This window comes from Lissotriton helveticus, chromosome 5_1 (genome assembly GCF_964261635.1).
Source record: "Lissotriton helveticus chromosome 5_1, aLisHel1.1, whole genome shotgun sequence".
Classification (NCBI taxonomy): domain Eukaryota; kingdom Metazoa; phylum Chordata; class Amphibia; order Caudata; family Salamandridae; genus Lissotriton; species Lissotriton helveticus.
The window spans coordinates 842,888,004-843,032,182 of NC_136065.1; the positions used below are offsets into that span (position 1 = coordinate 842,888,004).

At 44.7% G+C, this 144,179-nt stretch overlaps 1 long non-coding RNA gene across 1 annotated transcript; it reads right to left on the minus strand.

The window, feature by feature from the left end:
* Positions 1-3,237: 3,237 nt before the first annotated feature.
* Positions 3,238-105,985, minus strand: LOC144753408 (uncharacterized). The gene is made up of 2 exons (XR_013594344.1): positions 105,686-105,985; positions 3,238-5,676 (listed from the first exon to the last, which is right to left on the minus strand). It is a non-coding gene; the product is annotated as an uncharacterized LOC144753408 (long non-coding RNA).
* Positions 105,986-144,179: the final 38,194 nt, after the last annotated feature.

Below are 144,179 nucleotides of genomic sequence, written 5' to 3' on the forward strand. Positions count from 1 at the left end.
GTTCATAAAACAAATAATAAATGGGGTTTACATCAATTTTATTATCATTTTAATTTTAATTCCCTAGACCTAACCTCCAGGACTATGTCGAGTCTTGGGGGCGGGTCCATGGGATGACACTGCTGGGTGGGGGAGTGGTCGGCACTCCCTTCACTGCGCATGAGGTGTTTGGCTGGCCGTCTCAGGCCAGCCAAACCCCTCATGGACAGTGAAGCTCTCTCAAGCCTCCGCTGAGTTACTGGGGCTGGAGAGAGCAGGCAGAGGCTCCCAGTCTGCCTTGGAGCGCAAGTTGTCAACGCTCATCCGAGAGCATCTTCAGGATTGGCCGCAGGGCAGGCTGGAAGCCTGTGCCCAGCCCCAGAGCCAGAAGCAGGAAGATCTGATGCGTGGGAGACAGCGGTGGCGGTAGCATTTAGGTAAGTTTTTTTATTTTTATTTTTTGTGCCCAAACCCTCTCCACCTCCCGGCAGCAGCCCTACTTTGGCTGGGGACGGGCCGCTACTGAGCTCCACCAAGCACAACTTTGCGTGTCCTGCAGGCTTTCATTTCTGGTATGTTTGGCCACCTGTCACAGGAATTAACAGTGGCTATTCGTTCATGCTTTTAAGATTTTTAATGAGCCAATAGCTGGAACTTCCTTAAGAAGTTGTGTAAAATTCTTAATGTCTTTTATGACAAGATAATTCTACTTCTATCTGCTTTAGTAATCAAATACTGTTAGTTTAAAGAGCTTTAAAATACTTTGAAGTGAATTCCTCTTGTATTGCCTGTTTTAAGATTTAAAAGTGGAAAAAGTACGAGCTGATTTTTCAGTTTTTTTCACCGGACTTGGCAATCAGGGGCTGCATTACAGATGAGGCACATTTTCATTGTTTGCGCCTGGTACACCTTTTAAAAGGGGCACCCGGCGCAAACAATAAAAGCGCGGTCTATTATGCTGAATGCACTGCCCCCAGGACAAACATGAACTTACACTTCCCTCTGGGCACCACATTCGATGAAAAAGGGAGCAGCTGCTTTAAAGCGCTCTGTGTGTTTTACAGTGCCTACGACAACCCGCCAGTACTTTAAAGGGGGATTAGAGATCCCCTTGCAGGTGGGTGCAGTCATTGACTGCACTCGGCTCCAAGAGGATGTCTGGGGGTCCATGGGACCCCCTTTATCTCTGCCAGAAGGCTGCTTTCAGGGGTTGTACTCACAGTGTGCCACCTTTGTGGAGAAGTGTGGCTCACTGGTTAGAGGAGGCAGACCTGGAAGCAGAGGTCAGCCCGGGACCAGGGTTCAATTCCCGGCTCGGTGGGGTCTTGAGTCCTAAAATGTCCATGGACTCGACAATTCTCGCTCCGGTGCCTCCTCGATTCACGGGTCCACACTCTGCGACTCTGGGCAATAGCTTGCTTAATCTCCACAACGGCCCCTCGCGGCGGGATGCCTGGCTTTCACCTTGCGGATACCCTGCTGGGGTTATCTCACAGGGGAATACCAGGACGGGTTCCCTAAGCAAGCGCTTAGAAACCGCTTGGTGATTTGCGCTATATAAATTCCTGTACATGTACATGTTTTAGGTGGCACCCTGTCAGTGCACCTTTTGAGAGCTTCTGCGCCTCTGCACCCGCGTCTGTAATATAGTGCAGGTGCAGAGGCAAAGGGATTCCCTCATGTGCATGGGACACGCCCCATGGAAATGAGGCAGATGCTATCGGTATTACAAAGGGGCTGCACAAGCGTCTGTAGCCCCTTCTGCAATACTAAAGCGCCCCAGGGAGCGCAAAGCGTGCGCAAATGCCCTTTACACACTTGGGCACTTTATGTAATACGGCAAAATGTTAGCAAAATATTTACAATGTGGCAGCCCTAACAGCATCAAAGAAAGAAGAGCTCACAAGGACTCCTGTCAGTAGTCTGTCGAGGTTTATTTTTATAATCTTAGATCCACTTCCTAAATACCAATTATTGAAGCTAATTCAGGTCCAAATGTCATAGGATGCCAATTTCTGTGATGACATCAGGGCTAAAGATCATGTGATGTCAGTTCAGCTACTCTGGCATTTCGGTGAAACAAAGTCTAAATGGGTTAGAATACTGTGCAGAGTAATTGCTTGTGTTTGACTATTTGTAAGCATTCTACCTGTTACCTTTTTATGTGTTTGCTATGATATTTGGTAGCACCTTCTTTCAAATTCGATATTTTGTCATATTTTTCACAGGTGAATTACAACTAGGAAAGGAGTGATGAGTGCAGTGCCTATGGACTGTGGATACAATTGTACTAGGAAAAAAACTAAAAACAACAGAAGCTATGTTGGTAAAACTTAAGAATGTAATAAAAGAGGAAACCCATAAGAATCAATCACTGAATGTTCCCTAAATTGGTCTGTGAATCTTGAAGTGCTAGAGTGTTTTCCATGCTGTACAGAAATACCATTTCAGTAGTGTAAGTAACTCATGGCAATGGCTTTGGTCAAGGCTGCTGAGGAGAAAGATCCAGATCCATGGTGAGCAGAGCTTTAAAAAACAATTGCACTGATATTTAGAGAACAAGTAGAGAAAGGCAGTCGGACAAGCCTAAATGACGGAGGGGCTGATTTTGAGTTTGGATGAGAGGGTACCCCCCACCCCCCAGGTCCGCCCGTCTGTTTGACAGATGACCAGACTTTACATAAACGAGCAACAGATTATTCTGTCTCCATCGCTGACATACTCCCTTACGCTGTCAGGCCATCGGAGGTATGTCCATTTGACCACTTGCCTGATTTAGAGTGGGTGGTCGAATGGCCAGTTTTTACTCGACCTCACTGCCGTAAAAGACGTGGTAGTAAGGGTCAGTAAAACGTCTAAATGTTACGTCCACCCATTATGTAGGGGTCAGGAGATTTTGTTTTTAAAAAAAAAAAAACATTTTGGCCTGGATGGTACCATCATCATTATGATGGTATCATCTGTCAAACTTCTAATGCATTGGACATCACCACCGTGACAGTGGTTCCTGCTAATGTTAAAAGATGTCTGCTGGCCGACGGACATATCTAAATATGGATTATGGTATTTTACTCTGTCATCCTGATGGTGTAAATAATGTGCTACAACTCTAGCTCTGCCCTGTGTGTTATAACTTCTCATTTGCAGCTCTCCACATTTCGTCTGTATCAGAGCTTTCAGTAAAACATTTTGGCAGTCTACTATGAACATTTCTTTACCAACCCTTTAAAACTTTAGATCAGACAAGGGAGACCTGCAGTCATTTCAAGACTTTATTATTTCATTTTTTAGGTTTTCTTATTAATGCTCAAATAACATCTAAAAGTGTTAATATTATCAAAACAAAACAGTTCAAACATGATGACCCACAAAATGGAAATAAATTGGCTAGAGTTACATCTGTTCCAATGAGAATTTGGTACACTTCTTCCTTTCACAACAACTACACCTTCGGTAACTGATGGCTGAACTGAATGTAATTGTAGGATAGGGCCAATGTCCCTTTATCTTCTATTTATTCTACACTGCCTGCCATGGTGACATTATATCCTAGCCTTGTTTCTCTGAACTGAATTCTAGATGAAACCCAGATCTACTTCAATTCCTTTGCTTTTTGTCAACATGCCTCAGTAATAGATCACATGACACAGATCCTTCACCAGATGACACTCCTGGCTTTCATGCTAAACTCACCAAAAAACAGAAATGTTTAATTTCCTTCACCCACTGCACAGTTTTCCCCTACCATATCCTTGCCCCTTTGTATCTTAACCAGCCCGTTTGTTCCAGAACCTTAAGATTCATCTAGACAATCAAAGGTGACCGTCCCAGTCCATTAGCTGCACAGTAAAGACTGCAGACTATCAATCACTCGACATATTGCACTTGGCCAAAAACCATATGTACAACAAAGAGTTGTACGTTCTTGCTATCTCAACAACATCATAGGACATACACAATACTCTGTCCCCCCTGAAGTGAGAATTTTATGACTCACTCAAACTGCTCAACATCTCCTCCAAGTTTCCTTTTAGCCACAAAGGAGACTGAGTACACAACAGGGCTTTATTTCTGATTGTCTCTTCAAGGCTGTACACAGCCTATCGCCTCCCCATTTCTCCACGAGCATCTCCAGATCTATTTCTACTTCTACATGGTCTCTATGCTGGGCTCAAGGCAAACTTGTGGTGTCTACGTTGAGTGCCATCATTTTCTTGAATTGTCCACACTGGAACTCACTCCGTATCCTAAATATCATTCATATATTGATACAGCTGTGCTAAACTACTACTTTGCTACGTTTCATCCTTCCACCTCTTCGTTCTCTGCAATCCACTAACCCATTGAGCGCCTTGGAGTGTAGACAGAGGTTTTTTTGCAGCAATACTATCGCCAACCAATAGTTACCAATCCAAGACCTCTGAAAGGGCGGTAGGGGCACAAATGCCGCCTTTACAGGACATGCAACCAACTCTGACCCAGCTTTGCTGGCTTAGCAGAAACCAATAACTACTGTACATTTTTCTCAATTCCCCTGTCTAGGTTTGTCTTTATCCGAAACATCAAGCACTGGCTAAGAGACTAACCCGAATCAGCCATGACCAAATGGAAAGGAAATACGACTTCAAAGAGAGTGAACAATACAAACAGCTCAGAAAGGTTCTATTTACAGTAAATCAAGTGATCATCACAATGCGTCCACAAAGTTGTGTTTTGTCTTCTAACTGAAAATTATAACTTTTCTCACTTTACATGACAGCAAGACAGTAGCAACTGCACTGTTCATCTACATCTCAGATTTGGCTTTAGGTATGTCCAGAGATGTGACAGAGGGGATAAAGGTGATACACCAAACAACATTGCTGACTTTTTATCAACGACTCTTTCCTTGATTTATTTATTGTACTGTGCTGATGGTGCCAAACACTGTTTTTTGGGACTGGGAGTGGTTTTCATAGGAAAGAGGAGCTAACAGCCTGTGCTGGATTAAATTGGCTTTGAATATATAAATATAGGTAGAAAGCTGCCCACTTTCCCTACCCCAAGGATGAACCCATTTAGAGAAACAATTGCTTTCTGTAATTCTCAAAATTTGCAAACCTGAAGATGTCTGAGGCCAATATCAAAATCATTGACATTTAGAAAGCCATTTACAGAAGATGCCTCACGCGCAGGAAGCGGTGGGGTTTGTGGAGAGAGGTACACCTGCAGCATAGACTGGGGGACCTAAAGATCCCTTTAAAAGTCCACAAGTTTCATACAGTGGATGACGAAGGCAAGAGATGGGCTGAGTAGGTAACTGATGGGCAGGGTGCAGGAGTCGGAAGTCCAGGCCCGGTAGCTGTACAGTCCCTGCAGTGTTCGGTTCCCACCTTCAGCATCTCTCTCTGAGCTATCAGCCCAGTCATTCACCCCAGGTGATAACATCCTCCTGCCAGCGACCCCTGCGGCAGCCCCTGCAGCTGCACCTGCTGCAGCAGCTGCAGCCACTCTCAGAGAGGTGCCTGATGACCCATAGCGGCTAGGGGCCCGCACGCGGACACGGGAAGCTCGGCCCGCTCCGCGGCCTCCCCGGCCACCTCCTCCTCGGCCCCCTCTGCTCTCCACATTGTGACAGAGGAATGCTGCGAGTAGCAGGAGGGTCCAGCAGGCTGCCGTGGTTCGGAGATTCATCTCAAGAGTCCCAGGGGTCACAATCTGTAAATCAAAGAGAAGAAAAATGATTAGACATGAATAATTAGTTCAATTGTGTAGAAAAAGTAAAAAGTGCAAAAGACCACAGTTGGCTAGGATCCACCATGTACCTCAAGAAAGCAATAATTTAGTTAAGGAAGCCCCAATACCCCTATAGTATTTTTAATATATTCCTTGTGGAACATACACTCTGATTTATCTACCAAATGTAGCACAAATTTAACACTGCAGTCCTTGAACCGTAGCCCCCATCAACTAAGAGCGCCAGGACTCTTGAAGAACACAATCCACCAGAGGTTCTCAATGTTCTCGGCAAACAACACCGTACCCCAGAAAGAAATCAGTATATGCCAGAACCACATTGTGCAGGTCAACAAAGAGTGCCACAGGTACCTACCAATTATCTGTTAGACTCACCCTGTTCAACTAAACAAACAGCCACCTCAACCAGACTATGTGTATCCAACAAATAAATCTGTAGACCAGGAACTTCCAGTGAAAGTAACATCATCTGCACCTCAACATCAAGCAGCATTGCCTAGAACTAGCCTGCTCAGTTCTGCATTCTACACTGAAGCCCAGGAACTCTATCCGCCAGAACCACTATGTGAACATCAAATAATTGAACCTCAACAAAACAAACCTCCTCCTAACAAAATAGTGCTGAGCTATTTAGAGATCTTTGTCATAGCTGCAGAGTTCCATGGACTCCCAGGCAACCTGCCTTTCGCGCCTAGATGGTCTTTCCCAACACCTTGGCCCCCGTACATTTTCTGAATATAAAGTACAAGTTACTTTAGCAGCACTTGTTGGTCCTTTTCTCGGATGGCCAAAGGTAACAATGTAACTTCATAATTGTTTAGATTTCTGCTAGCTCAGTTTTGAAAAGCTGATCCTGACAGCCCCTCTGCCAGTGGTGTATGTACAAAGAGCTGTGTTTTGTAAGTAGAGACAGACTATACACTTCAGACAGCGGAAATGACTGGTTATTTGCGATTAAGAAATGTAGGCTTTTTCTTGGTTGGCTTGGGCTCCTTGGTCTGAGTGTCCTGACACCAGGCAAAGCAAAGCTGTCGAAATGCCAGTAAGTATAATATTCTTCCTATTTGCTCCTTGTAACCTTAGGCGTTTGTAACTATTGGCCCATTCTGTGTATATCCCTTAAATATCGAAGCTAGAAAATTGAGATATACAAATATCAAGCAACAAAATATCTAAACAAGTATCAAAAGGTAAGTTTTGATTTTCTCTACCTAACTCCACATCTATATACCTTGATGATATATATATTCAAGGTACATAGATGTGGAGTTAGGAATAGTAAATCTATGCCTTCTCTATATGTACTTACCTTTTGATATTTTGGTCTTCAATACTTTGTCCACGCTATTCTTATATCTGGATATTCTTAGTCTCGATATTCAGTAATACAATCCGCATTCTATCACATGATCTTGTGCCCACATATGTATTCAAATGCTGTTTACAGTTGTGTGCTGCTATTAAAACATTTAAGAACTACTTTTATAATGCTTCCATTGTAAATCATTACATGGTGAGAATAACTTATCAATTTACATCCCTACTTATATCTATTCTAACATATCACACCAAGGCCCATTCCAGCCTATTTGCATTTTAATAACAATCTCCATTCACCGTTGAGGGCCTGTTGGTCCAAATTAAGTAGTGCACCCCTTCTAAAGCAACCAGTTTATTTTTAAACTATACTCATTGTACATACGATATTGAAATATTTAAATATATCTCGTATTTCGTATGCAATAATCTCCCAGTGATTCCCAAACTTTCTAGAACCATGATCCAAATTTTACAACAACAAACTTTTGCAACCCACTTAACTTTAATGTACATGAGGCGGGGTGATTTTCTAAATCATCATGTGTTTGAGCATTGTCATTTGAGTCAGCATATTTTTCATTGAAATGGCCAATAAATGTGCACCGACATAAAGTTTACTGTACAGCACACAAATGATTATGCATGGTAATCTGGTTCTAGCGAATGTTTAACAGTTTTTGCATCACCAAGGAAAGTGTCTTGATTTGTTTTGATCCTTCTAAAATCTCTGTTTCCAGCACACATTTCTAAATTACAAAAGAATGTAATAAAATGTGGATCTTAAATAAATTGATTGAAGTATCTTTATTATCACAACACCGGGGAGGCTTGCGACACAAAGGAGAAAACAACTGCAACTGGCCACAGGCTCTACATTCCTACTGATGTCACATACATTCCAGAGGAGAATGCCATATTTAAAGGCAAAGATACAACACATCTCCCTTTTTATAATGATAAAAATTATGAAAAGGAAAAAGAAACAAAAACATGTAAAATTCATTAAATAGGATAACTATACTAAAAATACAAGAAACACATAAAAACCTCATCTAAGATAATAGTCTTGTAAATACAGTGGAGATCTTTTAGCTCTGGAACTGCGAAGGAGATGATGAGAAATGTCATGAGAAGCTTCATGCAAATTGTTTGAACATTTAGATCTTGACTTCACATCACCATCCCTCTCCCTACATTTTGCCAAACGAGACATGCTCCAAACATGCCCACCAGCAAGCATGACAACATTTTTCATAACCTTTACTATGCGTCTAGGCCCAAAATATTTAGATTCTCCTTTGGGTGACCACACTGCCTTTTTAACATAAACAAAATCACCCACCTTCCATACATCTTTCTTTGCTCCCATTTTTGTATCAAACCTCCGCTTGTAGTTATTTTGGTAGTTCCTAACTCTCCAATTGTTTACAACACAACCCCTATCCTTAACACTTAACCATAAAGGATTGAGTTTAGAACCAGCCATCCTACCCTTCAGTCTTTTAAAAGGAGAACAACCAGTAACACTGTTGGGTGTGTTTCTATGAGGCCACAACTTTTCTCTAAGAACAGGTTTAAGCGGGACTCCCAACTCCAAAGAGGTTTGTGCGGAAGCTCTAATCAGTCTATTCATGCTCTCCACCAAACCATTTGCCTGGGGAGCATAAAGAGCAGTTCTTTTGTGAGTAATTGATAAATCATTTAAAAAATCTGTAAATTCCTGTGAAGTGAACTGCACTCCATTATCGGAGACTTGGATGTCAGGAATCCCTTCACAAGTGAAAGCATCCTTCAAAAACTCAATAACATTCCTAGAAGTGACAGAACTCATGCAAGAAGCAGACACCCACTTAGATGTATAATCTACTAACACAACCACAAATCTTTCAGAAGGAGCCAAATTATCAAAAGGACCGACTAATTCCACTGCTAGCTTGGACCAAGTATCAAAAGGTAAGTTTTGATTTTCTCTACCTAACTCCACATCTATGTACCTTGATGGTATATATCTTCAAGGTACATAGATGTGGAGTTAGGAATAGTAAATCTATGCCTTCTCTGTATGTACCTACCTTTTGATATTTTGGTCTTCAATACTTTGTCCACTCTATTCTTATATCTGGAGATTCTCAGCCTTGATATTCAGTAATACAATCCTCATTCTATCACGTGATCTTGTGCCCACATATGTATTCAAATGTCGTTTACAGTTGTGTGCTGCTATTAAAACATTTAAGAACTACTTTTATAATGCTTCCATTGTAAATCATTACATGGTGAGAATAACTTATCAATTTACATCCCTACCTATATCTATTCTAACATATCACACCGAGGCCCATTCCAGCCTATTTGCATTTTAATAACAATCTCCATTCACCGTTGAGGGCCTGTTGGTCCAAATTAAGTAGTGCACCCCTTCTAAAGCAACCAGTTTATTTTTAAACTATACTCATTGTACATACGATATTGAAATATTTAAATATATCTCGTACTTCATATGCAATAATCTCCCAGTGATTCCCAAACTTTCTAGAACCATGATCCAAATTTTACAACAACAAACTTTTGCAACCCACTTAACTTTAATGTACATGAGGCGGGGTGATTTTCTAAATCATCATGTGTTTGAGCATTGTCATTTCAGTCAGCATATTTTCCATTGAAATGGCCAATAAATTTGCACAGACATAAAGTTTACTATACAGCACACAACAATTATGCATGGTAATCTGGTTCTAGCGAATGTTTAACAGTTTTTACATCACCAAGGAAAGTGTCTTGATTTGTTTTGATCCTTCTAACATCTCTGTTTCCAACACACATTTCTAAATTACAAAAGAATGTAATAAAATGTGGATCCTGAATAAATTGATTGAAGTATCTTTATTAGCACAACACCGGGGAGGCTTGTGGCACAAAGGAGAAAACAACTGCAACTGGCCACAGGCTCTACATTCCTACTGATGTCACATACATTCCAGAGAAGAATGCCATATTTAAAGGCAAAGATACAACACATCTCCCTTTTTATAATAATAAAAATGATGAAAAGGAAAAGAAACAAAAACATGTAAAATTCATTAAATAGGATAACAATACTAAAAATACAAGAAACACATAAAAACCTCATCTAAGATAATAGTCTTGTAAATACAGTGGAGATATTTTAGCTCTGGAACTGCGAAGGAGATGATGAGAAATGTCATGAGAAGCTTCATGCAAATTATTGGAACATTTAGATCTTGACTTCACATCACCACCCCCCTCCCTACATTTTGCCAAACGAGACATGCTCCAAACATCCCCACCAGCAAGCATGACAACATTCTTCATAACCTTTACTATGCGTCTAGGCCCAAAATATTTAGATTCTCCTTTGGGTGACCACACTGCCTTTTTAATATAAACAAAATCACCCACCTTCCATACATCTTTCTTTGCTCCCATTTTTGTATCAAACCTCTGCTTGTAGTTATTTTGGTAGTTCCTAACTCTCCAATTGTTTACAACACAACCCCTATCCTTAACACTTAACCATAAAGGATTGAGTTTAGAACCAGCCATCCTACCCTTCAGTCTTTTAAAAGGAGAGCAACCAGTAACACTGTTGGGTGTGTTTCTATGAGCCCACAACTTTTCTCTAAGAACAGGTTTAAGCGGGACTCTCAACTCCAAAGAGGTTTGTGCGGAAGCTCTAATCAGTCTATTCATGCTCTCCACCAAACCATTTGCCTGGGGAGCATAAAGAGCAGTTCTTTGGTGAGTAATTGATAAATCATATAAAAAATCTGTAAATTCCTGTGAAGTGAACTGCACTCCATTATCGGAGATTAGGATGTCAGGAATCCCTTCACAAGCGAAAGCATCCTTCAAAAACTCAATAACATTCCTAGAAGTGACAGAACTCATGCAAGAAGCAGACACCCACTTAGATGTATAATCTACTAACACAACCACAAATCTTTCAGAAGGAGCCAAATTATCAAAAGGACCGACTAAATCCACTGCTAGCTTGGACCAAGGACGTTCAGGTATTGCCACAGGGGAAAGGTGAGTAGTTCTTATTTTCCTTGATTTGTCATTCCCCGCACAGATGAGCAATCTTTAAAAACTCCCTCAACTTGACGATCTACTTCAGGCCACCAGTACGATTCCCTAGCCTTTGTGAGACTACGCCCCAAATGTCCCTCATGAGCAAGGTTAATTACCTTTTCACGCATCAACAAAGGGGGAATAAGTCTGTCTCCCAGAAAAAGTTCACCTTGTACAATGTTTAACTCCTCCCTGACGTTCCAATATCCTTTTGCACAATCAGGAACATCTTTCAAAACAGGCCAACCATTGACCACAAAATTCAAAATATGTACTCTGGCTTCATCATTCATAAAACAATTTTTTCACTCAACTTCATTTAATGCTGATTCTTTCACCCACGAAACTGTGTGACAATCCGATATATATATACCAGGTATAGGCCCATACGGCAGGACACGCCAATGCAGAGTAATTATTTGCATCCCAATAGACATAGTTGTCTTGAAGAGGTGGATTGACTGCACCAAGATGTATGCAAAGGAGGAAGTGATGGGGTGGTGTTTACTACACCTGTACTAGAGACAGCTGTAGATATCGCTGATACTGAAAATTCACCTGTGGTCCTTTTTTCTAGTGGCCAGTCGAGTGCTGTTTCCTTAGAATCCCCCACACATTCCCTTAAAACCGCCCCTGACTCCCATATACTAAAAATTCTTTCCTAGAACATAGCGGGTCTATGTAATGAATTGGCCTGCCCTGACTGGGGGTCATACATAGACTCGAAGGACATCTGTTTATTCCAAGAAACATGGGCACGGGAGGAACAATATCGTTTGGGATTCGCTTCATTTTCTGTTGCTGCTAAATGGGCGGGAAAAGGTCGCCCGTCTAGGGGGCTAACAATTTGGGTGGCAACCCATTTGGGTTGCAGTGTCAAAACCATGGACACAGCTACAGAGGATGTCCAGTGTGTAATTTTAGAATGGCCGAATGGTTTCAGATTGGCAGTGGTTAATATCTACTCAAGACCTGTGAGTGCTTCATCTGTGTCTGGAACCATCAAAGAATTATCCTCCTTTCTAACTAACATTCCTGAGGGTGTTATGTTTGTCGTGGGAGGTGATCTTAACTCCCAATTTGAACCACTTGACGGTCTGTTAGATTCCTTAAATCAGGAGGAGGATGATGCCTGGAAAATTCCACAAGTATCGGGTCCCCCGGCAAGAGCATGGACCCCCCTAGCTGTACAAATTACTTCACTGACTTTAACACACTCAATTAGGGCGTGTAATGGGCGTACAAAGTCTGATAACCCACCTGCCTTTACTTTCCACCAGGCAGGGAGGAGGGCACGCCTTGACTATATTTTTGTCGAGTGCAGCGTCTGGAATAGAATCCTAGACTTCAGGGTCACACATAGGGGGGAGAGTGACCACAACCCACTAATCTTAGATTTTAAAATTCCAGGCCTTGATAGGGGCATTTCACCACCGCAACCTGATATTCCTAATATGTCTACCCTATCAAGTAACAGACGCAGGGTAAGATGGGATAAGTTGGCCAAAAATCCTAACGGTCTAGCCAAACTATATGCTCAGGTAATTCCAGTACTGGAGGACGTTGCTGTTCTTATAGGAGAGCATCCTGTGAATTCCTTTTATGAAAAACTGGGAAAACTACATACTGTACTAATAAGCACCCTCAAAGAAATTTTAAATCCCATAGGACTAAGTAATGGCGGGGTCTGTAGAAATCCATCCTGGTATAATAAGGCATGTAGACAGGCGAAAGGTGACCTGCTAGTGGTTTTAAAGCAGAATAACAACAGGGACCTTATAAAAGCCAGGAGACAAGTATACAGGAACCTTATACGCCATGCTAAGGATGAATGGGAGATGGAGAAATGGGTAAACCTAACAACAGCGCTTGCGGTTAAAGATGCACGTAAGTTCTGGCAAATTGTGAGCACTGGCTCCCTCGAGCCAGATCAGGCAGTAACACCTAATATTGCTGCTGAGGTATGGGAATAACACTTTGCCGTACTGTATAAGGAAGATATTCATGGCACAAATGCTCCCATGCCTGATGTAGCAAGTACTCTAGTCTCTGCTCCGCTGGAGCTCAGGTTCTCCCTAGTAGAGGTTCGTGCGGCCATAGCTAAGCTCCCTGCGGGAAAAGCGCCAGGACTGGATAAGGTCCCGGGGGACCTTTATAAACAGGAACCCGAGATATGGGCCCCCTATATTCAAGAAATTTTTAATGCTGTTCTCAGGGGGATGGCACCCCCAAATACTTGGCTGGGAGCCGAGCTGGTCCCAATCTTTAAGAAGGGGTCACCTCTCCTCCCAGCCAACTATAGGCCAATCAGCCTAATAGATGTATCCCAGAAACTTTTCTCAAGGCTGATTTTGGACCGCCTCTTAGATTGGGTTGAGGACTCAGAAATTCTGAGTGATTATCAGGCAGGCTTCAGAAGAAATGTATCCACCACTGACCAGATTTTTAGATTAAACATGCTCTTCTGGAAAACGGTCAAAGTCCAGGGCGGTTCGCTTTATACTGTTTTCGTTGACCTCCGTGCGGCCTTTGATTTGGTCCCACGGGGGAAACTCTGGAGTGTATTGAGGGAGTTAGGCATTCCAACCCCCCTCTTAAATATTCTAATTCGCCTCCATTCACAGAATTTCGCAAGGGTCAGGTGTGGGAGACACAGCAATTTGTCATCTAGCTTCTCCGTTGGCAGGGGGGTAAGGCAGGGTTGTGTCTTGGCACCAACCCTGTTTTGCCTCTATGTCAATGGAGTAATCATCCACCTGAACACGGTCACCAACAGAGACGCCCCAGGGCTCGCTGGTGAAGGGATCTCTGCGATTATGTTTGCAGATGATACCCTGTTGCTGGCAAAGACACCAATGGGCATACAGCGAGTCTTGGATGCTTTTGTCTCATTCTGCCATGATCGGGGATTAGAAATAAATACATCCAAAACGAAATTCATGATTTTTAACCCACCAAAAACATCCCGCCCTAATCCTGCTATAGGTGGAGTTCGTTTGGAGAGAGTCCAAACGTTTGAATATCTGGGACTAACTCTAAACGAGGATATGACTTGGGTACAACATCAGATTAAAACCCAATTAAAACTCTCACAAAAAGCAGGAGGGATTCTTAAACTTCTGAATCAAACTGTCTCTAAACCTATCTCTTCTCCCCTTGAAATCTATAAAATGCAGGCACGGGGAGCGGCGATCTACGGTGGTGAATTATGGGGTAACAGTTGCCGCCCTGAAATCACCACTATAGAAAATAGGTTTCTTAGGCAGCTGGTATCCCTGCCTGCTAGTACGCCCCTACTTCCCCTTAGGCTGGACTTGGGACTCAGACCACTCAAGGAAGAATTAGGACTTAAACCTCTTACTTTCTGGAGACGTCTCTGGGTAACCCCTGAACTTGCCAGTTACAGGCGCGAGCTTACAGAACTCTTAAAAGCCCCAAATGTTTGGAACTTCCCTTGGCTGAAATATATTAGGCAGGAGTTTGACAGGCTAGGTTGCCCTTTATTATGGACTAACCCTGAAGAAGCGTGCAGAGGTTTATCCCGACGAGAATTGGTTGGTCTGTATCATGACAAAAATATGTTCGCCTGTCTAACCAATGCTCAAATTGGGACAATGACGAGATCATTCCTGGGTCTAAAGGATCATTACAAACTCGAGTCTGCTTTTGATATCATCAGCCCCAATGGTCATAGGAAGCTTTACCTCCAATGGAGATATGACTCCCTACCGATAAGAGCTTTGACCTCATGCTGGCATCCTAATGCCCCCAGAAACTGTCCTGCGTGTAGTGCTGAAGTAGAGTCTGAGTTACACACGGTTTTCTTTTGCCCTTCCTATAAGATTTCTAGGAAGAAGTGGATTGTCCCCATCTGCAAAAACCTGGGCATTAGGCAGTGTGTTCACTCCTATCTAATATTAAAAACTGACTTGTCACTAATAATTGTTTTTGCGGTCACGAAATTCCTGGCTGCCATGTGGAACACCAGAAGAAAATATCTGGAAAAATGAGATGCAATGCAACTATGTAATCTGTCTAGGTGTTCTGGGGGTTGTGATGACCTGAGGCTTTTCTGGGGGATTGGCCTCTGATTTGTTTTTCAATAATGTTTTTATTTAGAAGGATTTTAATGCTATTGGCACCTTCGTGCTTTTTTTGACAACTGTAATGTTTATGATGTATTTTATTGTTTATTCTTTTATGACATTTCTTCTGTCGAAATAAAGATAAAGATGATGATGATGATATATATATATATATATATATATATATATATATATATATATATATATATATATATATATATATATATATATATTTATTTATTTATATATATATATATATATATATATATCCATACTAATATTATAAAGAGAGAGCCCAAACCTGTGAGGCGGGTAATCTCAGTAACCACAGCACCAATCATAACACCCAATACAGGTTTGGAAAGGGCAGTTGCAGCAGAAGGACATAGGCTATGCAGACGGCCACCATATACATTTCTTTTTTTTTAAATTGTTTTTATTAACTTTTCAAGAAACAGTGGTGTTCATCACAATCATACAGTGCAATACATACAATTGTACCATAGGACACCATATACATTTAAAAGGTAAAAGAACCGTGCCAGCAAAGTAGTCCCTTGTGGGCGTGTCTGCGTTGTGCTGTGGGCGTGGGCTGGGGGCGTGACTAACGCTGGGGGCGTGTGGTACGGCCATCACATTGTGGGCTGTGGGCGTGTGCTGGGGGCGTGACAAATGCTGGGGGCGTGACAAACGCTGGGGGCGTGAGTCCACCCTTCATGCCATGTGAGTCGTACATACAAGCGCCAATTACGTTGCTGCGCAACATCAAGGGGCACACTGGGGGCGTGAGAAACGCTGGGGGCGTGTGTCCGGCCTTCATGCCATGTGAACTCAATTGCGCTGCATCAAGGGGCACGCTGGGGGCGTGAGAAACGCTGGGGGCGTGTGCTACGTTCCGCCCTTCATGCCATGTGGGTCGTACATTAATCAGAAGATCGTCTGCTGTGGCCGTGTGCAGGGGGCATGACAAACGCGTACAGCTGGAGGCCTGGTAAGTAACATTACTGCAGCCTCTCCTGCGCGCTGTTACTGAACTCTCTCATTCAACGAAATTAGGCACTCCTGCTACCATTAACCAGGGCTCTAGCCGGGCTCAGGCGGCGGATCAGTACACTAATTACACACGCCTGATAACATCAACCAGCGCTGCAGCTGGGCCTCAAGCGGGGGAACACGCGCCTGCTAACATCAAACAGGCCTGCATCTGGGCCTCAAGCAGGGGAACACGCAAATGAGCGTGTCTGCGTGGACAATTACTGCAGCCTCTCCTACTCGCTGGCACTGAACTTTCTCATTAAACGGATTTATCCGCGGCTGATAACTCTCTCATTCAACGACATTACACGCGCCTGCTAACATCAACCAGGGCTGTAGCCGGGCTCAGGCGGCGGATCACTACACCAATTACACACGCCTGCTAACATCAGCCAGGGCTGCAGCTGGCCCTTCTCCGTCCCTATTCTAATGAAACAAAAAATGTTGTCTACCGCGAGATTTTAAAATAAATTGCCCTTGCCAAATACACACATTACACACATTCTTTTTCCTACCCGGAGAACGTCGGGACGGGCTGCTAGTATATATATATATATATATTCATTAAAAAAAAAGGTTAAACCTTTGTTATAGTGAAGTATAGTTAGAAAAACGTTATTCTTTCCATATAAATCAAACTTAAAATTCACAAACCGAGTTGAATATACTTGGCATGGAATGGAGGTGCGCAAGTCATAATAATTTGAAGGTGTTCTGTAATTATAAATGAAAGGTATAAGTATAAGTTTCTAAATCTAAATTGATATGTACTTTAATTTCTGTTTGTAGATAAAGAATAAATAAAGCTATATTAATGTAAAGGTGGTGTGTGAATTATACATTTAAGATATAACTATAACTTAAGAATTTCTAATGTTTGTGTATTGTAAGTTTGATTTGTTGTCTAGATGGTTTTCTTATCTAAAATAAAGGTTTAACCTTTGTTTTTTTTATTACATTTCAACTTTTTTTTTTTTAATTGCAATTGTAGAGTTTACTATCGTCGAGTGGAGTGTCATTAAGTGGCATGTGGTACTCCAGAGATCCAGAGTGGGGGAGAGTGATGTAACGTGTGCTGTCGTTGAGTATAGTGTGTCCCGTGCTCTCCACAGCACTGGAGTCAAGCTATCCTGGCTGATGACGGCTGATAGCCAGAAACCGGTCCTAGGATGCTTGATTCCGGTCCAGGGAAGACATGGCTTGGCAGTTCGGGCTGGACTGTTCCCATGAGCCACAGGATCAAGACTGATTTGCATATGGCCATGTCTGAACTTGGGTGGTGTGGTGAGCAAAAAAACAATGGATTTAGACCCAGATCTCTGTACTGGGGTGAATGTATGACATTGTTCTGCATTCTGTCCATCAACTGTTGTTTTTGCATTTGTCACCCGAGTGGGACGGGTATGCTCAGACGTGAGTCCCGTGCTCTCCACGTCCCTGGAGTCAAGCTATACTGGCTAATGACGGCTGATAGCCAGAAACCAGTCCTAGGATGCTTGATTCCGGTCCAGGGAAGACATGGCTTGGCGTTTCGGGCTGGACTGTTTCCATGAGGCACAGGGTCAAGGCTGATTTGCATTTGGCCATGTCTGAACTGGGGTGGTGTGGTGAGAAAAAGAACAATGGATTTAGGCCCAGATCTCTGTACTGGGGTGAATGTATGACATTGTTCTGCATTCTGTCCATCAACTGTTGTTTTTGCATTCGTCAACCCGAGTGGGACGGATATGCTCAGACGTGAGTCCCGTCCTCTCCACACCACTGGAGTCAAGCTATCCTGGCTGATGACGGCTGATAGCCAGAAACCGGACCTAGGATGCTTGATTCCGGTCCAGGGAAGACATGGCTTGGCGGTTGGGGCTGGGCTATTCCCATGAGGCACAGGGTCAGGGCTGATTTGCATATGGCCATGTCTGAGCTGGGGAGGTCTGGTGAGCAAAAAAACGATGGATTTAGGCCCAGATCTCTGTACTAGGGTCAATGTATGACATTGTTCTGCATTCTGTCCATCAACTGTTGATTTTGCATTTGTCGTGGAGTATAGTGTCGTAGGGTGGAATAGAGTGGAGTAGAGTGGAATGTGGTATAGTGAAATGGCGTACAGTGGATTAGTGTACAGTGGAGTGGCATGGAGTGTTAAACATTAGAGTGAGGTAGAGTGCAGTGGTGTAGAGTGGGGAGGTGTAGAGTAGAGTAGAGTAGAGTAGAGTAGAGTAGAGTAGAGTAGAGTAGAGTAGAGTAGAGTAGAGTAGCAACAGTGGAGTAAATTGTTATATAGTATAGTAGCATGTTGTATAGTACAGTGGCGTGGAGCACACTAGAGTGGACAGGTGTAGTGCAGAGTTGAGTAAATTGTTACAAATTGGAGTGGCGTCTTGTACAGTGGAGTGGTGTGTTGTACAGTGTTCCAAAGTGTCATAGAGTAGAGTAAAGTGTTGTACAGTGTAGTATAGGGGCATAAAACGCACAATAGTGTGGTACAGTGGGGAAGTGTAGAGTGGAGTGTTGTACAGTGCTATTGAGTGAGGTAAAGTGTTGTGCAGTGGAGTAGAGTGTAGTGTAGTCCAGTGCAGTCCAGTGGAGTGGTGTAGCACAGAGTGTAGTAGAGTGTTCTAGAGTACAGTGGCGTGGAATTAAGTAGATTTAAGTGGCATAGTATACTATGGAGTAAAATGTTGTAGAGTGGTGTGGTGTGTGGTACAATTAATTGGATTGCTGTATAGTAGAGTGTTGGAAGGTGTTGTAGAGTAGAGTCCAGTGTCATAGAGTGGATTACAATGTTGTACAGTGTGAGTGGTGTGGAGTAGAGTAAAGTATTATACAGTATGGTAGAGTGGAGTTGAATAGACTGACGTACATTTGAGTGGCATAGAGTATCGTACAGTGGAGTGCCGTAGAGGGCAGTAGGGGTGCCATAGAGAGCAGTAGTAAAGTACAGTGGAATATAGTGCTGTTGTTTCTGATACAATACCGCATATTAACTGGGGGGGAGTGGTGTACGAGGAGATGTGTAGTGTGTCATAGAGTGAGTAGAGTGTCGTAAAGTGCTAAAGAGTAAAGTAGAGTGTTGAACATTGGCACTGAGAGTAGTACATTTTTGCACAGTGTAGTGCTATATAATGGAATATAGAATAGTAGATTGGAGGAGCGTAGACTGTTGTTGAGGGGAGTATAGTGTTGTTGATAGGAGCATAGTGGAGTGGGTGGACGGGAGTTAGAAAGAGTGGAATGGCATGGAATGGAGTAGCAGACAGTGGAGTGGAGTAGAGTGTAGTGGGGTACATCGAAACAGTGTGCAGTGAAGTGCTGTAGAGTGGAGGGACATAGAGTGGAGTGGGGTGGAGTAGAGTGGACTGGCACAAACTGGAATAGCCTAAAGCGGAGTGGCACACAGAGGAGGGGACTGGCATAGAGTGGAGTGGTATAGAACAGAGTGTGGTAGGGTGGAGTGGCATACAGTGGATTAGCGTATAGTGGAGTGGAGTAGAGGGGAGGGGAGGGGCATGGAATAGCATATATTGGAATAGCATACACTGTAGTAGCATGCACTGAAATAGCATACTGTGGAGCAGTGTAGAGTGGAGTGGCGAACAGGAAAGTGGCGTACACTGGAGTGCTATAAAATGGAGTGGCATAGATTGAAATAGTGTACAGTAGAGTGGCATAGAGTGAAGTGGCGTAGAGTGGAGTGACATAGTGTGGAGTGGGATATAGAGGGGTAGCATACAGTGGAATAGTGTACAGTGTTGAGGCGCACAGTAGAGTGGGGTAGAGTGGAGTGACATAGAGTCAAATAGGGTAGAGTTGAGTGGCACAGAGTGTAGTTACACACAGTGGAATGGCATCCAGTGGAGTGGCATAGAGTGGAGTGAAGTATGGTGGAGTGGGATAGATTGGAGCTGTGTATAGTGGAGTTACGTAGAGTGTAATAGCATAGAGTGGAGTGTTGTGGAGTGGAGTAGAGTGGGGGGGTGTAAAGGAAAATAGCATACAGTGGAGCAGCAAAGAGTGAAGTGGCATTGAGTGTATTGTGTTCAAGTGTAATAGTATACAGTGGAGTAGAGTATAGTGCAGTGGCATAGAGTGGAGCGACATACAGTGGAGTGAGGTACAGTGTAGTGGCATAAAGTACAATAGCGTAGAGTGGAGTGGTGAGAGTGTAATAGAGTAAAGTGGAGTGTCATACAGTGGAGTGTCATCGAGCGGACCGGCATAAAATGGACTGAGGCACAGTGCAGTGGAGTACAGTGGAATACCATAGAGTGAAGTGGCGTAGTTTGAAGTGGTGTATATTGGAGTGGCATACATTGGAATAGTGTACACTGGAGTGGTGTACTGTGGATGGCGTAGAATTGAATAGTATAGAGTGGGGTGGAGGACAGTGAGGTAGCATACAGTAGAGAGGCATAGAGTGGAGTGAGGTACAGTGTAGTAGTGGACAGTGGAATAGCGGTGGAGTGGCATAAAATGTAGTGACATCTAGTAGATTGTTGTAGAGAGCACTAGATAGAGTGGAGTGTTGTAGATTTGAGCGTTACTCGCGTACAGTGTAGTGATGTAGAGTGTAGTGGCACAGAGTAGAATAGCATACAGTATAGTGACATAGAAATGAGTACTGTACAGTGGAATAGGGTAGAGTGCAGTAAGGTAGAATGGATTGGCACACAGTGGAATGGTGTACACTGGAGTGGCATAGAATGGAGTGATGTACAGTGTAAGAGTGTAAAGTGAATTGTTATATAGTTGAGTGGCATAAAGTGGACTGGTGTACAGTGCAGTGGCATAGACTGGAGAGTCATAAAGTGGAATGGAGTACCATATAGTGGAGTGGGGTATAGTAGTGTTCTGGCGTTCAATGGTGTTGTATACAGCGGAATGGCAGGTATTAGAGTGCCGTACAGTTGAGAATGAAGTGACATGGAGCGGAATTGCGTAGAGGTGAATGTCATACATTCATTCATTCATCTTTATTTCGATACACTGTATCATAAAAGTTACATAAAATAACACGGGTCATACGAAGGAACATTACATCATTCCACTATCATAAATGGATATAATACAGCCATTAGGATTCATAAGAGGGAACAGTCAATCGTAATATAAAAGCCATCCATAAATAATATAAAAAGGCACAGTAAACTCATATTTCTTAAAATTACGATCTGATCTTAACAAATTAAAAGCTTATTACTACAAGGCAATAACAGTTCTCAATAAAATCCTAGAATTTTTCACCAACTTTTTTTCTAATAAAATTCACTGCTAACAAGAACCTGCTAATACCAAAGACAATGACCTGGCGTGAATCTCTTTTTAAAATTCTTTCTGCTTCATGTTCGCATACCTATGTTTATACAAAGGGGTTTGATCCATCTTTTCCTTGGAGTCATATAAGCTGGGCAGAGAAACAGAGTATCTTCCCTAGCCTTCCCTGTGCACATCATGCATTTATCATCGCTATCATTAGTTCACCTTGCTATGCATGGTTTCAACATTAATACTCCGTATCTATACTTTAAGTACAATGTTTTCGCCAACGGTGGATTTACTTTGTTTAGGAATGATTCAAAGCTAGGGTTTACTTTAAATAAAAGAAATTCATTAGTCAAGGATCCATTTGTTGTGTCATTAGTTCTATTGTTATCCATGTAAGCCCAGAAGGATACTTTTAAGGTCTTCTTTGAACACATGGTCAATATGGATGGATTACTCCAAAAATGTGCTAAACCAACCCTCTCTAGCCATGTTCTAATGTGTTTGAACCATGTAATGCAGTTAGAAACATCTAGGTCTTTTATCTCTACTAGAGCCGCTCCATAGTCCAGCAGCTCAGGTGTTGTCCAGATCCTGTCATGTCATAGAGTGGGGTTGCGTACATTGGAATGGTGTTGAGTATACTGCGTACAGTATATTATCAGACAGTTAAGTGACATAGACTGGAGTGTTGCACAGTTGCGCGGCATTCACTGGAATAGCATGCAGTGGAGTGCTGTACAGTGCAGTGGCACAGAGTGGAGTGTGTTAGAGTGTAGTGGCGTAAAGTGGAATAGCATAGAGTGGAGTGGAGTGCAGTGAAGTTGATTAGAGTGGAGTGTCATACAGTTGAGAGTTGTAGAGCGGAGTGGTGTAGAGTCGAGTGAAATACAGTGTAGTGGCATACATTGGAATAGCATAGAATGGAGTGGTGTGTATTTGAGTGACAAACAGTGGAATACCGTACATTAGGGTGGAGTAGAGTGGAGTAGCGTGGAGTAGAGAGGCGGAGAGTAGAGTGCAATAGTATACAGTGGAGTACTGTACAGTAGAGTGGCATACAATGGAGTGAGATAAAGTGTAGTGGTGTACGGTGGAACAGAATAGACTGGAGTTGTGAAGAGTGGAGTGTCATACAGTATATTGGCGTAAAGTGGAGTGTTGTAGGGTGGAATGCTGTAAGGTGGTGTGTGGTACAGTGGGGCAAGGTAGAGTGTAATAGGGTAGACTGTTGTGGCGTACCATGTAATAGCATACTCTGGAGTGGCGTAGGGTGGAGTGTTGTAGAGTTGAGCTGCGTACAGTGGAATAGCGTAGAGTGGAGTGGTGTAGAGTGGAGTGGTATAGAGTGGAATGGCATACTGTGGAGTAGCGGACAGTGAAGTGGTGTGTATTAAAGTGGTGTACAATGGAGTAGCATAGAGTGTAATAGCATAGAGTGTAGCGTTGCAAAGTGGAATTGAAATTGAATATCTCCAGTTGTACTGATTGAATATTTGTGGTTCTGGTATCATTTTATTCATTAATATTTACTCTATTTCTCTAAATTGGCTTTGTCTTGTGCCATGTTTTCACTTTGTTTCTGTTTCAGTGCTGCATAAATACTTTTGCATCTAAGTTAAGCTTAGCAGCTTTGTGCCAAGCTATCAGAGGGTTAAGTACGGGTTTATATAATGAGTTTTGTGGTTCACCCTGAAAATATTTGTGTTTATTATTTGAGTGGGGCTTCCACCCCTTTCAACTGATAACACGATTTCATACACTGTCACTTTGTAACGCTGTCGCCCCCCTTTTAGCTACTGATTGGTGTACTCTTGCATCAGAGTCACCTTTCATTGGTGGAATAGCGAATATGCGAAAAAAAATTCTGCTAATGGCAACATTGTATATGTTTTAAATAATCTGTTTTACTTTCCGAGGTGGAAGTAAAAAGGGAACCAAATGCACGGGCATGGGACAAGGATCACCAACTGCCCTCTCCTTGTGATGGCCCTGGTCTTAGAATGTGTTGCATGATTGGCCTTTAATCACATTCCAATTCATTTGCATTCCTTGCCACATAACTTACTACACCCTAAAATATTTTTTGTCCATCCTGGCTGCAGATTTACATAGGGACCCTGTTCATAATTCTGAGAGATTTCTTGGAAAGAAGAGTCTGTAGTAGTATGTGCAAACAAAATAATACTGAACACAAGAGATATTTCAGCTCTTGACTGGACACACAAAACACTAACGCATCCTTGGAAGCCAGGTTCACCATATTATTAGAGGGAGCCAGTTTATTATAGCAGTTCTATGATGATGCAAGGTGTCTCTTCTCACAAGTATGATGGTCCATGAAAAATACCCTGGAATGAAAGAACTCACACTAACTCAAGAACAATAAATGACCAACTTATATATCAATTTTGGATAGCACCAACCAATCAGTGCTGGACGCCCAAACTTGCCATCTCCTGAACCCAGAAAGTAGGGCTCAAGTCCTATTCAAAATTGGAGAAAGAACTATTAACACCGGTAATGTGTATCGATGTCACTTGATATTAAGTGACTGTCACAGCCTTATTGCGCTCACTATTACAGTAATGGATGAGGTAAAACATTAGCAATATATATTATATATATGCATGTAAATATTCCATTTACAGTGCATATATTCATATTTAAAGCACATGCTGGAGTCTAAGTGGTGTATGTTCATGTAATGTTTTGATTAGTATCCCGAAGAGGCCTCCTGACTATGTGAGCACTATACAAACTAATTTAGATTTTATCCTAGAGGGAAATGTGAAAAGAACATTTATTTTCCTAATGAGGATCACCTGCATATTTTCCACTTATTGAAAAGATGATCTTTGAATGGCTCAAAGTAATATATTAAAACAAGAGTTACACTTGCCTGATATACTTAAAATGGTCAGTTTTCAAAAAGTTAAGTAAATGTTCTCCCTCGAATATTACAATGTCAGAATGCCAAAGATATAGACAATGTGAGATGGATATAAATTGCATCCTTATATGTCTCTGACACACCCACCACAAGCCCTTCATTCTTTCACAGCAAGAGACTTATTTATGAAGTTGCGTCACATTTTTTTTATGAAGCTGTGGCAGAGTAAACAATGTGCCACACTGTGCCATATTTACAAAATGATGCATCTAGGCAGATGCATCACTTTGTAAAACCATGCGCTACATTATACCTGCGTCAGGTATAATGTATGCATGGTGGGGGTTGCCCCGTAAAAAAGGCTCGTAGAAGTGGCTTAGTGAAATCTATAAGATTTGACTCCACCTCTTCTACGAGTTCACTGTATAAAATCCTTCACAGTAGGCGGAAGGACTGATGCAGGCTATTTTACATGAGACTCGCCCATGTGTAATGACACATTGCTGGAGTCGCGTCTGTTTTAAGACACACTTGATCAATGCCTCATTACTGCGCCAACAGATACGTCCGAATTCCTGATGTATCTTTCGAAACCTTACAACATGGAGTGCCATACTGTAAATACGGCGCATCCATGATGTCGCAAGGAGGACGCACTAAATAGTGTTTCATCGCAGTTTTTAACCAGCGATGCAACACTTATCATAAATGCTGCCCCAAATGTTTCTGAAAGGAGGCATCCGAAATATATGACCCTGACATGAGTTCATCCAGAAACCAGTGTGAAAAGGCCTGGCCCAACCCATGGCCCAACCCATGGGCACAAATTATAGGTGGGGCACAAGCCTCATAAGTCCTTATAACCGGGGGCCTATGATCTCATCCTTTTGTGCATTAAGTGTAGTTTAAAGTTGTTCCTTTAATGCATCCTCTTTTGTACTATTGCTTGTCCATCAAGGTTATTAATGATCATCCTGATTTTGAGGTGAGTACATTTAATAAAGGAATGTTTGCTCACGACTTTGTTGTAGGGTTTGAATGAAAGGAACTGAATCAACCTACAGGAATTTCAACAGTAGAGTAAGGGATTTAGGAGGCAGTGTTTATCTGATTATTACCATCTCTGCAACAAGTAGCACTTATGAATAAACCAAGCAACTCTTCTGAAGGCCCTTTGCACTACACTTCAAACACTGTCATGACCTAGTCGCCCCATGAACAAGAACCAAAATATGCAGTCACACTTGATGAAACATTTTGTGCAAAAAATCCGCTGTGCATCACAACATAAAGCCCAGGAACCGCAACCACCAGAACAAAGTTGCTAGACCCACCCTTCCGCACTACAATAAAAAAACTCAACATAAATTGGTGCACCCAAGGACCTGATTCAGTAAAATCACTATGTGCATCTGACGACACACCAACATCATCTTGTATAAACCAACAAGTGCCCCCAACCACAGTAGCATTTTCCAGAAGGCCACTGCCTTGCCAAGTACCATGCATCAAACTTTAGACTAACGCTTTTCAGTGTGGTAGTCCGCATCACCGCACAGAAATGCAAAAATCATGCATTACAGCACTTCTCAGCTGTCAAGCCGGAGTGCCAATAATGCACCAAATGACAGCTGTGGTTACAGCGTACAGTGTGAGCTGCTCCTGGCAGGCTTGGGGGGCTGGTTAATCTGCTCACTTTTACTGTGCTACAATGTAACAACACCTGAAACGTGGCGGGCAGAACTGTGGAGTCAGGAAAGGAGTCACTTTCAGTGCCCAATGGCTATGGACACAGTGTCTCCCTCAGTTATCAGACTCACTTTAATAGGGCGTCATTTCAAATTTAGTAATTGCAGTGTGTGTGGGATTTCAATTGACAGTGCAGTTGAGTGAGCACGTCACTTGCACCACCGCAGGGACGGTATAATGGATCCTGCTGGTGGGCCGTACCCTCTGAGGCTCAACCAACCCCCATCAGTGTTGGCACAGTCTGACTCAAACTTACCATCAAGAGCCTGCTGCCTATCAACCTGTAGCATAGGGAGGTGCTTGACGCTGACATTTGGCTGCTGCAGTAATCATTCCGCAGACCGACTGACTAAGACCCGACCTCACCTACACCGCCGCGAGCCGGGCTGCTGCTGAGAGTCATGTGTCACTCTCCAGTTGTAAGGGGCCAACCGGCATTGGCCCGGGGCTCACCTGTTGCTGCGGTGATGCTCGCCTCACAGATGTAAGTGCAACTCCTTATTACCTACACTGACTTAGCATGAAAGAGTCGCAGATCACCATCCGCATATCTGAGCTGCCTGCCAAGTCTTTTATTTTGGAATAACGACTGGTGCAAGTAACTAAAGCTGAACTGTGTCAGTAGTAGCAGGCAGCACCCCGGACCCTAAGCTGCTCACTTAATTATTTTTATACTGAGCAGAGCTAGGACTTATAACCAGTGGCGGATCCTCCATGGGGGAGTTTGGGCGCCGCCCCACTGCTTTCTCGCCGTGCGAGAAGGCAGAAACAAATAGTAGAGAACTACCATTTGTTTCTGCCTTCTCGCACGGCGAGAAAGCAGAAGTTCCTGCTTGAGGGAATGGGAGGGGTTACTCGAGGGCAGGGGGGAGTGGCTTTCCCCACGGTTGGTAATACTGTCTGTTTGGGCAGCCTGAGAGGCTGTCCAAACAGACAGTATTAACTGTATTAATAACAACGGGCAAGCCGCTCCCCCATGCCCTCGAGTAACCCCTCCCACTCTCACTGTTCTCTGTATGCTGCAGCATACAGAGAAATGACGTGGTGTTGTGGCAGCCGGCCGAACCAATCACAGCGCTGTGCTGTGGTGGAGGGGAGGGAGGCTGCCTGGCTTCCTGCGTGACAACGAATTCAACAACAGGACGTCTGGAGTCGGAGCTAACTTGAAGGCGGGAAGCGGAAGGTAAGGTAAGTTACGTTTATTGACTTTGCAGGTGACTGACATCTTTTATTCTTACGTTACCCGGCTTGTACAGTTGAGTAGGAGCAGTTGCACGTCTGAGCTATGAAGGGGGGTGGTGGTAGGTGTACTCTAGGCTTGTGCGCCGATATGTACAATTAGGTGATGCGGCCGGCCCTTGCTGCAGACTGGCAGCCCACTTTTTGGGCCTGTAATTCACAAGGGAGTCGGGCTGTGAGAGGTGTCTCATGTACTGCGTATGGGTGAGGCTGAGGCCCAGGGGCGGCTCTTGTCATTCAGGGCAGCACAGGGCCCCGAAGACCAGCTCTGTTGGGAGAGTCGAGCACTGAATACTGGCAAACCCACCCACCACTGGAGGAGTTCTTCTGCGTCGCACCTCAGGGCTGAGAGCGGAGAGATGGTAAGCTTTCAAACGGCACGAATGATACACAGCCATTAAAACAAAAGTGTCACTCCGCCTTCCTTTCCAAATGGGCTACTTCCAAGCCAGGAAGTTCATTGCTCTGTTTTATAATGAGTGCAGGTCTTAGGCCCTGGAGTGCTGGGCAAAGGAAATAATAATAGAACTTGCCGCGTTTATCTGCTGCCACAGCAGTGCCAGATATCCAAGGAAGTGGAGACAGCGGAATGAGTTAGGGTCGCATTTGCAATATAATCTAGAGCGTGTTTTTTGCCAGTCTTGGAAATCTGTCATTTTTTGACTGAACTCTTGGAGCCCTGGTTAACTGGGCTCCAACATTTAGATGTAGGGGAAAGAGGGCAGGAAAGCGCCTTATAAATTTGCGTGCTGAATTTTGACTGGGTGTGAGTGTTTGATTGATTCAGATGCTCCGTCCATCACCACCCCCTTTTGTACCGCTTTGGCCGCCATAAGTGTGGCAGGGTATGCTCAGACGTGAGTCCCATGCTCACTTTGCCACTGGATTCAAGCAAGCTGGGCTGAAGATGGCTGGAATGCCAGAAACCGGTCCTCGGAAGCTTGTTTCCGGTCCAGGGAAGGCATGGCTTGGCAGTTCGGGCTGGACTGTTCCCATGAGGCACAGGGTCAGACTGATTTGCATATAGCCATGTCTGAACTGGGGTGGCAGAGTGGGCTAAAGAACGGTGATGGATCAAACACAGATCTTTTGACTGGGTGTGAGTGTTTGATTGATTCAGATGCTCCGTCCATCACCACCCCCTTTTGTACCGCTTTGGCCGCCATAAGTGTGGCAGGGTATGCTCAGATGTGAGTCCCTTGCTCACTTTGCCACTGGATTCAAGCAAGCTGGGCTGAAGATGGCTGGAATGCCAGAAACCGGTCCTCGGAAGCTTGTTTCCGTTCCAGGGAAGGCATGGCTTGGCAGTTCGGGCTGGACTGTTCCCATGAGGCACAGGGTCAGACTGATTTGCATATAGCCATGTCTGAACTGGGGTGGCAGAGTGGGCTAAAGAACGGTGATGGATCAAACCCAGATCTTTTGACTGGGTGTGAGTGTTTGATTGATTCAGATGCTCCGTCCATCACCACCCCCTTTTGTACCAAGTCTTGGAAATCTGTCATTTTTTGACTGAACTCTTGGAGCCCTGGATAACTGGGCTCCAACATTTAGATGTAGGGGAAAGACGGGCAGGAAAGCGCCTTATAAATTTGCGTGCTGAATTTATTCTAGTACATGAACTTCTACATTTACAGAAAGAACAGATGATGCCTGTGAGTCTAAAAGGTTAGAAGATGGGTATTAGGCTAACACTAGAACTGTCACGAAGTACGGGAGTACTTTAATGTAGTGCTCTATCTGCAGTGATTGCACTCTCCTAAACTCCGTCCCTCCGTGCTTCTAGGCAGATTCTGCTGTTCTGAGGGCAGGAGGAGGCTGTGTTTATCTTTACATGTCATATGCTACGACACAAATAATTTCTGACAATGTGATTGTTTGTGTGCTGGCAAACAGTAGCGTAGTCCATTAAATTCCGTTTTAGGCCTCTTCCTGCACGAGTTTATTCCAGCAGGAGCTGAGCTCTGCAGTCTGCACTCAACTCAAGAAGGGAGGAAGTTTCATCAGCTGCTCACCTTTGCACAGAAAGAAAGATGTGAGCCGTAAGGCAGTTCAGGTAGACTGGCTTCCCTCCCCTCAACTGGGTAGTAAAGGACAGCCATAACTGGGAAATAATGCCCCCCCACCCTTTTTGACCCTGGGCCCTGATCCTATTGTATGTGCTACACTATTGCTTGCCAATGCACTGCTCCCACCCTAATCCCATGGGTGGGTTACACAGTTTGGTGCTGTAGTGAATTCCATGTTACATTCCTTCTTATTTTATGGTTTATTATTAATTCATGTCATTCTATTCTCTTTGCAAGTATTTCTATTTTATTTTATGAGTTCTCATACTATAGCAATATTGTTACATTCCTGGACACCATGTTTGTTCATTAATTTTGCTCACTTCGCGTGCTACATAAGTCATGCCCAAATTTTACGCCTTACCACTTTCAATTGTCACCAGCCGCGACTGCTTATAACACAGCCTGCCTGACTGTGACCGTGAGCTAAGTATTTTATTTTTGAAATAACAACTGGTGCAACAGAACTGTCTTAACTCGCAGTAGAGTAGTAGTTGGTGGTGCGCCGTACCGAGGCCGCTCACTTAATTATTTTTTATGAGCTGTTACTTTTTGAAATCTGTGGACACTTAATGAAGTAATCTCAATGTATATGGGCATAATGGCAATATAGTGGGTTATAGGGATATTGGAGTGAGAATGAAGCAAATACACCTCTGATTTGTTTTTGAATCAAAAATATTTATATAATCCTTGAAATGAAATACTGTTACAAAGTAATACATTTGAACATATAGTTCTGAATTAGAGGTGTTCCAGTGAAAAACGGAACCTAGGAAATTAGTGACCTATAAGTGAAATATATACAAGGTTTCCAATGCTTCATATCAACGACCATTACCATATATATGTACAGTGGACAGCGCTAGGTACAGTGATCAGTGCTGTTAAACAATGGTTGATTTATGCAATTTGTCGACGGCGTTTCGACCCTGGGTGCAGTGTAGGGTCTCTTCAGGACCTATGATCGTAGGGACACCTGAAGGGTAATGGACCAACTTTGTGTGGAGGGTGTGGCACCGTGCAAAGGATAAGAAAAAGATACTCACATGGGTCCCAGCTAGGAGCCCAAGTGTGAGGTGAGTGGTGAGCTGGCTATTACGTGTATGCGCACAATGTAAGGCTCCACGTGTGCGGACGATGGCACGATCAAAGTGCTGTCAAGACGGGTCAAGTTCCGATTCTGAGTACATGAATAGAAGCATGCTACTTCCTTCTGTCGTCAATCACAACGATACCAGACTTTTATCATATGGAGGGTGAGAATATTCTCACTTAGGTGTCTCTTAAGGAGAATGCAGCCTGTGGCAATGCTTCCAAGTAGCAGGACAGAACATGTCTGTCTGCTCAGTACTTGACACCGAAGTGAGAATATTCTCACCTTCCATATGATAAAATTATGGCCTTGTCGTGAATTACAACGGAAGGAAGTAGCCTGCTTCCATTCATGCTATTGCCATTGTGCACATATACATTGAGATTACTTCATTATGTGTCCACAGGAGCCTTTGTTTTTGTTAATACGTTTATTACCCTGGTTCCGTGTGAGTACGGTTCCCTTGTTCCTGTCCTACTGTTACTTTTTGAAATAACAACAAAAAAGCACAGCAAGGAAATTTAGGGTCAAAGGGATATTTTACCGACCAGCCCCAGTTCCAATCCCCAATTTACACAATAACACTAACCAAATGAACTGGGGGTCTAATAGATATCTATCCACCAAGTACTTTTCAGGTTACTACAGACAGAATTAGAAGAGTGAAGATACCAGGAATATTAAAGGAACCAGAAATCATTGAGCTGAACTTGGATTCCCATCAATAATCATAGTGATCAATCTTATCATCTGGCTATCCACCCATATGGATAATATGTCTCCTGATCATGGAGACAGACTTCCAACAAAGGGATTCGCTCAATGGAATCGGAATAAGGACCCCAGAGAAAAGTGAAACAGACTGTGCAATATTTCAGTCTGTGACCACTTGGAAATCAGAAAGCAGTGCAAAACCAAAACAAAAGTATGTGATGTTAAAATAGAGTCATGAGGAGAAAATACAGAGTTTATTAGAGTTATCACTTTAAACTCTATTCTAAAAACAGAACAGTGCAAAGAGCAGTATTAACAAATAACTGCTAGATTATCACGGCCATCATGTTTCAGCCAATAGGGTAAGAGTGCCCTAGGCTTTCGTCAGGACCTCTGTTCTTAACAATTGCTACTGCTTGAATCACTCTCAAAATAAAGTGAAAAAAATGAAATAGAAAAAAGCATAAAAGGTTGGAATTAATACAACCTACTTCCACATCTCCTCCGCTTCAAGGGATGCAGATGGCATCCGTCTTGACCAGGGACTGTCCCTCACTTCACCTGGGCCTAGCTCAGGATTAAGACGCCCCGCTCTGTCCGTTGTTACCTCCGGCGTTTACTGAGTCAAGGGGAGGCAACTTTTTGAAATAACACAGCCTGTCTGTCTGTGACTGCTATGTGTGCTTCACAGCCTACACATCTTCTAAGATTTTCACATTGTTCAAATGTGTGTAATTTCTGATATTTAAATGTTTCCCTTGTCTTCACTATTTGATTTTGTTCCAGAGAAAGTGGCACTCATAGTCATTGAAATGCCACTTATAATTACACTGAAATTATGAATATGTCACACATAGCAATTTGAAACCTTGGCAGCTATGAGCCCAATATATTAGGATCACTACGTGCCATGCAGCAACTAAATATTCCCTGAAATGCTCATGTCAACAAACCACGAAAAGGAGATCCTCTTTATATAAATCTCAATAAACGCCACCACCTTTTACCTCCTCAGTGGAGAAGTGTGGCTCACTGGTTAGAAGCGGCAGATCCTGAAGCAGAGATCGGTCCGGGACCAGGGTTCAATTCCCGACGCGGCAGGGTCTCGGGTCTATGTCCGCGGACTTGATCATTCTCACCGAGGTGCCTACACTAACCATGGGCCCCACTCTGCAACTCTGGGCAATAGCTTGCTTAATCTCCACAACGGCCCCATCAGCGCCGGGGATACCTGGCTTCACCTTGGAGGTGCCCAGGAGGGACCATCTCACAGGGAAAGCCAGGACGGGTTCCCCGGCGGTATACAGCGCCAGGACACCCCGAGATGGAGTAACAGTGCGCTTTACAAGTATACTTTACAAGTATATTTACCATGCGCTTTGGTTCAAAACTCAACTGACCACATGGTACTCCTTTGTTTCTAAAGTTTCACCACCCTTTCATACTTCTGAATCAAGGTTTTTTTAGGTCTCACCTAGCGTTGCAGTGCACATGCGCTGCTCGCTCTGCGAGGCATATTGAATTACGGTATATTTTAGAAGAGGTGTGGAAGCCCCGCCCATCTTTTTCATTGGCTGGTGTTATTGTCCATCGTAAATGCTGGCTTTTGATTGATAATGAAGCTTCTTAATCCCGTCTTCTTACCGCCCTGTCTCCTTTTGGGACCGCCCATCCGGACTGGATCATCTACTTGCAGCTTTATACTGTCTTCTTCAATTAATCGGTGAGCACTTTTTTTTTATTTGCAGCGCGGTCGCTTTAACTTTAGAGGCCACACTTGTTTTTAATTCGTCCTGGGTTCCATACAAGTTTAACTTTCCGTAAATGAGTCTGACCGTATTAACTAGATCACGCCTTATTTGCATGAGGCTTACTGCAATAAGACGGCACAGTCACAGCATTCACCTAAGGCACATCTATTTTCACAAACATGGAGTAAGCATGGCGCATGCACCAGAAGACAGTGGGCTATCCAAGAACTATCGCTGAGGGCAGGGGGCCACGAACGCCATGTTTAGCCGCACCCATTCACCCCGGAAGCCGGAGGGGAAAATCTGTGTATTTATGTACAAGTCTTCCAAAGTGCATAGAAATAACAGATGCGCGCTTTCAAGTGCTTTATGAAATATCAGCATCATTAACAATAACCATTAACAAAATGGGGTGACCCAAAAAGTCGTGGACCTGGGTATAATACGATATAGAAAACAATGGTCTGTAACCTTTTCTTTATGAAACTGAATCAATCAGTACATAATCAATATTTTATAACATTTCAGAGCGTGTCACTAAGATCAACTCTAATCAAGAAATGTCCAGTACACAAAAAGAAAAAGCAACAGCAGCAATTACCAAAACCAAAGACAATTTTAATTCATTGTATCTCGGTCAAATGCGAAAAAAATCACAATTATTAATTAGTAGAAACATATAGATTGCCCCAAAAGAGCGTGCAAAGAGGAAAAGTGAATGGGACAGAGTGAAGTGATTAGGAAAGGAGAAATTCAATTAGATAGTGACATAAAATCATTCACAATAATACTATACAGAGGGACGGTTACATAGTACATCATCCTAGACAAACCTGACCTAAAAACTCAGTTATAAACACTTTTATTCAATGACTGGACATGGCTTCCATTAATGTTTGCACAAATTAAAGTGTACTAGGGTCCAGGTTTCAAAAAATGAGAGCGTCGACGTTTCGACTCGTCTTAAAGCCTGTAGGTGAGTTGGACCTGGGCCATGCGAGTCTTCATAAGGACTAAAAAGAGGGGGGGTGGGGCAACCAAGGGTTATTGATGACCCTAAAAGAGAAAGGTAAAAGTTCAAGCAGTTGCTATGAATTGCGACTAAAGTGAATCACGCAGAAAGAAAGAAGGGCAAAAAATGCTTACCCTACAGGAGGGGCACCAAGTGGAGTATCTTCACTAGGTATCCCACTGCTCAAATTACCACCTAAAAATTAATAATATGGTGTAATCAAAAGCTAGGTCTAGTAAGAATCAAGGGACCTAAATGAACTTATTGGTCCGCAATTACCTTGTCAATGTTATGCAATTGTATTCACTTGGATTCATAGAGTGGCAGGTCTCAATCGCTGCACCTTCAATTCCTTTTTAAAAATTAAATGCACCTAAAAGATACAAGGTGTAATCAGACATACCATACAATTTGGTGTCTGTGAGAGAAACTTATCATCTTACTACAACTACTTTGGACATTTATTGATTAGAGTTGATCTTAGTGACACGCTCTGAAATGTTATAAAATATTGAATATGTACTGATTGAATCAGTTTCACAAAGAAAAGGTTACGGACCATTGTTTTCAATATCATTAACAATAACAGCAACAACATTACTGTTATTAGTATTACTACCTAGCATTCAGCAGCTGTTGTGGCTGGAGCGGTTTTGGCAGGCACTGCGAATAATGCTGCTAGGACAGGCACAGGCCACGCCGAGCGGAAGTCGAGGTTCCCTCTGGTGACGCAGGTATCTGACAGAGTTATCTGCACAGCTCTGGCGCATAAACTGCTCCCTGTGAGCATCTGCGCTCGGTGATGGTTCACCATTATTATGCAGTGCCGAGTGTGAGGTCTGTTTAAGAGGGCGCACTACACCCTAGCGGGGGTCCCTTGCACCTGCACAAATGTAGGCTGCATTCCCGGTGGCCAGTGAAGAAGGGCTCTGTTTAGCATAGTGAGACGTATCCACCCATGTACCTCTGCTGCCCCCCCCACACACACACTCACTACTGCAGACAGAACAGGGCGCTGTCTGAGAAATATACACTTATATGTACCACTGTAATGCTCTCAGCTCTGTCTGTTGCCTGACATTTTGAGACGCGTACATTTGTTCTGCAACATGGCATGCACATGGCCCCTGTAGGCAGAAGAGAGAAGCGCGTCTATGTTATGACATGTTCACCTCTATGGTACACGGCCCACAGGAGAGAGGGAGGGTGTCTGTATTGAATGATACCTGTCACTGGTAGGCGACATGAGGAGTCTGAGATAATTACACCTCCGAGTGCCATGTCAGCCCTCCTCCTCTGTAGACATGTGAGGGCGCTTTCTGATACATGTCCATCCCTGTGTAGACAGTGCCCCTTTCACTAATACTACTAATGAGATTCCCCCATGGTCAAGTTATAGCTTCTAATGTGGCAAAAACTCTCAATATTAGGCCAAAATCCTTCAAATCAATACAGATACAACAATAATATCTTCTTTCATTTTACATATTTTATTTCTTTTTTCTTTAGTTTATCAAAAAGGATTTTTTCATTTTTTGATTCTTTACTTATGTACATATTTTTTCACAAACATTGATATAGATCCCATTCATTAAAAATTACAGTGTAAATACATTGTGATAAGAACATAAAGTACTTAACAATAAAACTTAGCACCCTGACTGTCACACACCTTCCAACATACACCCTGTCTCATTCATACCATTACACCCATTTACAAACTCAAACACCCATTACAACGGCTGAGGTAGCACTGAGATTATTTGTGCGATATCCACGCCAGGTCTACGCGCGTTTCGGCGGTATCAAACCACCTTCCTCAGGACCAGACCAGAAAAGGTTTCACTCTGATCTCTTTGCGTGTGTGCAGGGTACCTGCAATTACAAACAACATATAATGTATCTGTAGCTAAACCTAATTTGCAGAGCATTTCAGTTTTGTTCTCTTTCTTGCATCTAATAGTTCTTTCATACATTGATCTTAAAGTTCTTCATAAATCTTAACACACTAATACCATAATATACATAGATCCTAAAGCTCTTCATAAATCTTAACACACTAATACCATAATATACATAGAGAGTGATTTAGGCGACATGAGGAGTCTGAGATAATTACACCTCCGAGTGCCATGTCAACCCTCCTCCTCTGTAGACATGTGAGGGCGCTTTCTGATACATGTCCATCCCTGTGTAGACAGTGCCCCTTTCACTAATACTACTAATGAGATTCCCCCGTGGTCAAGTTATAGCTTCTAATGTGGCAAAAACTCTCAATATTAGGCCAAATCAATACAGATACAACAATAATATCTTCTTTCATTTTACATATTTTATTTCTTTTTTCTTTAGTTTATCAAAAAGGATTTTTTCATTTTTTTGATTCTTTACTTATGTACATATTTTTTCACAAACATTGATATAGATCCCATTCATTAAAAATTACAGTGTAAATACATTGTGATAAGAACACAACGGCTGAGGTAGCACTGACATTATTTGTGCGATATCCACGCCAGGTCTACGCGCGTTTCGGCGGTATCAAACCACCTTCCTCAGGACCAGACCAGAAAAGGTTTCACTCTGATCTCTTTGCGTGTGTGCAGGGTACCTGCAATTACAAACAACATATAATGTATCTGTAGCTAAACCTAATTTGCAGAGCATTTCAGATTTGTTCTCTTTCTTGCATCCAATAGTTCTTTCATACATTGATCTTAAAGTTCTTCATAAATCTTAACACACTAATACCATAATATACATAGATCCTAAAGCTCTTCATAAATCTTAACACACTAATACCATAATATACATAGAGAGTGATTTAGATCGGGTGTACCTGTGATTGAACCTTATTTTGAAGGATATTTGTTACAATTCTTATTCTTAAATCTATTTCATTCTTATGTGCGTTGCTTATGAGACATCATGGTCAACCAGGAAAACATTGCATCTGGAGGTGGTGGGCTCCAACATTTTTAAAAAAAAGTGTATACAGTCACGAATTCAGTTAGACAGTTCCTAACTCTACATGTATCAGTTCTCGCTCTATTTTAGCCCAATACAAGACCATATGGTCATTATTCTAGGGTCATTCTCATGACATTCCCATTTTGTTTAGATTCTCTACTCGGGAAACCTAGGGAGTCTTTTTGTCCTGCTTTTGGTCTTACCTTCAATTCAAGGACACCTAACTGTGTCCGGTTTCTTTTGCATATGGCTAATGCTTTTTCCTTATTGATGGTTCAAAGAAGTTTTGCCTAAAGAGAAATGAGCAGTATAAAGGCCTGTTCTTAACATCTTTAGTACATTTATTATGATAATGGTTGAGACAGAACCATTCTTACCCCAGAAATGTTCAAAAGATATGTTTGCGGGGACTCTTCTCGATTTTAATATATGTCCGCAATTGGTGCGATTATGTTGTCTGGGCTTCAACTGTTGTTTATTCTAAACAAAACAAACCAAACTCATGATGTGACACTAGTGCTACATATTATTCTCTCAGTATTACAGGCACATTAGTATTTCTTACCCCAGTTGTATCTCACATATGTCCCTAATGGGCAGTTCTTTCTTTTCCAGTATGGGAGCAGACAAGGCACCTGTTTGTCTGTAGTTCATGTTTCTGCCATGATAAGTTTCTTTAAATTTTCAGCTCTTGACTTGGGCAGTGTCTACAAATTAAGAGATTGTATTTTCAAATATACCTTGTTGTGAGATGTAAATCATTAATTTTAATTGTTCAAAATACTGGAATAGGGTCACAGACCTCATAAGCATTTTTTTCAGAGGTACATTATTTCCAGCGATTACTTAATTAAGAGTGCCTCACGTCTACGAGTTTCCAAAATTATGCGACTTGTTTGTCCCTTATTACTCGTTTTCCATGGCAGTTCTACGAATATCAAGCGTACATATAGTACGAGGGCCACACAGTCCTTCTCAGTATAGCTACCCTCCGAGTCCCGTTTCATAATTAGCCTACATCGTAAAAAAGTCCCCCATCCCTGGTCATACCTTATCACGTTACTCAAGCCGACATGCATGGTTCTCCCGCCTCGTCTCTTATGCTGCGTCCCGATATATGAAACCGGAGTTGAGTACAACTCTTTAAATACGTTCTCAGGGGTCGCGTGATTCCCGGCATTTCTTGCCCTTGGAAACTTTAATGTCTAGTTCCGGTTCGACATTGGGCCGTGCGAGCACCATGTTGCAACAGGGTAGCCTAGTGTCGCGTTATTTCCGGCGTCTCTCTCCCGGAAGATATTGTGTCTAGTTCCGGTTCGTCAATCAAGACATGCTAGCGCCATCTTAGAACGGAGTAACATAGTGTAAACTGAGTATTATTAGGAATTAGCTCATTGATGAGGCGCGTTTTGCATATTACGATAATTGGCTGATCATATCGTTTTAGCGTGGTGTCATGTACATATGGAGTTATTTATATTTAGTGTTACATCACCCATCTCGATTTAATTAAAAAGCACACATTTTTGTCTTGTTCAACAATAATTGTTGTTCCCAGATTATATAGATGATCGATAATTGTGTAAGTTTTACCAGCCCATTACAAATGGGGCAGCTCTTGGACCAGTTTTATTTGATGAGTAGAGATCTCAATTCCTACAATTATGGTGAGGCAGTTAAACAATATTGTAATTTGATAGTTATTTTATCTTCTTCCTATCAAATCTTTATGAGATTTCTCTCAATTTCGCTGTTTGGTTTACGTCAGATAGCGGGATATGATATAGTATGGAGATATTCACTTGCTTATGTGTGTCTGGTTACAAACCATGCTATATTTTCATTTAATCCCCTGCGGACACTGTCCAATTGAAAGATCCAGAAACTCTCAAGTTTTTCCTTGTATATTCCATTGATTGACCCATTTTGTGTTGCACCTTTTCTAAGATGCACCAACTTAGCTCCATTTCATTATGGTTTAGGTATATACAATGTTGCACTAAGGGTGCTGTCAACTTCTTCATTCTTACTGCTGACTTGTGTTCGCTAAATCTTGTGCGAAATTCCCTCCCTGTTTCTCCAATATAGGCAAGGCCACATGGACATAAAATAATGTAGACAATATTACTGCTCCTACAGTTAGTTAATGACTTCAGATTTATTTTGAAGTTGTTGTATTCCATTAGTTCGGTTGTAATTGCCGCCTCACAGGCGTGGCATGATCCAATCTATGGTTTCCAAGCACTGGTTTATGTCCTATTATGGATGTTTGGACGTTGCCTCTCTTCGGTTTGCTTCTAGTGTGGACTAGACAGTCCCTGAGATTTCTGTTTCTTCTGTATGCCAAAAGGGGTTTGGATGCAAAGGTCTCACTCTCCTCTGTTTGTAATACATTCCAATTTTTGTTGATTATATTTTGAATTTTGTAGTTTAATGGTGAGTGGTTGATGACACAGGTGATTCTGTCTGTGGGTTTCCGTCTGGAGCCCATCAATAAAGAGTCCCGGTCATAGAACTTTGCCCTTTTAAAAGCCTGGCGAATCAATCGATGAGGATAGCCTCTTGTAAGTAGTCTTATTTTCAGCTCTTCCCCATGACGTTGATATTCCATCAGTGTTTTACAGTTACGGCGTATCCTTAAGAATTCGCCAAACGGTATGGAGTCTTTTTGGCAATGCGGGTGGAAGCTCCCTAATTGGAGGATTGTATTTTTGGCAGTCGGTTTCCTATAGAGACTCACTTCTAAGGCCCCACTGCTGCCATTTATTTCAATGTCTAAGAAAACTACCTTCTCTGTACTCCAGTTAGAGGTGAACCTCAAGTTTGGATCACTTGAGTTTATTCAGGATATGTAATCTCTCAGATGGTCCTCTGTCCCGCGCCAAACAAAAAAAATATCATCGATAAAGCGTCGCCACAAATAAACATTTTCAAAAAAAGGTGCTATCTCATTATACACATGTTTCAGTTCCCACTCGCCCATGTAGGCATTCGCCACACTTGGCGCGCATGAAGCTCCCATGCTGGTGCCCTTCACTTGTTTGTAGAGGGCACCATCATAGTCAAAGTAGTTATTTAATAAAACGACCTCCAAGCATTGCAAGATGAATATATTTGGTCGATTGTCGGGATACCTATGTAGTAGGGCTGATACGGCCTGTAACGCTTGACATTGAGGGATGTTGGTATACAATGCCTCAATGTCAAGCGTTACCAAAATGTCAGTCGCTGCGTTGAACACAGTTCCTTCTATTTTCGCGATCATGTCTCCAGTATCACGGACAAATGAATCATATTTCTGTGTCAAGGGGCACAGAAATTTGTCCACGTACTTTGATAGGGGTTCTGTGCTTGACCCAATCGTTGAAATTATTGGTCGCATGGGGGGGTTTATCTCATTCTTGTGAGTCTTTGGTAGACCATATAGCGCTGGCACTACCGGACACGTTTTATTCAGGAAGGTTAGTTCATCTTCGCAGATGAATCCTTCTTCAAATGCTATGTTTGTTATCTCTTTTATACTCACATTCAGGCGTTGTAATTCCCTCATGTGTGCTGGACTATAGTGTTCCTCAACACTAAGCATCTCTAGTATCTTTTTGTCGTATTCACTTTTATCAAATATAGTGATGCCACCACCTTTATCGCAAGGTTTTACTATCAGATTACTGTTTTGTTCGATCTTTTTAAGGGCTATATTTTCTTCTTTCGATAAGTTATAGTTTGGTCTGTTTGTTCCTCTTAAAAGACGTGTAATGTCTTGTAATACTAGCCGTTCAAAAATTTGAACCTCTGGTCCTACAGTATCTAATGTTGGTGTGAAACTAGAGGGTGGTTTACAGCCAGATAAGTTAAGATTTTCTTCATCTGTTGTTCTACCTTCAAAGAATTTCTTTAACCTGACCTTTCTGAAGAATGCGAAAAGATCTTCATGGAGTTTAAATTTATTCAGGTGGGTACCAGGGACATATGATAGGCCTCGACTGAGGAGTGATATTTCTTCACTATTTAGAGTTGTTGATGATAGGTTATAGATCGGCATTGAGTCATTGACTTTAACTACATGCCTATTCTTGTTAGGGTCTACCACCAGTATTGCTGATTCCGCGTCTTTACATATTGTTGCCGAGGTTGAGGTTGAGGGCTCATCATTTGATGTCCTCCCCTGTCCTGCTGCCAATGCACATTTTTCTCCCTGTATGGGCCTCTCGATAAAAAACCCAGAGTGTGGGTATTTTGGTATCCTCGTCCTCCTCTGTAGGGGTGTCTAGTGTTGTATCTACCCCTCCCCTGATCTTGGTAATTATCCATGTCTGAGTCAGATGAACCTGTATTTGAAAAATTTGTGTAATTTCTCTTATAGGTAATGTCATAGCTTGGGTTATAGTTCGCTTGATTACCTCCCTGATAGTAGTTGGGGTTCAAATAGGGGTAGATCATTTCTTTTGTGAACCAGCGGATGTCTTTTTTTAACTTTTCAGTTTTTTTATTGTTCAAATAGTTGTCAAAATCTTTCAACTCTAATTGGATCTTTTCAAGTTTATTTTTAGCATCATCAACTGCACTAGAAGCCTGTAGTTTATCTTCTAGCTCTTGAATTTCTTTACTAAGGGCTATCATTACATCTCTTGCTGTCTCGATGATTAACATCATCCAGTCTCTGGAGCAGCGGTCTGAAATCAGTGACCACCGCTCCAGAAACTTACGGATTTCAATAAACAAGGCAGGAGCGTTGCGAACCCTTAGTCCTGATGGAATTACTCCCTCTTTAAGGTATGCTTTTTGATAAACTAAAGAAAAAAGAAATAAAATATGTAAAATGAAAGAAGATATTATTGTTGTATCTGTATTGATTTGAAGGATTTTGGCCTAATATTGAGAGTTTTTGCCACATTAGAAGCTATAACTTGACCACGGGGGAATCTCATTAGTAGTATTAGTGCATTGTCCTCTCTCATCCCCGGTCATTTGAATTAATTACAGAGGGGGTCCCAAAATATATGTGACTACATTCACGGTTTTTGAACTGTGGGATACCAGCTTAGACTTATGAGTGGAATTTATTTCCCGCTCAAGTCAGAGTTGCATTGCTGTGAGATATCGGTCTGCCGGGAAATTAGAGTATCAGGGTAGAGTGACCTCTTGACCAGTTGACACACACTCTACTAGGAGTAGTGTTAAAATAAATTGTGTCCATTATGGACAAACTTGAAACATTTGGGTTCACGGACGAGGAGTTCACCTCACTACTAGGATTAGTAACTGATGCGAGTAATACTGGTCCCACTACATTGGGAGATAACAGTGAATGGCAAAATCTTTTAAACTTAAAAAAGAAAATGAAACGCATTGAATCACATGCACACTACATGCTAGCATACCTTAAAGAGGGAGTCATTCCATCAGGACTAAGGGTTCGCAACGCTCCCGCCTTGTTTATTGAAATCCGTAAGTTTCTGGAGCGGTGGTCACTGATTTCAAACCGCTGCTCCAGAGACTGGATGATGTTAATCATCGAGACAGCAAGAGATGTAATGATATCCCTTAGTAGAGAAATTCAAGAGCTAGAAGATAAACTACAGGCTTCTAGTGCAGTTGATGATGCTAAAATTAAACTTGAAAAGATCCAATCAGAGTTGAAAGATTTTGACAACTATTTGACCAATAAAAAAACTGAAAAGTTAAAAAAAGACATCCGCTGGTTCACAAAAGAAAAGATCTACCCCTATTTGAACCCCAACTACTATCAGGGAGGTAATCAAGCGATCTATAACCCAAGCTATGACAATACCTATAAGAGAAATTACACCAATTTTTCAGATACAGGTTCATCTGACTCAGACATGGATAATTACCAAGATCAGGGGAGGGGTAGATACAACACTAGACCCCCCCTACAGAGGAGGACGAGGATACCAAAATACCCACACTCGGGGTTTTTTATCGAGAGGCCCATACAGGGGGAAAAATGTGCATTGGCAGCAGGACAGGGGAGGACATCAAATGATGAGCCCTCAACCTCAACCTCAGCAACAATATGTAAAGACGCGGAATCAGCAATACTGGTGGTAGACCCTAACAAGAATAGGCATGTAGAGAAAGTCAATGACTCAATGCCGATCTATAACCTATCATCAACAACTCTAAATATTGAAGAAATATCACTCCTCAGTCGAGGCCTATCATATGTCCCTGGTACCCACCTGAATAAATTTAAACTCCATGAAGATCTTTTCGCATTCTTCAGAAAGGTCAGGTTAAAGTAATTCTTTGAAGGTAGAACAACAGATGAAGAAAATCTTAACTTATCTGGCTGTAAACCACCCTCTAGTTTCACACCAACATTAGATACTGTAGGACCAGAGGTTCAAATTTTTGAACGGCTAGTATTACAAGACATTACACGTCTTTTAAGAGGAACAAACAGACCAAACTATAACTTATTGAAAGAAGATAATATAGCCCTTAAAAAGATCGAACAAAACAGTAATCTGATAGTAAAACCTCGCGATAAAGGTGGTGGCATCACTATATTTGATAAAAGTGAATACGACAAAAAGATACTAGAGATGCTTAGTGTTGAGGAACACTATAGGCCAGCACACATGAGGGAATTACAACGCCTGAATGTGAGTATAAAAGAGATAACAAACATAGCATTTGAAGAAGGATTCATCTGCGAAGATGAACTAACCTTCCTGAATAAAACGTGTCCGGTAGTGCCAGCGCTATATGGTCTACCAAAGACTCACAAGAATGAGATAAACCCCCCCATGCGACCAATAATTTCAACGATTGGGTCAAGCACAGAACCCCTATCAAAGTACGTGGACAAATTTCTGTGCCCCTTGACACAGAAATATGATTCATTTGTCCGTGATACTGGAGACATGATCACGAAAATAGAAGGAACTGTGCTCAACGCAGCGACTGACATTTTGGTAACGCTTGACATTGAGGCATTGTATACCAACATCCCTCAATGTCAAGCGTTACAGGCCGTATCAGCCCTACTACATAGGTATCCCGACAATCGACCAAATATATTCATCTTGCAATGCTTGGAGGTCGTTTTATTAAATAACTACTTTGACTATGATGGTGCCCTCTACAAACAAGTGAAGGGCACCAGCATGGGAGCTTCATGCGCGCCAAGTGTGGCGAATGCCTACATGGGCGAGTGGGAACTGAAACATGTGTATAATGAGATAGCACCTTTTTTTGAAAATGTTTATTTGTGGTGACGCTTTATCGATGATATTTTTTTTGTTTGGCGCGGGACAGAGGACCATCTGAGAGATTACATATCCTGGCTAAACTCAAGTGATCCAAACTTGAGGTTCACCTCTAACTGAAGTACAGAGAAGGTAGTTTTCTTAGACATTGAAATAAATGGCAGCAGTGGGGCCTTAGAAGTGAGTCTCTATAGGAAACCGACTGCCAAAAATACAATCCTCCAATTTGGGAGCTTCCACCCGCATTGCCAAAAAGACTCAATACCGTTTGGCGAATTCTTAAGGATACGCCGTAACTGTACAACACTGATAGAATATCAACGTCATGGGGAAGAGCTGAAAATAAGACTACTTACAAGAGGCTATCCTCATCGATTGATTTGCCAGGCTTTTAAAAGGGCAAAGTTCTATGACCGGGACTCTTTATTGATGGGCTCCAGACGGAAACCCACAGACAGAATCACCTGTGTCATCAACCACTCACCATTAAACTACAAAATTCTAAATATAATCAACAAAAATTGGAATGTATTACAAACAGAGGAGAGTGAGACCTTTGCATCCAAACCCCTTTTGGCATACAGAAGAAACAGAAATCTCAGGGACTGTCTAGTCCACACTAGAAGCAAACCGAAGAGAGGCAACGTCCAAACATCCATAATAGGACATAAACCAGTGCTTGGAAACCATAGATGTGGATCATGCCAAGCCTGTGAGGCGGCAATTACAACCAAACTAATGGAATACAACAACTTCAAAATAAATCTGACGTCATTAACTAACTGTAGGAGCAGTAATATTGTCTACATTATTTTATGTCCATGTGGCCTTGCCTATATTGGAGAAACAGGGAGGGAATTTCGCACAAGATTTAGCGAACACAAGTCAGCAGTAAGAATGAAGAAGTTGACAGCACCCTTAGTGCAACATTGTATAGACCTAAACCATAATGAAATGGAGCTAAGTTGGTGCATCTTACAAAAGTGCAACACAAAATGGGTCAATCAATGGAATATACAAGGAAAAACCGTGAGAGTTTCTGGATCTTTCAATTGGACAGTGTCCGCAGGGGATTAAATGAAAATATAGCATGGTTTGTAACCAGACACACATAAGCAAGTGAATATCTCCATACTATATCACATCCCGCTATCTGACGTAAACCAAACAGCGAAATTGAGAGAAATCTCATAAAGATATGATAGGAAGAAGATAAAATAACTATCAAATTACAATATTGTTTAACTGCCTCACCATAATTGTAGGAATTGAGATCTCTACTCATCAAATAAAACTGGTCCAAGAGCTGCCCCATATGTAATGGGCTGGTAAAACTTACACAATTATCGATCATCTATATAATCTGGGAACAACAATTATTGTTGAACAAGACAAAAATGTGTGCTTTTTAATTAAATCGAGATGGGTGATGTAACACTAAATATAAATAACTCCATATGTACATGACACCACGCTAAAACGTTATGATCAGCTAATTATCATAATATGCAAAACGCGCCTCATCAATGAGCTACATCCTAATAATACTCAGTTTACACTATGTTACTCCGTTCTAAGATGGCGCTCGCATGTCTTGATTGACGAACCGGAACTAGACACAATAGCTTCCGGGAGAGAGACGCCGGAAATAACGCGACACTAGGCTACCCCGTTGCAACATGGTGCTCGCACGGCCCAAATGTCGAACCGGAACTAGACATTAAAGTTTCCAAGGGCAAGAAATGCCGGGAATCACGCGACCCCTGAGAACGTATTTAAAGAGTTGTACTCAACTCCGGTTTCATATATCGGGACGCAGCATGAGAGACGAGGCGGGAGAACCATGCATGTCGGCTTGAGTAACGTGATAAGGTATGACTAGGGATGGGGGACTTTTTTACGACGTAGGCTAATTATGAAACGGGACTCGGAGGGTAGCTATACTGAGAAGGACTGTGTGGCCCTCGTACTATATGTACGCTTGATATTCATAGAACTGCCATGGAAAACGAGTAATAAGGGACAAACAAGTCGCATAATTTTGGAAACTCGTAGACGTGAGGCACTCTTAATTAAGTAATCGCTGGAAAATAATGTACCTCTGAAAAAAATGCTTATGAGGTCTGTGACCCTATTCCAGTATTTTGAACAATTAAAATTAATGATTTACATCCCACAACAAGGTATATTTGAAAATACAATCTCCTAATTTGTAGACACTGCCCAAGTCAAGAGCTGAAAATTTAAAGAAACTTATCGTGGCAGAAACACGAACTACAGACAAACAGGTGCCTCGTCTGCTCCCATACTGGAAAAGAAAGAACTGCCCATTAGGGACATATGTGAGTAAAACTGGGGTAAGAAATACTAATGTGCCTGTAATACTGAGAGAATAATATGTAGCACTAGTGTCACATCATGAGTTTGGTTTGTTTTGTTTAGAATAAACAACAGTTGAAGCCCAGACAACATAATCGCACCAATTGCGGACATATATTAAAATCGAGAAGAGTCCCCGCAAACATATCTTTTGAACATTTCTGGGGTAAGAATGGTTCTGTCTCGACCATTATCATAATAAATGTACTAAAGATGTTAAGAACAGGCCTTTATACTGCTCATTTCTCTTTAGGCAAAACTTCTTTGAACCATCAATAAGGAAAAAGCATTAGCCATATGCAAAAGAAACCGGACACAGTTAGGTGTCCTTGAATTGAAGGTAAGACCAAAAGCAGGACAAAAAGACTCCCTAGGTTTCCCGAGTAGAGAATCTAAACAAAATGGGAATGTCATGAGAATGACCCTAGAATAATGACCATATGGTCTTGTATTGGGCTAAAATAGAGCGAGAACTGATAGATGTAGAGTTAGGAACTGTCTAACTGAACTCGTGACTGTATACACTTTTTTTTTTAAATGTTGGAGCCCACCACCTCCAGATGCAATGTTTTCCTGGTTGACCATGATGTCTCATAAGCAACGCACATAAGAATGAAATAGATTTAAGAATAAGAATTGTAACAAATATCCTTCAAAATAAGGTTCAATCACAGGTACACCCGATCTAAATCACTCTCTATGTATATTATGGTATAAGTGTGTTAAGATTTATGAAGAGCTTTAGGATCTATGTATATTATGGTATTGGTGTGTTAAGATTTATGAAGAACTTTAAGATCAATGTATGAAAGAACTATTAGATGCAAGAAAGAGAACAAAACTGAAATGCTCTGCAAATTAGGTTTAGCTACAGATACATTATATCTTGTTTGTAATTGCAGGTACCCTGCACACACGCAAAGAAATCAGAGTGAAACCTTTTCTGGTCTGGTCCTGAGGAAGGTGGTTTGATACCGCCGAAACGCGCGTAGACCTGGCGTGGATATCGCACAAATAATCTCAGTGCTACCTCAGCCGTTGTAATGGGTGTTTGAGTTTGTAAATGGGTGTAATGGTATGAATGAGACAGGGTGTATGTTGGAAGGTGTGTGACAGTCAGGGTGCTAAGTTTTATTGTTAAGTACTTTATGTTCTTATCACAATGTATTTACACTGTAATTTTTAATGAATGGGATCTATATCAATGTTTGTGAAAAAATATGTACATAAGTAAAGAATCAAAAAAATGAAAAAATCCTTTTTGATAAACTAAAGAAAAAAGAAATAAAATATGTAAAATGAAAGAAGATATTATTGTTGTATCTGTATTGATTTGAAGGATTTTGGCCTAATATTGAGAGTTTTTGCCACATTAGAAGCTATAACTTGACCACGGGGGATTCTCATTAGTAGTATTAGTGCATTGTCCTCTCTCATCCCCGTTCATTTGAATTAATTACAGAGGGGGTCCCAAAATATATGTGACAGTGCCCCTTTCAGACAAGTGTCTAAGTTGTGCGTGCCCTATACTGAACTGCACCGATTGCACCATTTCAGACGCAAGTCGGGTACTGCCAGAGGCATATATACCCCTGTGTTTGTGTCCCACCACATCACCCCCAGCCCCCGCAGACATGAGATCTATGGACGTCCAGGTGGGGCTGCAGGTACTAGTGCACCCTCCAGGCGTGTGCTCCCTCCCTTCTGCATGGAGGGGGACCCATGCTTCCTCTACGGCAGATTGGACACCCTTGACGTTTTTGTGCATATTTTACAGCAGTGCTCCGGTTTTTTCCCCTTTATATCTCCACATTTATGTCTGACCCTACAACATCTTTAATTATGCCAGCCAACTACAAAGAAAACATTTTATTGGTGGAGGGGTTAGTGACGTTCTAGCCTGAGAAGGCCTCTCAGTGCTAATCATTAAGAGATACACAGAACCATTTACGTACCTTGTTCTCTCTGATTCAAACGATAGCGCCGGAACTGCCTGTGGCTGCTATATTCCTCGATGCCACAAATGCATTTGATTCAGTCGAATGGAGCTATCTCTTCGCTGTCCTGTACAGAATGGGATTCCCTAAAATATTTGTCGCATGGATAAGATTACTCTATACCGATCCCAAGGCGAAAGTGTTGATTAATGGTGAGCTGTCCACTCAAATATCCCTAACTAGAGGCACCAGGCAGGGGTGTCCGCTATACCCGTTATTATTCGCGATTGCGATTGAGCCCCTGGCATGTCGTATCAGGCAGCTACACAAACAGAGCACCTTTAAATGTATACAGCGGCAGATAGATGTATCGCTATATGCGGATGATTTAACGTTATACGTGGTGGATTCGCAGACAAATCTCAATCCGCTGCTCAGAGAATTTCTTGTGTTCTGGCGATTGTCTGGCATACAAATAAACTGGAGGAAGTCACAGTTCTTCCCCATGACCCCTGCCGTGACCCGGTTCTCTTTGGACTATCCCATTGAATGGTGCGACTCCGACCTGCGCTATCTGGGAATTCAGATATCGCTGGTACAAGAGGAAACACTATGATTAAATTATGGCACTGCCATTACTAAACTGACAGAGGATGTTGCTCGGTGGATCTCACTACCTTTCACTATGGCCGGTAGGGCCTCGCTGATTAAAATGGTGGTCCTACCACGTTTTTTATATCTATTCCAGAACATTCCATACTATCCGGGTGCATACTTCTTTAGAACGCTACGCTCGGAACTCTTGAGGTTATTCTGGGGGGGCAAGCAACCGAGATTGGCGTGGTCTGTCATCACGCAGCCTTATTCTAGGGGAGGGTTTGATGTCCCTGACTTTCTTGTGTATTATTTGAGCGCCCAAGCTCATTACGCGTATCACTGGTTCGCGCCTACACCATTTATGCCACAACTGGCGGTGGAGGAGTGGATAGCCCAACCTCTTCCTTTGAACGGTGTTATTCACGGTCCAGCAGATGCGATAGAGACGCCTGCTACAACAGTGACATGCACGATCGATGCTTGGCGGCGAATAATGAAGATGCTACCAGATACTTTCTTATATGCACCGACTATGCCCCTTTTCTATCATCCCGGTCTCTCCCTACTACAGGAAGGAGGGTTCCACGCGATGTGTAGTAAACTGAAGGTTTCCACCTGGGGTCACCTATTTGTGAATGGTCAGTTCAAGACGCAGGATCAATTGTTTCAGGACCTTCCGCCTACACCACTGGAGCTTTTTTATTATATTAGACTACGACAGGGGTTGAGGGTTGTTCTACCGAATTTCCCAGATGAACCTGACACAGTGATGCCATTGCAAGCCCTGCTTACATCCAAGGATGGAAAACATCTGGTCTCTCATCTATACCGCAGCATCCGAGGGCACTGTGAGAGCTGCGAGAGCAAAGCGCTTAAACATTGGAGTGCAGACATTGGCAGGGAAATAACTGAGGCGCAGTGGACCTACTGTTGCGAGATTACGGCCAATATCTCAGCCAGCTGTAGGCTTCGAATTATTCATTATAAATTCCTGCAGAGGATGTATTACACTCCGGAAAAGAAGTTGAGATTCCGGCTATTGGATGACGCTAGATGTGCTCGATGTGGTTCGGATGGGGCAAGCTTCTTACACCTGGCGTGGACATGTCCAGGAGTGTTTGTCTACTGGACTCAGGTACACACGGCTCTACAACAAATACTGGGAGACAGGATTGATAGGGAACCACTCACGATGCTACTAGGATATACTATGCAGATAACTAAAGCGCACAGGAAGTTTGTGAATATTGCACTTTCATTAGCAAAACAGAGGGTGGCTTGTAGATGGGGAAGGGGGCGTGCTCCGAAATTTAAAGAATGGTTGGATTACTTAATATACTGCCAGGAACAGCACATAATATATGCAGACACACAACCATTGCGCAGCAGGGCCAGGGACATATGGGATCCATTGAGAGAGTACTTTGCTGCCAATACGACCCCGTCTGGAGTCGGGAGTCAGGAGGGGGTGGAAGATGTCGGGATTGTGGGGGGGAGGTCGGCTCCATTGCGGCTGTCCCACATGCCTAAAATAGGTTTCTGCAGTGTATGGAGCCTACGCGGATAGGGAATTCGGGTGTCGCAGGGTAGCTGATTGTAGACTTCGATGTGGTAGACTGCTGCAGAGAGGGGTGCGCAGATTTGTGCAGTGGGTACTTTCGCTGATAGAATTTTATTGGGATGAGGGTCAAATAATTCACAGGGTGGACGAGGTCTGAAATTTGAATTACTATACATTACATTGACTTCGTGGAGAGTTAACACAGGGACTGCTCTCTCAGTGTGATATGACTATGGGGTCTCCCATCCTCCCATTGTATTCCCTCTGATGTAGTTACTCTAATACAATGCTATCCTGTTTGGGGGGCTGCTGTCTCCTTGGTCCTGCCACGCTTAAACATTCACCTGCTCTGCATTACAACAAATCAGTTGACTATAAGATAGAGTTGATCTTGACTATTGGGGGTACACCATGCCTAAGCTCTCGTTCAATGTTGTTATAATAATAAAACACGTCGTGGACCTTGGACTTAATTGCATCAGCACTTCCTAGGACTATGTAAAGTTCAGACTACTCCGCCGCCAGACCTCCGGGATGTCGGCAACACGGCTGTGTACATCACTGAAAGTGGATGTTATGCATGTTTGTTAAGCGCAGCTGGCCCGCGAGGTTGTAGGCGTTTTGCTGTGGTAAATTGTGATGATGCAATAAAGGTCTTTGAAATAAAAAAATTTAAAAAAGAGATACACAGAACCGATGAGAAAGATACCCTAGAGTATCGAAAGCTGTAACGTTTGCGAGGGCCCCATCCCATGTACACGGCACCTCATGAGCACACCACACCGGGCGCTTCTTTAATAGCGAGTACCACTTCAAAGTTTAGATAACAGGGCCGGGTGCAGATGCATGCTGTTTAAAAAGCACAAACGCTCCTCAACTGTTTCTTGTCTCGAGGCACACGGTGCGCTCTCTTCCCCTCTGATTTGGTTTATCCATACAACACTTATACTTTCCAAGTACCTGAGGTACCTGGAAAGGTGAGCCCTCACAGGCAGCTCCGTCGTACTCATCATGTCTTGGTCTCCCTTACTGCATCAAAAGACACTAATCTATCTATCTATCTATCTATTTATCTATCTTATCGACATCTACTGCATATATATGTCTCTGTCTAGTTATGGACACACATTTTTATTTGGCTATATATGTTATATTTGTCTCGGTTTCTATGCAATTATCTCTAGTTAAAGCTGACTGGCTTGCATACAGCACCATGGGGGTAAGCCTGCGTGCATTGTGAAGGTGATATATTTAGAAACGCCAGTACCGCACTATGAGGTGCCATATACAATTCGCAGCTTTATTAAATCCAAGCCACACTACACAATTCCATGCCACACAATTAGACAACTAACTAATGCAGTCCAACACACAATTCCACTACACATCACATACATACACACATTCCATAACACATAGCTTCAGGGACACTGCGCTCTGTTTCATTTTTTTTTTTTATATAAACTTCAACGGCGAGTGCGGTGCCCACTTCGGAGACACCGTGCTCTGCAATAGAGTAGGTCTCGCTTTTGCCAAACTTTGACCTATTGGTATTATAAATGACAATGTCTTTTATTATTTTAAAAAGCATTGCCATTTACAATGCCAATGGCTCAAAATCTCGCAATTGCGAGACCTATCGCATTGCACATGCTTGTTTAATCTTTTTATCTCAAATGGAATTGTCAAAATTCATACTGAATCGTATCATCTGAGGTGTTCCATAAGCTATATCTCAATGTGACACTAGATGGCACCACGCCATTAAAAAAGGAGCCTCTCCAAAGCCCGTATCGTTAGTGGTTGGTAGAAGGGGACGTGGTGTATCTGCTAATAAACGTCGATACAACGAGCATCCATATTTATCGAGGCCGATAAATAACGACCTAGAGTTTACCCATTGAAATAGGAACTAGCACGGTAATTCAGAATTTTCCAAGTTTACAGGACATTTTTTTTACCCGTTACATTTCAGCTATTTGACATTTAAAATGTAGGTGCGAGAGTCGGACTTTCTCGCATTCGGTAATTACCAGGTGCAGTAATCTCTGGCAAAACGTTTAACTGTTGGCAGAGGCAACAATTTACTGTGCCACTCCTGATGAGGGCCGTAGCATTTTTTATGTGAATCGACTATTAATTTCCTATGCAGTAAGAAGTATTTGTTTTGTTTATCCGTTATCAGGGTTCCGCTTGCCAAGCAGACTAACATCCGTAAGGCATGACATGTATTTGGGAATGAGTGCACATTAGTGGGTGTGGTGACTCAGAGCAGTTCCGCGGCGGCAAGAAAATAACACGCTCACACCTCTTACATACTTCAGCACTACCCTTGTATTAAGTCGCTCCTGACATCAAACGTGGGGTCAGGGCGTGCGTCCTGCGACGCAGTACGGGGCATATTACCAAGGGGGGCGATAGACAATTATCGCCGATATAGCGGCTGTTTACGGCCGCTGTGGGCGCCGATAATTCTATCGCCCCATTAGCAAGCTGTCGCTAACTGATGTTAGCGACAGCTTATAGGCGATAGCGAGCGGTTTGGGGCCCGCTTTGCATGTCAGCGATGTTTATCGCTAATGACATGCAAAGTGGGCGTATCCAACCCGTTAGCGACTGAAAGCAGTCGATAACGTCGCTATCGCCTATTAACAAGGCAGGCGTAGCATTGGAAATATTTGCGCTAAGCGCGAATATCTCCAAAAAATAACGACTGCTCAGACAAGTTCTTAGCCATGTTATCCAATGGGAGGTGGATAACATGGCTAAGAACATTTTGTCGCTAATGCGTGAATATCGCTGTATTCTCAGCGATATTTATTTAGCGATTTGTATAGCGCCTGGTGACCCAAGGGCATCCCCGCGCTGTAAAAAGGTTGATATCCATTGAGGGAAGGGAGGGGAGGAGGGACATTTATTTCGGGAATAGGTGCGTTTTCAGTTTTTTGCGAAAAACCAGGTAACTGGATTCCAGTCTGAGGGTGCGTGGGAGGGAGTTCCATCCCATGGCCGCTTGAACCGAGAATCGTCGTCCTCCTGTGCGTGTCCTTTTGAATTTGGGGATGTTGGCTAAGTGCTCATTCTCCGAACGGAGGGATCTGGATGCTTTGTAGGGGGTGACCAAGCTGCTGAGGATCGCAGGGCCAGATCCGTTGATTAGTTTGTGTGTCGTGCACATGGCTTTGAATTCCACCCTTTGGCGCACAGGGAGCCAGTGCAGGGCCTTGAGGGCTGGTTTTGCTGACACTCTCGAGGGAAGGTTCATGAGCAGACGTGCCGCAGCGTTCTGTGTCCGCTGCAGTCTCGTCAATGTGGCCTCTGGGGCTCCCAGGTAGACCATATTGCTATAATCCAGACGGGACAATACTAGTCCCTGGATAAGGAGTATCCTGGAAGCAGGTGGTAATAAGGGGAGAATCTTACGGGTAGTACGCATGAGCCCAAAACAGGTACCCGCAGTTTTGGCCGCTTGCGTCTTCATGGTGAGCTCAGGTTCGAGCCACACTCCAAGGGTTTTGATTTCACGCTTCGGCGAAGGGATTTCTCCGTACACGTCAGGCCAGACTGTTGGGGGGATGGTCGCCCATTGTTTTCCCAGGAGCATCACTTCCGTCTTAGACCCATTTAATTTTAATGATGAATCACTCATCCAGCTGTGGATTTGTGTGAGACAGTTGGCCAGGTTCTCTGGGTGGTCGACTAGTTGGGAAAAGGAGATGACCAGTTGAGTGTCATCAGCGTAGCTTACCATTTTTATGTCAAATGGTGTCACCACGTCTTCAAGAGGGGCCATATATGCATTAAAAAGCGTCGGGCTCAGGGAAGATCCCTGAGGGACCCCGCTTGTGAGGGGGAGGGTGGATGAGTGGTAATTGCCGTCCCATACCTGGAACGTGCGTCCGGTGAGGAAGGATTCTATCCAGCTGAGTGCCGTCCCGGTGATCCCTGCAGCCGCGAGTCGGTGGAGAAGGACACGATGGTTAACTGTGTCGAAGGCTGCACTGAGATCCAGGAGGATCACTGCCACTGACCCTCCTGAATCCAGTATGCGCCTTGCCTCCTCGATGACGGCGAGGAGGGCAGAGTCTGTGCCATGACCCGGGCGAAATCCAGTTTGGGATTCCCGTAGGACGTTGTTTGTTTCAAAGAACCAGTTTCTCAGCTACCTTGCTGATTGCCGGAAGGAGTGATATTGGTCGGTAGTTTGCCATATCTGCTGGATCGAGCTGGGGTTTTTTAAGGAGTGCTTTTACCACGGCGCTCTTCCAGCTGGCAGGAACAGATCCCTGGGCAAGTGAGCTATTAATGAGCTCCATGACCGTGGGGACGATGACAGGGGCCACGGTTTTGAGGAATCTAATGGGAGCCGGATCCAGAGGTGATCCGCTTCTCATTTTGGTCATGGTTCGTTCTACCTCTACGTATGTTACTGGCCTGAATGTCGCAAGTTGAGGGCGGGGATTATTTCCGGTCTGGCTGGGAGGTGGAGGATTGTCCAAATGACTGGCGGGACCAGGAGAGGGGAGGGAAACTAGAATACGGGCGATTTTGTCGTCGAAATAGGTGGCTAGATCATTACTTCGGTCCACCGGGGGGGAACTAGAGGAAGGAGAGTTAGGTACTTTAAGCAGCTCCTTTACAATTAGGAAGGATTCCCTGGCCGAATTGGAGGATTCTGTTATCCGCGTGTCATAATGGGAAGCTTTGGCGTGCCTAATGGCATCTTTGTAGAGTCTGACTGTATTATGGTATGCTTCCTTGCTGGTGTGCTGCCAGTCTTTCCTCCAAAGCCGTTCGGCTCTTTTACAGTTTTTGCGGAGTAGTCGGAGGTCCGAAGTATACCACGGGGCGGACCCGGGTTTACCGTTTTTGTCCTCCCTGGTTCTTAGTGGGAGTACGGAGTCCAGGGAGGTGGTGATCCACTCTCTGAAATTACTGTCGGCGACAACCGGGTCTTCTGCGTGTACAGGGATGGTGTTTTTAAGATTCCTGGCCCATTCTTCGGTGGGAAGTCTGGACCAGGTCCTGTCCCTGATGTAGGTAGGCGGTTTTTGAGGTGTCCTGAAAGATCCTGGTAGTAGGAAGGAGACTAAGAAATGGTCTGTCCAGGGTAAGGGAGAGGCCTCCTTCACTTGCATCGCAGGGGTGCTAGTGAACACTGGATCCAGCAGGTGACCCTTAGTATGAGTGGCTCCAGAATTAAGGAGGTGGATGTCAAGTGCTGCCAGATCGGAGATCAGGTCAGCTGCTGCCGGGTCGGTAGGGTCATCCAGATGGATGTTTAGATCCCCTACGATCAGGAAATTTGATAAGGAGTGTGCCTGGGTCGCTACAGTGTCCAGGAGAGAGCTAACGAAAGGGCCTGGATGACCGGGAGGGTGGTAAACAAGGACCCCTGTCAGTGAGTTGGTCGGGTCTAGCTTGATTGTAAATTGCAGGCTTTCAGAGTCAGGGATCTGCGCATCGCCGGATTTGCAGTGAAGGTAGTCCCGATGAATGATGGCAACACCACCACCTCGGCCTAAGGGGCGGGGTAGGGACTGAATGAGGAAGCCCGGTGGGGTAGCTAGCACCATGTCTGACTCCGAATGTGGGGCGAGCCATGTTTCCGTGAGGAAGAGGATGTCAATCTCCTGGTCTTCTATGAGGTGGTTAATCTGCGTCGCGTGTTTAGGGAGCGATCGGCAGTTTAACGATGCCAGTTTCAGGGCAGCGGGCTTGTGAGGTTTTATAGGTAGTTTGAGCTGGACTGGCTTGCAGAGGGAACAGCGGATGAAAGGTCCATTTAGGTCATGAATGTATTCACAAGGGGAGGTGGGGGGTCTGAGGCTTAGTAGCTCCCGACGTGAGTAGCTTACCTTAGGGGCAGCTGTATCCGCCAGGGATTGTGGCCCTAGGCCCGGTCGTGCGCGGACGGGCGCAGACGGGCTTGCCTTAGGCGCTCCCGCTGCGCTCGTCCGCTGCGCTGGTATGACCGGCACATTTGTAGTTGGTGATAGGGGCGTGGCCTCGCAGTGGGCGTGGCTTCCACGTTCTGACCGCGCTGGCGGTGTGGGCGTTTCCCAGCAACAGCGCTGGGGTCGCTGTGTCAGGGGAAAAATGATCGCTTTGGAGATAAACCTTGCTAATAGCAAGTGATCTCAGCGATAATTTCCGGCGATGCTTAGCTATAAAAAAATTTGTTGCTAAGCCTAGTTAGCGATAAATATCACTAATCGTTGGTAATATGCCCCTACATTCCTCCAAAACCTTTAACTAACAAACCATGTGTTTCCTCATTTTAATAGAAAAGCACTTCGGTTCTGAGGGGCTGATAGCCTCACTGTCTTCTAGACTGACACACGCAGCATAGTTAGTCATCCAGCAGGTAGGGTTTGAGTGAAGAGTGATCCTTTTTATTCACATTTCGTTGTTACTATTTCACTCATTTTAAAATTTTTAATTTGGTAAAATGTGAGAGAAAATGAACAGCCGACACGTGTTTCGCCCTATGTGGCAGGTAGAGCCAGGGCTTTCGCAAGGCTAATCTTTACAATTCAGCAACATAGTGTTCGCATTTAGTCTGTGCATTTTCAGATTTATAAAGAGATCATGTGTTTACATCCAAATTTTTTCGGTCGCTTAGGCGAAAGTCTATCATGGAGTCTTCGGATAAATCCTTGCTGTGTTATCCGAAGACTCCACGATAGACTTTCGCCTAGGCGACCGACAAAATTTGGATGTAAACACATGATCTCTTTATAAATCTGAAAATCACTCTTCACTCAAAACCTACCTGAATTCTTGTATTGATTTGAAGCAAGGAATTATCCTCTTTGACAAAAAGATAACCGTGGAAAGGAGGAACACCTGTTCACAACCCCTTCTACATTTGTCCTTTTAAGGCTGTTAAGGTCCAGAGCCTTGAGCAACAGTTCCTCCACTTACAATTAAGGATTCATATCCAGTATCAGGATCTCTGGGCCATTCACTCTTCCTTTAATTATGATGCCGGGTTGTGCCACTTGTGGGTCTTTTCCAGGTCAGGCCATTTGCGAAGATCAAGACACTTTAGCATCAATCTACGGGTTGGGTCTGGCTCCAATTCACACTCTCCAGAGGTGTGTGTGTGTCATGGTTCCAGCCTGTTAGGCGTCTGGGACACCACTTGGTGAAGAGCACAACGTTCCTTGTGACGCAGTCAGAGTCTTACTTGGCGGATGTATGACGTTACAACGCATGCTTTTACCACGCATGCTGTTACAACGCAAGTATTACAACGAAAACCTTTACAACGCATTACACATGGGGGTGCTGGATAGTGAATAGTTTAATTTACTATTCCAACTCCAGTCCCCGTGGACACTAGGGAAGGTGTTGGATAGTAAATTAAAACTATTCCCTATCCTAGAGCGCCCCCCAGTGTAATGCGTTGTAAAGGTTTTCGTTGTAATACATGCGTTGTAACAGCACTGCGTGGTAAAAGTTTCGTTGTAAAGGATGTTTCCCTTCTTGGCTGTTACCATCATGCCTTTCCTGCCAACAACTTGGAGGGGGCGTATTTCAAAGGGTAGACGGAATTTTCCTCTGGGGTGCTGATCGCACACAAGAGCCCAGTCACCTATGCGGATGTCAGTCCCGAGCTCTGTGGGACAAGCTATCAACCTGGTTATTCTTGGTTCTCATTTGGGGTGTGACCTCCATTCCAAAGGGCTCAGGACCCATCCATCCATCCGCGTGGGGGATGTTGTCTCTAACAGCCCATCCCAATAGAACATCAGCGGGTGCCCTTAGCGATTTGCTGTGGGGGATGCGTCTGTAGGGTCTTGTAGATGACCTCCTCCACCTTAGCCTTTTATTCACACTCAATTGGATCACTTTGTATAGTGTGCGCATCAACCTCCCAACTTTCTTGTTGACCTGGGTCCGGTGAGGGTTGATTTTCCTGTAGGCTATTATGAGAGACGGCATGTACTCTTTGAAGTCTTGTCTCTGGAAGGGGTGCCCGTGTTCTCTCTTGAGGGGACTCCGGACAGCACAAAGAGCTTGTCCAGGCACTTTCTTGTGGGGTCAAACTCTGTGCTTACCAGCACCTCCACTACTGCAAATTTCAAAAAAGTGTCTGAGACTACAAGTATATGGAGTCCACCAGGTAAAGAGCCAAAGTCCACACTGATGTCACACCATGGACCGGCGCTGGGCTTGTCAGTGATGATTGGAAGGGGCCGGTCTGAGGACTCGCACACTTGGCACCAGTTTCAGCGGGCAACCATGTTGTCAACTTGCACATCCAGTACAGTGAACTAAACCTTCCTCTGCAGGTGTGCTTTTCTTTTGGTTGATCCCAGGTACCCGGTGTGGGCAAGGGTCAATATAGCAGCCCGAAACGAACGGGGAAGGGTGAGTCTATGGCCCGTAGGAGAATTGCTTTTTCTGAGGCGCTGAGTATGTCTTGGATATTCAATAGGGTGGAGAGGTCGCTGTGAGTTATGTCATTGTGTTTCCTCAGGTCCTGTGAAAAATCCTTACATTTTCCAGATTTTGTCGATGTCATTGTTTTTGTAAGCGCTGGTCTGAGGCAGTGGCATCCGCAATGTCCAGTAGGGCCAGTGTCTTCAGGCAACAAGTTTCTGCAACCAGTGGACTTATGCATCAGTGTTCAGCTGAGGGTTGCTGAGCCCACTGAATGATGCTTGAGGGTGTCTTGAGAGATAATAGGTGGGGTTGTCACAGCCTAGTTTATAGCCATCAGACAGCTGTTCTTCTGGAGTTGCAAGGCCGATTTTTCGATGGAAGGGGGTGGATGCTGTGCTGATCCTGCAAAAATTGAAACAAGTAGTTTGTGGTCTATTATGACCCTGAAGAACCGTCCATAGAGATACAGATGGAAATGTTGGCAGCTCCATTTCACAGCAAGCGCTGATGGGGCTAACATCCACCACAAGTTCAGACTCTTTTGTAGGATCGAAATGTGCCATTACTGTGTCTTGGAGGAGAGCATTCTTGATTACTTGAAAAGTGTCCTCCTCCATCTTTCTCCACGCCCAAGGGGTGTATGCCTTGGCCAGGTGTCGTAAAGGGCCTGCAAGTGTTGTGCGGTTGGGGATGAACATCCCGCTGTGCGCTGTGAAGCCAAGGAAGCTCCTTATCTCGACAGCTGAAGCTGGTGTGGCTGACTCCTTGATGTCAGCACACTTGGCCGGGTTAACTTTGATGCCTTTGTTCGAGAATATGTAGATGAAAAAGTCAATTTCCTGGCAAAAGAACTGACACTTGTTGCGGTTTAGTGTGAGGCCTTTTCAAGGGATGCTCTCAGGCAGTGGCAGTGACTCTCGAGAGTAGGAGCGTGAATGAGGATGTCATTGTTGGCATTGATGTTGCCCTCGAGGCCAGAGACGGCTTCTTGTCTTGCCTTCTGGAAGACTTCCGCTGCTGATGAGATTCCAAAGTTCACCCTGTGATATCAGCAGAGGCCGATGTGGGAGGAAAAAGTTGTAAGGTACCTACTGTCCTCGTGGAGTTCTCACTGATGGTAGCCTGAATTCAGGCCAAGCTTTGAGAACCATCTGGAGCTGTTCGTGTCACAATTAGGTCATCAATTGTGGAGGAAATGGCGTTCCCATCTGATGGCCTTATTAGGGAGCCACATGTCAATACAGAGGCATATGCATGCTGGCTGTTTGGGTTTGTTCGGCAAAACCATGGGGCACATCCACAGAGCGGTCCCCAAAAATTTCTCTTCAAGATTCTGCAGCTCGGCCTGCACGGCAGGTCGGAAGTGCAAAGGGATTTGGTGGTGCCGAAGCGAGGCTGAGTAAATTGTGTGGTCAATGTATAGGGAAATTGGAGGCCCCATCAGGCATCCTAGGCCAGTGAACAAGCGGGGGAAAGCACATAGCTGGCAGTCTACCTCTCCAGCTAAATATCCTATGGTGTTGGTGAAGTGCATGAGTTGGAGGCACTCAGCTGTGTCACAGCTGAGGAGTGTCTTGGATTCAGATGATGTGATGAAGAACTTGGTGGGTTAAAAAAGGACCCCATGGGACACAGAGCAAAGGAACAGTCTAATCAGTGAGATGGATTCTGAGCTGCTATTTGGAAATATTTTTGCTATAGTGGGGTGCAAGTTGGGGCATGGTGGGTGGCGAGATGTTACGCCAAGCTGGGCACGTTGGCAGAGGCGCCATATCAATCAGTGCTGTAACTGGCATGATGTGAATAGTGACCTGGTGTTGAGTGTAGGCAAGTTGTGGAGGGTGCTCTGGTTCAATGGCACAGAAGATCTGAATGTCATCTTTGTCATCAGCTGGGGTGCTGTTGGTGACCACGGATGCTGGGGTGCCCTCAGGGTGCGCATGAGTAACTGCCTTAAATCCTTGGTGGCATAGTATGCAGAGCCCTTTGTAGGCAAGTGGTCTGTGTATGTCCCTGCAGACTTTCGCGAAGTGGTTGAGGCATTGACACATGGAGTAAGTCTTTCCTCTGGCCAGGCATTAACGGAGGGAGTGCACAGGTAACTCATAGTTGCCACAGGAGGCTTTGTTGGGTCCCTGGCTATAGCCAGTTTAGGGGTGCTACTTCGCAGGAGGTCTCCTGAGATGGCCTTTACTTTTATAGGTCAGCTTGTATTTCGTTTGATCGGGTGACCCTAAGAATCTCATCTAATGCATGTTGAGACGGCTGAAAATATGGCGCCCTAGGGCTGATGGGCAGCCTTGGATAATTTGTGTTCGTACCTCTTTGTGCAGGTCACCTGCATATATGTGCTGGAGAGCTCCCGTAAGCTTGCATAGAAGATCTCAAAGATCCCCTTTGTGCTGACGGGCTTGGTGTAGCTTGAACCTCTGAAAGTCTGACTTCATTTGTGGGTCAAAATAGGCGTTGAGGACATTTATGGCACCGTCATAATCATCGTCACCTCTTGTGCTAGAGAGGTTTTGGAAAAGTTTAAATATCTCTTCACCAGCTTCGTAAAGGAGTAGAGAGCGCTTCGTTTCTCTATCTATTTCTTTCATGGCTTTGAAGTATTTTTCTAGGCATGTGAGCCACAAGTACCAAGGCGGACCTGCTGCTAGAGCCTGGTCAGTCAGTTCACTGAATGGTGGGAGAGTATTGGACGCCTCTCCTAATGCAGTGGGCATGAGAAGTTGTGGTGTGGCTGCGGCTGTTTGATTCTGGGGCGGAGCATGATGCCAGTGTGCTACCTGACCAACATTTTTCTGATCAGAGTTCAAAGTGGGGGGCAGGTGTAAATGTGAGGCAAAAGTGCCAGGCAGATTGAACAGGTGGAGCATGTTGGGTAGCTGGCAGTGGAGATGTTCTGGCACTCACCAGGAGAAACGAAGAAGTGCAGGGGGCGCGTAGCGCTGATATCCAGGCACATGCAGATAAGGCAGAGCGCCTGGATAGTCAGAAGTGCACTTTTCTGGCACTGCCAGTGCTGTCCAAGGGTAGGAAGGAGGCAGAGAGGCATTATATCTTGTACCTAGTCGAGCTTTCCCCCAGTGTGCGGCAACAGATGAGAGCGGCTTTGTCGTTGTGAGAGAGTAGAGACTCAAATGCACCTCACCGCATGTAGAGTTGTGGGGCCAAACGGGGGCAGAAGTGCCAACTCCTACTCATTGCAACAGTGGTGACCCAGAGCAGGTCTTCAGCGGCAGCGAAATAATGACACAATCACACATGTGACCTGCTTCAACACTCACTGTGCAAGACCTTCAGCTTGTGGTCAGGGTTTGCTTACGCGTCAGCGTGACGCCGCAAGGTGTGACTCTGCGACACACTACTATGGGGTCATGCTGTGCAGGACTCAAAGGATTTACAACATTATTTTTGGCAATACCTGCACTTGTAAATCCAGCCTATTGCATGCTAAAATAAGATGTATATTCACAAATGGCAATGAGAATGGCCCCAGTCTGTGTGGTTCGAAAATTGTAATAAAGCTGTCCTAATAACACCTACTGAGCACAAAAATCACTATGGCCCAGATTATGAGTTTGTCGGACGGGAGGGACTATTTATTTCACCTGATAAATAACGATACTCTGGGGTATGTTATTTATTGAGTGGCATAAGCAGCAACTACTACAAATGTTTAGCCAATAACATTCCGATTGTGGTACTTGCTTCACCAAAATCCTCCAGGTATGATAAATACTGCATTATTTTCTCCTGTTCAATTCTAACAAGTTTGGCCTGCTGAAATATAACAAAGGGGAGATATTTAACGCACCCTGTAAATATTTGATGCAGTACATACACCAACTATGATTTCTGACACCTGCCTAAACAGTGGTTCATGAAGGGATCGGAAAAGTCTTACCTACTCATAATCAGTGCCTAATTGTATGACAATTTTGATTCAAAAGGGTTTTTTGCTCTTTCTATGTGTCCTTTCTGCAGCACACATAGAAGGAGGAAAAGGCCATCAATGATTGTTTTTGTGCAGAAAGGTGTTCCTTACGGCACAAAAACAATCATCCCTGCAAAATAGGCACCCTTGCACTATAGCGCAAGGTTGCCTGAAATGGCGCTAGGCAGCGAATTGGGCACCAGAGCAGAGGAAAGTACAGGGATGCATTCTATTGCTGTAAATACAAAGCATCTCTGCACTTTCCTAATGATGCAGCTCAGTGCAACAAGATGGCTTGCAGTGCTGCACTGTGTCATTTTCTAGTAAATATGCCCCCTGGTCTTTTACCAATACCTACTTATAAACAGTGCCTAACTGTATGACAATGTTGACACAAAAGGGTAAACATTAGATGAAATTGTTACATTTCCCAAAATACCACTCATACTGTGCTACATGGCTTCCCTGACAATCTACACAAGGTGATATAAAGGACTGCAATAACTATCACTTGATTACTTTGATTACAATGAAGTGCCACTTATTATGGGATTTATTTAATATAGAGCTCAATCGTTTGCCCCAGGTCATCATAGTGCTCGGACAACTCCATGACCGGCAGGCAAACAAAACAAGCATTTGCAATGCAATAGGTCTCGCATTTGCAAGAGATTAAGCTATTGGCATTGTAGATGACAATGCCTTTTACTTATATGTTTTGATAATTAACACATAAATAAAAGGCATCATCATGTACAATGTTAATAGTTCAAACGCTTGTAAATGCGAGACCTATTCAAAGAAGCAGCTGCCATTGTTCCAGGCTGCTTAGAAAAGGAAAGCACGCGTGGCGCGCTGAATGTTGCAGGAAAGCATTTTGTGCCTGCAGTAGGAGAAACGCATTAAAGAAAATACTGCTTACAGACTAAACTAGTTTACGTCATCACCACTAATGTAATGCACAATTAAAGGACTGCCTTGATTTTATGTGCAGGCTTTCTGTTGCTCTTGTACCTTTCCCTTCAGCTGATCATCGTGCTATCTTTTATAAATGTATCTGTATCTGCAATTGATATTACATATACACTTACTGCTGCCGTATTGTGTGCTTATAAAGTTATTTCAATTGCAAAGTGTGCTAACTCCTTGGGACCATATAAAACAAACTATGCTACGCAATACGAAGACATTTTGGTTTTCTATCAGCCTTATGTCAGGAAAAACTACTTCAGCAAAAACGAGGTTGAAGTTTTATGTCCTAGATGATCAAATTAGTATGAATTACAAAAATGAAATCTGCCGTGGGACTGATTAACATAAATTGGTATAAGTAATAATGTGTTACAATTTCAAAGTTTTGATAATGCGTCTTGTCACCACTTGGGATACAACATGCGAAGGACTCATACAAACGGAAAGCAATTGGTGAATTGAATTCTTCAACAATGCCACTTAAAAACAAAAGCACTGAAACTATAAGAGAACCAGGCAGTTCAAAGTATACCTTGACATTCACATGGAGTGTTTAGATTGACAGTGTAAAATCTCAAACTACAAGAAAAGGACACACTTCAATACCTCTGACGAAGCTAGGGGACACATTCCTTGAACTTGCGTGCAGAAGTGGCATTAAAATTCTGACTGCAGCATCAGGTCAAGATCGGCATTAGCGAGCAGGACACTCACTGCAAATCTCTTGAAACACAGTGGACAGAGACTGCGAGAGCTAGCATTCGTAACCTTTTACACATTCACTTAAAAGTCCAAGGTTGGTACGGTGCCTATGTTTATATACCCCTAATGATTGGTGGCATGGGATATCATATAACATTATAAAAACCTGAGCGCAATGCAGTGTTCAAGGGCAACATGCATTTCTGTGAAAAAAGCCGATCAACAATCCTGGATGTAAGATGTGTGTAATCAAGGACTTAAGTCGACCAGGTCCCTGGCTTTGTAGTAATTAAAAGCCAACATTGAAATGGTCATTATAGCGCCCTATAACATTGCGCGTTTGTGAAATATGTACTTCTAATAACATTGAAGTACCGCAGACGCACATGTTTGCATATTTAATTAAAAATAATTTTCAAAAATAGAACGGAGAGTGAAAAGAAGGAAAAAGATAAAAGGAATGGCAGTATGCCTCTGTTAAATCTAGGCGTACCTTGATGTTTTCGGTTCCTGTGTTTGTGTTGAAGGGTGAACAGAAGCAGCGATGGGCGCGGCTTCAGATTAAGGGAAACGCTTTATTAGTGTGGGAAGGCGGAAGCGCCTACAGGCTCCACCATTTTAAAATAAAGTTACCACACTCTGCTCCATAGTCCAATCACCCGCTGCTCGCCTTTCACCTGTTCCTGCAGAGCTCAGACAAGTGGATCATTTTGTTTTCTAGAAAGCATGGAATGCAGGCAAGGCAGTCTATATTGTGATGGGGGAACATTACACGTGAAGCGCAGCCGCACCGCAAATATACGTTTGATGTTTGTAACGGAGCATTTGTGGGCGTAAGCATTGATGGGCACAAAGTAACCATTTAAAACAGGCATTGTAAAAACGTGCCACACGGACTCCCAAATCCATTACCAGTGGGAAAAAAAATGAGCGACAAGAGTGAGGCCGCGCTTTGTTGATCCTGACCCCGACAGTTTAGACGTGATGGGATATCCCTGCGTATGTGCCGTTGCCATGTGTAAGTCAGGCAGAGATGCGTGAAACAAACAAAAAGTGCGATCTAGTCGACGAAAACTGTAGTTAGTGGACGCTGATTCCGGACTACACAGAAGTTAGTTTAACATCAACAGCCAATAATAAGGCAGCGAACAGGAGGTGTGACAACATCCAGCAAATGGCAAGCGGCAGGAGAAACCACCGGCCGCTTGCCAACACATAGAGATTACTTGATGCCTGGTAGAGGCAGCGCATGTGCTGCCTATGCGAGACCTAATAAAGGTACCCAAAAATGCAGGAGGGGGGTGCTCCTCCATTATGGCGGAGGAGCATCGCCCCTCTAGGTGGCAGCAGAGGTAAACACTTGAAAAATAAAATGATAATAACCAATTTTATTCTCATTTTATTTTTCTTCTTACCTGCGGCTGCCAGCGAGCACGTCACAGGGCGAGGCTATGCCCATAAATAGTGGGGAGGAGGGGTAATGGTCACTACTAAGTGCGCATGACTGTTTGACCGGCCGTCTTAGGCCGGCCAAACCGTCATGCGCGCTTAGCATTTCTCCACCAGTCTGTGTTTTACAGCTGGGTGGAGAAAAGCCACAGGCTCCCAGTCCCTATCTGAATGCCGAACCACGGCGCTCATACCTATCCCAGTGCTGCTCTCATGCTGGGAACAGCATTCCAGGAGCAGAATCAGGAATTGGCAACTGGGAGCCTGCGCAGTGTGATCAGCTCGGGACCGGTCCAGCTTCAGAATCAGGAAAGGAGTGATGGTAGGTAAATTCTATATATTTTTATTTTTTATTTTCTCTGTTCCTATGAGGCACTGGGTCAAGACTGATTTGCATATAGCTGGGTCTGAACTGGGGTGGCGAAGTGAGATAAAGAACGATGAGGGATTCAACCCAGATCTGTGACTGAAAAGTTTCAGTGCTCCATCCATCATCTCCTTGTGTTTGCCGGGTCTAGTGGCTCAGTGGACTAATCCGTCTATTGCAGGGGTCTGTGTTTGACCTCATGGTCACAGGTTCACATCCCGATGGGTCCCCTCAGCCTTTCATCCATCTGAGGTCAATAAAATGAGTACCATTGAGTTGGGTAACAACAAACATCCGTTATTCATCGTCAAGAATCCGGTAGTGGTGAACGTGCACTTTACAAATATACATGTTGTGTTATGTTTCCCCTAAGCTGCCAGGGTATGCCCAGACGTGGGTCCATGGCTCACTTTGCCACTGGATTCAAGCTAGCCTGGCTGATGAGGGATGTTACCCCAAAACCGGTCCCAAGATGCTTGTTTTCAGTCAAGGGAAGACTGGCTTGGCAGGGATGTATGTCATTACCCTCATGCTTTTACAACGCATGCCTTTACCATGCAACTTTTACAACGCAAGTCGTTACAACGACTTGCGTTGGGGGCGCTGGATAGTGAATAGTTTAATTTACTATTCCAACTCCAGTCCCCGTGGATAGTAGGGAAGGTTTTGGATAGTAAATTAACTATTCCCTATCATAGAGCGCCCCCCAGCGCAAGTCGTTGTAATGACTTTCGTTGTAAAAGTTGCGTGGTAAAGGTACTGCGTTGTAAAAGTTGCGTTGTAAACGCTGTTTACCCTTGGCAGTGGGGGCTGGACTGTTCCCATGAGGAACAAGTTCAAGACTGATTTGCTGTGGCTTGGTCTGAACTGGGGTGACAAAGTGAGATAAAGAATGAGGATGGATTCAACCCAGATCTGTGACTGGGGGTAAGTATCTGAAAGATTCCCCGAAGAGGAAGGACACAATCACTCTGACCAAACCAAATAGTCACTGTCAATCACCCAGATCTCCATCTTGACTGCAGTAAGACAATTTCAAAAGTGACCAATGCTCTCTGGGATGTGGTGGTCAAACCTCAGGAGCAGTTGCATTTTATGGCATATGAGATCCATTTGAAGCCAAATGACCTGGCCAGTTAACCTGAAGGTTGAACATTGATATTGAATGAAAATAAGGATAAAGCTGACCCATAAAGAACTCCATTGCCAATAGGCATCTCTTTGGATCTGAAAGGGGAAAAGAACACCTTTTACACTGGTCTGCTGGGGAATGACTTTTGCCACTCCAGGGTTTGCCTTGCAGTCCAACTCCTGCTCTACTGTCAATCAAGATGCAATAGTTGATTGTATCAAAGGCAGTTGAGAGACCCAAAAGAAAGAGTCCTGCCTGAAGACTGTGGTCTCCTGTGATTCATAACTCGACAAGAGTGGCCAAAATAATGGGCACTTTGCTATGTCTATCTTGAAAGCCAGCTTGAGTTTAGTCAGGAGCCCTTAAGGTTTCAAGGGCGCTAGAAACCAATTAATTGAGATGTAACTCCATTATTTTAGGAAAAGAAAAAAAAACATGGTTGCTCTATGGTTCTTAGATCCTCGGATAATAATTGACCATCTTTAAATAGGTTTAACAATGCCTGTTTACAGAAATTAGGCACCGTTTCTTCAGATAGCAAGTAATTAATCACATATCGCAGTGGAGGAATAATAGAAGGAGCTAAGTATTGTAGCATGACAGTATGACATGGATTGTTAAAAGACCAGGGGGCATATTTACCAGAAAATGACACAAGGCAGTACTGCAAGCCATCTTGCTGCAAGGAGCTGCATCATTAGGAAAGTGCAGGGATGCTTCGTATTTACAGCAATAGAATGCATTCCTGTACTTTCCTCTGCTCTGGTGCACAATTGGATTCTAGCGCCAATTCAGGCAACCTTGCGCCATAGTGCAAGGGTGCCTGTTTTGCAGGCATGATTGTTTTTGTGCAGGAAGAAACATCTTTCTGCACAAAAACAATCATTGTTGGCCTTTTCCTCCTTCTATGTGTGCTGCAGAATGGACACATAGAAAGAGCAAAAAACGAGGAGCAATAAAGGCATTTCTTGTGGTTGCACCACTTTAAGGCCTTCCCGCCTCTGATGTATTCCTGGGTTTATGAAACCTTGTAAATCTGGGAATGCGTCAGAATCCATGGGTGCTGTGTGGGGATACCCACAACATCACCCATGGAATGCCCTTTTCACGCGGAGTAATGCGTAAAAGGGGTCCATATTTACGAGACCATAAAAATCCACGCATGGTAGCTTTGCGTGGAGTTGTAAACATGGCTCAGCATTATGCGCCACAGGAGCGTAAAAAAAGTGACCCCCCCCCCCCCAGTGGTACTGGGTCCCTTTAAATATACCCCCAAGACTTGAGTTTCGCCAGTGCAAATAAACCACATAGGTAAAGTGATGATCCAGCTGCAGTATCACCATTTACTAAAAAGGGAAAGTAAGTAATGGGCAGTAATTGGGTATGAGACTGAACACATCTTTTCCATAAAGAAAAAGAACCGATATAGATTATTTGTGAATGCTTGACATTTTGAGCACAGCATATGGGAGACATACAATAGTTAACAGGAAGGCTTTTGTGAGATGGCAAGAGATGGGAGTATGAAGATGGACCTTTTATACACTAAACTTGCTCTTGAACATGTCTCTGGCTTCCCCTGACTGATCCAAAGCCTTCCTCCTTGACCCATAAATAGTTGTTCCTTAGGGATACATTCTCAGATACCATGAACGAAGATATTGCCAATGTGCTTTCCATCCTCTGCTTATTTAAAAATAATTAAGAAAATGTAAATACAAGAAAAATATTGGATAATTTTTGTTGCCTGTCTTTCTTCTATTCCTATTCAGGATTTTGTTTATTTTGAAGCACATAGACCTAGCTGTACCAGTATTAAGGCATCTTAGCTTTCTTTGGTCTTCATGACATGAAATTGCTTTACAAGGCCTTTTGATATGAATATTTCCGGTTTAAGTAGCTGAGCACTTCTTGCACATGTTGTTTGCGGTCAGCCAACACATTAGTGTTGCTGTTCCTATTTTAACCGTCCTTTCTTTCACACAATATTTCATCTCCAGCTGAAAGGAGCGCGGGAGCACCCTGCCTCACATCCCAGCACTCAATTTGCCCCAATACATCATTGTAAATGTAGTGCAAACTCTTACTTCAGTAGTAGTCTTTAATTGATCACCCTTGTTGGTGCATCCTGTGCTGTGTAACACTAGAAACATGTTTCTGGATTAGTTCCTTCATCAGTAGGGATCAACAGGTCATTTTGGGGTGGCTGAAAATGCTGTCCAAAGTCTCCTCAGGTCTCTGTACCACTCAGTGGGCACAGGTGCATCAACACAAGCTTGTCAGCTCAGTAGCTCAAGGGAGCCTTTTCAAACAGAAAGAGGATGGGAGCACATTGTCTCACATCACAGCCCTCAATGTGCTGCCTTCTGTTTGAAAGAATCGGTGCAGTGCTGCAGTTATCTAGGGTACCACCTGCCTCGATTGAAGAAACTGTACCTAGCACAGAAATAGCCATGTATGAAGAAGAGGATGGTAACCACACTAGTAACCAAGTGGGTGTGATACCTAAAACTGCTGCAGTATGCATGAGAAATCCATACATCATTCCAAATTCCCAAATTGACCTTACTGAGTCCACTCAATGAATTTAGACTTCCATTAGACAACCCCCATCTAAAAGGACCAGAAGGAGGGCAGATCCAAATACTTCGGAAGGTTAGAGGAAGACAATCCGACAAACTATTAGCTAATCATAACACCTGCCGCGGTCCGTGCAGGTAACTGCGGTGGGGCGGTGGGGCTCTGTAAGGGGGATTCCAAGGTACGATGCTGAGGGGAAATTAAATAAACAATTAATTTTCCCTCTGCATCGTCCCTCAGAATCCCCCCTACACGGCCCCACCACCCCACTGCTGTTACCTGTACGGACCGCGGCTGCATAACACTAGCACTCACCCTCCTCTGTCTGCCCAAGTGGGGGATACTGATAAATCTGACAGGAATGACTTGCAAATTAAATGATTTGATTATTGTTCAACATTCTTTAAAACATTATAGGTGATGGAGAAGGATTTTCATATGGACATTCAAGCGCAATTGAAAGCCCTAGATGATAACATGTCTCTTCAAACTCATGGAGGTCAGCACCAGTTATGTCCTTTTTGTGTCACCCGGCCTGTAAACTTTCCCCTGAGTAGAATAATCCAGTTGGAGCAAATAACATTATAGGAAGGTTTCCCAATGCCACAAATAGAGAGTGAGGTGTTATCTACTTTTACCACTGCCTCCATTTGGGGATCCACTGGACCCTGTGCACACTATACTTTACTTTGGTACAGTATATACAGAGCCAGCTTCATTCAAGGTGTTACACTAAAACAATGCAAATTCGCTTTTTCATGTAAAAGTTTGAACCTCACCTATAAATGAAGTGGCTGTCAGTGACATTTCCAGCAGGGCATAAGGTCCACGCATAACTTGAAGGAAGCTCTTCTAGGCGGGTTCTTAATCCTGAACAGGACGAGGGGGTATGGCAGTCAGCAACCCACACCCAGGAGCTCAAAAGTATTTTATGTCTTCACTAGTGTGGGACCCCTTGCACTGGTCAATACGAAAAAAATGACATGATGATTTTGGGGGTTCTGTTCCATTTGTATACCTGGTCGACAAAACATGCATTTCACAGGATTAGCTCTGGAAATAGTTTCAGGCTATTCCTGACTTTAGTGTTTTCATCCCAGACTGTCAAGCCAGCGTCTTTGTCCTCTAGTGTCAGCCAGAGGAGGGAAGGGGGTGGCAGCATCCTGTCAGGGGAACCCAAAACAAAAGCACAAAAGAACGAGTGGAACCTCGCTTAGCTGCCTCTTAATCTGCTGAATACCATATTTGGGGAAGAATGGAGCAGGGATGGGGCAAGGATTGTTCCTACACTTCATACAGGCCCTTTATATTTATCGTCTGTGGCGCAGAGTCTGGCTCCTTTCCCAAGGCCCCAGAAATACTTTGGAGGTGCCCTGAAATTCACATTGTTGTCTGGCAGGGTCTACCCAACTTCCATTGTACTACTCACACAGAAGATCCAAAAAAAAGTCCTGTCCTGAAACGTTGCCACATATCCCTTATACTCATCCTCCTATACATACATAGGTTAAACATACATGCAACATCCATGCCCCACGTGAATGGAGCAAAGAATTTGGCAGTAGGTGATGGGCACACAATTTAAAAGAGAAGAGGCCAGTGGGCAACATTTCCAGTGGAGGAAACAGGGAAAATGCTCTGTCTTGCAGGAGAAATTAGTCACTAACACCACTGTAAGCCCTCTACAGTGTAGTGAGCTGGCGCTAGTGATGCTTAGTGATTGGGGTGCCCATGTTGTGCCCGGCCGGACCACAGACACCAGATCAAGGTCTTTTCTACCCTACCCCAGTGAGCCCTCAGTGTACATGCATATTTGTCATTTAAGATAAAGACAAACAATCCTCTTTACATAAAGATTTCAGGGCATGGTTGTATGTTCTTCCAAGTTATGTATAGGACCTTTCCCCTCCCAACAGCCTTAACCCAATTCCGCCTTCTAGTATACATATACTGAAGACCCAGTCCTCCATCTTTCCAACCTGGGACATTTCACAGGTTCTGCCTACCTCACTAAAGCAGGTTGGGCACAGAAGCAGATAGCAGCAGGAACTTAGTCAAATCAAGGCACATTACCAGAGGCACCAAGAGAAGGTTACGGCGTAACACTAGCAGTACCCAAATAAGAAGTGTATTGCAGATGTGGAAGAACCAGCCCAAGGAACAGGTTCACAAAGGAGGAAGAACTGTTCTACAAAAGAAGATCTCATATGAGGAATACATTCCCCAGAGAATAAAATCAGGCCAACAAACAGCCGCGGTCGGTAGTGGGAGTACCTGCAGGGCGGTGACGTGGGGAGGGGGAGGGGCAGGGTGGGGAGTAATAATCTATGGATTACGGAGCTTTACAGGTAAGTAAACATATAAATAAATAAAATGAATTTCGTTGTGTGCACTGCATCGCATTAGGGGATGCAGTGGATGCAACAACATTCTTTTTATTTATTTATATGTTTACTTATCTGTTAAACTCCGTAATCCATAGATTACTGCTCCCCACCCTGCCCCTCCCCCTCCCCACGTCACCGCCCTGCAGGTACTCCCACTACCGACCGCGGTTGCCAACAAATGGTCCAAAAGAGGAAAAATACTCTGGTCTCACAGTCCAAAAGAGAACTCAAAGCCGGGCCCAAAGTGGCTCAGAAGAGAAGATATAAAGTTCCTGGCCCACAATTAGCCAGAAGAAAAAAAGTACCTGGTTCAGAAGAAAGAAAAACATCCTGGTCTTTGGATGCACGGGGTCCCAAAAGAAAAGGAAATGACAGACCAATTGTAGCCCCAAATAAGAGGACCTGGCCTCCACGTGATCAAAAACAAAATTATACATTTACTGTAGAGTAATAAAGGGGCATCTGGCAAAAATGAGATGATGCCCCATCCACCCAGCTTTCGGAGACAGGAGAGCCTCAGCTGACTCAACTTTCAGGAAACATCTTCAGAGCAGCTTGCCACCAGACAACCAGCTGCTTACATAGTGTTGGAAGGACTGTCCTATTTAAGGTTGGGTTTTGGGCAACATCTCTGATGTGTTTCTTCTCTGCTGGGGACTACAATGCACCAGATGCTAGTCACTGGGATCTAAAAAACAGAGGGTGCCCCCCACCAAGTTGGCAAGAACCTGTGGGACAATATCACAACCTTACGGATGAGGAGGTTGAAGATATTTAAATATGGCAGGCAGGCTGGGTTTGGAGATATTCAAATGTGACATATAGGCTGGGCTTGGAGATATTTCAATATAGCAAGCAGACTGGGCTTGGAGATATATAAACGTGACAAGTAGATTGGGATTGGAGATATTTAAATATAACAAGAAGGGTAGGCGTGGAGATATTCAAATGTGACATACAGGCTGGGCTTGGAGATATATTTAAATATAGCAAGCAGACTGGGCTTGGAGATATTTAAATGTGACAAGTAGATTGGGATTGGAGATATTTAAATATAACAAGAAGGGTAGGCGTGAATATATTTAAATATGACAGGCAGGCTGATCTTGGAGATGTTTAAATATGGCAGGCAGGCTGGGCTTGGGAATATTTAAATATGGCAGGCAGGCTGGGTTTGGGAATATTTGAATATGGCGGGCAGGAAGTTTTGAGTATATTTAAATATGTCAGACAGACTGGGCTTGGAGATATTTAAATATGGCAGGCATACTAGGCTTGGGGCACTGCAGGAGATGTCGGCCGTCAAAAGATAAACCAGGCCCAAAGTCTTCATGAGAAAACAAAACCATGAATTGCTCTCGGAATAAATCAGTGTACAGCAGCCTCATAAGTACATTAATAGGATTGCCAAGAAAACCACATCCACACAAAGAACAACATGCCATCTACTCATCTCAGCATTGAGAACTTGCCAACAATCACATCGAATGAGTAGGGAAACATGGCACTGCCCATTAACAGAGCAAACACAATATAATGAACAGTGCTGAGAGCTGCTCTTATGCCAACCGGGGACATGCCTCTGAGCTGCTGGATTCGAATAAGGTAATCCTCTTGTTGTGGACAGGAACAGTTTGTGGTTCTTGGCCAAACTGGATTACTGATTTTTGAGTACGCCTGGATCCAGTAGATCACTGTGAGAGCAACATGAGATGCCCAAACCACTATACTGCCAATGATCCATCAAGTTAAAAAAATCCGAAGGGCGGGCACTGGCATGGAACCCTGTGAACTTTTCATGACTTTATAGTAAAAAAAAATTAAACACGATTTTTATTGTTTTACTTCATAAAAATACGCATCATAGACACCGTCAGTACAATCGTAGTTGTTTGCGCAAAAAATAAATGAACAACCATTACAACATGTCAAACATTACATCCGGTGTCTTATGCATCTGTACGCAGCCTTACTCCTGCAAATCACAAGTGAGACCACCAGCCAGTTGTCGTGCTGTCTGTGTTTTGACTGGCAATAGTCCCAATCGTGTCTCCTTAATACTTATCACAACCACAGTGTTATAACCACCATTCACCTTATTCTACTACATGACATTATAGTAACTTCACTTATCCTATATGATCAGTTGTTGAAACTGATTACATGCATACACATACAGGATCTGGGGAAAGTGAAGCCGTATTGAGGCAAAGCCTGAGCTGTGCTTGTATGTGAATTTTGGTCTCAGACTGATGTAGTGAATTTAAATGCATGTGCTTCTGAGATGCACACTAACGCGTAAAGCTCGTAAAACTCGTAAAACTGGGATACTTCCATGGAAGATTAATACAAAGATTCACACTCAGTAAGTCAAAATTCGTATGCTGAAGCAAGATACAATAAAACAGCCAAACTTTGGCATCAAAAGAAGCTCCTCAGGGGGTATTCCGGGATGTAACTTAGTGCAAGCAAATGTGGGGCACCCTTGCAATGAGGTGCATGAAGACGTCACTGCTGCTATCATCACTGTTTGCAGGGATTTGCTTACAGTTTGGGATGGGAAACATCCTTTACGACGCAACTTTTACCACGCAGTGCCTTTACAACGCAGGTTTTTCAACGAAAGTCATTACAACGAATTGCGCTGGGGGGCGCTCTAGGATAGGTAATAGTTTAATTTACTATCCAACACCTTCCCTACTATCCACGGGGACTGGAGCTGGAATAGTAAATTAAACTATTCACTATCCAGCACCCCCCAACGCAAGTCGTTGTAACGACTTGCGTAGAAAAACCTACGTTGTAAAGGCATGCGTAGTAAAAGCATGCGTTGTAACAACGTACATCCCTTGGGATTCATGCCCAGGTGGAACACCTCTGTGTGGCCATTAGAGTAATACTAGAGATCGCACACCAAACATTCCATGCCAAACACAGCACACCAAACACAGCAAGACAAATATCCCATGCTAAACATAGCATGACAAACATTCCACGCCAAACATGACACGATAAAATTCCATGCCAAACTCAGCGCGCCAAACATTGCATCCCAAACATTCCACGCCAAACATTCCATGCCAAACATTCCATGCCAAACACAGCACACCAAACATTCCACACCAAACACAGCATGTCTACATTCCATGCCAAACAGCATACTAAATATTCCATGCCAAACACAGCACGCTAAACATTCCTTGCCAAATGCAGCACATAAAACATTCCACGCCTAACACAGCATGACAAACATTCCACAGCAAGCGCAGCACAACAAACATTTTGCACTAAACACAGCACGAAAAACATTCCACACCAAACACAGCAAAAAACATTCCACAACAAAACACAGTACAACAATAATTCCACACATAACACATCACGCAAAACATTCCACAACAAACACAGCACGACAAACATTTCACCACAAACACAGCACGACAAACATTCCATGCCAAACACAGCACGCAAAACATTCCACGCCAAACACAGCACGCTAAACATTTCACACCAAACACAGCACGACAAACACAACCCATTAAAACAGACTGTCTTATTGGATTTATAAGGGAATAAAGGCTGGTTGTACTGGGTGGGATTGGGAGGCCACCCACCAACCTGCGATCTAGCCCAGTATTATCAATGCAAAGCCATGTCCAATGCAGATACGTTTTCCCGGCATATAGAGGCCGCTTCTTGTACACTGAGACAATACAAAAGACAATTACCAACACAAGACGAAGCCAATAAGTCTCACTTTGGATGCTAGGTGTTTGGCTTTGTTGGCGCTTGTTTTGACGCGCCTTCACCTATCCAAAAACAAACAACTGACTAAAAGGGAAGCAAATCTGGTCTCCAAACGCCCATATTACCAGAGTAGTACCTAGCACTGAAGGAAATACTTTGTGTGTGTATGTGCTGTTTGTAAAAGAGTAGATTATGTCACTCTCTGTGAAGATAGCAACTGGCAGTACCGTAACTCTTGCTGTATGCTGTAATGGGCAGAAGAAAATGTGAATGACACAACAACAGACGGATGGACGAAAAGACGTGGAACCAGGCAAGGTTGCCCACTCTCATCACTACTGTTTTCCCTAGTTAACCACCCTTAGCAGAAACCCTACGTTTAACGAAAGAGGAATGGGGTGTCCCCTTAGGGGATGGCACAAACGCAAGCTCCCTATATATAGACGATTAATTAATATACCTCTGGGATATCCGTGAGCCATGTGCAGAATCTGGCAGAGTTTGCCTCCCTCACGGGACTATGAGCGAACTGAGGAAAGTCATGTTTGTACCCGTACACTGAGAAGAGGAACCGACCCAACTCTAGTGGTTAATGGCATGCCAGTATCCTGGCAACAATCGGCATTCCTCTACTTGGGAATCAGTATTTACCATCAACCGGGAGATCGCCTGGAAGGGAATCTCATTCGAGTCATAACTGCGATTAGGTCACAGATGCTATTTTGGCACACCCTTCCAATGACCACCAGGGGCCAAATCGCGTTCTTGAAAATGGTGGTGCTCCCACGATTACTTTATCATTTCTCAAATTTACCCTAATATATTGTCTTCAGTCTTCCTTTCGCTCGAACAAGATATGCGGCACTTCATATGGCATGGTTTGCGTAGCAGAATGGCTCTCAACAAACTTTACTTACCCGTAGAACAGGGACGATTGCCTGTGCCATACATGGAGCGCACTACTACTTAGCGGCACAGCTACAATGGGTGACTCACTGGATTTGCGAACTGTACTTAACAGACACTGCTAAACACCAACCTGTGTACACACGATCCCAAATCATACCTCTGTTCCATTCTAATAGGAGAGGAACAGTACTTGCCCACCTGATGCTGGCAGTTGGCCACAGCTGCTTCCTCCGCAGCTTGCGACTCACAAAAACTGTAATTCCATACGTACCTTCTCTACCATTACTTGGAACACCCAGGCAGCATACCGCAATCACTACCACAGAACTCATTCCATGGGAAGGGGCAGAATTACAAACCATGTGGGACCTATACTATGACCGACAGCTTATACCTTTCGACACACTAGTTTCAGAGTGAGATCTACCACGAGGCCAATTCTTATTACATACCTCCTTGATACATACACTGCGTACTTTATGGGGCGACGTTACCCAAGAACCCACAACACACCTTACAATTAAAAACTTACATATAATGGACACTGGTAGGCATCTTACAAAATGGCTAGCGGATTCATTAAAGATGCATGCGGCACGCACACTGTGTGACATCACTCAGATGCTTCTGGGATGCAGACCTACAGAGACAAAGCACGGAAAGTGAATGTGCGGCCATACTCAGGGGACCAACATACATTCCGAGGAACGCTATGGTCCGCTTAATACAGTATTTCATAGTGCAAAGGGCCTTTATGACGCCTGCCAAGGTCAACAAATGTTTTGGTCGAGCTATCGCCCACTGCCCTAGGTGCGAACAGATAGACGGAGATCTGCCACACATGTTATGGACCTTACTGCCCTCACCACACACTGGGACACAATGACAACATATTTATCGCAATGCACCAGCCGCACTGTGGAAAGGATCTGGGAGGCCTGCCTCTTGGGGCTATACCAAAGATCCAAAAAGCACAAAGTGACATCTCGATTTATAGATCTCGGGCTGATAGTAGCAAAGCGCTTAATCACCAGATGCTGGAAATCCTCAGAGCCACCTGCTAAGGAAGCCTAGTTTCAGTCACTAGTATACTGGTCCCAGGTGGAAAGCATAGCACTTCACCAAGAAGACACCTTAGGCTTGCGAACATTGCCAATGGTGTGAGCTTGGGACACTATCCTAACAGATCTTCACACATCCTGGCAAGAAAACACAAAAACAACCGAGACCTCCCAGATCACAGACGAAACATAAGAGCTTACGGCTAACAGACCACACAGTAAACAACACTGCATAACGTAGGCCAATAGGCGTGAGGATACTTTACACATTACATGCCCGTACACATATCCAGAGCATATTTCAACCGTCCTGCCATGAAAGGCATAACTGACAACACATGGGCAAACCATATCACTCAAGAAAGGACGATAAGGCGACACGGTTACTAGTGTTCGGAAACATTAAACTGGACGAATGTCACTAATGCACATACCTGTTCATCACTTCCCGAATCCTATGCCTTAATCCCCCCTGTTACATGACACAAAACCTTAGATCACGCATGTAACACAAGAATAATCAGTTATATCCTGAAAATTGTCATGTGTACATGCTTGTTCAAGATGCTTGTTAAATATTAAAGTCAATAACCAATTTAAACAAAAAAACAGCCCGATGGACGAAGCAGACTGGTTAAAAGGCCCTATGAATATTATATATATATATATATATATATATATATATATATATATATATATATATATATATATATATATATATATATATATATATATATGTATATATATAATATTTATTTATATATATATATATATACTGTGATCAAGGGCACCCCGCCCGAAACGCGTCAGTTTTCTTTCTCTGTTAAGCGTTGCTTAAATAAAAACCTTTGCCTGGATACTGGATTCGTGGAGTTGTCTGCTTTCCTGGGGACCCGGGACGGCAGTTTGCTTCTTCTTGTTTTCGAGATATATATATATATATATATATAATTTTTTTTTTTTTTAACAAGGGCTCTGCAGCGAAAGGATCACTCGGAGGCAGGCAGGTTGTTAACCGTAATTTATTGCATCTTCAGGGTGGCTCAGGTTCCGTAATTTTTCTTTGTCATCCCGATGCGTTTCAGTGCTGTCTGCACTTTCTTCTTGGGGAATATGGCAGTGCGGCGTTTGGAGGCAGTTTACGCTGTCTATAGTAGTGCAGCTGGTGCTTCGTGGCACGTGATCCCTAGTAGTGCATTATGGGATTTAAAGTCCTTACTGCCTGTAATAATGACCCACAGTGGGTTCCGCACGGACATAGTAATTATACAAGTTCATAGTGGCAATTGTGCATCCACCATGGTATTCAAGCACTTCAGTGTGCCCCGGTTACTGAATTCATCCTGTTCATTGTAGCAGTCTGCTTCCGCCGTTACTTGTCAGGGACGGTCCCTGCATGTCGGCCCCTTACTCCAACGGCTCAAAGGTGGTGCTCCTTTCCACGACGAAGCTGTCGTGTGTAATGTTTTTGAACAAGGGCTCTGCAGCGAAAGGATCACTCGGAGGCAGGCAGGTTGTTAACCGTAATTTATTGCATCTTCAGGGTGGCTCAGGTTCCGTAATTTTTCTTACAGGCAGTAAGGACTTTAAAGTGCAGCTGGTGCTTCGTGGCACGTGATCCCTAGTAGTGCATTATGGGATTTAAAGTCCTTACTGCCTGTAATAATGACCCACAGTGGGTTCCGCACGGACATAGTAATTATACAAGTTCATAGTGGCAAAACTGCCTCCAAACGCCGCACTGCCATATTCCCCAAGAAGAAAGTGCAGACAGCACTGAAACGCGTCGGGATGACAAAGAAAAATTACGGAACCTGAGCCACCCTGAAGATGCAATAAATTACGGTTAACAACCTGCCTGCCTCCGAGTGATCCTTTCGCTGCAGAGCCCTTGTTCAAAAACATTACACACGACAGCTTCGTCGTGGAAAGGAGCACCACCTTTGAGCCGTTGGAGTAAGGGGCCGACATGCAGGGACTGTCCCTGACAAGTAACGGCGGAAGCAGACTGCTACAATGATCAGGATGAATTCAGTAACCGGGGCACACTGAAGTGCTTGAATACCATGGTGGATGCACAATTGCCACTATGAACTTGTATAATTACTATGTCCGTGCGGAACCCACTGTGGGTCATTATTACAGGCAGTAAGGACTTTAAATCCCATAATGCACTACTAGGGATCACGTGCCACGAAGCACCAGCTGCACTACTATAGACAGCGTAAACTGCCTCCAAACGCCGCACTGCCATATTCCCCAAGAAGAAAGTGCAGACAGCACTGAAACGCGTCGGGATGACAAAGAAAAATTACGGAACCTGAGCCACCCTGAAGATGCAATAAATTACGGTTAACAACCTGCCTGCCTCCGAGTGATCCTTTCGCTGCAGAGCCCTTGTTCAAAAACATTACACACGACAGCTTCGTCGTGGAAAGGAGCACCACCTTTGAGCCGTTGGAGTAAGGGGCCGACATGCAGGGACTGTCCCTGACAAGTAACGGCGGAAGCAGACTGCTACAATGATCAGGATGAATTCAGTAACCGGGGCACACTGAAGTGCTTGAATACCATGGTGGATGCACAATTGCCACTATGAACTTGTATAATTACTATGTCCGTGCGGAACCCACTGTGGGTCATTATTACAGGCAGTAAGGACTTTAAATCCCATAATGCACTACTAGGGATCACGTGCCACGAAGCACCAGCTGCACTACTATAGACAGCGTAAACTGCCTCCAAACGCCGCACTGCCATATTCCCCAAGAAGAAAGTGCAGACAGCACTGAAACGCGTCGGGATGACAAAGAAAAATTACGGAACCTGAGCCACCCTGAAGATGCAATAAATTACGGTTAACAACCTGCCTGCCTCCGAGTGATCCTTTCGCTGCAGAGCCCTTGTTCAAAAACATTACACACGACAGCTTCGTCGTGGAAAGGAGCACCACCTTTGAGCCGTTGGAGTAAGGGGCCGACATGCAGGGACTGTCCCTGACAAGTAACGGCGGAAGCAGACTGCTACAATGATCAGGATGAATTCAGTAACCGGGGCACACTGAAGTGCTTGAATACCATGGTGGATGCACAATTGCCACTATGAACTTGTATAATTACTATGTCCGTGCGGTACCCACTGTGGGTCATTATTACAGGCAGTAAGGACTTTAAATCCCATAATGCACTACTAGGGATCACGTGCCACGAAGCACCAGCTGCACTACTATAGACAGCGTAAACTGCCTCCAAACGCCGCACTGCCATATTCCCCAAGAAGAAAGTGCAGACAGCACTGAAACGCGTCGGGATGACAAAGAAAAATTACGGAACCTGAGCCACCCTGAAGATGCAATAAATTACGGTTAACAACCTGCCTGCCTCCGAGTGATCCTTTCGCTGCAGAGCCCTTGTTCAAAAATATATATCTATATATATATATATATATATATATATATATATATATATATATATATATATATTACCTACTGGCGATAGCCAGTAGGTATATATAGTTAGGATTGTTTTCCATAGGGCAATCGCAACATTCTATTGGGAATAACTTTGGCGCTGGTTGAGGAATCTTCCTGACATTTTCCTTAACTTTGCCTCGCGGCGCTCCGGTCCTTCCCTGAAAGTTTGGGGGGGTTCCGTCAAGCGGGGGCCAAGATAAAAGGGGGGTCCCAAAACATGTTTTCCCCATGTTAATTTCCATAGGGCGGTTGGACTCACTTTTAGCTTGAACGGCTGAATGGTTTTCCACAAAACTTGGCAAAATTGTAGGGACTGGTAGCCCGATGTGCCTTTGCTATGTCTCAAGATATATGCTCCAGTGGTTTTTACGAAAATTAACTTTGAAAAAATATATATTGGGCTACATTGGGCTATATATATGTTAGAGCCCAAATGAAGCCCAATGTAGCCCAATGTAGCCCAACGTAGCCCAATGTAGGCCAAAGATGGCCACCAGAGACAAAAAAAACAAATGTAGCCCAAATATCAGCCAGATGTAGCCCAACTATAGCCCAATGACAGAATGTCCCAGAGTGTTCTAAAGAACAACTAGAGCGCTAACAGTCTTACTTATGACAAAAGTATGGCACACCTAAATTCACTGAAAAAAACATAGGTTTCAGGCCTTATATAGTAAGGAATTAGGCACAAGAAAGCAGAAAAACAAACGTGTAGAATACAAAAAGGGGGCAGGGTAGAAACACCCTGACCCCTTAGGGCTGCTCAGGTGGTCCCACTAGGATATTAATATATTTAAACGTTATCCGCTAATAGAATTAGCATTTAAAAAACCTTTGAAATTCACTGAAAAAACCATAGGTTTCAGGCCTTATATAGTTAGGAATTAGCATTTAAAAAACCTTGCGAATTCACTGAAAAAAACATAGGTTTCAGGCCTTATATAGTTAGGAATTAGCATTTAAAAAACCTTTGAAATTCACTGAAAAAAACATAGGTTTCAGGCCTTATATAGTTAGGAATTAGCATTTAAAAAAACCTTTGAAATTCACTGAAAAAACCATAGGTTTCAGGAGTTATATAGTTAGGAATTAGCTTTTAAAAAACCTTTGAAATTCACTCAAAAAACTATAAGTTTTAGTGGTGTTATAGTTAGCTGGACATTTTACTCATACAAAACCATTGAAATTGCTCCTATATAGTTAATTGTACTAACTATATTTCGCGCACCCACAATCCACTGATGATGATGACACATATTAGATCATTCATGACATGGTCAGTGACATCACTGATGACATCTCAAATGACATCACTGATGACATCACTGATGACATCATCCACGTGACAATCACATACACCTTTTCATACACTATTACAATTTTTCATCACTCTTTGTAAAATACAGAGTATCATATTTAAATCCATTGTCACAGCAATACAAGTATCTAAAAATCCCCTCAGTGATTCATAGATGTATACACACATCTAATCACTTACCTATGGATTCACTCATACATGCTGTCAATGAACAATAGAACACTATCAAAAATACTTATACATCTATATCGACATTAAACAACAGCACGCATCCTATTCACATATGAAGTCATCCTACTCACTTATGCAAACAATGGATCATACTTACATATTTACTTAGCAAAACACTTATACAAACACCACTTCTTCTATTCATTTAGATAGTAAGTCATACTTAGTGAATTATAAAATCATTATTACAAGTATACAGTTATCCATACAGTCACTCACACAATCATTGTGTCTTATGTATACTTATTTATATACAACAACTGACACATACACTGCCTTTTATTTTTCTAGTTTGTTGGACATGTACCATTGAGAAATATATTTGCTCATCACCACACCCATAAAGAGATTCACTCACCCAAACAACTGTTAGAACATGTAGTTTTAACTTCATATATCTACTGAATCAACTATTCACACATCTTTGGACAGTCACACACCCCCCACCGAACCACACACACTTTCACACTCCCATACAAATACTCAGTTAACTAATCAATAACTAATATAGACTTTCACATAGCTAGAAACCAACTGTAGAATCAGTTTACACAACAACTGACAAAGTGATATAGATATTCACACAGTTTAGTCACTATCCACTATATTTAGTGAGACATTATAAATTGGTCAAGTAAACAGTCAATTACACTGCTACTAAATCCTCCATCCAAATATTTATTTATATATATCCACTTATTCTTCAATGCAAATTGCTATATATATAATGCATATTTAAATAACGAAGGAAACCACATTCACTGGATGATGTCATCAGTGATGTCATCAGTGATGTCATTTGAGATGTCATCAGTGATGTCACTGACCATGTCATGAATGATCTAATATGTGACATCATCAGCAGTGGATTGCGGGTGCGCTAACTATATAGGAGCAATTTCAATGGTTTTGTATGAGTAAAATGTCCAGCTAACTATAACACCACTAAAACTTATAGTTTTTTGAGTGCATTTCAAAGGTTTTTTAAAAGCTAATTCCTAACTATATAACTCCTGAAACCTATGTTTTTTTCAGTGCTATATATATATATATATATATATACAATTATAATTGTAGTAAATCCAACAGATCTGGGCTAAAGACGTATGCCCATACAGAACATTCATAGACGGCAGAAAGGAAAGGCCTAAGTTCTCTACTTCAGATTGCCATTATCAGGGTATCGGTTAGGCTTTTGGGTTTTGGGAAGAGGAATGACCAGAGGTAGAAGGGTAAAGTGTTGCCTGAGATGTGGGATAAAATGACAGAATAGTGGGTTCACAGAGTCCTACTGATTGCCTGACGAGGACTACCTACAAGGAGAAAGCATCTGAGACACTTCAGGTAGATCAAGGAGCTCCCATTGTCAACAAATGAGTTCTGGGTAAGAGTGTGTAACTAAACTCTGCCACAATGTTCCTTGAATGAACTCTGCAGTGAGAACAGACAGCCCAATGCTACAAGCAAATATGTACAGGGTTCAGGTACTTACATCACAAAACAAGTTTGATTGTTCCTGGGTGGTGTCAGTCTAAAATAAGTAATTTTCTAAAGGAGTTAGGGACGAGTCCACTCTTCGCCCTTACTTCTAAAATGATTCCCAAAATCGTGCACTGGACAGAACAGTGCCAGAAATAAAGAGTACAATTATGTATCACAGTTATTTTCTGCCACAACACAGCTTTCTCAGTAGATTTTAGACATTTTCGAAATTCCCTTAAATGTTGTATACTTTTAAAATTGCCTTTAGGTTTTGTTATATCTAACTGAATTTCCTGAAAGAGTGAAACAGTGTAGAAGCATCAGAAAGAAGGGATGATTGAATGGAGTCAGGCCACAGTGGACGATTTATTAGAACTGGCTTGTCAGTGCAGCTGTCTATTAACAATTCTTTAAAATACACAGAGAGTGGTCTTTGGGTTCAACCAAAGGACTATTACCCTTTCAACTCCCATTATAGACTGTTCTAGGTATCATTGTGTCTCCTTAAGACTGCCTGCATTTGAAATCACGAGGGACTATTTTACACCTGAAAAATACAGTCAGTCATCACACATTCAAATATTTATCTGGCACAAGAACTATATAAAAAAAGCAACATCTTTTTGTTTTTATCACCACCATTACCAAGACCACCACTATCACTACCACCAGTGCCATTACTACCATGGGTACCACCACCACAGCATATGCCCATGGCCGTGTTTGCAAGAAAGCCAGACCTGCTACATTTTACAGTGCTTTGTGTAATGGCTGCTCAGCAGAGTAGCAGACTAGGCTTAGCAGCAGCAACCTGAAGAAGTGAGTCTTTGAAGAGAATCGTCCCTCCCTAGATCAGTCTATCAAACAGGAAAGCCTCTTTTGTTTTGCATATAGGTGAATGTGCAAGCATAAGTGTTCTTAGAGACACAAACAGGTAACAAGGGCTGAAATGAGGTGTTTGAGTGAGCAGAGAGAGACTTTGACATCAAGAAACATAAAGAGGTATTCAAAAGGGAGCTATGTGTGTGTGGAGGTAGATGGCTTGCATAGTTCAATGAATGTACAAAATGAAAATTCATGAATGTTGAAAATATACAAGTACAGCTTTGCTATCTTATTTTTGGAATTAAATTGAGAAATATTGTTTCACTGTGCAAGAGTTAATTCCACTGATTTATTATATATTATATGTCAGACCTTGTATCCTTGACATGGTTTTCCCTTTATTGCTGAATTCGTTTTTTGTTGGTCTTAAGACTCTGCACACTTTACCACTGCTAACCAGTGAAAAATTGCTGGTTCTCTCCCTTTAGACGTGGTAGAATTGACTCTATCCAATTGGCCTATTTACTTCACTTATAAGTTCCTAGTAAAGTGGTACTACCTGTGCCCATGGCCTGTAAATTAAATGCTACTAGTGGGCCTGCAGCATTGATTGTGCCACATACTTAAGGAGCACTTTAAACATATCTCAGGCTTACCACTACAGCCTCTGTGTGCGCAGTTTAAATCTGCCATTCTGACCTGTCAAAATAAACATTTTGTCAGGCCCAAACCTTCCTTTTTACTACATATAAGTCACCCTTAAGGTGGTCCCTGGACTTCCCAGAGGCCAGGGTGCAATGTATTTTAAAAGTAGGACCTGTACTTTTAAGTTTGACATGTTCTGGTAGTGGAAACATCTTAAATTCGTTTTTCACTACAGCAAGGCCTACCTATCCCACAGGAAAACATCAGAGTTAACTTATTACATTTTATAAGTGTAAGTTCCATATGAGAACAGGAAATCAGCTAATTTCTGGTGTCTCTGGAATTGGAATTTAAGATCCTAACTTATGGTGAAGTCTCATTTCAAACTACAGTTTTGAAAATGCCACTTTTAGAAAGTTTTTATTTTCTTGCCTTTGCCATTTGATGCGTGCAGCCTCTCTGGGTAACATGTGTGGGTGTAACTGCCAGTTTGGCTTTGTTTATTACTCAGTGACAGCCACACATAATGGGGAGAATAGGTGTGACTGAATGGGGTACCACTGGCAGGATGGGAGGGAGGAGGTGAGTGCAGCCCAGCCCAACTTACTATTGAATAGGCTGTGTCCTGTCTCAACACAAAGAACTGCATACTCGCTGTAGTTAGTCGGAAGCCACAGCCAGAAAGGTAGGCCACCTGTACACTTCAAGCCATGCCTTCTCTCCTCACTTCAAAAGGAACAACTTTGTATGAATACTGGACCTCACACACCGACTCTTTAGTACCCTTCTTGACCTGTGGACACTCTGCCAAGAACAATGACTGCTGTGCTGCTGAAAGGACTGCCAATCTGCTGGACTGCTGCCCTGCTGTACTGACCTGCTGCCTCCTGCCTGCTGCCCGCTTGCTTGGGGAAGGAGACATGAGCCAGCAACTTCATCTTGACCCCAGGACTAGGGCGGCTCGTCTGCTAAGGTGGCGGATCATTGCCCCACTGCTTTGAGGCAGTGGAGAGGAAAAACCAAATGCGTTATTATCATTTTCTTTTTCCATTCCTAGGTGTGGGGATGAGTGGGGCTGGCCAGAGCAGGGGACAGGGGAGGGGTGATTTGCCCACTCAAAGTGTGTTTGACCGGCCATCTTGGACCTGCCAAACATGCATGCCCACTTTGCATGTTCCCCACCAGGCTGCATTTCAGGCTCCCTGTCCCCGTCTGAGCGCTGAACCATATCAAAGCAGCATTGTGATTGGCTTACGGGACCTATGGGGAGGCAATCACAATGCTGCATTGCAGCGTTGTCATTGGCTTAGGGAGCCTGGGAGCCCAGGTGCTTCCCCTGCATTGATGAGAGGCTGCAGAGAGGCAGCGGCTGCCAGCACAACGAGCAGGTACGTTTTTAAATGTTTTTATTTTCTACTGTCCCTACTTCCCCCTGCCCCGCTGCCACCATTCCCTACCAGCCACCACTGTCCAGGACCCCAGAGTGACTTCAAGGGTTAGTCTGCTGGCCTCCTGATCTGACCCTCAGGTAAATAAAAGGCTCACCAATCTCTTGTACTTGCCCCTGCACCCAGCTGCAGCAAGTTCCTGACCTCCTTCAGGTTCTTGACCCTTGTTGTGGCTCAGTGAGCTGAAATCCATCTTTTGGGCTCTTCGCAACCACGACAGGCCCATTCGCACCAAGACGTCGAAGTGCCGCCAAACCAACTCCTTGCACTCCAGCATTGACCACTTAGGGGGCACTGCTAAAATGTGTTATGATGATGATAGCTTCCTGCCACACTCTCCTTGCAGCTCTCGCCGATGCAAACGGAACACGTGGAACGGTCTTGAGAAGGCAAACCTTCAGCTGGACTAATATGGGAACTTAGCTGACCTTCACTCCATCGCGGACATCCTGAATTTATGACTTTGACCCGGTCCAGCATGACTAGGTATCCCGAGTTTGAGCTATGTGCTTTTTGGCACTATTTTCACCAAATTCTTTAAAAATTCATATCTCTGTTTCTACTGATTGGATTTTTGTAATGTTCCTCTTGTTTTCTTTTTTTAATTTCACTCAATTTTTCGAATTTGGTGTGGGATCCTTTTTGTGTGTTGCTTTCACTGTATTACTGTTCGCAGTGGTGCACAAATACTTTACACATTGCCTCTGAGTTAAGCTTGACTTCTGTGTGCCAAGCTACTAGAGGACTGAGCAGAGGTTAATTTGGGGTTTGCTTGTGCCTTACTCTGACAAGGAGTGTGGTTGCTGCTTGACCAGGGCTCACACCCCAGTCAACCAGTAATCCAATTTCTTACATTATATTTTCCACAGAGTCTACAATAATCTTCCTGTAGTAATCTCAAAATATTCAGCAGATTTTCACATATTTCCTGATGATTTTGACTCTCTCTAGCCAACAATCTTTGAAGCTGCTTAACCATATAAGATGTTAATATAGGCGAATGATGTCAAAAAAACAAGAAGATAAAATCAAATCACGTAAATGATTCATTATGGTTGTGGATAATGGGAGAATTTACAATTATTGAGAATAGGCACTTGGCTATCCTATCATCTCTCTGAATAAAAAAACTATTGCACACATTTACTAGGTCTAGTTTCTTTCCTCACCAAACGTTCTAGACTCCTATGTGAATCAGTATTTTTCACCAATCAGCTCATGTACAAGATCTTCTTAGAAAGATTGCAGTATCAACCAACTATATGTCAATGAAGATTTCTGGAGAGATCACTTAATCTCCCCGTGCCTACCAAAAATGATTGTGATCTTGTGTATTGTTACTGGCGCTCATGTGAAGCGCTCCAATACCTTTGGGTCGAGTTCATGCTATATAAAATTGCAACAAAAAAACGGACATATTTATGGGTTTTTTTAAAACATAGGGAGTTGCCCAGAATCACAGGATTTTTGCACTGATGCTGAGATTCAAACCTGGTCCCCCAGCTCCAAAGCTGGCAGCTCTAACCGTTACCCACATCATCCTTATTAAAGCCAACTTCTCTTTTATGTGCACTTGTCAGAGTGACTGAAGGTGACAGTGATTAACAAACGATTTAGCTACATTTTGTTATACATAAGATTTACCCCTACTCCATTTGACACGTTTGAAAATTATCCAGAAGGAAATATTCTTCCCCTCTTATGTGTTCAAAAACTACCTGTAGGACTGGAAATAGACCATTAGGAATTATGATACCCTAGGGATCGAATTTCAGAGAAGCTTTCCTTTGATGATTAATGCCTGGGTGGAGTTTTTGGATCCCAAAATCTCATGGGGTCCCTCTAGGCGGGCTTAGACCACATGCACTTGTACTGAGTTGGACTGAGCATCTCTAGGGAGACATCTACAAAAGGAATAGGTCTCCTCTAGACTGACTTAATGAAATAGAAGCATCTTGAATCAGGATTCCTGCAACTGGTCCAGGGGTCTAAGAGTGATTTCAAAAGGCAGGGGTGCAGTAGTGAGACGAATATGGGTCTTTACAATAAATGCTTTCACAACGCATTCCATTACAACGCGGTTGTTACAACAATCGCGTTGTTTCTACGTGATCCATTATATTGCAAGTTGTTTCAACAACTTGCTGTAGGGGGTGCACTGGACTTAGGAATAGTATAATTTACTATTCCAACTCCAGCGCGTGCAACAGTGTGGTTCTCAAAATCCGGACCCCGTTGTTTTCCCGATATCGAGGTCCAATACCCGTGTCACAAAATCTCAACGTACCAAGACGATTTTGGTGTCTATGAACCGATAATGATTAGGACATCATTCCTATGTATTTGCGTTACAATCGAGGGTTGCCAACACCCCTAAATCACAGTTTCCGTCCCATCCCTTAAACTCCATTTTGTGAACGGCATCCATCTTGCATCTTGCCCTCATGATAAGTCAATTAAAGGTCGAGCTTGATCCAAATAGACACGTCCACCTTTCGTGACTTTCCCCTGACCTGTCCCAACTGACTCCACTGTCTTCGGCCAAACCTGTTTAGGCAGCTCCTCGTCCAGTGGCCGAATGCGATAGCATCTACGCATAACATTCCACGAACCATTCACTACATACAGACCATGCTTTCTGCAAACATGCACCTGTCCACGTTCCTTGTTTTATGGCCAGGTTTATGACTGGGTTACACCTTTCTTTATTAAGGTTTCATCGATATCTGATGGGAGTTCCAGGCCTAACTGGGTAATCTATCAACGAACTGGACATCTAAAATATGGGCTTGCTTACATGACTTCGCTCTTTGTATTATTGTAGAAATATGTATATTGCCGTACCATAAAACTCAAGAATTCTTGCTTGAAGCCATATATCTTGTATATAAGGAGACGGCTGGTTCTGTAAAAACGAACAGTCTCCCAAAACCTACTCTCCGTGTGGTGTACTTCTGGGACACGTGTTACTTGGTAGCTACCAATAAAACTTGATCTTTGACTGCGATAGAAGACTCATGGTTTCTGTGGTCCGGAACAAGGGAACTCAGAGGTCTTCGGGTGTTATCCCCTGACACCAGCGGGTTCCTAAAAACCCGTTACCTCAGTTGGCGCCCAACGTGGGGCGATATCAAGCGGTGACGGTCCAAGCCAGATGTTCGTGAGGAGCTTCGTGTGAAAATTCCGGAGGACGGCCAGCCACTTCAGCGACCCCTGTATGTCGACGTGGTTCCGAAGGTCTTTGCTGCGAGGTTCCCCGCGTCCCGACGGCTACGAAGGACTGCTGCCCTGACTATCGCCTTGTTTTGGACCCAGTGATCCTTGGTAGAGCGAAACGATAGACGAGTCTTCTAGCGACGTCACAGATCTTCAAATACTACAGTTAAGTATAAGTGGAGCGTCTCCTAGTTCTTAGTTTGTCCTTAGTTTTTGGTATCCTTGAGATACGACTTGATTTGGTACTTGCAAGCCCTAAAGCCGAAGGACTCGTGTATTCACGAGAAATATCGTAACAGATAATCCTTTGAAGTTTGAAGCTAGACTAGTGAGCGAAGATGCCTGGTTTTAGCAGACTTGGAAACTTGTTTTGTCTTGGTTGTAGTAAGGACTCCCAATTGGAAGATTCTTGTCCGGTTCCTCCAATTGGAACTCCAACGTATGAACTCTATGTAAAGCACGGCGTAGGTCCTATAACATATAACGAGGTATGGATAAAATACACCCGCAAGGATGGTGTCTTGAAATGGCCCCAATATGGTAGTTTCGACCAAGAAATATTAGATAACTTAGAAGTCAAATTGTTCAAGAGGAAAGCCCGGCCGGCGATGTTTGACTCTTTCCGCTTATGGCGCAAAGAAGCCAAACAGAAAGAAATAAGATTAGCAAAAAAGAATAAAAGAGGTATGTCAATGGTGCAAGCTGCCGTTGCATACAGAGATAATGAGGAAGAGCAGGAGAGCGAACAGATGCTTAGGAGCAAGAAACTAGCGATAGATAAATGTTACCCGATGCTGCCAAATAGAGGAAAAGGTCAAAACGAAGGATCCGAGAAAGATCCATTAATGTCCCACCTATTAAATTCTCCGCCACCCTATGCACAAAATGCCACAGCACCTCCGCAACCTTTAGTTGCACCTTTGGTAGCTGTAATACAGGCTCCTTTACCGCACCCACCGGCTACTCTTCAGCTGGCTCCTGTTTCTTTGGCGCAGCCTCCTCAAGGCTCACCGATCACGTCTACTTCTCCTACCGTTCCTTCTAAAATTTCGCCTAGCGCACCTTCTAGTCTCTCTGATACTCGTTCTACGAACATTTCTGTTTCTGCTTTGCGTGACTCTGTTCTACTACCAGTTATTCCTCCACTTTCACCTTCCGTCTGGCATAAAATGGCCAGCATTGTTACTAACTTTCCTTCACCACTTTTTCGGTCGCCTAAAACGACCCCTAACACGGAACGAAGACAATTACGAAGCCAAATGCCTGATTATCAGGAAAGGGAATCATTGAATAAGTTAGCACGAAATTGGGCTATGGATACAGCGAGATATGATGTAGAGTCTGTCATGAACGTCTTCCGTCAATGGGATGAACCAACGCAAAGATACGTCTTTGAGCAGATGTGTGTTTTCCTGTGTGAGGATTTGGAAGATAATGGTCAGAAGAGCAGCCAGCAAGAGTTGTCTAGTGTGCGATTTAAATTTGGGGAGGGTATGATAGTTGGTCCCGATGTTGAAAAAGCAGTTGAGATATTATTATCACATCGAAGTACGGGTGGTAATTCTGGGTCATCCTCTGACAGTGGTACGTCTAGTAGGAAAAGAGCGAGACAGTACCCCATAAGAGAGGTTCCTCCGGTTTGGAGGGAAGGTGATGCAAACGCAGTTCCACCGGTTCTGCCTCATTTCCAGCGTGTATGGGTACATGTCCCCTGGAAAAGATCCGAAGTTCTAGCGCTCAAACAGACACTACCCGATCCCCGTAAAAACCCGACTGGGTATTATAAGGAGTTGTCCCAAACTGCAAGCTCATGTATAATGAATTTTGCGGATATAGACATGTTGTTTGGGAACGTTGTTCCACATCCTCTATGGAGTAAGATACGTCATACGGATCATGACCAAGAATTAGGTGACTCATGGGCGAACATTGCGACTACAGATGCTAGACAAATCGGTGGTTTCAAGCCTGAGCCGTTAATAGCTGAACTTCCTGGTAGAATTATTGCATACATGAAGACAATTATGCCTGAACTACGCGTAAACTGGGACAAGCTATCCGCGTGCAAGCAGAAGAAAGACGAGAATGTGTCTGACTTCTTCACGAGATTTGAGGAAACTTTCACTGACCATAGTGGTCAGGATATGGCTACCGAGGGTGGCCAAAGACTGTTTGTAGACAAGTTTGTACACAATTTGCTTCCTGAATTGTGTGCTAAACTAAAAGACTCAGAAAGTGCTTGGGCTGTCTCTACGTCAGCGCAGATTCTAGCAACAGCCCAGTACTATGAAAATAGGCGTAAAGACGAGTTAGACAAGGCAGACAAAAAGACGAAAGATTTGAAAACTAAAGTTCTTCTCCAACAGGCCTATCCGCCTCGTATGGCTAGCCAGCCCAATTATCAACAGAATCAGCAGTACTCTAGAGACGCGCAAGGAAACGAGCTTTCCCATCAGCGTCCTACGTATGGCCCGAATCAATGTGCGTATTGCAAAGAAGAGGGTCATTTTAAAGGTAATTGTCCGGCTCTTGCACGACGTTTAAACGGTGCCCAAGGAGTAAGGGGAAGAGGTGTTCAGCATGCCTCTAGAGGTAGAGGCCGTGGAAATTTCACTCAGAATATAACTTCTTTTCCGCCTCAGAAATCCATGAATAGCTTTGATCAACAGAGTAAATCATCGTCCAAGTCAGCTCAGTACTATGCTGACGACTATTACACCGAACACGATAATGAGGGTAACGACCGCTAGGACAGCCATGGACCAAGAGAGGGAGTTGTTTCAGTTCCAGTAGATCAGGATGGACCCTATGTCGAGGTAATTACCTCAGGAGTGTCAGAGCCATTTCTGCTGGATACTGGTGCTACAAAAAGTTCTATTATGCACTCAAAAACTTCCTGGCGCACCTTTGTCTGGCGAAATGAATGTCTCAGTAGGCTTCTCTGGCGCCCCTGTTAGAAACCCGATCTCTAGTCCTGTTTCCCTTTCTGTTGGCCCCTGTGAATTAGAAGCACCCCTCATTCTTACAACAGGTTGCGGTGAAAATTTGTTAGGATTGGATTTGCTAAAGAGATTGTATGCGACTTTGTACTGTTCTCCCTCGGGAGTACAGCTTACTTTAGGGAAAAAAGTCATTTCTCCAATGTACTTGTCAAAAGAAGGTATCCCAACCGAATTGTCATCACTTCCGGATATACTGTGGGCTAATGGTTCCAACGATGTAGGTCGTTTAGAGATAGCACCGTATGTCATAACTTTGAAAGCCAACGTCAGATTGCCACGTATTCCCCAATACAAAATATCTAACGAATGCGAGAAGGCATTATTAACGATCATTTATGATTTGATCGATAAAGATGTTATCGAAGAAACAACAGGAAACATTTGTAATAGTCCAGTTTTACCGGTCTTAAAACGTACTGATCCTTCACAGCCCCCTGTGTATAGGTTTGTGATTGACCTCCGAGAAGTAAATAAGGTAGTTATACCGCAGTTTCCAGTTGTCCCCGACATTACTGCTTTATTGACAATGGTTCCAGCTTCAGCAGCTTGGTTCTCTGTGATTGACCTGAAGAACGCTTTCTTCAGCGTCCCGATCGCTGAAGAGAGTAGAGACCTTTTCGGCTTCAATTTAGGAGGACGAAGCTTCCGCTTCAAATGCGCTCCTCAAGGCTACTGCGAAAGCCCATCAATATTCAGTCAGGCTCTGAAAACACAACTAGACACAATTGTACTGCCAGATGGGTCAACATTGATTCAGTACGTAGACGATCTACTGATCGCTGCAGACACTGAAGAGATTTGCAAGGAAGCTACGTTGTCGCTATTACGTCACCTGTGTGACATGAAGCACAAAGTCTCCCTTTCAAAACTACAATTTTGCCGACAAGAAGTAACCTACTTAGGTCACATCTTGTCGAAGGAGGGAAGGAGACTGACACCAGAAAGAATACAGGCAATTGCAGAACTGAGTGCCCCAAGGACACAGCGAGAAGTTCGAGCCTTTTTGGGCATTACGTCGTACTGTAGACAATGGATACCGAATTTCTCACTACTAGCCAAACCCTTACTGTCACTACTCCGCAAAGACACGCCTAAACCCATGCCTTGGTCTGAAGATTGTCAGACGAGTTTCCGCGAGTTGCGCGATGCATTGTGTTCGGCTCCTGTGTTGGGAAACCCCAACTACAGTAAGCCTTTTACATTGTATGTCCACGAAAAAGAAGGTTGTGCATTATCAGTCTTAATGCAACTCTTTGGGGACAAACAGCGCCCATGCGCGTATTTTTCGGTAACTCTGGATCCAGTGGCTAAGGCACTGCCAAGTTGTCTAAGAGCAACAGCCGCAGCAGCTGTCTGCATTCGACAGTCTGCTGGATTAGTCATGAATAACACTCTGATTGTTATGGTTCCGCATGCAGTTGACATTTTGCTAAATAGGACCAAGACACAACACCTTACTAGCGCTCGACTATCCAGTTACGAACTTACCCTGCTAGCAAGTCACATCCATATAAAGAGGTGTGATACACTCAACCCCGCTACGTTATTACCCATCCCGACAGAGACAGACAAGATTGACAAACATGACTGTTGTTTCAGGACAGAGGAAGAGACAAAAGGGAGAGTAGACTTACAAGACACTCCCCTTCCCGAATGCAATGATACTCTATGGGTTGATGGTTCATGTTTCAAGTTGCCGAATGGTGATACGACTACAGCATATGCCATAACGACATTACACACCATTGTAGAGACTGCACGCATTTCCCACGGTTCTGCACAAGCCGCCTAACTTTCAGCGCTTACTAGAGCATGTGTGCTGGCGAAAGGGAAGCGAGTGAATGTGTACACTGACAGCCAATATGCCTTTGGTGTGGCTCACAGTTTTGGGAGATTATGGCGTGAACGTGGGTTCCTTACGTCCCATGGTGCAAAGATACAACATGGCCAGCTAGTTAATGAGCTCCTTGAGTCACTCACCTTGCCCCTACAAGTCGCCATTATAAAATGCAGTGCACACAGAAAGATTCAGGATGATGTTGGCCGCGGAAATGCATTTGCAGATGAGGTTGCGAAAGGAACTGCAAGGAACACAATGAGTCGGATGTATGTCATGGGTCCCGCTAGATGGATTGCTGATGTGGGAATGTGTGAGGACACCATTGAAAGCGTAAAATCGATACAAGCCGAGGCCACTGAGAACGAAGTGAATGAATGGAGAGGAAGCACAGGTAGAATGGATGCGAATGATTGTTGGGTCGAATTATCGGAACACCAGCGATGGTTATTACCTAACGCATACGTACTTGCAGTAGTAACGATGGCTCACGGAATGGCACACATCAGTTCGAGAGGAATATGTAAACTCTTGGCCCCAGTATGGCAGAATAGCAATATCCCAAAATGTGCAAAGAATGTGGTCGAAAAGTGTATGGTATGTTTGAAGTACAATCCCGGTAGGGGAACCCCAACTCCAGCTGGTCATTTTGCGCCTCCAACGTACCCGTTCGAGGTTTTACAGCTCGATTTCATCCACATGGAGAGGTGCAACAATCTGAAATACGTTCTCGTTGTTGTTTGCGCCTTTTCAAGGTGGGTGGAAGCGTACCCCCTTAAGGACAATACCGCCTTATCAACTGCCAAAGCCCTTGTCAAAGAGTTCTTCCCTAGGTTCGGTATGCCTAGAATCGTCTGGAGTGATAACGGAAGTGAATTCGTAGGATGCGTGATGAAGAGAGTGTGTGAGTGTTTAGGCATCCACCAAAAATTCCACTCTGCAAATCACCCCCAATCAGCTGGATTAGTAGAGTGCTACAATGGCACTCTAAAACTCAAACTAGCCAAGATCCAAGCCGGGACAGGTCTTAAATGGCCTGACGCCCTGCCTCTAGCACTTTTGTCAACCAGGACGACTGTCCACTCCAGGTTAGGACTTAGCCCCCATGAGATCGTGTTTGGCCGCCCAGCCAACGTCTGGGGCGTGCCAAGACCCAAGAAACTAAGCGAGATAGAACACCCCGTACTGCTTGACTATTTGTGCGAATTGACAACTAAATTGCGTGTTTTACACCAACAGGTTCACAGTTCGTCTCCACCAGCCTCTGACGATCCAGGTCACCTCATCGAACCCGGTTCGTGGGTTTTGGTGCGGAATTTCAGCGCACCAACAACGGACAGCCGAGGTGGACCGGACCATACCTGGTGTTGCTTTCAACGAGATCTGCTGTTCGGGTTGAAGGCAAGAAGAACTGGGTACATGGGACCCACTGCAAACGAGTCCCTCTACCCCTTCCATACGACCGGTGGGTCAACAAAGGACTTGCCGACTCTGAGACAGAATCCGTACCTCGCTTCATCCCTTTCAGCGATGCCCGTTTGAAAGAAACTAGTACCGAAAAGGAGAGTGATCATATTTTGCAAGGACTTGTGTCACCATCTATGCAATTGGACACTACTGAACCTGAAACGCTGTTTGAAGATCACACCGTACCTGGGAAACGACGATACAACCTGCGGTCTAGACAAAAGAACTAATAAAAGTTTGATCTAATGTAATTTCCTTTTTCCCCTAAGGACTATTTTTGGATTTTCAGCTCTCTCGTCCCAAGGGAACTAGCTCATTTTTGATTTTTCGAACCGTCATCCCGTTCTGCTGCTAGGGTCGCGGTTGAAGTCTGGGGAGTGCAACTGGGAAGTTCTAGGTCCACGGTTCTGATTGGTCCACGGGAGTTACCCCGGACTGAGCAGAGCGCGCTCCCTGGGAGAATCAATCAACCACCGCGGGCAGCAACTAGAGGATGGAGTTTCCAAGGGTAGAGAGACCTGTCAGGCTCACGAACTTCGAAAAACAGTTATGCATGATACTGTCCAGAAGAAGATTCCTGATACTATGTGTTTTAATGTTATGTAGCATACTTGTGTTTTTTACTAGTTATACACTATTCGTTTTTAAAGTTACCTTTTCGAATGACACCCAGACACCACCTCCTCCCACTATTTCTCCACACTACTTTCACCCTTTACCTGAACACGAGTCTGCCCAAAGACTCGAATTTGTAAACAACTCTTTCATCCAGCTTCTACACCAACACCAGTCCATAATGAACACGTCAAACTGTTGGATATGCGGACTTATGCCACACACAACCGATAAGGGGGTCCCATACTTCATTTTGCCATTCAGCTACTATGGTTCTCTGTGGGCATTCCAGACCTTGTTCTTATTCGCCCTAGAACCATACCCGACCCGTTCCGCTGCGAGCGATTCCAGTAACAAGGCACTAATCGCAGGGATACGAATACGAATTTTTTACAACGCACTACCATTACATCGCAACTTTTACCACGCAAACCATTACAACGCAATGCGCTGGGGGGCGCTCTAGGATAGGGAATGTATTTAATATACTATCCAACACCTTCCCTGCTATCCACAGGGACTGGAGTTGGAATAGTAAATTAAATAATTCACTATCCAGCGCCTAAAAGCATTATGCGTTGTAATGGACTGCGTGGTAAAAACCGCGTTGTAAAGGCATGCGTGGTAAAAGCATGCGTTGTAGTGACACCAATCCCATATCTGACAATGCCCAAAGATGAACTGAGTCCCTACACCCGTTGGAATGTGACTAAACATGGGGTTTACCTGGTCAAGAGCCAGGCAGCACAGAAATCTCGCCCAGTTTGGATAGTTCCCCACCGAGGACAGTTGGGAAAGAGCGTTTGCACGGAAACATATGTATTTACTTACCGAACTTCCCCTATACTCTTGGCAGCCAAAGGCACGTATTTCGTTTGCCACGACCAAGCCTACACGTGGTTGCCCCCTGATTTCTCAGGTACATGTTTTATTTCATTTCTGCTGCCTCCTACCTACACGGCCCGAGCAGATTACCATCGGACAAGGACAGCTAGAGGTGTCGTGAGTAAAGACAACACCGCGGGTCAGGAATTCGCTGACTTCGCAAAGGGTTTTCTGCCATTTTGGGGGCCTATGGTGAACAGCAGAAATATTCGACAGTTAGCGAGGATAGTTGAATCCGCCGTGACTACGACGGCCGGAGCACTTGGCAATTTGACAACAGAGCTTCAGTCGGATCGACTTATGACCCTTCAGAACCGAATTGCCTTAGACATCATACTCGCCGATCGTGGTGGTGTGTGTAGAGTCATCCAATCCAGTTGCTGCATTTTCATCCCTGATAACGCACCGACAGTATACCAGGCCATCTCCAAATTACACGAAATATCTGGTTCCCTTCACATTGAGAAAGGGGATTGGTCACTGCTGGGGTGGTTCTGGGAGCTGATCACTGCCTGGGGATGGAAAACCTTGATCTTCATTGGGATGATCTTGGCACTTCTGTTCATGTTTTGCTTGTGTATACAGTGTGCTCCTGCACTATGTGGCCTCTGTGCTACCTCGTGTGTACGGAAGCCTGTGTCGCAGGACGAGCTAAGTAACAGAATGATGCTACAGCAACATCTCCACGAATTTCTTCATACCGATTTGGACTCAGATTAGCATGAGTTATTGCCTTATATGAGGGCAAAAGGAGGGTCTGTGGTTCTCAAAATCCGGACCCCGTTGTTTTCCCGATATCGAGGTCCAATACCCGTGTCACAAAATTTCAACGTACCAAGATAATTTTGGTGTCTATGAACCGATAATGATTAGGACATCATTCCTATGTATTTGCGTTACAATCGAGGGTTGCCAACACCCCTAAATCACAGTTTCCGTCCTATCCCTTAAACTCCATTTTGTGAACGGCATCCATCTTGCATCTTGCCCTCATGATAAGTCAATTAAAGGTCGAGCTTGATCCAAATAGACACGTCCACCTTTCGTGACTTTCCCCTGACCTGTCCCAACTGACTCCACTGTCTTCGGCCAAACCTGTTTAGGCAGCTCCTCGCCCAGTGGCCGAATGCGATAGCATCTACGCATAACATTCCATGAACCATTCACTACATACAGACCATGCTTTCTGCAAACATGCACCTGTCCACGTTCCTTGTTTTATGGCCAGGTTTATGACTGGGTTACACCTTTCTTTATTAAGGTTTCATCGATATCTGATGGGAGTTCCAGGCCTAACTGGGTAATCTATCAACGAACTGGACATCTAAAATATGGGCTTGCTTACATGACTTCGCTCTTTGTATTATTGTAGAAATATGTATATTGCCGTACCATAAAACTCAAGAATTCTTGCTTGAAGCCATATATCTTGTATATAAGGAGACGGCTGGTTCTGTAAAAACGAACAGTCTCCCAAAACCTACTCTCCGTGTGGTGTACTTCTGGGACACGTGTTACTTGGTAGCTACCAATAAAACTTGATCTTTGACTGCGATAGAAGACTCATGGTTTCTGTGGTCCGGAACAAGGGAACTCAGAGGTCTTCGGGTGTTATCCCCTGACACCAGCGGGTTCCTAAAAACCCGTTACCTCAACAGTAGGGAAGGTTTTGGAATAGTAAATTATACTATTCCTTAGGTTAGCGCGCCCCCTACAGCAAGTCGTTGAAACAACTTGCGATGTAATGGACGCGTAGAAACAACGCGGTCCTTTAATGACCAAGTTATAATGGAAGCGTGTTATGGAAACAGCGTTGTAAACACTGTTTCCCAGTGAGATGCGCCCCTTTGGTCCCCTGCTGCAGGGCTTGCTGCTATACAGTATTATCTTTCTCTCTGAGTTATCGCTCTGAGCATCTATTGTGTTGTAGGGTTGGATGAAGAAACCCTGAATAAAACGGTCGCCAAAGCCCTCAGAATAATCTTCAAGCTTCCAAAATATACCTCCCCTACCCAAGTAAGACTTGAATTCGGAATAGCAAATCAGACAATAAGTAGGAAGGCCGCATACGTAAAAAGCTGGTATAAAATAAAGAACGCAGCGGCGGGATCATTGAACTCATTTCTATGGAAGGAAATATCAAGAAAAAATGTCTCCCCTGCCAAGGCCTACCTTCAGTCAGGGATTAGGATGTTAGCCTTGGAAGACGTTTGGGAGTCAGGACTTCCATTTAAAAATGTTAAAGACCTGGTAAACAAGTCGGCAAAGCTTGTCTCTCTTGAAAACGACAAAGAAAGCTTAACTAAGAGGACCCACAGCTGGTTTGTGATACAAAGCTACCTAAAATGCACGCCACAACCATATCTCGGAACCAGCTTCTCAGGCTCACTAAAGGAAGGCTTCTTAACCTTGAGGATGGGCATTTTACCTGTCAAACCCCACATGCCCCCCTGGAAACGTTCATTTGCAACCACATCATGCAGATTATGTGGCGAAACCAAAGAAGATATGCTGCATCTTCTGTGTATATGCAAGTCTCTAGACCGGGAAAGGAGAGAGCTGTTAAAACCGCACATAAACGAAATGCATATCCGGTCTTGCAGACAGGCAGTTAAGGCATGTTTTAATGGGGTCAACACCAGACTAACCTGCAGTTTTGTCCGCTTTTTGAAAATTGCACAAACAAAACTTTGCGCTGCACCCTGAGCACAGTCGCCCTTGCCTATGACTCTCAAGTCGGTAACTTCTCGACCCGCTGTTCACCGACACAAAGTCTAGTAGATCATGATTAAATAATCGACCATTAGATCTACGGACACACGTGTTGCCTTCAATCCGGGACTCTCCCACAGCCTTCATTCGAATTTTACACCTTTACTTAATTATAATTTATGGATTTTAATTAACCAACTGTTCGTTTTTTTACATTGACACCATGTTTTTAATGAAATTCTATATTTATGTTATATATGTATTTTATACTGCTGTGTGAGTTGCTAAGATTTTAATTAATCAAGCAATAAAGATTACTTACTTACTATTGTGTTGTAGAGAGATTTTACATGGATTGGGTCAGAGTGTCTTTGTGTGAAGTTTGAACCTTACAAAACTGAGGCGGAGTAGCACTTTGTTGCTCAAGTACTATTATTTGTCCCAATATTTGATTTGTTTGATGATGTCAGGAGGTTATCTGTACTAGGTACAAATTGAGCATTGCTCATTTGAATACCTCATCGGGTCTCTGATAGATCCTGAGGACAATGCTTGACTCTACAAGGGCCTCGAGGGATTGAAACGAATGAACTACCATGGTGATTACACTGCAGTGAAGCAACTCATTGCAATAGGGTTGACACCACTGGGTTGACAGATGATATTTGGGTGAGAGGCAGCACTGGGAAAAATGCAGCCACCCTACAGGTTCTAGGGTCAGCACCATCAGTCTTCCAGTCAAAATGTCTGGTCTTGGGTTTCCACACTTAGGCAAATGGTCTAATAATAAATATCAGCACACTGTCTGGACACAGATATCACAGATCTATTGTAATAGAGCTTGGCGACTTATTATGTTACTCATTATATCTTACACTGGTAGAAACTAGGATGGAGATTGTGGACAGCAAGCTATTGACAGTCTTCGCCCAGCCCTATTCCCTGAGAATTATGAGCCAGATATACTAACATTCAATTTTCAAAAATGGAACGCAAATTTCACACTAAATTTATGAGAATCAAATCAGATTTTGTGAACCAACCTTTGTACTAATAGGTCGGTTCGCAAAAACGAGATTCGGAGTGGGTTGCTATTCAACCTACCTCATTAACATGCATGAGGTAGGATGCAAATCGAGACTCACTCTGACTGGAAGCCATCACAGGGTTGGTGGGCTTCTAGGGTCACGAGACAACCATATCTACGATTGTCTTTAATAAAGTAAATGTTTTCTTTTTTTAAATGTAGCCCATTTTCCTTACAGGAAACAAGTCTGCATTTAAAAATAATAATTACTTTTATATTTAAAAATGTGTTTAAGGGTTGACAGTGGTCACCTGGTCCATAGCTTACTCTCAAACAATCACTTTCCTACATTCACAAAGGAATGTTGGCCCATGCGAATGCGTACCACCGCCTCCTTTGAAGAGTCTGTAGCTTTTCAATGGTTTGCAACAGGAAACTGTGGTTGTAAACCATTGATACACTACATACCAAATCGCAATTTTGATTGCACGTCCTAAACACGCCCCTTTCAAATTGCAATTCTGTGTCCATTTCTAAATCCATCATGTGATTTGGTAACTGCTTATTGAATCACAAAATATGTTTCATGAACACCAAAAAGCAAACGCTTGGACCCAAAGACTGGGATTTTGCAGTTCACAGGGTTAGTGATCTCAACATTGCTCAGTACAAACAGCACCACAAGTGTAGCCATCCGCTGCAAGGCCAATTGAAAGCCCTCTCTTCTCTTCCTATGACTTCCAGATGGGTTATGTGCGACTTTCATGTGAGACACTGCCACGTTTAGGAGAGCATAAGAATAATAACAGCTTATTTTTGTATTGTGCTTCACACTGCACTTCTGCTGTCAAAAAAAGATACCACCACTACCCATTTCAATGGTACTCAATTTAATCAACTCGGAAGGAAAGAGCCCTTGAAAAGCTCACCTCATGTTTTAGCGAAAAGCCTCCAATTGGGCCATTCCCACAGAGGGTGTGGCTAAGGAGACTCCAATTTTAGATCGATTATTCCAAACCTGTTTAGTGGAAAAGCCCAGTCAAGATCAGGGCCCTGGCTTTCCTCTGTGGATTCTCAAGCTACACAAGGTACGACAAGACTGAAACACATCCTCTGGCTGCTTGCTTCTTGTATAAAGTGGATGTGGCCCAGCAGTTCGGGTCAGACCACTCCTAATGAGGCATCGCCATATTGATTCCACATTGTAGGTCTCCTTTTTGTAATGGTACAAAAAATGGAATATATGACCAGAGTTTGCAAGTGTTATGTTAGGCACCCCCATCTCATGTAACATTCCTATGATGACTTTTTAAAGAGCCTGGGCCTGCACCCGGATGCTGACAAAAGGCGCGGGGTTTTATCATTTATGTCCACCTAAATCAGACAGGACTGGGTGTGATTTGACACCTGAATACACCAATAAGAAGGCCATAGAAAGACGTTCAACCTGCACTTAAACTATTTAAGACGATTATGCATGGACTGCATAGGCCCAGTTGTCACAGGTAAGGGGCAAATGGACTGACACGCTGCCTTCAGTGACGTATGAGCTGTGGTAGCCCCCACCTATTGCTTACACCCAGGCCAGGCATCAGGGGAATAGACGGCAGCCTGGCAGGATGTCGCTCAGAGGGTGGATGAAGCTGTTCTGCTGATGGCAGCCACCAGTTTCCATGGTAACTGGCGTTCTGCAAATAAAATAGGTCATGGGGAAAATATTACCAATCTCATTACTGAGAAAAACAGAAGCGAAGCATCTTTCAACTGGGGATGAACAGAGGATGCCCTGCAATCTCTGTAGTGAGAAAAGCAGCACTGGGTGCTTTAGCTATGATGCTTCTGCACTGAGAAGTTGCTTTTTAGCCCCTGGAAAGTAGAAGTTTCATCCTCATCAACTGTTGTTAATCAGTTATCCCACTCTGTTGATTATGCACTCTTCATTCCCTCTCTCCACCCAGAGATGTTGCTCCCTCAAGAATACTTCCCTGCACTTCTCTGCACGCAATCTCCCAGAGTATCCCCATCATATAGCATACCCTTCTAGATCACACACGCCACCAGATCCCTTCTCTGTGTGTGTACAACCTTACAGACCACTTCTGTATGCGCCTCCCCCATCATACACAACTGCTCTGCCAGTTGCTTCCAAGAATCTCATCTGCTTGGGTATTCCCAGGAGATGGTGAAAGCTGGGAATATCCGATCCGAAATATCAACAAGTCACAATATCGCAATCACAATATCGAGAGACAAAATATTGAAAGGTAAGTTTGTGTACATTTTCTATACCAAACTCCACATATGCATGGCTTGGTGAAATATATAACTTCAAGGTATGTAGACCTGGATTTGAAAATAGTAAATCCTTACCTCCTTTGTCTAGTTACCTATTTGATATTTTGTCCCTCGATATTGTGGTCCCGATATTGCGACTATTGATATTTCGGACTCGATATTTCCCACTACAGTCCAGATGACAGTACCCCCCTGTCTGTACCACACATCTAATCCCTTTTCCTAGTGTGGCCCATCACCCACTTCTCCTTTTGAGTCCTGTGCAACAGATCCCAACTCCAAGGATATTTCCCATTAGACCTGAGCAGTCTGTTGGTTCTTCCAATCAAATGTCAGCTTCCTGCCCACCGCCATTGGATTAGATGCTTCCTTCCATGAACACAAGTTTCCATCTCATTGCCGTGCCCTTTCCTTTAAGATTCCATCACCTTAGCCAGGGCGTTTTCCTTTTCATGTGCATAGTGATTCCTTCCATTTCCCAGTCCCTGCTCATCAGATCTTAGCTCATCCCAATCAGACCTCTTCTCCCTAATCTGATGACATCTCTCTGCCCTGAACCTTGGGACCCTATCTATCCTTATTTTCCTCTGATGCCACCCCACCCAATTACAAATGGACCCTTCCCTCTGTCGATCACCCACCGGATTCTGTTTGCCTGTCCAACTCTATGCTTCCCATCTTAGTCGCTGGCCATCAGTTTGTGGCATCAGAACCAATCGTTACTGGTACGCTATCACCTAAAGAACCATTTTGATAAGAAGAAGCTCATGCCTCATGAACGATAAATTGACTCTGTTCTTGGAGATCAGTGCAAACTGAGCAACATAAATAACATGCCAATCACAAGTACACATACTCACCAGCTGGAGGTTGGCAGGAGTGGCACGGCTTGATTTGAGAGTGGCGGCAGCTGGAACAGCTTCTTTAAGATAATAGAAGTGGGCACAAGTGTTTCAAGAAGACAGCAGCCGGCAAGGGATCCTTAGAATGGCAAGAGCGGGCACATCAGCTGCCATATAACAGTAAAAGAGTATGAAAAACTGGAAAAGGGCCTTAAAGGCTGCAGTGGTTGGCACAGGTCAGATGAGGCAAGTGTACTTTTAGTCATTTAGTGAGAAAAATGTGGGCACATGAATTTAGAAGCTGGTACAGTAGTCAAAAGATGAATTTGAAAGGCAGCAGCGGGCACAATATCCTTCAAAAGGACCTCGGAAGTTGGCACAGGGCCTTTGGAGATGCAGTAGCGGGGATGCAGTGTCCTCTGGAGTGGCAGCAGTGGTCAGTGTTTCTTTGAGGTGGCAGAGGTGGCACTGAGCATTAGAAAAAGTCAACAGCAGCGGGAACAGTGTTCTTTAGGGTAGCAGCAGCGGGCTCAAGACCATGGCAGAGGGACTACAAAGACGGCATGAACGAGGACAGCTTCTTTTGTGATGACTACTTTGATGTACCAGTCGTGGGCTCGGTATCCTTTACAGTAGTGGCACCGTGTCCTTTAAGTTGGCAGCAGTAGGCACGGGGATCCTAAGGTTGACAGTGATAGGCTGAGGCTCTAGGACGTTGGCAGAGTTGAGGGCAGCTGTGCTTAGAATGGCAGGAGGCAGCACAACCATGCACCATGGACGCAATGAGCACTTATTCCATTAGGATGGCACCGCGGCAGAGTCCTTCAGGGTGGCAGCTGTAGGCTCAGTGCGTCGTAGAGTGGAGTCCTTTAAGCTAGTAGCAGTAAACACAGTGCCCTGTTAAGTCCATGGGGTGACAGAGATGGGCAGAGAGTCCAGGAGTGTCACGGCATCTGGCACAACTTCCGTTAAGATGCCAGGGATTTGGCAGAGTCTTTCAGGTTGGTAGTCAAGTAAAGAGAGTTCACGAAGACAGCTGCGACGGGTGTAGGCTCTTCTCTGCAGGAAGTGGGTGGTAGATACGGAGTCCGGGTGGGTGGAAGCCCTGGGCTCGAGGCACCTTACGATTGCAGAATCAACATGTGCCCCGGGTGGTGCACTGATATCCGGCTCCTTCGGAATGGCAGCGCCACGCGCGACCAATGCAACTGTCTCTCCTCCCGGACAGTCTTTCCTTTTCGTCGTGTACGTTCCAGGTTATCTGTTCCCTTCTCTCGCTCTCTCGTTGTTCTTCCTGGCTCTTCCTTCGTCGCTCCAGTCTCACTGTCTCCTCTCGTAATTCCTTGCCTGTCTCTCCTCTCCATATCCCTTACCCTCCATCACACTCTCTCTGTTTCTCACACGATATCTCCCAGCCTTTCTCTCCCTGTACCCCACTCTCTCCTTCCCTTGTCTCTCGGCTTCTCATCTGCCGGTACCACCCTTCTTCCAGACCCCTCTCTCCTCAGGGTCTACCCTCCTCTCGTTTCCTCTTATCTCTGCCGCATCTGCGCACCTCTATTTTTTTTCTCCCTTATGCCTGTAGGTGTCTCTTCTTTTCGGCTTATCTTCTTCGCTATCCCCCAACAGCTCCGTCACGTCCTTTCTTTCATCCCCCTCTCTCTCGCGCTCATCGCTCCGCCCGTACCGCCCTCTCCTTTTCTCGCCTACAGAACCCTTTCCCTCCACTCCTTCCCCCTCTCATGCTTTTTGTCTCTCCCTGCCTCTTCTCTCTCGGCTGCCTCTCCTCTGAAAGAGAGGGGGGTGGTCGGGGGCAGGTGTTATTTCGTATCTCACAATGTTCTGATTATTCGGTATGTTTTTTTTTTATTCTCGCTGCTCACGCCTCCACGCACCCCACGCGCCTCAGACAGATGGAGGTGTCGGTGAACGTGCTCAGTGGAATGCGCGCGCTTCCCGCCTTCTCGCGTTAAACCCTCTTTATCTCACAATCTACCCGACGCTGCAGCGATCAGCCATTTTCATCATAACCCCCGATGCGAAGTACCGAGCAAAGCTCAATATCATAAACCCATGGCAGCTGGTAATCTGCTTAACATTTTCCTTCTCCAGATGTCAGTGCTCTCCTGGCACCATATCGTCATCCCTGGATGGGGTTTTCCCCGCCCCGCATCTGAAACACAGGTAGAGGGAAACAGGTCGCCGAGGGTATATACAAAGTTACCCACTGGGGCAACTGGAACAGTTTTGTACAACAGTTTCAAAAGTTTTCCACACAAGGACTCCAATGCCTCCCGCAATATCCTTATTCTCGCCCAGTCCGTTCATAATATCCTTAACTTGCAGGGGCGTTTCCGGGCTACATATATAATGTTGCTAGGGGCAACACCAAGAAGCCCCTTCTGAACCTATGCAGAGCTAGGAGATAGAAAAGCCATACATGAGCATTCAAACGAGCCGAATACTATTACCCTTTTTGGAGAACTCCAAAATGGCTGTTATGGCTGTTGATATTCAAATATAGAGTACCGACGTCTCACCTAGGGTGACCAACTGGCATGGGTGCAAATTCAGGACAGTGAGTGTAAAAATTCAGGGCAGGAGGTCAAAATTCAGGACAAAAATTCAGGACAGGAGGTCAAAATTCAGGACAAAAGGTAAGTTTTACAGATACATCTGAGGAGGTTGCACAATAGTATATAAGTAAGTAAATAGACAACCACTTAAGTACAAGAGAAAATACGTTTATATTAGGTTAAATCAATTGTGCACTTCATGTTTTTTCAGTATGTGCACAGCTTTAAGCAAATGTGCAGGTCTTTTTGTGGTAACAAAACCGCTGTCCCCACCCCCACCTTTCCAGCTCCCAGAGAAAACACCTGATGCCCGGTCCGGCCAGTCTGGCCTTGCTACCACCATCCAATGGCGCCCTCATCTTCACATAGACCCTCTCTCATGTGTATTTAATTTACTTTATTTTATAGTGCTACTCATCCCAAGTATGTAGGGTAGAGTGTCGGAGTGTGTTACAACACACACATATTATATATAGACAATGACTCATATAAATGTGAAAGTCAATGTATAGGAAATGTTGCTTAAGATAATGGTATAAATAACAACAAGAGGTGCCAGTGCTGATAAACATAACTTAGGACTATAATTAATCCTCCACAAACAGAAGATCAAATTCCAGAAAGGGATTGCTTATTAATCGCAATTTTATTTATGAAAAATCAACAATGTTTTATAAAATTCATATTTACATTTAAGGAAAAAACAGTCGGAGAAATCAATAAGAGAACGGACACAAAAGATTACAGTCACTTGAAATGATCCACCATTCACAACTACAATCATATCACATTCGCCTCACATTCGACACATGCAAACTTAACTCAAACATACCATATGTTCATTATCTACAAGGGAAAGGAACAAAACTGGAACTGCCTTAGTTAAACAAAACGTTTGGAGTAATTGGTTGAAAATTAGTATAAAACCAGAGATTATACAATTTCAAACAATGATTGCAAATAAATATAAATCAGTAATGCACAACAGATGACAAAAATTCTGTAAATAGACGTGACTCCTAGGCACAGGGGCAGACCAGTAAACAGATGGGCCTACGCGTTTCGAATCCCCTTTAATTCTTCGGAGATTCTCATCAGGGCCTCAGGCAACACCAAGGTCGCTTCAGCAGAAACTAGTGGTGGTCGAAAACCGGGGGATATTGCACGGAAACAAATCAGTCTTAAATGGTCAGCGTGTCCGCCCGGCAGGAAGAAGGGTCCACAGAAGGAATCGGGGGTGGAATGGGCCACAGCCCATGCGCGAGTGACTAGTGCTCATCGCGACGCCGACCGGTGAAATTGCCCCGAAGAAGAACTCGTTTATCCGCACACGCGATTGGTGCCTGCTTGTGCTGATGCTGCCACCCTTCTCGGATCCACTCGATTGAAACGAGCCGAAGTGCGAACATTGAACCCCTTCACACAGGACCCGGAGACTGCATTGTTATATTAATAAGACACGCCGACACGTAAAGTCCCCGGCCCCTCTGGTCCTTCCGGATGTGGCCGATTCCACCCCCGATTCCTTCTGTGGACCCTTCTTCCTGCCGGGCGGACACGCTGACCATTTAAGACTGATTTGTTTCCGTGCAATATCCCCCGGTTTTCGACCACCACTAGTTTCTGCTGAAGCGACCTTGGTGTCGCCTGAGGCCCTGATGAGAATCTCCGAAGAATTAAAGGGGATTCGAAACGCGTAGGCCCATCTGTTTACTGGTCTGCCCCTGTGCCTAGGAGTCACGTCTATTTACAGAATTTTTGTCATCTGTTGTGCATTACTGATTTATATTTATTTGCAATCATTGTTTGAAATTGTATAATCTCTGGTTTTATACTAATTTTCAACCAATTACTCCGAACGTTTTGTTTAACTAAGGCAGTTCCAGTTTTGTTCCTTTCCCTTGTAGATAATGAACATATAGTATGTTTGAGTTAAGTTTGCATGTGTCGAATGTGAGGCGAATGTGATATGATTGTAGTTGTGAATGGTGGATCATTTCAAGTGACTGTAATCTTTTGTGTCCGTTCTCTTATTGATTTCTCCGACAGTTTTTTCCTTAAATGTAAATATGAATTTTATAAAACATTGTTGATTTTTCATAAATAAAATCATACTTTCATCCATCATTCAGTCTTTCACCATTCATTCTGTCCTTCCATCTGTGTGCCCACCCATGTCCATATTTAACCATTTACAAACCTATCCATCACGTATCCTTCAATCCATTATTTCACTCATCCATCCTTTATGCATCCATCCATCCACCCTTTCACCCTATCCATCCTTACACTCATCCATCCACTCTTCCACCCATCCACCCATTCACTCATCCATCCAGCCATTTACCTATCCAGCCATCCTTTCACTTACTCATTTATCCACCTAGTCCAGAGGTCTTCAAACTTGTTGGCTCAGAGCCCCCCCTAAGCAAAATGTTTTGAGGTCGGGCCCCCCTCCAAAATTTATTGCAAGGATTGGGGGAGCAGGAGGGGCAAGGCTGTGCGCAGTAGGCAGGGCTTATGAGATGATTTCAAGAGAACTTTTTCTATAGCTTATAAACCGGACTACCTATGAGATTTATAAAACAGCAAATGCATCAAACAAAAACATATATTATCCCAAACATACTTATTCCCATAATTGGGGTGTTAAACTAGAACTAATGAGGTGAAATATTTCCCTTGACAGTATTGCCATGAGTTAAAATGACAAAATAATGAAGTAATGCTAACCGCATAATGTGCCACATTGTTCCGCATAATTTACCTGTTCCTGCTGCATAATTTAGTCAAACCTGCGGCATGATGTGGTCCTCTCCTGATAAGTTATTGCAGCAGCTCTGCTCAAAAATTCATGGTTGCAAAGATTTGAATTTCACACATTACTAAACAAATTCTCTCCCCCCCCCCCTCCCACCCCCCTTGCTACCTTACTCTCAGCAGGAAACAAGCAGAAGTTACCCTGGTGTGCACCCAATGTCAGTTGCAATGAAATGCACTGGAGAGTGTGGTAAAACCAAGTACAATTCACACTTGCTGAGACTGCATTGAGATGTGGCGCACTGTGAAAGGCCTAGTGTTATTGACATTTGTAGAAGAGCACCCATGAAAGGCAGTATTTAATTTTACAGAACACTGATTATAATATTGCTCTGTTTTGGTCATAAACGTAAAAAAAAGAACGAAACAATTCCATGAATATAGCTACATACATAATTGCTTTTTCAGAGGTGTATAAAGAAAGCACTGAAGCAAGGCAGAATTGCACACAAACTGTCCATATATATAGCAGAGTGGACATTTTACAGCTACATAGGCGCCTGCATGCATTTAGAGCACAAGGTGTGGTGTTTCATAGATGAAGGGCATCAACAGAATTTTCAAGAGTCTGTTGATGCCCCAAGATCTTGAGTAGACGGACTAGTTTCATGCTTTGGTGTCTGCCTGAATAGAGTTTAAAAAGATTGTGCTTTCACGTACGAGCAGCTTGCAGCTCTAACACTCAATGAGAAAGCTTCTCCTGCATGTTATTTCACACCACCTGAAGGAATACTCATGGCTGCAGCTTACAGTGATTTTTTTTTATAGATTCGGGGCAGAGAGATGTAATAATCTATTCAAGGCAGCACAGCTCCTAATATAGAGTTAAAGCAGAGGGGCTCCAAACCGTTGAATATTTCTCCTGTTTTTAAACAGGCCTTTTTTCACGTCACCCTAAGACTGAATCTAGAAGACCTCATGTCACCAAATCTTCAAAAATCAAAATAAGTTGAAGTAGAGAGAGTGGGCCTTGGGCCGTCACTCTTAAGCCGTTCTCTTTCATTTGGAGTCTAGATCGGGCATTTTTTATTTTTTTTAGCAAATTCTTTGACCCTGCCAGCACACTCCCTGACCCCCACCCCCACGCCACTGATCACAGTTCACACTTCTCGTCTCCGAGTAAATGAAGACAGCCTGGAATGCAGCAAATTAACATCGCTGCACTTCCAGGCCATCTTCATTTACATGTACTTTCAGAGGCATTCGCGCCCCCCTGGGAACCCATCGGCGCCCCCCCAGGGGGGCGCGCCCCACAGTTTGAAGACCTCTGACCTAGTCACTCATCCTTCCACCCATTCAGCCATTTAGTCATCTATTATCCCGTCCTCCCTTTCTCTCTCCATCCCCCTTTCACTTAGCCATCCATCCTTCCATCCACCCACCCATCCATCTACTCATCCACTCATGAATCCATCCATTGAACCTATCACTCATCCTTCCTTTCGCTAATCCATCCATCCTTTCTCTTATTATCCACCCTTTTACTCCTTCACTCATCTATCCATCCTTTTGTCCATCTACCCGCTCTTTCACTCACTCATCCAGCCTTACATCCACCTTTCACTCATCCGTCCATCCATTCACCCTTTCACTTATCAATTCATCAATCTATCCATCATTTCACTTAGCCATCCACACATTCACTCACCCACCAGCCACCCTTTCACTCACCCATCCATCCATCATTTCATTCATCCATCCAGCCATCAATCCATCCATCCCTTCACTTACTTACTCACTCACCTTTTCACATTAATTATGAGCTGAGCCTTTGTCTGCAGAGTTGCAGACAGAAGAGACCCATCAAGAAAGCCACCCTCGCTGTAGTTCCTAAAGCAAGGGGTGGGGTGGGGCAGGGTTCACTATTCCCCTGCACTTAGGCAATCTGAAAAAGTGGAAGGCATGAGTCATGCATAATGCACAGTGCCTGGACGTGAGGTGACTGTGACAAGGTGTTGTTTCTAGAGCTTTAAGTGAGATGAAAAAACTAGGGGGGTCTCTCCAAAAGGGTGTTCGATGTAATTAAGGAAGTGGCTTAAAACACCTAAGCTAAAAATCTGTGGACAACTGACGTGAGGGCCAATTTACGGACGGTCCGTGAAATTTACGGACGGTTGGTCACCCTAGTCTCACCTGGAATTTTAAATGATCCTAGAATCTGACTCAGTTTTGACAATTTGATTTCTGTAGTAGAACAGTTGACATGCAATGCATTGGAACCCGCAGAAGTACCCATTGGTTGAATGGCAGAATGCTTTGATTACTTACCGGTATTTGTATTACTCGGATTCCATTATCGTGTCCCAGTACTTAGGAAGCCGCGGCAGCTCCTCCATTATGGTGGAGTAACATGTCCCGCATGCTGCGAGTGCAGCAGGCAAACACATTAACAAAATGGTAATAAATACCATTGTATTAAAGTGTCACAGGCTTGCGCTGTTACCTACGCTGGACTCCCATAGCTGACACCGAGTGTTTCCGCGGTGGGCTGCAAGAGTGGGGGCCGGTTTTGGAACCCTAGGTGGAGCGTTTTAGTTACCAGGGGCCAGTTTTGCAGCAATAGCTGCGATATCAGCCCCTGTAACACAAAGTGCAGCGGTGATACAGGAGTGGTGCTTCCAACTAGCACCCCTCCAACCGGGGGCCGGCCAAGCTCTTTTGCCAGGGCGGGTTTTGGTTCCCAGTCCGGCGGTGGCTATTATAGAGCGATCGCAGGGGGTGGGGCTGATAAATGCGATTGCACTAGTAATGTAGCCTGCCAGTGTGCAGGTCAGATTAGCTGGCTACCTAGAGCTGCCAAATCTGACCTGCGCACTTCAGATCCTGTAATCCCAAGGCTGAGAAACAGCGAGGGATTGCAGCCGCAGGCCCCCAGCCTCAAAATGAGCGCTGGGTTAGCCTGCTCTAGCCAATCAGCTTTTTTTCACGGTGTACTAGGACGGAAGACCGTTCCTTTCTGCATGAGTCAGCCATCGAGAGTGCCGGGAGGAAGAAAGAGACTGCAACCAGAGCCTGAGCGGCAGCGAGGACACAGAAAAGAGCGTCGGGCAGCAGGCAAGTTCTTTGTTTTATTTTAATGCGTATTGTTGTCTGTTTTCCTTCCCACCTCGCCACTCCGCCCCCACATGAGCCGCTGCTGCAAGGCAGTGAGTAACATGCACCTCTGCAACAAAAAATGCAGCTGCCCATCTGATTCCAAAAACTGCATGGGGGTTGTATTATATAAAGTGCCCCAGGGCACCCAGCACGTCCCGGGGCACTTTGGTATTACAGAAAGGGCCGCAGACCCTTGTGCGTCCCTTTCTGTAATACAGATAGCGCTGGTGCACATATAGCACCAGTGCTATCACTAGAAGGTGTTCCCTCATTTGCATAGGGGCGTGCCCCGTGCAAATGAAGGAATCCCTTGCACTCTCCGTATTAAAGATGCAGGAGCAGAGGCAAGGAAGCTGTCAGGGGTCACACTGACAGTGTGCCTTTCAGTGCTCCCCCGAGAGCAGCCCTCTGGTGGGGGGGAAAGGGAGTCCTATGGACCCACTAGACATCCCCTTCAGGTGAGTGCAGTCACTCACTGCACCCGCCTGCAAGGGGAGCTCTAATCCCCTCTAAAATTGCAGGCGGGTTGCTACCTGAACACTGAAACATGGAGCGGCTGCTTCAAGGCCGCTTCCTATTTCACTTGAATGAGCTGCCCCCAGGGCTGTGCAACTTTGCAGCTGCCCCAGAGGCAGTGCATTCAACATAATACGGCACACTCTCCTTGTGAGCGCCGAGCGCACCTTTTGAAAGGTGCGCTTGGTGCTATCAAGGAGAATGTGCCATACTCTATTATCAAGCATTACTTCCTCATTCACTTCCTCGTCCCAGTACTAGTGGCGTAACACAGGCTCCGCAGTCCCCAAAGTGCAGGGGGCCCCGAAGCTCCAGGGGGCCCCACAGCACAATACTCTGGCTGGCAAGCTCCAGATTGAGTCCGAAGGGGGCCCCTCCACGTACCTTGCAGGGGGGGACCCCCTTCAAGTTTGTTACACCAGTGCCCAGTCCTTATGGATCTGGCAGTTTTTAGGTTTAAAGCATTTTTTTGGTGCAACACAAAGAAACAAACATACAGAGCGTATAAGGCGTCAAGTCACTGCGGCCAGGGCCGTGCTCTCGGCGTTAGCATCTCAAAAGGACATCTTAAACGCAGACTAGTCCGCAGCGACATTTAAAGACAGGCAGTGTTGCAGTAATATAACAACCCTCCCCACCCGAACTTTCCCCCCAAAGCCCCAACTCCCGGATCCCCTTTCCCCCATCCCCCCTGCGTCCAGTGCGCAGGCCTATCTCTTGCTGTCCACCCTGGTCGCTCTTTAGCGAAAGAAACTGGCCCAGCTTCCATTCAAGTGGTCGAGTCTGCAGGTGCCGTGAGCCTCAAGAGGCGGAGGTATTTGGGGCAAGTGAGTTCCCTGAATTCAGTGAGCAACAGAGACTGGAACGGTTGCCAAAGATCGTCAAATTGTTCTATATCCCCTGCCACTGTAAGCGACAGTTTCCCCATTCCCAAAACATGCCACAGTCTATGGAGCCAGCCCGTGATAGAGGGAAGCCTGGTGGTGCGCCAGTGTAGTAGGATGTTCTGTACTGCGGAGCCTAATGCAATAGCTATCTGTCTGCCTCTGCGAGATCTAAGGGGATACATTAACCTGTTTGGGAGTCCCAACAATATGTATGCTGGGAAGCGTGGCAGTTCGGTGTCGAAATGGGAGTCTATCTCATCTAACACTTCTTTCCAGTAAGAGTCTAGGAGCGGACATTCCCATAGAATGTGTGTCAGTGTGCCCACGAGCCCGCATCCTCTCCAACAAGCGCTGTCCTTACTATGGTCCATTTCATGTACTCGTTCCGGGGTATAGTACCAGTAGGTGGAGACCTTAGTCAGTGTTTCAATGAGTCCCATGTGGTATGCTGAGTGTCTTGCTCTGTATGATATCTGCTCCCATTCCTTATGGCTCAGTGTCCTGCCCAATTCCCGTTCCCAGCGCTCCCTCCCCGGGTTGTAGAGGTGTGAAGAAGATGGTTGCAGTAGTTTATAGAGGTCTGTAATCAGTTTCGCATCCGACGTGCGAGTCATGAGCCATCTTTCATAAGGGTCATAAGGGAGGAGTTGCCTATCTGGCGCTGCCCGTACCTGTGGGTGTAGTGCTCAGTGGCGAACCTGCATGTAGCGGAGTCTTTCGGACTCTGGGAGTGAGTGTACCTGTCGGAAGCGCGGGAAGGGGATGACCCCCTCTGGGCCGTACATATGACACAGGGCCCGACACCCGGCTGCTTGCCAGTGGGTAAAGGCCCTCCTTTCCATCCCCGGAGTAAAGTCCGGAATGTCTACCAGCGGTGTGAGTGGCGACGGGAATGTGGTAAGATTGTGAACGATGTTGGTGGCATCCCAGACCCGTAGGGGCACCCTGGTGACAAAGGAGGCATATAAATTTGCGGGGCGATGAGTCCGGCGCAGGAATGGCACCTCCTGTAGGGGCCGGCCCACCACCGCCTGGTCCTGGTAGAGCCAGTGCTTGTCCGATTCCCACCTACTCCATTCTACGAGATAACGCAGCTGTGCCGCTTGGAAGTATTTGCGGAGATCCGGTATCACTAGTCCTCCAGCCTCAGGGGCCAACATAGAAAGTGTCCTCTGCATTCTGGGCTTTCTGCCTTTCCAAATAAAACGCGAGAGATCTGCCTGCGTCTGTTGGATCCACCCAGCGGGTGGTTGGAGCGGTAAGGCTCTGAACAGGTACAGAACCTGGGGTAAGACCGTCATTTTTACTGCAGCTATTCTGCCCAACCAGGAAAGGGTGCTGCGATTCCATCGTCCGAGTTCCTCCTGGATCTTCCTGCCCAAGGTGGCGTAGTTAGCTGTCACCATAGCCGGCAAGGTGGGAGCCAGCTGGATCCCCAGGTAAGGCACCAGATCCGACGAGCATTGGGAACAGGCCTTGTAGGTAAGATCTAGTGGCTGGCGCAAGGGATACATCCAGGGCCACCGATTTCCCCATATTCATTCTGAAGCCTGCAACAGCAGCAAAGGAGTCCAGCTCCTCAATGCACACCGGAAGGGCAGACCGGGGTTCATCTAATGACAGTATAATGTCGTCCGCATAGAGGCTTATGGTGTGAGTAGAGCCCCCGAACCGCACCCCCGTTGCCGCCGGGTTCGTACGTATCTGTTGGGCGAAGGGCTCCATATAAAGGGCGAAGAGCAGGGGCGAGAGCGGGAACCCCTGCCTAGTTCCCCTCTCAATGTCAAAGCTCCGTGAACTGTAACCATTCACCCGTACTACTGCTGTTGGGAATTTATAGCAATTAAGGATCACGGACCGAAATTTCTCTCCTATACCTACCCTCCGCAGGACTTGTTCTAGATAGGGCCAATGTACCCGGTCAAACGCTTTTTCAGCGTCCACCGCCAACATCATTCTCTCTCCAGGAATTCGGGAGGCCTTCTCTATAAGGTGGACAATCCTCTTGGTGTTGTCCACCGTCTGCCGCCCGGGAACGAATCCCGCCTGGTCCGGGTCTAGAAGCCCCGGTAGATGGGGGGCTAGTCGGGCCGCGAGGATCCCGGTATACAGCTTAAGATCCACATTTAGGAGAGATATCGGTCTGTAGGAGCCGCATTGTGACCAGTCCTTTCCTGGCTTGGGGATGACCGTGAGAGAGGCACGTAGGAGGTCAGGCGGGATGGGTCCCGGAGCAGCGAACGAGTTAAATAGGCGGGTGAGGAGCGGAGCCAACAACGTGCAAAACATTTTATAAAAGAGAGATGTATATCCGTCCGGCCCCGGAGCCTTACCGTGCTTAAGTTTGGCGATGGCGGAGATCACCTCCTCGATTCGAATTTCTCTGTCTAGGTACTCTGCCTGCGAGGGGGCCAGGGAAGGGAGGGTGACCGAGTCCAAGTACGCCGTTGTCGCAGAGTCATCCGGGGGATCCCCGGCGTAGAGATCTGCGTAAAACCTGTGGAAGGTTTCAGCAATATCGGCGTCCTCTGTGACCATCGACCCTGTGGGGTCAGAGATCTCCTTCACCATCTGTCGCTGGTGCATCACTCGGAGCCTATTAGCCAGCAATCGGCCACAGCGGTCCCCCCCCGGTGTAGTAGGTATGACGCAAACGAAGCGCAGCGTACTCCGCGCGGTCCATGTCCAGGGCCGTCAGGAGTTTCCTCACCTCTTTAAGCTGCTTCCAGATCCGGGGGGCCCCCGTCTGGCGGTGTATCTGTTCGAGCTCGCAGGCCCGAGTCGAAGACCATATTGAAGTCTCCTCCGATGATAATGTCCCTGTCCTGCGAGGCAGTGACGTCTATCAGTGCCGATCGTAAGAAGCGCTCCTGCTGGTCATTAGGGCTATACAGGGACCCAACCGTAATGGCAACACCCCGATCCTCAACCTGTAGGCTAACAGCCTGCCTTTGTGTTCTGCATGTTTGTGAAGGACTTCCCCCCTGAAATGCCGGGCCACTAGGATCGCTATCCCCGCAGTCTTAGTGTTGCGGGAAGAAAAGAATTGCGTCGGGAACTTATGGGAGTCACGGGGCAGCAAGTGGGTTTCTTGAAGAAGACAGATATCCGCTTGGGTGCTCTCTAGTAGAGACAACACCGCCCGTCTCTTGACCGGGTTGTTTAGGCCCCTGACATTAAGAGTCACTATCTTAAGAGTCGTTGATGGCATGTAAGATGACGGAAGTAAAAGCGTAAAACCACCGCCTGAGCGGGACAAGGTGCATGAATGCTGCGAGGGCGGCTAAGACCTGCATAGTGCACCGGACGACCCACCCTCCCCCCCGGGTTCCCTACCCCCAACCAATACTCCCCCGTCCCACCCCCCCGGCCCCTTCCCCCCTGACCCCAACTTAGAACAACCCCAACACCCCCTTCTCCAACCTCCCTGCGCCCTCGCTGAATTCCAGAACCACATAGTCCCAGTCTAGTCCTCAGTGGACAAGTCTGTGGAAAGTTACTGAAGTGGACGTCCAGCCACTACACTCCCGCCCGCCACCCCTCCCCCCAGAACCCCCAAACCTGCGCTGCAAGGACTGCTGTGTCGATCTCCCCCCGGAGTCATCTTAGGCTGTCAGCGCGATGTCACTCGGGCCCGTATCCCTGGTCACCTCCCGCACTGCATTGTCCATTTCTGCTCGGATAGTAGGCGTGTCCGGTCGAGCAGAGGATTCAGAGGACCGGCGTCCAGAGACCCGTTGCCAGCCGTCCCTGGTGATGCGTCGCCGCCTTGGAGTAGGTGCATCTCCGTCCGTCGCGGTAATTCCCAGTACCTCGCAGGTATCCTGGAGGGAGCGAAGTTGGTGCAGGGTGCTGTTCCATCGGAAGATGAGGCGGAAAGGGTGGCCCCAGGAGTATTGTGTCCCATGTTCTCTCAAAAAGTCCGTTGCTATTTTAAACGCTTTGCGCTTCTGGAGCGTGATTGCCGATAGATCCTAGAAGAGAGCAACCGGGTGTCCTCGGAAGTGTAGCGACTGCAGCTTCCGTGCTTCACGGAGGATCCGTTCCTTAAGTGGGAAGTCAGGCAGGAAGGCCAGGATATCCGGTGGTGGAGCCGAAGCCCGACGTGTTAGGCCCACTCTATGCACCCTATCAATACTAATAGGGAAGTCCTCCTGCTCACCCAGTACCTCCCTAAACAAGGCCTGCAGGTACCCAGCAATGTCCTCACCCTCTTCTTTAGGAGGTACCCCCCGGACCCGGATGTTGTTCCGGCGGGACCGGTTTTCAAGGTCTTCATTGTGCGCCTGAAGGTCAAGTTGTTGATCCCTCAAGCGTATCACCTCCTGCTGCAGCTGCACGATCTCCTCATCCCTCGTGTGTCCTGCATATTCCATGGTAGCCACCCTTTCGCCAAGGCAATCGACTTTTCTCCGTACCTCCCAAACCTCTCCGGCCACCTCCTGCTTCAGCGTCTGGAAGTCATCCCGAAGAGAGCTGAAAAGATATTCCAGGAAGGATCTGGTGACTGGTGGTTCTCCACCGCTCACCTCTGGCGAGCCCCTCGAGGGGCCTGGCGAGTGCTGCCCCTTGTCCTGTTTCGCTGGACCCCTGTTCAGCATTTCCGGCAGCGCCGTTCCCCCTTCTTGCCCCCTCTGTTGCCGGCCATCTTATAAGCGGGAACCTCTTGGTCAGGGTCCTGTCGTGCTGTCGGCCAGCTCCAATGGTCAGCAAAGTTCAGGGACAGCTACCCATCCGGGTGGTCCACCCCTTATGTTGCTGAGGCTCGGCCTACCTCCTTCGATGGGCACAACGGTCCATCCACCTCTGCCTCAGGTCCTTCAGTTCGCTTCTCGTTCCCAGTCACATGTCGGCGGCCATCACCAGCCTCAGGGCGGACGCGGTAGGGTTCGTCCAAGTAGTGCGACTGCGCCTCACCACTGCCTCCCTAACAAGTACCGGTGTCGCTGTTTCCTCGGGTACCGGGTACACTGGGTGTCTGCACTGTCGGGCAAGTTACGTTTCTGGCTCCCCAGGACTCACCGAACCATCCGCGATCTCTCTCCGGTCATCCCTGCGGCCAATAGATCTATAGGCCTCCCCGGTCGGATCCAGGCCGCTGCTTCTCGGACGGCAATATCCGGTATGCTCTCTCACCCAGGCTCCAGGCTACTTCGGCAGACCGCCACCGCGCACCGTCTCCACCAGGGGTTCTGGTCGGCTTTGTGGGGGCTCGGCCCACACCCGGGCCCTCTGCTGTGAAGACCGATCGCCCCCCGGGCCGTTCGCTGAAGAAGCAGTGTTCACCCGGCAAGGCCAATCTGGGCCCAATACCTCTTTCCGGCGGTGTAGCGGTGCTTTCCCAGGGACCTTGCCCTCCGCTGTTGTCTCCCTCGTCGATGGCTATTTGCCTTCACTGCTGCCCTCAGCGAGGTCCGCTGCTGCTAAGCCTCCCGCAGATGTTCCTCCCGCAGGTGTTTGGGCCGGCCCGCCAGTAGGCCGTGTCCCCGGCCTTGCGTAGGGGCTCAACGCCAAGTCACATGCTCCGGCACCGCCGCCTCCCGTCTCCGGGTGCCCCCTCACTGCTGGGCACCGCCGGGGATTCCGGCAGGGCCTCACTCCCACCGCTGGGCGGTCTGCACCGCGCTGTTCTGCCCCGGATCCTGGCCTCACCTCAGCGCCGCCTCGCCTTCGGCCGCTTTCCCGGAGCTCCGCCGCTGTGTATTCGGGGATCGCTCAGTGCTCCAGGGTGGTACGCCGGATGCTCCCCCACCTCCGATGCAGATCGCCAGTAGGCCGGGGGGAGATCCGCTTAAATTTATGGGTCAGGGGTCCGTCGGTAGGCCGCGTCCCCGGCCTTGCGTAGGGGCACAGTGCCGGGTCACGTGCTCCGGCACCTTCGCCTCCCATCTCTGGGTGCCCCCTCACTGCTGGGCTCCGCCGGGGATTCCGGCAGGGCCGCACTCCACTGCTGGGCGATCTGCCCTGCACTGGTCCGCCCCAGGCCCGGACTCTATGTCTCCGTCTCCTTTGCGAGCCTCGGTGCCCGGCCTCTCTGCGGCGCCGCCTCTGCCGTCGGCCGCCTCCCTGGGGGCTCCGTCGTTGCGTACTCCGGGATCGTTCAGTGCCCCGGGGTGGTCCGCCGAATGCTCCCCTACCCCCAATGTAAATCTCAAGCAGGCCGGGGGGAGATCTGCAAAGATTTATGGTTCAGGGGCCTAGGTTCGTGGGAGCTCGCGGAGAGTGCGACCGCTCACCTCGCCATCTTGACCACGCCCCCGATCTGGCAGTTTTTGTCCAAAAGTCAAACTACAGAACATAGCAAGGCCAGTGGTGACTCAAATATTCAATCAACAAATAGTAAGGCCTTCCTGAATATCATCTAGCAGAATGGACGATAACACATTTGAACCAAAGGATTTCCTCTCACCCGAGCTGCCTACATTGGGTAATGGGAAACAAAAGTGGAAAGAGAGGATTAGGAAGAAGCAGCACAGATGTTTTACAAGGATGTACCTATAGCCTCTACCCAGTAAGAGGCTATACATTTAGTGGAATAAATCACCACCTCCTCAGGGTAATTATAGGTCATAATAAACCATGCAAATACCTGATCTCTTGGGGGCCTGGCTTGGAGAGGAATGGAACCGGTCATGAGTTCGGAGCTCCGGTATCCCTGGCCCACATAGCTATTTCTCCAGCAATTGAGAATAGAAATGGAAGGTTTAGTCCATGCCTAGCATGCCTAAAGTTAACAAACAAGGAATTGCACTGTCTAATGGTGGAGCTGCTGTCTAAATAGAACACTAATACCACCACTGGGTCTGGGCACCCAACAGCACAGCTTGCCACAAGCTACTGATAAACAAAACAATGTGCACGTGCTGCTATAATTTCTCTTTTGCCTGAACTCTTTTGGCTAAAACATCTGACTTTAAACCAATGTTTCTTGTGCAAATAATCACTTTTTATTTTGGTTTTCTTTGAGTCAATTATTCAATTTAGACTGCAAAAGCCAAAAAATCCAGAGCGACAAAAAATTGTACAAATTATCATCACTGTGTATAATTTTTATATGGCTTTGTTGCAACATTTCATTTGTTTCAACCGAAAATAATTGATATATTTTCTTCTGTGTTTGTTTGTTTTTTATTTGTTTTTTAAGTGTTGTATATAGTGCATTGTATGAAAGAGGTATGCTTGTTGTTTGAATGGTGAAAAGTTGTTATATAACATTGTAAATATATTTTTTTGTGTTGTACATAAGGTCTAAAAATGAAAATGTTGGTTTAAATAATTTTCCAAAAAAAGTCTAAATTGAATAATTGACTCAAAGAAAACCAAAATAAAAAGTGATTATTTGCACAAGAAACATTGGTTTAAAGTCAGATGTTTTAGCCAAAAGAGTTCAGTCTAAATAGAAGACCAAGGCACACTGATCATCTAGGGATTGCAGCCAAATCTCAGAAGGAGTAGTAGGATCAGAAAATAAAAAAAGAAAAGATAATGTCTCAGTGTCAGAGTGTGTGCTTATGGAAATAAAATGGAGCTAACCAACTTAAAATCACTTCTGTTTGTGTTAGAATACATACTAAGTTGTTCCATTTTTGTAGGTGCTACAAGGTAAGAGTGATGTTCGACCAGATGGAAATATCAAAACCTTGATGGGAGGTGGGAAAACTGTCACAGTCATCTGTAAACATAAATATGATAAAACGCACAAAACATAAACAAATTGTAGTTAAAATATAACTTCCAATGTCAAGGGGAGCAAGGAACAGGGGCGAACTGGCTGCGGCGGGCACCGGGAGTTTCCCCTGTTGGCCAGAGGGGCGGGGCCGTTTTTTGTTACTGGGGGCCGGTTTTGCAGCAAAACTGGCCTTGCTTAACAAAAGACAGCAGTGTTCCCGCCAGTACGACCCCCCCCCATCAACGAATTCAGCCCCCAGCTCAGCAGCATTCCAAACTGCCCGGTAGCCAGTCCGGCCCTTTTTGTCAGTCAGGTCACTTCAGCATAAATATTGCGGCACACCCTGCCGCCCAAGCTGATGGTATGCGTGCTTTATTTAGACCATCTTGTTTCTGGAGGTGCTGCCTCCGTTGACGCCTCCGACAGAAACCTTATAGCGATGGCATGACTGATTTGGGGCAATCAGTGTAAAAATACATTGCAAAGTCATCAACCCCCTAAATTAAAAGGTACACCCAGAAATATTTCTCTAGCCCAAAGGGGATTATGTTTATCTCACCTTATTCGAAGAAAAGGAAAAAGGACAGGTTATTTCACTTCTCTCTATGACGAGTTCAGCTCATCAAGATCCAGTGTTATGAATTAGACAACCCTGTCAGAGATACTCTTATCTGCAGTGCCCAATTGTAAATGCTTGGACACTAAACCTGACCCCCGAAAAAAGTAGACATACACATCTGTGTTTTTTTTTTTTATGATTATAGGTTAATATTATGTATAATGCACACACACCTTCTGTATGCACACACACCTAGTATATGAGGCTGATCGAAATTATTATAGTAATATCAGCAGTCACAATTAAGGGGTTTATTATGATATCCAGTGGGCGCACACTGTCGCGGATACGGGCCTGACCGACCTCCGGTCGGCAGTCCTGACCGTCTAATTACAATGTGACTGCACATGGTCCGGTTGCATACTCGCATTTCAATATGGGAGCATATAAACCGGCAGTGGCACAAGCTCCCATGGGGAAAAGGGAGGTTGTGCTCATCCCTGCACTGCTTGAGGGTTCAACAACGGGGCACCATAGGGGCCACCTCTGCCCCCAACAGGAGGCCGCAAACAGAAGGGGGCCGTGGTAGGGACCCCCAAACTCGCTTTACAACAGGCTTTCCATGTCAGAAACCCAGCATGGAAAGCCTGCCGGAAACTGAGCATCGTAATGCGGATGGCGTAAAATGCCACTTTTTGCCATTTTACCATTTCCTCTCCTACCTATATGCATCTTTCTTTCTAGCTATATCATCTTTTTCTCTTTACCTTATGTCTCCCTGTAACCCACCTGTCTCTCTACCTTACCGGTACATATTTTACCTATCTTTCCACACCATTCTATTTACCCATCCTGTCGCCCACATCTTTTCATTTCTCTTACTCTATGTAGCTGGAGGCCACTATCTAGGCAAAGAGGTGTGGCCAAAGAAAGGAAAGGAGTGGAGAGACAAGGTAGGGTACTAGAATTAAAGAGCAAATCATCAGATTTAACTATATTAAATGGTGGAAAGTCCTGTGAGCAGTGCTTTGATTTTTACTATTGCAGCGAGTCTGCCAGGTTTAAAAGGGGATTTAACTGTGATTATGAATGTTCGCTAATTAAAGCTTCAATTTCAAGCTACTATGTCTTATTTGTCTTGAATATTTCTTTGTTAATATTTTTAAGAATACTGAGTGATTATGTAACCTAAGAAATACTCCAATAATGTTATGATAAAGGAACAAAACCAACAGTTTACATGTAACATTGAAACTGATTATCATATTGGAACAAAATCAGACATAAAAATGTGACAACACTTTATGGTACAACAACAACATATACGTAGCCTACAGGGTGAAAATGCACTTGAAGAGAGATGGGTAAGATGAGGAAAAGGGGGAAAGGGGGTAAGGAGTGCCGTGATTCTCATCCATAATAATAAAAAATAAGTATGGTACAATTCAAAGCTGCCCATTCTTTCTGTGCCATTTCAGGAATTTGCAAGTAAGGAAGGAGGCTGGGGCTATCGGAGGGCACGCCTGTGCCCTAGAAGGAATTATATTTCATAGCCTCTTTAAAGAGAGGTTTCAATGATTTCAAATAGTTAATAATTTCATTTCAATTTACACCAATCTTCCACTTTACCAACTCATGAGAAAGTCAAAACCATGGCCTTATTCGACATGGCCCATCTTCGAGCAAATGCTAAATACCAACAGACATTGAGTAGTCGGATCAGTCTCGGATTCACTTTTCTATCCAACTCAAAGTAATCCTAGCAAGCACATTCTCACCTCTGCAAATTATATCTACAAAATATCATTCAATTCAGTTCCTGAGGAGGAATGGACAAAATTAATCTAAGACAATACTTTTTCAAGCCAATTTTTCAATTTGGTGAAAGCAAATTCCTCCCAATTATTCATAATAACTTTATTGCGACTATTGCAGTCATAAAAGCACAGAAGTCAATACAAATCGACTAGACATTTTCATACAAGCTAAAAGCTAACAGCTAAAAACCAATTACAACAAGGACCATGGTTTGGCACACAGACTACCAGTGGTTTTCAAATGGTAAGGCAGTTTTAGAATTATGTCCAATTTTTAGAAATATAAATTAAGATAAAAATATTAAAAACGTTATTAACATTGTAGAAAATGGTTAAGAAGCGCTCCAAGTGTTAACAGATAAATAATACAAACAGAGCTCACTAAATATAAATTTTCATAAGGTGCCTTCTTTTCAGCCACATTGCCTGTAAAAATTTAGAAATTGCAACCACATACACCAAGTCCATATCAGATTTTAGAATTCTAAAAAAGACATGATAATCCCTAATGCCCAAGTTCCTACACAATTGTATTGTCCATTTAGACCTAGCCTGCTTATATGCCGGGCAGAAAAAAAAACGTGAATTTCTGTTTCTTCTGCCACTCGACATCCGGGGCAAAGGTAACAGGCCTCATCTGACCACTTATTAGTTGTTGCAAATAGTGGCAGGGTCCCGTATCTAAATTGGAGGAATAACCTCCTCATGGACAAAGGGTTTATAGAGTCTAAGACCTGTTCAAATTGATATTGAGTTTTAAAATTCAAGAACTCATGGGTCATACTCGATCCACTGGTTGCTCGGATTAGGCGATCCAGATTGTGATATCTGATTTCTTTGGATAACATTTTTTTTTGAAGTGGCTGGACACGACTCCTCTGGACAATCCCAGAGGTCCTCCCTGCCGATGGCACAAAGCGAGTCCTTCACAAAAGACAACCAAGGAATACTACCCACAGCCCCATATAAGACTAATATAGCTTTGAGTTCCTCCCGGTAGTGGCTCAACTCAGCTGTACTCCAAAGCCGACGCCAGTATAACAGAGGACGGCTCGAGATTAAGTCCGGTACCGGTAGGATTCCCAGGTCCATCCTAAGGGGGACCAGTGGGGTATTTGTTGGAAGGGCAGTAATACTTCTAAGAAATTTATTTTCAATGAGGATCAGTTTGGTTAATTTGCTGTGTCCCCAAAGTTCTGCGCCATACATAGAGGCAGAGCATGCTTGAACCGTATACATTTCCAGGGGAGGGCTGATTGCTTTTAAAACACAGCCTTTCTGGACTTTCCATAGTCCCCCTGTTGCCTGCGTAAGCTTCAGATTTGCCCTATCAATTTGTGAGGCCCAGGCCATTTTATCATTCAATGTTATGTAAAGATATTAAAAAATGTGGACTCTCTCTAGCGGAACACCGTCCATTAGAAGGATGCGGATAAGTGGTTGGTTGGCATTGAAAACCATGTATTTGGTTTTACTAATATTGACTAGCAGTTTTCTCCTTTTACAAAACTGAGAGAACTCCCTCAGGACTCTCTGCATCCCCATGGGTGACTTAGAGAGGAGCAGAGTATCATCCGCAAACATCAGTGCAGGAAATCTGCGGGATGATATTTTCGGGGAGTCCAGGTCTTTCGCGAGGAGTAAGTCATCTATTAGTCCATTAAGAAAAAGTGAGAAAAGGGTCGGCGCGAGCAGGCAGCCCTGCCTGACCCCCTTATCAACGGGGAAAGGATTTGTTAATTGAGCATCTTTGCCATATCTCACTCTGGCATAGGTACCATTGTGGAGGCTTTGCAGTTGGAAACAAAGATGCGGTAGTACCCCCATGGTTAATAGAATGGACCATAACTGTTCCCTATCAACCATGTCGAACGCAGATTTCAAGTCCACAAATGTAAGATAAAGGCTCCCCTGTTCTAAAACCACATGCTTCCAATGTATCATCTTCAGCCTAAACAACTGATCAACTGTTGACATCTTGGCTCTAAAACCAGCCTGGAGTGGAGTAAGAATATCACAGCCCTCCATCCAGTCCTGTAGTCTCCCTAGTAACAGCCCCCCATAGAGTTTCTGAGAGACATCAATAAGGCTAATTGGCCTGTAGTTAGAGGGTTCCAATGGGGAACCCTTTTTATATATTGGGACAATCTCTGCGCCTGCCCACGTTGGCGGTGCAGGGAGGCCATATTGGATAGCATTAAATAATGATAAAAGATATGGGGCCCAAATAGTCTGCTTGCTTTTGTACAGGTCACCTGGAATTCTGTCCAGTCCTGGGGCTTTGTTGGACTAGAGTTTGTTTAAAGCAGACATCAATTCGGCCATAGAGAATGGGGGGCCTCGCAAAGAATTTGGAGGTTAAAATTACACACTGGAGCATATTTGAAGCTTGCATCTGAGTGGGAACTTGAGTATAATTCCTTAAAATTTGAGAACCAAGCATCCTCATTAATATTGGGGTCAAGTGAAGTTCTACCTTCAACATCCCCAAAATGAACCAAGTTCCAAAAGCTTTTACTATCTTCTTGGTCCAAAGCATTCTTGATCTCCAACCATCTTTCTGTCTCCCTCTCAGTCTTCGCATCTACAATTGTTTTCTTATAGGTCGCCATTGCCTCCTTAATACGGGTGCGATCAGCGCCCTTTAAGGCGGCCAATAAACGTAGTTTTGCTGCCTTACACTTTTTCGAGTACCACGATTTCCTAGTGCCACCTGGTTTATGATTAGGAGTACAGCTCTTAAAAAAAAGCCAGCCAAAACGAGGGTCAATTCTTGGTGTAAAATACCTATTTCACCATGAAAACTGGGGTGTGTTGTGTTTGCCGCGACCGCTATGGATCTCTCCAGAACAGGTATAATACTAGCATAGATGTTTGCCATCGTTTCCTCTGAATGATTTAGCTTAGCCCATCTGACCCTTCTCCCTCCTTCTACAATAACCAAATTGTTTTGGTGAGGCTCAATATTACCTCCTCTCGAACTGCCCCACTGATATTGTAGCTCAATGACTAGGGGGTTATGGTCGCTTTCGCATCGTTCTACTACCCTAAAGTCACCAGCAAGATGCCATAACTCTGCACTAATCAAAATATAATCTATAACCGTGGCATGACCAGCCCTTTTGAAGGTGGGCCGGCCTGGATTATCACCGGAAAATCGGCTATTACAGGCCCTTAGTGAAAAACGCAGTGTTAGGGAAGTTAGCTGCATAATTAAAGGGGTCCATCGTTTGATTGGATAATTATTAGGGGCAGGTATTGCCCAGATGGAATCCTCCTCGCTGGTGACTGGGTGCATGATACCATTCAGTGGTTCAAAATGGCAATTAAAATCTCCACAGATTATGAGATTTGGATTACCTACTAAATTATTCAAAAGGGTTACCAAGCTATCTATAGTTGGCGAAGTCCCACCATACTGAACCGGTCGGGAGTAGATATTAATGATGACCAGTTTGACTGAATTTTTATGAGACAGGAGAATACACGTTAGGTCTGGGGAATTTGTCTCAATTCTTTTGACCTTATATCCTATGTGTAAAGCCTTCCATAAACATAGGCCCCCAGATGGTCTACCCTTGGGTCCCTTCACAGCCCCCTTACAATATGTTGCAAAGCCAGCCCTGTGTTGTGGCTCCACCGCCCACGTTTCCTGGAACAAGCATATCTCATGGGAGTCAATATATTCCCCCAATCTTCCTGTTCCAGTTTAGAGGCGAGACCAGCAATATTCCACAATAGGATTCTAAGGCCGTCCATTCCCTGTACCTGGGTTCTATCAGTGGACCCATGGTAGGTATAGTCGGGAGCAATCCCAGGGTCACCAGCCTCGGGAGTAGTCCCACAATTACTGTGTTCTGCGTCGGGCGGCCCAGTTTCTTGGTTGTGAAAAACTGCTTCTCCGCTGTCGTGGGCGCCCAACCTCAGACAGGTATCATCCGTGGCATCACCCCCTTTTTCCTCCGGCCTCAGTATTCCCGATTTATTGGGATCCCCTGTCCCCAGTAATCCAGGGGTTTGCCATAAATCTCCACACAATGCTACCCCTCCAGTAGTCAATTCAACCAGAGGTACGGGTTAGTCAGCATCGACCAGAGTCAGTCAATCCACTGAATCGAGCTGAGCAAATCTATTATGTAGAGGTAATAAGAATTGTTGGCAACTATTTTCTCCATTTAAATACATTCTCCTCCTAGGTGGGTGCCCCCTCCTACCCCTCAGAAACTCAACATTCCCTACGTTATGCATAAGGTCTGGTGGGCTATAAAAGAAACTCAAATCCCTAGCCTGTATAAGTGTTTGTGCAATTGGCTGTTCACCCCAACAGACATGTTCAACGGCCCTTGGATCATTAAAATTAACCACAATACAATCCCCTCGGGGGTTTCTCTGGTTTGGTCCTACCCAACCCGCCCTTCTTACAAATACATTTTTTGACTGTACATCACGGGGGAGTGGTCTGTTGACATTTAACCAATGGATTGTCTTGTTCTTTAATTGTTCATAGGTTTCAAATTGCCCTTGCTTAAGTGCTGGGACGCCAGTCAAAACAGAAACATAAGGCGAGCACTCAGGGGGGAGATCTAAATCATGGTTCAGGTTTTCTGTCTCCTTTTCATTCTGGTATTCACTCTGAGTGGGACCCTTTGACTGGGGCTGAATCTGAGGTTCTCCATTGACAATACTGGGGCCACCCTGGGGCTCTGTAGCCAGAGATATAACTGTGGTGGGTTTTTCCAGCCTGGTGTTTTTTGGGGCATTTGGACGGAGACCCACACCAACAGTTGTTGCTACTTTAGGATTCGCCAATACCACAGACTGACTCCCCCCATCCCTCTGGGTGTCTCCGCCTAAACTGTTACCCACTGCATGGCTTTCCAGAGAGCTCACAACAAGGGTTAATGAGGACTCCAGTTCCACAAGCCTTGTCTCCATGGACGATAATCTCCTTAATAACGGTTCTAAGGCCTTATTCATTACAATACCCAGTTTTAGCCAATATTCATCATTGGGCTTTGGCAGGCCAGTAACACTTTCAGCTGAGGTCTCCTCATTTACTACTTCGGGGGTCTGGGTTGGCACTTCAGTTGATACCAGGTCCATCTTTTGGGTTTCCTCCGGTTTACTCAGCTAAGGTACTTTCGGGTTCTTTCCCTTCTGCTGCGTTCCTCCTCGCTTCCTCTTAGGAATTGCCCCCTGCGCATGATCCTTCGGCTTACTGGGCTGGTTATGGACAGGGGCAGTACATGATACAGTATTGTCAGGAGAGTTTTGTAGTGCGTCACCTGCCAACACTGAGCTGTGCGGTGGGTGATCCTCCTTGGAACTTACTGAACTATTATCCTGCTGCAAACCTGTACTCGGCATACATGGGATTAGAGATGGAGAGGGAAGGTAATTTCCCTGGGGGGAACGGACATTCATTATTTCTCCCAAAGACGACCTTTCAGCAAAAAGGGGATCCATAGATAGTCTCCGCTCAGTAATAGCGATCTCATGGGCCAAGACTGATGAGCCCCGTGTGATAAATTGGTCTAAAGTTCCTGCCACATAGCCCACCCCAGTGGCTTTTCTGCCACGCCCATCCCGTGTTGCCATTTCTTGACTCAACTTAGTAGTGCTAACAGTTTTCCCATACAACAAAACAAATGTTCACTTACTGAGGAGTCGGGTCGACCAGTTTGAATGTAGAGTTAAGAGAGAGGGCCCAGCCCAGCCTCTCTCAGTCTCGAACGGGCTCAAACGGGCCCGACCTTGGCCCAGGCTTAGCCCTGCGCGCGCCCGCGCGCGTCCTGCGGGACGTCAGTGGAGGTCTGATTAAATCCACCTGTGGGACGAGGGGGGTGGCGACAATGCGGCTCTCATCCCCGCTGCCTGCTGGGGCGCGTAGTCCTCCCTTGTCAATCGGACCTCTGTTGCTGCTTTTCAGATCCTCCAAGGTGCGAGTGTCTCCCGCGAAGCGGGAGACGCAAGAAGTATGTCCTTGGTGCCTCTAGTGATGCGGCGTTCGCAATTGCCCCCTGGTGCTGCTGTGAGCAATGTCCACAGTATCCTCAAAATGGCGAGCGTCTCCTGGCGCCAGACCAGGGACAGGACGGCAGGAACCGGAGTAACCCACCGCGTGTCCAACGGAGGATAACAATGACGTGGCAACTCGGTGCGACCAAACAGCGTCAGGGCAGCAAAAGAAAGAGCAATCAGCACCTCATATACCTGATAACCATTAGAAATGCAAAGACTTTCTAGACTCCTTGGCCACAAAGATTTTGAAAACCAGAAACTCAGGGGCATATTATCAAAGAGGGCGATAAGAGATTATCGCCGCTTTAGCGGTCGTTTTCGGCCGCTAAGCGGCGATAATTCTATTGCCCTATTAGCAAGCTGTCGCTAACAGCAGTTAGCGACAGCTTGTAGGCGATAGCGAGCGGTTTGGGGTCCGCTTTGCATGTCAGTGATATTTATCGCTAATGACATGCAAAGTGGGCGTACCCAACCTGTTAGCGACTAAAAACAGTCGCTAACATCGCTATCGCCTATCAGCAACGCAGGCGTAGCGATGGAAATATTCGCTCTAAGGTGAATATCTCCAAAAGCTAACGCCTGCTCAGACCATTTCTTAGCCATTATATCCAATGGGAGGTGGATATTATGGCTAAGACCCTATTGGTGTTAATGCATGAATATTGATGTATTCTCAGCGATATTCACGCATTTCGCCGCTATCGCCGGATATTTTATCGCTTTAGAGATTAACGTTGCTAACAGTACATTATCTTTGCGATAATATCCGGCGATGCTTGACGATAAAAAAACTTGCTAAGCCCATTTAGCGATAAATATCGCTAGTTGTTGGTAATATGCCCCTCAATTCCTGCTAATGAGCTGAAACCTTCACTTATGCCTCCACTCAAATTTCATACAAAGCTTTGAGGTATTTTCTCAACTATTTCGAATGCTCATCAACAAAAGGTTATCAAAAATCCAAAGCCAACATTCTATCATAATGATATACTCACCAAGATTCCAAAAGCTAATTTCCATCTTTTCTTCAATTTATGATGTAAATTAACCACCGCAACTGAGGGAACTCTTCCTGAAAACAGATCAGATCAATCTTCTCTTTAAAAAACAACTCAACCCAAACCATCTTGTAAACTAGGTCCATCGAATAGCCTTTCTTGGCTAGGAGAGGACCTTTAAAAAAATGTGTGCCCACTTACCTCAACAAATATATTGAAGGCAACAAGCCTTTCGTATCATACCAATCAGTCTTGAGAAATGAAAACTGCCACCCTTGAAATCCACATTGATATCCATTTAGTTCTAGACAATGGTGCTGCCTGCTTACTAGTTCTGCTGCACTTATCAGCAGCATTCAATGCGATCAATCATAACCAGCTCATACAGAGTTAAGTATCACATGCATGTTGGAGGTGCGTTATTGAGATGGTTCACTTCCTTATTAACAAACTAATTTAAACTGTTGGGGATGGGAAGCCATGCATCAAAGTCTTCCCCCACTTCTGAAGTTCCACATGGTTCCATTGTAGCTCGAGTACTATTCAGTCTGTAAATGGAGCCCCTGGTGATACTAATTCAGATGGCATCCAGTTATACATGAAGATTTCCTCAACAAAAGTTCTGCACATCGTGAAGACATGTCTACATTAAAAGCGGGATGTAGTCCAATTTATTCAAACTGCATCCAATAAAAATAGAACACCTCCTTATCAAAGGCTAACAGATTCAAAGACGAATGAAGCATGGCTATCTGAACTCATGCGTAAAAACCTTTCATTGGCACATGATGTGATTTTAATCTCCCCATAGTACATCACACGCAGAAAAAAGCCTGTCACGCCCTGCATTCATGTTAGATATTATGAAACTGAAACTCTTTCATCAGCTCCATGATCTATGATCGTTGTCCAATCACTAGTTGCTTCCAGAATCGATTATGGAAATGTGATCCTAGCCTCTATTCCACATGCTTACTTAACCCCATCAAAGCAGTACTCCATTGGGTGCTTAGACTTTTGTTCAGAGCAATTGATCACATCACCAGGGTACTTAGTGAACAACATTTGCTCCCAATTGAACTAAGAATAAAAATCAGAATTTTCTGTATCACCTACAAGGCGTTACTTCCAAACACATCTGAATGCATACTATGATCGAAGAAGTTATCTAGCTGCAGCACATGTCTAAGAATGCTACAGAATCACACAGTTGAGTTAAATAAATTCAGATTCCAGCAAGAAGCAGCTAAAGACTTCTTTGGTGCTGCACTAACAATTTGGACTTCTCTTCATTCAATATCAGCCAGTTTGACTCCTTCAGTACCATTCAAAAAAGCTAGAAACTTTGCTGTGTGACCAACATCTATACAACTTTCCATGATTCCCTCTCACTTTTATCACTGCATCCCCCTTTCCCTTTTATCAGGTAAAACCTTTTTATACTTCCATTCTATTCCTACCTTAGTTCATGTGTGGTTGATGACATCATCAGTGAGTGATGTAGTGCAGCGTTTCCCAAACATGGGTCGGGACCCACTGGTGGGTTGCGAGCTGATTTTTGGTGGGTCACGAAAGTCCTGGTCTATATGTAACTAATATTTAAAATTATTAGATGTTTGTGCACCATTGCGAAGTTGCTGCACAATGCCCTTAAGTTGAGTTTTAAAACAAACCCTTGTCACGTGGTAATGATAGGCCCCGTTAGAAACCTCACCCTTTTACATGCTTGTGTTCCTTAAGATGCCTTCTTTCTTTGGCTTTGGCATTTGACATACATTTGCTTGCATGTCTGTGCAGGATAATATTATCTGAAAGTGCATTGCCTACATTTCCACTTTGTAGGTACACTATCACAACACCATGAACATTACATACAAGGAATAAAGTTCATGGCAGAAAAATTATTGCTAATTGTTGTCCAGTAGGCAATAGGCTATCATAATAGGATAAACTATAACGGTCTGAAAGGGGCTTTGGGATTGCAGCATGGGTATTGTTATTATATAAACAGCATTGATTCCTTGTTTATATATTGGCATCAGTGGGAGGGAACAATACAACAAAAGCGTGCCAAAGATAAGCAATTTTTAAATGCATAGCGGCATGTGACATGATAAACCATCCTAAAACAAAGTTTAAATATTATAAATATTTGAATGAATTTTATAAACATGCAAACATCAATCTCCAAATAATTCCACTCTACTGTAGAAAAATTCAGTGACCTCAAAACTCTTTCAAATCAAGACCCTGAATGCAGCACGCTAACAGCAAATCATTCACTAATGTGTCCCACTGGCGTCCTTCTAGCATATATACTTTAACTCTATGCTTGCTGCATGGCTAAACAAGCACTGGCAAAGCAAATAGGTCTCACCAATGCAAGAGTTATTGGCTTTGCCAATATGTTTTTTGCCATGTTGTGCACCAGAGCTGTGGCTGATCAGCATGGCTGAAAGTTAGTGGGGTAAAGGAGAGTGGAGTGTGGTTAAGTGCAGTAGAGCAGAGTGTTATGGAGTGGCATATAGAGTCGTGGAGTGGCGTAGAGAGTCGTGGAGTGGCGTAGAGTAGAGTTGAGTAGCATGGAGTGGAGAGAAGAGGCGTGTCATTGATTGGCATAGAGTGGAGTGATGTAGAGTGTTGTGGAATGTCATGGATGGAGTAGAGTGTCATAGAATTGAAGGGCCTAAAGTGGAGTAGAGTTGAGTGGAATACAGTGGAGCACAGTGTCAGAGTGGAGTACATATGAAACCGGTCCCAGGATGCTTGTTTCCGGTCCAGGGAAGACATGGCTTGGCAGTTCGGGCTGGACTGTTCCCACAAGGCACAGGGTCAGACTGATTTGCACATAGCCATGTCTGAACTGGGGTGGCTGAGTGAACTAAAGAATGGTGACGGATTAAACCCAGATCAGTTGACTGGGGGTGAGTGTTTGATTTGTTCAAACGCTCCGTCCATCATCCCCTTTTGTATCGCTTTGTTCGCCCTAAGTGTGGCAGGGTATGCTCAGACGTGAGTCCCTTGTTCACTTGGCCACTGGATTCAAGATAGCCTGGCTGATGAGGATTATGAATCCGAAACCGGTCCCAGGATGCTTGTTTCCGGTCCAGGGAAGACATGGCTTGGCAGTTCGGGCTGGACTGTTCCCACAAGGCACAGGGTCAGACTGATTTGCATATAGCCATGTCTGAACTGGGGTGGCTGAGTGAACTAAAGAATGGTGATGGATTAAACCCAGTTCAGTTGACTGGGGGTGAGTGTTTGATTTGTTCAAACGCTCCGTCCATCATCCCCTTTTGTATTGCTTTGTTCGCCCTAAGTGTGGCAGGGTATGCTCAGACGTGAGTCCCCTGTTCACTTGGCCACTGGATTCAAGATAGCCTGGCTGATGAGGATTATGAATCCGAAACCGGCCCCAGGATGCTTGTTTCCGGTCCAGGGAAGACATGGCTTGGCAGTTCGGGCTGGACTGTTCCCACAAGGCACAGGGTCAGACTGATTTGCATATAGCCATGTCTGAACTGGGGTGGCTGAGTGAACTAAAGAATGGTGATGGATTAAACCCAGATCAGTTGACTGGGGGTGAGTGTTTGATTTGTTCAAACGCTCCGTCCATCATCCCCTTTTGTATCGCTTTGTTCGCCCTAAGTGTGGCAGGGTATGCTCAGACGTGAGTCCCTTGTTCACTTGGCCACTGGATTCAAGATAGCCTGGCTGATGAGGATTATGAATCCGAAACCGGTCCCAGGATGCTTGTTTCCGGTCCAGGGAAGACATGGCTTGGCAGTTCGGGCTGGACTGTTCCCACAAGGCACAGGGTCAGACTGATTTGCATATAGCCATGTCTGAACTGGGGTGGCTGAGTGAACTAAAAAATAGCGATGGATTAAACCCAGATCAGTTGACTGGGGGTGAGTGTTTGATTTGTTCAAACGCTCCGTCCATCATCCCCTTTTGTATCACAAAGAAAGACAGCCAAGGAACCCATGGAAGTGGGAAACCTCCCCAAGATGGTTCTCTACTAAGCTGAACTAGGAGGAGCATACCATGTAAGTGTAAGGGTGAATTTGAAAATGATCAAGGCCCTCCTTGATTCGGGGTGTAAGCAGTCAGTGATACAAGGGGCATTCTTTAAACCCAGTCAAGTGATTCCGAACTCCTTGGTATACATTATATGCGTCCATGGAGATGTAAAAGCTTATCCAGTGGCTAACGTACCCTTAGACCTGTCCAGGGGTAAGGTATGTGTCATAAGGGTGGGGGTTCTAGAGGCACTTCTGGAAGAAATAATCATTGGGACAGACAACCCCAACTTCCTTGAAATGTTCACCCACACGTTAAAGCTTTCTGTTCCCAAAGAACTACTTAAAGCCAAAGACAACCTTTCTGTCTCTGCTTTACTCTCCCCCGAACCCTGGGCGTCCGACAGGAGTTTTAAATTCGCCCGAGCCAACGATGCCACCTTGTTCAACGCATGGGAGCAAGCACATGTCACACAAGACACCCTGACACCCGGTTTCCCCGATTCATTATTAAGGAAGGGCTCCTCTATAGGCAGGGAGATAAGGAAAAACCCCTCAAGCTCCTAGTCCCCATGTCTTTTAGAGAACAAATTATGTTCTATTCACATACCCACCTATTAGCGGGTCACATAGGAAGCGAAAAAACCAAGCAAAATGTGTTGAGGCACTTCTATTGGCCTGGGATATATAAGGATATAAAGAGTCATTGTCAAGCATGCGATGTATGTGAAAAGAAAAACACACACCGTCCTCCAGCCATTCCCCTGCAGCCGCTCCCGATAATAGGCACCCCTTTTGAAAGAGTGGGGATGGATTTCATAGGGCCCCTCCCAGGGACCAGTCGAGGAAACCTATACTCTCTCGTCATTGTGGACTATGCCACTAGATTCCCCGAGGCCTTTCCTCTGAAAACCCCTACCTCCCGTGTCATAGCAGAGAAATTTATCGAGTTGTTCTCCCGAGTAGGTTTCCCCAAGGAGATCTTAACGGATCAAGGTACACCTTTTGTAGCCCAGCTTATGCGGGAAGTGTGTATAATGTTGGACCTCCGTCACATTAAAACATCAGTGTACCACCCGCAGACGGACGGGCTAGTGGAGCGCTATAATGGAACCCTCAAGGCAACCCTCAAGAAGATGCTTTCTGTAAATGGGAAGGAATGGGCTCTTATACTCCCTTTGGCTCTATATGTGATAAGAGGACAGACCCAAAGCAGCCTTGGATGTTCATCCTTTGAAATGTTATATGGGCGCCAACCCAGAACGCTCCTTGAGATGACCAAAGAAGCATGGGAAACAGAAAAAACGGAGAGGAACGCAGTATCCTGGAGTATAGCCAGTCCCTAAAAAACAAACTAGGAAAAATAAGGGAGTTGCCATATTTCAACCTGGAGAAGAGTCAGGAAAAACAAGAAACGTATTATGATAAGGGAAAACGGTGGAGAAGACTAGAGGTGGATGATTGGGCACTGGTCTTGCTTCCCTCCGCCACACAAAAATTCCAGGCAGAATGGATGGCACCCTATAAAGTGACTGGAACCGTCAGAAGAACAAGCTATAAGATCCAGATCTCTCCCCACAAGACCCAGATCTACCATATCAATGCATTTAAAAAATGGATTGGACCTTCCACAAAGAGTGCCCACCTCACATTACCCACAAGTTCTTCCTTTACGTCAACGTTAGAACAACTGGTGGTAAACGACGAACTCAGACAACAAGAGCAAGAAAGCCTACACGAGGCTCTGGTTCCTTTCTCTTCACTGTTTTCGGACCTCCCAGGGAAGACCTCTGTGATCGAACACCGAATTGAGACACCAGTGGGAGCGGTTGTCAAACAACTACCCTATCGAATTCCAACCGCCAAAAGACTGGACATGCGAAAGGAAGTCCAGGAAATGTTGCGCCTCAGGATAATCAGGCCGTCCCGGAGTGAATGGTCCACACCAATTGTAATGGAGCCAAAACCATATGGGAGTACAAGGTTTTGTATGGACTTCCGCGCATTGAACAACCTTTCCTCCTTTTATACCTACCCTATACCCCGAATCGACGAGCTCATTGAAAAGCTTGGGGAGGCCAAATACATCAGTAACTTGGACTTGACCAAAGGCTATTGGCAAGTGCCCCTACGGGAAGAGGACCGGAAAAAGACGGCTTTTGTAACACCAGACGGTCTGTACGAGTTTAATGTTCTCCCCTTTGGCCTGCATGGCGCTCCAGCAACTTTTCAGCGCCTGATGAACGAAGTCATACGAAAACACCAAGCCTTCAGCTCCGCCTCCCTACACGACATCATAATTTTCAGTCCCTTGTGGGAAAGCCACCTTGAGCACTTGCAAACAATATTGGGAGCCCTACAGAAAGCCAGCCTACATGTATACTCCCCTTGGATGACGCTGAAGACCCCGAATGGGTAACACCAGGAAGTGAACAGACGACGGTGTGCTCTACACCCGAAGGAGGAGGAAGCGAGTGCGGAGAGAGTACGGAGACTGACGAAAGAAGAGGAATCCAAGGAGCAGCGAGCGAGGAGCCAAACCGACGTCTACCGGAGCCAGGAAGCCAACGACATGGCGTATCGCCCAGCCACGCTTCGGGGGAAGCGTGGCTCACACAGGCACGTTCGCATATCTCGGGTTGGGTGGGAAGTAAGGGTTTTAAACCACCTTAGAATACGATTCAGAGAAACCCCGTCACTTCCCCTCCTGAGCACAGCCGACACCTCGTAACAGTGTTTTTTTTGTGTGCACCGAGTGACTCCTCGCTATACTTCCCTGGACACCGTGTAAATATTGGGCACCCGACTGAAACCAGTCTGTCTTTACTTTTGCTCCCTCATACTCCGGACCGGTGGGCGACCTCCCGATCATCCTGGAGTGGAGAAAATGAGGAAAAGGCTTCCTGAAAGGGCATGTTTCCCTGGAGAAGGAATCAGAAGCATCACTTCCCTACTATAGACTTACTACCCGCAGAAAACGTCTGTTAAGACCAATAAAACCCAGTTTAACCCCCTATAGTGTCATTGCGATTTCCTCTAGTCCGCCACAGTGTCCAAGGTCATAAACTTCACCCTTCACATCTGCCAATTCATGTCTCCTTGGAAAGTGGATGTAGCAGTCCTTGTAGGTCCATAATCCGGACAGGATATCATGCAGCACCATGCTGAACATTGGTTGAGACATCCCATCGGCGATGGCCACCGTGTACTGAAACGAACCAGGGGCAAAGAAATGCAGTGCAGCCATCACCTTTACAGATGGTGTCAAAGCTGTCGTATAGGTTCTGTGAGGCCTCAAATGGGGCTTCAACTGAGCACATAGCTCTTACACGGTACGGCGATTCAGATGGAATTTCCTTATGATGTCCTCTTCCTCCATGTTCCCCAGCACTGGGAAAGGCTGACACACATTTGGTTGTCTCCTAAGTATTCTGAAAAAGGACACATGTAAATGTAATTCACAGATGAGATGTGGCAAACATCTTACATAATGAGTAACACGTCACCAAGATTTACAGGACTGTAACACCAGCTTAATGCACAAGTCACTTGCACAGAAACCTTGATATCATGTAGTCATTCATGTGGTCAGTAAGTACATACTAACTACTCCCAAATCAGAATCAGACTATGTGAATGGTAAATTGTACACTCCTACATCTTGTGTCATCAGCCCTAGGTGTAGCTGACACAGCACATGTGGCAAACAGCAACACTGCTGAGTAGTACGTAGCTGCTGTCCCTGCACAATCTTCTTGCTTTAGTCGCACTAAGCACATAATCATTGCACAATGAGCTTGGGGTGTGTAAGCTGGACAACTATCAAGATAAATGCAGCCCTATATACAGTGATTAGGCACATTATGTGGTCAGTCCATCATGACTGTGGGATGAGTTGCCATTTCACACACTGGCATGTTCACAAAAATGAGACTCCATTACACATCAGATCTGTATACATGCACACAAATATCAAATCTGACATGCGAGTAAGTACATACCAATGCATGCACTCATGTGTACTGACATGACATGTGTGGGTATAATTGAGTTAAATGTCATACTCTCATTTCACTTTACAACCAGATGCAACAATATAGTGTAAATGTATGTTGATCAGTGATGAAATTTGCCAGGTGGCAATGCAATAGCATAATGTGTTCATAGGGGCGGTAGGCGTGCTTCGCCACTGCGGTCGCAGGCATTGGATACAGTTGAAAGATGTGGGATTGCGGTAGAAACCACCTGGCCTTAGCAGTGTGACACCGCCTACGCCAATGTCATTGCATCCAATGGGAACCGCCATCGTGGGAGTGCAATACATATTTGAAACTTGCGGTAGGCATGCACCGCCACTGCGGTCACAGGCATTGGCCACAATTGAAAGATTCGGGATTGCAGCAGAGACCACCTGGCCCCCGCGGTGTGACATCGCCTATGCCAATGTTATTGCAGCCAATTAGAGCCGCCATCCCGGTACTGCAATACATATTTGAAACTCGCAGTAGGTGTGCACCACCACTGTGGTCACAGGCATTGGCCACAATTGAAAGATGCTGGATTGCGGTAGAGACCACCTGGCCCACGCGTTGTGACACCACCTATGCCAATGTCATTGCAGCCAATGGGACCGCCATTGCGTTAGTGCAATACAATTTTGAAAAATGCAGTAGGCGTGCTCCGCCCCTGCGGTCCCAGGCATTGGATACATTTGAAAGATGCAAACCAGGTTGACCAATTGGTTCAGCACAGTACCACTGAAACAACCCTAGGGGCCTATAAATGTCTGTGAGAGAGCCACACATGTCACTTGCATTCAGACACTGCTGCCTGCCATTCATCACCACCAACTGCTGCTGTACCTCTACTCTGGACCCAGTCATGGCTCGAACAGAGAACATCAGGGGCGATCCCTTCACCACAGAGGAGCTGGAGGTCCTCGTGGATGAGGTCCTTGCACAGTATGGGTGGCTATATGGTGCTCCAGAGGTACTGGTAGTGTATGAGTAAAAGTTTGAGACTGTACAGTAGTATGTGCCTGTGAGTGCAAGCCAATGGTCATGCATCAATATTTTGCCAACAGCATGGTCCATACATGACCTAGCACCTATCGTGCTTGAGTATGTGGGGAGGATGGCAACATAGACACTGGTACAGCTCATTTGAAGCCAAAAAACACACATGTTGTTCAGAGACTGGGTAATGTATATGTGTGAGACACTGCCTAGCATGCTGACTTCACGTCAATGGGTTGTATAGCCTTATTTCCACAGATCCCTAATTGCATTTAATGATGGAAAGGACATACTGTGGTTTAGCAGCTATACAGTTACAATGCTGATTTGAGACAACCGAACTCTGAACACATATTCCCTGTGTCATGTAATGTCATAGTTCATTAAATGTTCATAGGCTCATTTGTGACATTTCAAATAAAGATTGGCCATATGGTACAGAATAATGTGTGTTCTGCTTTCAAAATCACCCCTTGGAGATGTGTTCATTCTGCACAGGAGTACAGTGCCTGGATCTATCACTATTGGCGGTAAATCACCTCTGACACATCTGCTAAATGTAAGGTGGACATGTCATCCTTCTATTGATTCCATGATGTGTATAGTCTCACATGTGTATGCACTGTTTCACCATTTTCATTGTACAAGCATGTGATTTCTGTGATTGACCACGTTTATCCTCAGTGTAAAGCCCTCTGGCCTGCCCAGTAACTGCACACTGTTACAAGGACCCATCTCTAGAAGGACTTAGAAAAACATATGTGTTGTCCACCATCCTATTTTTGAAGGAGATATCATAGGCCTGAGGAGTACACAAGACAGGCCTATACATTGTGACAAGAGTGTGAGAATGTAAGATCAGGGACCTAAATGTTACCACCATGACACATGTAGCTATGCAATGGTCAAGGATATTAGGGGTGTGTCGTGTAAGACACAGTCAGTCTGACCACTACACATCATTTCCAGTGCATTGTATGTCATGCTCACTCACATTGTGCATCACAGATGAGGCCTATTATCACATTGGTTTCTGTGCTGGCACTTTGTATGTGTATGAGATGGGCATGTAGTGTATCCATCATCATAGATGGATACATTGCAATGATATGGGTATATCCAAGTGTACTATGTGACATGGTATATGGGCTCTGCTCTACATTGATGTATTAGTGTGTTATGTATTTTTATTCTCCTGTACTGGAACACAGTGGTACACAAAACAGTGTTATAAAAACTTCCTCTTATTGTCTCCCATGCCTGCAGCTCAAGGTCCATCAGCGTAAGGCCATATGGAGGGCCATTGCCCGCAAGGTGTGGTCCCTGGGTGTCTCAAACAGATGACATACACACTGCCACAAGAGATGGGATGACATCTATTGGCTCAGCAAAACCGTTGCTGAGATGACACTGGGGTTGGTCCCTCGAAGTGGCAGGTTGGCGAGCAGGACCATGACACCACTAATGGCCCGCATCCTGGCAGTGACACAGCCAGAGCTGAATGGACGCTTGAGGGCCCAACAGCAACAATTTGGGGGTGAGTATTGTGCAAAGTGTGACTTTGCATATGAGTGACTGCATGAATCCCATCCCTGAGCAAGTGCGGACCTCTGTGATGTCTCTAGTGTGATGCAATGGGCTCTGCTCTACATTCTAAGTAGCCTCAGTGTTGAGAGCAGAGGTTCTGCATTTGTACAACACTGTGTTTCTCATGTGAAAAATCTATGGACGTTGTCATAGCAAATCATCTTGCCATGTTTTTATTTCACATTTTGTGAATGTTGTCTGAACTGAGACCTTCCTATACAGGAAACTTCATTGAGTGAAGTGTGTAGCACAGTACACTTGTCAGGCTTGTGTTTGCTGTGTGTCTACCACACTAGTGTGCTTCTGTGATGATGTGTACGTGGCTAGAGACATGCACAGATGTGGACTCAGGGAGCAGTGAGTTGGTAGAGATCCGACCTGTCCCATGAGTCCTTTTTCACAATGATAGAGATGACAGCACCATTGCAAAACATATTGGCCTAATATCAGCAGGATGGCATAACATGATGTAATTTCCTGCCACAGCAAGTGCACACAGGTGCTGATGGGGTACATTGTGATGATTGCAGTGATGCATTGGCTGATTCGAATTTGCCATTTGTGCACATGGCATCATGACTGGGATGGTTAGACTCTGGGATTTAAATGCACTGTAGCTGAACCTGGCTATTCTGAAATTGGATGCAAATGTTACTCAGAGTGTCAGTCCTCAGTATGTGTGCATTGTGGAGGGGTTTCCATGTGCATCAGTGCATGGGCAAGATGTGACTAATGCTTTTTAATCAGTGAGTGAATTTTTGGCACATTGATGTGTCCTCAATGTCATCAGTCAGCACAACGTATGGATATCATATGCCAGACCCTAGGTATTCCCACACATTAGCGGTCCTAATGGAGGCCACTGACTTCCTCATCTACAGAAGACATGATCATGCCTTGGATCAATGAGGGCCTGTCAGGCACTTGTG